The 143325-nt window shown below is 38.0% G+C and overlaps 11 protein-coding genes and 2 non-coding genes across 15 annotated transcripts in view; 8 read left to right on the top strand and 5 right to left on the bottom strand.

Annotated features, from left to right (window-relative positions):
- The window catches only part of LOC141843143 (uncharacterized), a 5501-nt gene extending 2646 nt beyond the window's left edge, over positions 1-2855 (bottom strand). The window contains exons 1-4 of the mRNA XM_074731180.1: positions 2715-2855; positions 2442-2566; positions 1994-2090; positions 1805-1914 (exon numbers count right to left, since the gene is read on the bottom strand). Coding sequence (XP_074587281.1) covers positions 1805-1914; positions 1994-2090; positions 2442-2566; positions 2715-2784 — 402 coding nt within the window. The 5' untranslated portion in view covers positions 2785-2855. The remainder of the gene's footprint in view (positions 1-1804; positions 1915-1993; positions 2091-2441; positions 2567-2714) is intronic.
- A 7502-nt stretch (positions 2856-10357) lies between these two features.
- TRNAR-ACG (transfer RNA arginine (anticodon ACG)) lies at positions 10358-10430 on the top strand. The gene has a single exon. It is a non-coding gene; the product is annotated as a tRNA-Arg (tRNA).
- Positions 10431-14399: 3969 nt separating this feature from the next.
- On the top strand, positions 14400-14472 carry TRNAR-ACG (transfer RNA arginine (anticodon ACG)). The gene has a single exon. It is a non-coding gene; the product is annotated as a tRNA-Arg (tRNA).
- A 609-nt stretch (positions 14473-15081) lies between these two features.
- On the bottom strand, positions 15082-19334 carry LOC141842977 (uncharacterized). Its single transcript, XM_074730984.1, has 5 exons — positions 19153-19334; positions 18993-19066; positions 16599-16734; positions 15989-16300; positions 15082-15625 (listed from the first exon to the last, which is right to left on the bottom strand). Exons 1-5 carry the CDS (start codon positions 19270-19272, stop codon positions 15353-15355), a joined length of 915 nt encoding a protein of 304 aa, XP_074587085.1. The 5' UTR covers positions 19273-19334; the 3' UTR covers positions 15082-15352.
- A 3128-nt stretch (positions 19335-22462) lies between these two features.
- Positions 22463-23498, top strand: LOC141843685 (uncharacterized). Its single transcript, XM_074731738.1, has one exon. The coding sequence runs from the start codon at positions 22463-22465 to the stop codon at positions 23303-23305; it is 843 nt and encodes a 280-aa protein (XP_074587839.1). The 3' UTR covers positions 23306-23498.
- Positions 23499-27459: 3961 nt separating this feature from the next.
- LOC141843693 (14-3-3 protein 6-like) lies at positions 27460-31341 on the top strand. Its single transcript, XM_074731745.1, has 4 exons — positions 27460-28035; positions 28240-28362; positions 30778-30894; positions 31002-31341. The coding sequence occupies exons 1-4, from the start codon at positions 27556-27558 to the stop codon at positions 31056-31058; spliced, it is 777 nt and encodes a 258-aa protein (XP_074587846.1). The 5' UTR covers positions 27460-27555; the 3' UTR covers positions 31059-31341.
- Positions 31342-39529: 8188 nt separating this feature from the next.
- LOC141842616 (exocyst complex component SEC15A-like) lies at positions 39530-42007 on the bottom strand. Its single transcript, XM_074730665.1, has 2 exons — positions 41600-42007; positions 39530-41500 (listed from the first exon to the last, which is right to left on the bottom strand). The coding sequence occupies exons 1-2, from the start codon at positions 42005-42007 to the stop codon at positions 39530-39532; spliced, it is 2379 nt and encodes a 792-aa protein (XP_074586766.1).
- Positions 42008-48407: 6400 nt separating this feature from the next.
- LOC141843306 (uncharacterized) lies at positions 48408-51932 on the top strand. Its single transcript, XM_074731373.1, has 6 exons — positions 48408-48787; positions 49510-49595; positions 49716-49835; positions 49920-50720; positions 50799-51006; positions 51111-51932. Exons 1-6 carry the CDS (start codon positions 48475-48477, stop codon positions 51629-51631), a joined length of 2049 nt encoding a protein of 682 aa, XP_074587474.1. The 5' UTR covers positions 48408-48474; the 3' UTR covers positions 51632-51932.
- Positions 51933-53404: 1472 nt separating this feature from the next.
- Positions 53405-53805, top strand: LOC141843470 (uncharacterized). The gene is made up of 2 exons (XM_074731523.1): positions 53405-53537; positions 53639-53805. The coding sequence occupies exons 1-2, from the start codon at positions 53405-53407 to the stop codon at positions 53803-53805; spliced, it is 300 nt and encodes a 99-aa protein (XP_074587624.1).
- A 1948-nt stretch (positions 53806-55753) lies between these two features.
- Positions 55754-59216, top strand: LOC141843058 (cysteine-rich receptor-like protein kinase 43). 2 transcript variants are annotated; one of them, XM_074731082.1, is made up of 5 exons: positions 55754-55929; positions 56023-56162; positions 56245-56458; positions 58165-58577; positions 58648-59216. In XM_074731082.1, the coding sequence occupies exons 1-5, from the start codon at positions 55797-55799 to the stop codon at positions 59077-59079; spliced, it is 1332 nt and encodes a 443-aa protein (XP_074587183.1). In that variant the 5' UTR covers positions 55754-55796; the 3' UTR covers positions 59080-59216. The 2 variants fall into 2 exon arrangements, with proteins under 2 accessions (XP_074587183.1, XP_074587182.1); XM_074731081.1 differs by having other exon boundaries at positions 56017-56162.
- Positions 59217-59326: 110 nt separating this feature from the next.
- Positions 59327-64185, bottom strand: LOC141843662 (uncharacterized). 2 transcript variants are annotated; one of them, XM_074731719.1, is made up of 8 exons: positions 64069-64185; positions 63672-63813; positions 62874-62975; positions 61444-61577; positions 60579-60675; positions 60401-60434; positions 60200-60290; positions 59327-59843 (listed from the first exon to the last, which is right to left on the bottom strand). In XM_074731719.1, the coding sequence occupies exons 1-8, from the start codon at positions 64183-64185 to the stop codon at positions 59460-59462; spliced, it is 1101 nt and encodes a 366-aa protein (XP_074587820.1). In that variant the 3' UTR covers positions 59327-59459. The 2 variants fall into 2 exon arrangements, with proteins under 2 accessions (XP_074587820.1, XP_074587819.1); XM_074731718.1 differs by having other exon boundaries at positions 60401-60675.
- Positions 64186-65099: 914 nt separating this feature from the next.
- On the top strand, positions 65100-125953 carry LOC141843041 (uncharacterized). Its single transcript, XM_074731053.1, has 19 exons — positions 65100-65316; positions 65463-65529; positions 76395-76565; positions 83784-83965; positions 85496-85601; positions 86899-86975; positions 89086-89173; positions 89552-89738; positions 94238-94364; positions 94454-94534; positions 116878-116976; positions 117088-117183; positions 117395-117469; positions 118794-118913; positions 121303-121431; positions 123578-123655; positions 124920-125006; positions 125534-125620; positions 125698-125953. The coding sequence occupies exons 2-19, from the start codon at positions 65475-65477 to the stop codon at positions 125746-125748; spliced, it is 1896 nt and encodes a 631-aa protein (XP_074587154.1). The 5' UTR covers positions 65100-65316; positions 65463-65474; the 3' UTR covers positions 125749-125953.
- A 498-nt stretch (positions 125954-126451) lies between these two features.
- LOC141843318 (uncharacterized) lies at positions 126452-128378 on the bottom strand. The gene is made up of 5 exons (XM_074731386.1): positions 127689-128378; positions 127549-127607; positions 127215-127343; positions 126918-127053; positions 126452-126839 (listed from the first exon to the last, which is right to left on the bottom strand). The coding sequence occupies exons 1-5, from the start codon at positions 128376-128378 to the stop codon at positions 126537-126539; spliced, it is 1317 nt and encodes a 438-aa protein (XP_074587487.1). The 3' UTR covers positions 126452-126536.
- Positions 128379-143325: the final 14947 nt, after the last annotated feature.

Below are 143325 nucleotides of genomic sequence, written 5' to 3'. Positions count from 1 at the left end.
GTCCAAATGCTGCACCAGACCATGTATTAGAGTCTGCAAGGAGTAGGAGATTTGGGAATATCACAGAAATACAAATGCTGCACCACCCTATCTATTACTTATTAGATGTGTAGTCCAAGAAAAAGGAACCTATCAAGTATGCATGCAAGTCAGTGTTCCATATGGATCATTCACAATCAGCTATTGCTATCAGGATGATGCAGGCACATAGAGGCTTCCAGGTGGAGGGCTTGTCTGTTAGACAGGAACTTCTTCCAAATTCTACCGTCATTTTATTGGCAAGCCAAAGCCAGAGAACATCTGTGGTGCACTAAAAAATTGGCTTGTCTGTTAGCCAGGAACTCATTCCAAATTCTATCTTCATTTTATTGGCCAGTCAAAGCCAGAGAACACCTATGATACACTAAAAAATTTAAGCATTCATAATGGTTTATTGTTGGGTAGTTTCTTTGTTTGGTGGGTAGTTCCCTTGTCTAATGCTTATTAAAGCCAACTAAGATAATGTCCAGTGCAGCCAACAGTTACCAACTATTATTTTTCATTTCTCCCAATCCATTTTCTCAACTTTGCAGCAGTTTGGTATGCAGCACATATGATCTCCTCCTATTTTTCGTATCCATCACAGTCTTCTCTTTAAGAGAAATGTAGCTCTACTTAACCATTTAATTGGTGCTCTCCTTGAGAATCATTAACTAATTTATAACAGAGCATCATTCTTCCAAGTGCCTTAAATGCATCTCATGTCACCTTTAGTCTCAACATCTCAAGCAAGGCTCAAGTCAGATATTCCAACAGCTATAGTTGTAGTTGTTGGACTTTTTAATTTCTTTAGTTAGGCCAGCAAAATAGCCATGGTGATTAAAGCTTCTCCATATTCTGCTTGGTGGAGAAATACACTACATTCAAGGTTACTGAACTTGCACAAAATCTTGCTTGTTCCACTTGCCATGAAGCTCTTCACATGCTTGCTTCCTAGGTGCTTGAAGGGCCTCTATTAATTGAAGTGGAAGGAACTTGACGAAGAGTCTTTAGTTACTTTTTACAAGTAAAGATAATTGTTAACAGTTATAAAAATTCTTACGCAGGAACAATGGCAAGAAAAATACTATGAGAAGAGAGATGGCGATGTCAACTCTCAGCATTTACTGAAAGGTGATGTCAACTATTAACATTAACCAGCTTACCGAAACTATTTGAAAATATTGCATGTGCAACAAGACGATGTAAAATTAGAACCTAAAGCCACCAACTATATGCACATATTAGGATATCCTAGATATCTATATTAGTATGGTCATTTTGTTGTCACCTAAGTCGCAGTAAAAAACTTGCAGGAACTTACATAATCTGAAATCACCCAACTCAGAGGTAACTTAAAAGGATGCAGTTTCAATCTACTACTCACTGCTTGAATTGTCATAAACAAAATTCAGAGTTTCATGTATTTCAATCTTGATCCTCCAGATTCTTGATTTTGTCAACTCGGAAAACATGGATGTTACATGATATGAAATACTATTTATTATTTAACTGAACATAGCTCTCAAAAGTTAGCAGCTTTTGCCTACACTAGCGATAGACACCTATCTTAATTCTGTAGTCATCTTAGACAGATCAAACCACAACTAAAGCAAACCTACAATCCATGTAGCAGCAAAGAGAAAGATATAACAAATGCACGAAATTTGTTTAATGCAATAGCTTATTTCAATTCTCATCGAAGACCACATCTAACAGATGAACATAGCATGTTCTCTAAAATAAAACAGGCAAATATAAGCAATATACAATAAATCTCACCAACCTGCCTCTGCTGCTCGCTAATGAATGAACCTGTTAAGTCTCGTAATACACTCAAGATATCATCAAATGTGACTTTCCCGTTGGAGTTGAAATCATAGACCTTGAACAAAACTACCCAAAAAAATGTGATGTTCAAACAAGAAATAGAGGCAAAGTGAAAAAAATGGAAAAATAAAAACATAGTGATCACATTCAATTTTTTGCTGGAGGCTAGTCCGAGGGCTGAAAGCAGACAGGAACGCGACAAATTCTTTAAAATTTAAGCCATCAAGCATCCTTAACAGCCTCTGAGACAAGCAAAAACTCTAAAAATGAACTTTTCCCAACATATGAAAGTACAAATCTCTGTAAATTGAATTTTTAATTCCAAATGACCAAATGCATCTTTTTTTTTCTTATTTTTTCTCTGAAATGTTCATGGGTTAGCTTATTTGTTTGCTAGATTTTATCAAGCTTGTTTTGACAAGCATTAACTTTTCTCAGCCTATCCTGGTTGGTCTTATGGACTCTTGTAATCATTGTACATTGCTGGTTAATGGCGTTCGATAGAGTTTAGTGGACCTAGACTCACCATTACTCGTTATCTTAAAAACAAAATAATAATAATAATTTTTTAATAAAAAACAAATGCATCAAACCTGAGAGAGCGGATTAACTGCGAACTCCGGCACTGACAAGAATTCATCTCCAGTGATGAACCCGCTGCTGTTACGATCGAGCTGGCAAAACCTGTGATACAAAGATACAATCTCCTGCTGCGAAACTAAGAATCAAGCAAACAATAAACAAATATTAACATACATAGGTCAAAATCAAACCACAATTCATGATAGTGGAGGACAAAGTACAATAAAAAACAACAGAGCGCGAAGCTTGGCAGAGGAATCAAAAGGGCACATCGGGAGACTCACAGGCGTGATTGCAATGCTCCTGGACCTCTTCGATGTCGTATTGGGTGAGCATGGAGGAAGTATTGCCCATCGGTAAGGCGAATTGCGTGAGATCGAATCGCGTACCAAAAATCTCGCAAACCCTTGTGGCCTGATCCCACTCTTAATGGCGCTCTAGATCCAGGGCAGGAAGGTGGCATTTTATATTTCTTTTTATATTTTGTTTGTTTAACTTTTATTTCTCTGAAAAAGTTTCGACAACCAATTTTATATTTATCTAAATATGTACCCTTTTTTCAAAATAGCCCTCAGCCACGCCCCCATCCGAACCACGCCCAACACCCGAACCACTTTCATCTTCCATCTTCGAAAGCCCTGCGTCTTCAAACTGCCGCCCGTCGCCCAATTGCTAGCATCAGTATTATGGGTATTATGATCTGTCCCGTGAAAATCAGTCTTAGATTAAGACATGTCAGACAAAGAAAGATGACTTATCCACACGTGGCACAAGCAGAGGGAGATCCAGTTGTTACAGTTGACTTGACTGGTTGACTGGACTTAATCGAACACGTTTGACTCATTCATAATCCCTACTCGACCACTTGTCTGTTTAATCCTAATCCATCTTATTTGATAGCTACAATCAAATCCAATCTATCACACCATCACCGCTAAGCAGTTATGAGACATGACATGCTAATGATGAGTAGCTACGACGGTGAAGGGGCATTCCGTCTGCAATGATCATGGATGATCACGGTAAGATATTCTCCATACCCTGACAAGATATCTCCTTTGACACGATAATATTCTCCTTAATAACAAAAGATAAGTCATCTGATAAAATCTACTGCGCAGATATGTTCCTTAATTAACGATAAGACAAGCAGGTATAATTCTCTCCCCTCTCCGTCTATATAACTCCCTGATATTACATACATAGGTACGCAATATCAAAAGCACTCACTTCTTCTTACAACTTGTTTTCTTCTTCCTCCTCCCCAGTAACTAACTTGAGTGTTAGAGTGGTCGATCTAGGGACACCCCTAGCCTTCCTTCTCATGATGTTAGCGTCTGCAGGTCCCGGAGTTCATCTTCTTCGTCCTCCTCACGACGTCAATCATGGTGTTGCGTGGCTGGTGACGCGCCCACTAGGCGATCTCAGTCCCGGAGGTCATCATCTTCTTCCTCCTCACGACGTCAATCGTGGTACTGCGTGGCGAATGACGCGTCCACTAGGAGATCTCAACAGGAACAATTAGCAATTTGCTTACAGGTTTCTCTATTTTTCCAACTACAGCCGACAACTTCAGCTCTTCCCGCCGTCGACAACTTCAGCTCTTCCCGCCATCAACACCAACATCTATACTATTCTCTTCTTTTTCCGACCAACAACAGCAAATATTATTCTTGCTATTACCGTTGAAGTCGAGGAACCCAAGCACCATGAGCATTATATTTCTCCTACAGAAGCATTTTTCTCTTTTTTTCAGTAATAGCACCAAGACAACAGATTCCGACAATTTTGTTATTCTTTTCCAGCAAAAAAAAATGTCACAAATTGCTTCACAAATTTGCTCAAGAATATTTTTATCCACGAAATCTTCAATTATGGGATGGTATCTTGACAGTGGAATAACTCATCATGTCATATCGGACTATCACTCAAATACAGTGTAGATAAGTGATAACTCAGGTTTGCAAATTATTAATCATGAAAACATACAATTTCAATTATCTAATCAAACTTTTCACATGCCCAATATTTTTCGAGTTCCTTCTATTGTGAAAATGTTGCTTTCTACATGTCAATTTAGTCTTGATAACAATGTCTTTTTTAATTTCATCTTAATCATTGTTGTATAAAAGATAGAACTATATACACTACTCTACTTCAGGGCAAGATTAAAAATGATCTTTACTATCTATAATGTTCTTTTATTAAAGCTTTTGTTGGTGAACACACAAATAAATCAATTTAACATGTTGATTATCCTTCTCTTCGTAATGTTTAAAGAATCATTAATCAATTTGGTTTGCCTACTCCATATACCTCATCACCTCATTTATGTAAAGCATGCTTAGGAACCAAGATTCATAAGTAACTTTGTTCTTCTAAATATCTAATCATGTTTCTAATTTTCCTTTTGAAATAATTTATTCTGATATTTGAGATCCTACACCTATCCTGTCTAATTAAGATTTTCTATATTATATCACTTTCATTAACCATTTTAGTAAATTCACTTGATTCTATCCTATGAAATAAAAATCTGATTTACTTAACATATTTTATCATTTTCAAATCCAAGTTGAACATTATTTTGGTCACAAAATACTTACTTTTCATTCATATTGGGGAGGTGAGTATCAAGTTCTTCATCATCATCTTATTTATTGTAAAATTATTCATCGAATCTCTTATTCTCACACCCCTGAGCAAAATACTATTGCTAAGAGAAAACATCTACATATAGTGGAAACAACTTTAGCTCTTCTTAATCATGCATCAATTCCTCATAATTCTGAGATGAAGCTGTTAACATTGCATTTTATCTCATAAATCGTCTTCCCACTTCATTGCTTAATCAAAAGTTTCTACTAAAGAAACTTTATAATCAATCCCTTGACTATACTTTTCTTTGAGTTTTTGGTGTATGTTATCCATAATTACACCTCTACTCTAAACATAAATTAGACTCTCGTTCACAACAATGTGTTTTTCTTGGTTACAGCAATTTGTATCATGGATATCGTTGCTTATATATACTGACTGAGTGGATTTATATTTTTTGATATGTTATTTTTGATGAGTCTCTATTCCCTTTTCATTTTTTCAGCAACTTCTTATTACCACAAGGACACAACATTTGTCTCCTCCTCTGCGAGGAATGATACTAATATAAGAGGTGATGGTATTTTCGTCCATCTCCATCAATCTTCCAGCCTTTCTTTTGGTTCTTCCAACAAATCATTCAATCATGAGAATAATGCTACTTCCTTCCTCGGATATGCCACATAACCTATCTTCGCATTCCCAGCTGAGCCCCTTATCTTCTCCACAAGTGATACTGATGAAGATGCTCGTCGAGCGGACACTTCCCTTAAGTGATATCTGTGCTCGATGCCCGTTAGCACCCACCCGATACCCCCTTCCATGAGTTATAGTGGTCTTTTCAAAATCTAATAAACCAATATGTTTTACACAGGTTGTTAAGGATCTAAATTGGTGTGTTGTTATGACCACAGAATTTGATACTCTCCTCTGCAATAAGACTTGGTGCTTATTTATCGCACTGCCTCCATGAACATTGTGGGTTCCAAATGGATCTTCTGTCTCAAATATCGTGTTGATGGCTCTCTTGAACGGTATAAAGCTCATCTTGTGGCAAAATAATTCAATCAACAATCAGATTATTATTGTCTATAGGTGTTAGCTCTAATTGGCCGATACACCAAGTAGATGTTTCCAATGCCTTTCTTCATGGTCATCTTGAGGATACCATGTTTATGGAGCAGTCGCCTGAGTTTATTTATCCACATGCCTTTCAACACATATTTGTCAGTTGAAGCAATTCTTATATGGTCTTCGACAAGCCCCTCGTGCATGATTTCTCATCTCTCTACTTGGCTACATACTCAAGGGGTTCTCTGGCTCAAAGATGGACTCCTCTTTATTTTATAAATGCAATGTTGGCTCTATATTTTTTTCTCCTTATTTATGTGGATGATATACTTCTAATCGATAACGATCAAGAAGGCATCACTTCATCTTCTTAATCAGGAATTTCCTATTAGAGATTTTGACACGACCCATTTCTTTCTTAACATTGAGCTTTTCTCAAATTCTAATGGTTGTCTCCTTTCACAAAGCAAATATATTACAGAAATTCTCCAACGGACTAAAATAGATGGTGCACGTCATATTTCTACATCGATTATAGGTAATTTTTTTGCACCTTCATCGTCTCTTGCTTTAGTCGATCTTCAAATATATCGGAGCATTGTTTGAGTTTTATAATATGGCACTATCACACGTCTTGATATTTAGGGGTAAACAAAAGTTTGATTAAACTGAACAAACTGATCTAACTGACCAAATTTAAAAATTTGATTCGGTTATTTCAAAATTTTAATTTTTTTAAAAAAAATAATTAATTTAATTAATTTGGTTTGATTTTAATTTTAAAATTTCTTATTCAGTTAAATCGAATAAATTAAATTAATTAAAACAAAAAATAAATAATAAATTTCTGGGTAAGTGAATTTATAAATCCTTAACTAATTGATAAATCTTTTGTAATACTTAAAAATTTTGATTATTTCGGTTAATTCAGTCTTCGACCTAATTGATATTTATCAGTTCAATTTGTTTAATTTTTATTTAAAAATTTAATTGGTTCGATTAGTTTGAAAAATTCAGTTCAATTCAATTTTAATCGAATACTCAACCCTACTGATATCACTTTTGTTCTCAATCAGGCTTGTCAATTTATGTATTCTCTCACTAAACAACATTGGGAAGGTGTTAGGAGGAATATTCGCTATCTCAAAGACACTATTCTTCATGAATTTTTTTATATTAGCATTTCTCACAGAAGTTAAATGCATTTAGTGATGCAGATTGCGTCGGCTCTCCAAAAGATAAACGTTCTATTAGTGGATATACAATATTTTTTTGGACAAAATCTTATCTCCTGTCATTCTAAAAAGCAACCTACTATATCTCAATCAAGTACAAAATCTGAATATAAAGTTATTGTCAATGTGACATCTGAAATCATTTAATTTCAATCCATTCTTTCAGAATTACATCTTTCTACTGATGGCAACCTACTATATCTCAATCAAGTACAAAATCTGAATATAAAGTTATTGTCAATGTAACGTTTGAAATTATTTGATTTCAATCCCTTCTTTCAAATTTACATTTTTCTACTGATGTTATACCTAAAATATGATGCGATAATATTGGAGCAACATATCTTACTGTAAGTCTAATCTTTTATGCCCACACAAAACATGTGGAGATAGATTTTCACTTTGTACAGGAACATGTAGCACACTACAAAAAATAGACCTTTTGCGATGAATTTAAAAAATATATTTGTCACAAAAATATTTTGCAATGAAAATCTTTTTATGAGTAATAATTCGCCATAGAATTTTACGATAAAAAAATAGAAATTCATTGCCAAATTTATGATAAAAATTTATTTCGTCGTCAAATTCATTGCTAATTTACGATGAAAACTATATTCGTCGCAAACATCTATAATCGATGTTTTGCGATGGATAAATTTTTTGTAGCAGAATTTTATGATAAAAATCTTTTACGTCGCCAAATTAGCGACCAAAATAGTTTTTCGTCGCCAATGTGCAACGAAAAATATTTCGTTGCTAAGCTTCCGACAAATCTACTTGGTCGAAAATCGATCATTATTTGACGATGAAATCACCTCTATAAACCTCAGTCTCCTATGGTAGATCAAAGCCTCCTTGACTATTAATTAGTTTTTGATCAAAATTCACTTATAACTTTAGGTCAATTAAAATCAATCAAAACCAATCTCAATGCTTTCTTGAAACCTTCTTGATTCTGCGGCTCGATCCCTAGCTACGACGTATTTACAGGAATTTTCCTCTAAATGGGGAGCGCAATCAAAGGATGTTGGGCGTCTGGGCTGGCCGCTGTGTGCACTTCCCGATTTACCCTGGTGGCTGCTGGAAAACTTCCGTGGGACCGGGCCGGTCACCCCAAGGATAGTCAATGAACTAACTGGGATTTATCATTTTTTGAAACCTTCTTAATTCAAACTACGCTGAAAGTTTTAAAATCACACTCTTTTAAAGTCATCAATAAATTTTGATTAAAATTCAATTATGACCGTTGTCCAATTAGAATCAACTCAAACAAGTTTCAATGTTTTCCTAAGACCCTCGTAAATCTATCCACGCCGTTAGGCCATGGTTACACACCCTACATATTGATATTAATACAACTATGAGTTTTTAAAAAAAAAATCAATTAACCTTGTGTCATTTTGATATTAATTATTGTTGGACTTAGGTCTGCCAAATCCACTATCTGACACCATTAATGTGTTCCTACAGCTATTCTAAATCTAACTATGTTGAAAGTTTTAGATTTTGAAAAGTTTATGACCATCAATGAGTTTTGATAAAATTTATTGATGACTTTCGGCCAATCAAAATCAACACCAATGCATTGCTAGGATCTATCGGAGTCTAACTAAATTAAATTTTCAAAATCTCAACCTCGTGATGCATTCGGTCAATCAAAATCAACTCAATCACGTGAAATGTATTCCTAGGACGCTTGTGAATTTATCCATGCCTTCGAATCATAGTTACACATCCTAAATATACACAGCGGTGAGTTTTTTGGAAAATTTTCAATCTTGTTCCAATTTGATATAAAATGATTGTTGTATAAGTCTATCGTATTTGCTATCCAACAAACCAGCTCACCCAAGCCTAGCATATTAACAATCATATTTTAGAAAAAACGATGCATAAATATACATTGAAGGTTACATGCGTGTTTCAGACTTTCAGTAAATCCCGAAAGAGTTTTTTTTTTATAGATTTTATAGATTACAATTCAATACAATAAATATTGTGCAAAATCAAAATAAATATTTTTAACAAGACCCATTGAGTGTTATAATATTTATTTATATACTTTGAAATTGGAGCTCTCTTATCTGGACTCGGAACTCCAAACCAGACTTGACTCGGAACTTGAATTGGGTCAATGAATCGGTTACCATCTAGAGACTTGAACGGTCGAGAAGAGGACTATCTACGCTAATTCTTTTCTAGCACTCGGCAACCTCAACATTATGTTCATGTTTACCACTACTGAACCATAAGTTTTCATCTATTTTCCTCGGTTTCAAATCAAGGTTCAGCAATCTCCTGCAGGTTTTTGGTGTCTGAGATAAGCACCGTGTTAATGTAAGCAAGTAATCCATTAGGAAGGATGGATTTTGGTTGCTTTCGCTTAAAACTAAAACTAAACCCATGACAAAGTTAACATAAGATTTCCTTTTGTAAGTTTAATTATTATTTTTGTCTTAGTTTTCATTTTCATCCAAGGCTTGTTTTGTTATTAAGAATGAAATTAAACTAAAACAATACTCGTATAATTAAGCAGGTCGAGGATATGATTCACTAGACCAATTTAATAAAGTTTGATAAGTTTGCCTTTAATAATTAGCTCAATAAGTAATATTCTCAAGGCACACTAATTCAGTCATAAGTTATATATTTTTTATAATAAACTCGTTGAACTGATTTCATATCAGACAACATCCAATAAATTGAAGGTTTAAGTCACATAAATGTTTTGCAAGCGAGGTTGACTAGGCAAGTCAAATAAGCCAAGTGAATCCAAGATTTGAGTGATTAGAAAAGTTATGAATAAAATTTCCAGTGACAGCTTAGTGTTTGAGAAAATCTAAGAGTTTTGATAAATTGAATAAAATCGAATCAATCTAGCAAATTAAGTCAATCAAAATTTTAGTTATAAAAAATCAATCAAACTCTTTCACTATCTGTGTATCTCTAATGTTGCGTGTTAAATATGCTTTAATTGGTAACTATTAATAGTTAAAAACTTTACTTTGTATGCGCCATCGGACTCCATGGCCCAATGGATAAGGTGCTGGTCTACGGAACCAGAGATTCTGGGTTCGATTCCCAGTGGAGTCGGTATTGAAAGTTTTTTGTTTTTGAAGAAATCTTTTTTTAGAGCCGTAATTGAACAATGTTCATTAAAATCAAACAAATTTAAAACGTGAAATTTTCAAACAATCAACCAAGATTATAAATCACTGGACTCTACTTTTCTTCTTTATCGAGAAAATATTATCATAGATTTCAAGAAAATATTATCATAGATTTCGACTTAAAAGTGATTTATCTGTTCACCTTGACAATCTTATTTTCAAATGTTTCCTTTACAAAATAATAATAATAAGCAAACTACAATTGATTATATGAAACTAATATATTTTTTAAATTTACACTTTGGAGATCACTACCAATTTGATTACTAACACATTCTCAAAATAAAAACTACTTTTAATTGCCAACTTATTGAAGAAGTCCTACATGGACAAACATTTTGATGCATTATATATATATATATATATTTGAAGATATGTTCATGGTGCTCTACTCCCATTCATCTCATATAAGTATAAGGATAATTATGAAACTAAAAACTAATGCATTGTTAATATGAAAAATTCTAAATAAAATAGTTTTTTTAATAAAAGGACCATCTTATTCATGGAAAAGGAAAAACCTTACGTGAAGAGTAGAAAGGAATTCACGAATAAACATTACTGCTCTCTAAATTTACACCCAGCAAACATCTCTAAAATAAAAATATAATTAGCATGCAAGACATATGTCTGTAGAAATCTAAAACATAATAAATAAACTGAAATCCATTTGGAAACCTTGAGGGAGTAGGAAAAGAAAGGAAGTAAAAAAAGAAAACTGATTAGGGCAAATGGCATAGGTCAAATGGAGAAAGGTAAGATAATATAAGAAAATAGTAAACTAAATGCATGCACATCAATCTATAACATCAATAAATACTGCACCATAGTTATTTAAGGAATGAAGCATCCAAAAGCGCATAGGTGTTATGGGACTTGAGGGGCACTGTGCAAGTTGAGACGTACGTTTTATTAAAGAAAGACGTTCTAGGTATAAATTTTTATAATTTAAACATATATAAAGAATTTCTGCTAAAATATTTCACTATCAAAACTATAATTCATAACATAGCAAATGTGTTGCATGAACAAAAGAACCTCTAGAACCAACAAAATAGTCGAAGCAAAAAAGTCAATAACATAGTGTTAGATAATTTTTGCCGAAAAGATTAATTTTTTACTTAATTAAATTACAAGACAAATCAACTTATCTTGTACAGATGGCTTGAACTAATAATTTCAAGCTGTCAGCAGGGGCTGATGTTTTCCCGATCACCGGTACTGAGTCAACCGAATGGTCGAGTCACCGATTGCCCAGAGCCGAGTGCCCTACTGCCGAGTGCTGAGAGTCGAGTTGCCGAGGCTGAGACGCCGATGTCGAGGTCTGCGTTCAATGCAATTTTATCCTGACTGGTCCGACATTCGACGTACACAGGTCGCACTCGCACACAAGTTGTCTTGCGGGTAGTGCAATCCGAGCCCTAGATTTACATCCCCTGCGCACCCACACATGAGAGAAAGCCTCTCCCCATGCATTTGTTCACAACATTAATGCTTATGACACAATATAAACCAACAACTATGCCTTGAAACTTCCAATGTGAGACTATATTCCCATTCACAAAAGAGCCTCTTCCTTCCACCACCTTTTATTTCCATTCAAATTTCCAATACATAGCACGGGATTCTCCATAAGTATTAATACACTAATCTCAACTTTATTCTACCTTAGAGCATCTCCAATGGATGCCCTATTCCACCATTTTGGTGTAAAAAAACACCAAATAAACTCCAATGGATACCCCAAATTTGGCACCATTTTGGTGCAAGTGAACAGTGCAGCAGCACCAGGATGGTGCTGCACTGTTCACTTGCACCAAAATGGTGGAAGTAATTATTTATTTTAAATAAATATATTATAATATTTAATCTATATTTAAAATATTCTTAAATATTATAAATTAATATTATTTAATTAAATTAAATTTCTTTTGTAAATTTTATATATTATAAATTTATATTAGTTATTAACTTAAATGAGTAGTATTTAAAATATTTGTTATATTATTAAGATTATAAATATTTTAAATTTTATAATATTGATAATTTCATAACAAACACACAATTAAACATTTAAAATTTCAAAATGCATAATATAAAAAACATACCCAGCATACAATTTAATTTAAAGATGATAATGATGTATTTTCAATGAAGTGTTATTTGTTTTATGAAATTATTTAAAATATTTTGTCTTAATTGTTTATAATTGTGTATTATCTTTGAATAACAGTATGTCTACTAAATTATTTCCACCATAATTAAAAAGGAAGATACTAATATTTATTTTATTGTAATTAAAAATATAATATTATAAAAATTAGTTATTATGTACCATAAAAATATTAATTTTAATAATAATTATGATCACAATAAAAATATTTAACAAATTAATATGTATGTTGAAATTAATATATATGTTAAATAATAAATTATAAGATGGAAAAATAGAATATTCTAAGGAATATTCCTTTTAGTGTAGGAAATGGTGTGTATTGGTTGGAGTTGAAAAAAAATTGGTGTTGCAATGACACCAAATTGGTGTTGAAAATGCACCAAAATGAGTTTTGTGGTTGGAGATGGTCTTAAGCTACCTTGATCACTGAAAACCCACTTTCTATGTCCAACTCCAAATAATACACCCTACCTTTGATGTTGGCCAACAATCATTCACCATTACCTACCAACCTCTCTGTATTGATCAACTGGACCAAGAAAGACAAGGATATCAATCCATCCTATAACCCACTCAACGTCTTAGGAAAGAATCCCACTAAACGTTTGCTCAATTCTCCGCCACACCTCCAAACACATCCTACAATCAGCATTCACAATTCCCTCCAGCGGCTTGTGCTCACAGTTCCATACGTTCCAATTAACAGAGAATATGAACCTATCAACACAAGTGCAGTGATTCGCTAAAACAACGCTAATTGTACGCTGCGGGAGGAAGAAAAGGCTCCTTCATTATTGCACGAGAATACTGGAAAATAACTGCACGGAAACATCAATTTACTACGACAAATTACAAGGAAACACAAAACTACAATAGGGTATTGAAACTCACATTGCCAATGAAGAAATGCAAGACCAGAGGTTAGCGATCATGAAAGGAAGAGAAGGCGCTGCGGATGCTCACAATCGAGAGAAGGAGATGGCCAGGGGATGATATTACTGATTAGAAGAGGAGCTGACGGGGTTTGACTGTTACAACTCCCAGAAAACGAGAAAGGAGCAGGGGACGCTGTCACGCTGATGAGGAATGCTTCTGATCGATAGGAGATCAGTAAGGGAAAGAGTTTCGCAGCTGAGAAAAGGGTACAGGGCTGCCAGTTTCACTGGCCGCAGCTACGAGAAAAGTGGGGACAGCGAGCGACTATCGAGCTTGCTGGGATACGGCGGCCGCTCCAATCGGGAAGCCAAGGCGCGTCCACAGGGAGTAGGGGAGCGTTGCAATCGCCGGCGGCGCCCGACAGTGCGGCGGCGAGGTGGCAAGAGGAGAGAGGAGAACGCAATCACAAATCAAGGTCAAATATGCTGACGCATTTTCACATTTTCTATTTATCTGTTGTAATTTTTATTTTTCATAGAAAATAATATTTTATTATTTTTTTTTTTTTATAAAAAATAACTTTTTATTTTTCAGAAAATAAAATTGAAAAACACAAAATAAATAATAATTTTTAGAAAATAAAAAAAAATCAAACCAAACACTACCTAAGAATTTTGATAAATTGAATAAAATTGAATCAATCTAGCAAATTAAGTCAATCAAAATTTTAGTTATAAAAAATCAATCAACTCTTTCACTATCAGTCTATCCTTAATCTTGCCTATGCTTTAACTTATAAATATTAATAGATAAAAAGGTTTTGCTTTTTTTGCCCCATTGGACTCCATGGCCCAATGGATAAGGTGCTGGTCTACGGAACCAGTGATTCTGGGTTCGATCCCCAGTGGAGTCGATATTGAAAATTTTTTTTGTTTTTAAAGAAATCCATTTTTAGAATCGTAATTGAACAATGTTCATTAAAATCAAACAAATTCAAAACGTGAAAATTTCAAACAATCAACCAAGTTTATAAAATCACTCTCGACTCTACTTTTCTTCTTTATCAAGAAAATATCATCATAGATTTAGAGTTAAAAGTGATTTATTTGTTCCCCTTCACAATCTTATTTTCAAATGTTTCCTTTACAAAATAATAATAATAATAAGCAAAGTACAATTGATTATATGAAACTAATATATTTTTTAAATTTACGATGTATAGCGATGCAAAATCGAACATTTTAATCTAGATCAACTTTGAAGACCATCAGCAATGTATAGCAATGCATGATCCAAGATTTTGAATCTAGATTAACTTTGTAGATCACTACCAATTTGATTACTAGCACATTCTGAAAATAAAACTACTTTTAATTGCCAACTTACATTTTGATGCATTTTATATAAGTATAAAGATAATTTGGAAACTAAAAACTAATGTATTGTTAATACGTACTTTCAAAGCACAACCATGGTTGACCTAGCTGGATACCTGTTGCAGTTTTTCCGATGGAAACAGCTGAAAACTAACTCAACCGGAAAAGCTTTCATTCGTGAAGTTAATAAAACTTGATCAGAATCCCAATCCACTAAACTAGTGCTGCTACAGCAGTTCTAAGTGATGATCCAAACATCAGAGATGACAAGGTTCAGTCATTAGGGGCACACAACTTCAACATCATCACACACTAATCCTGCTAAGACATCAAGCTCTACCATGTCTCAAATCCCTCCAGATAATAGAGTTTCAGAATATAATGCCAAACTGTGGTAAAGAGAGGCGTTAGAAATAGTTAAACCAGAGCAATGCTGCTATCACCACCAGGCGGCTTGCGGACTCCACCAAAATAGTCTCGTGAAGCAGCCTTTCCGTCGGCAAAGATGTCGCTGCCACTCATTTCTTTAAGCTTTGCCTCACTCAGGGGCTTCTCAGCTGAAGCTGGGGGTGCGTCTTCTTTGAATATGTCATTGCCCGTCAACTCTTGAAACTTCTGTGTGTGGATCTTCGTGGTTACCTTGGTGACACCTTCCTCACTGAAGGTGATGTGGCTAGGACCTCCTGCTGGCTATTAGTTCAAAAAAAGCAAGGATTATTTTGCATAGTTGGGATAAGTAATTTACATTACTATATTTAATGTCCATTATTGCAATGAGAACAAGCTTTCTAGTGAAAGATTCTGAGGCAAAGTTAAGACTGTTAAACAAGTTGGCAGGAAAAGAAAATTCTGAAGATAACCACAAGATGCGGCAAAGAACGAGACATGGCCTAAAATAGAACAAAGAACTACAGATGTGATGATAATATCGAATAATAGATGAAAAAGTTACTCCTTCCTACCCTTGAAAAATATGGAGCAGTTTGACAAGGTTTTTAAAAGCAGATTTCTGCTGAAAAAGAAATGGGGATGAGTTGAAATGATTTCACTCACATTGGATACTTTAACAGATGTATGTATGTTTCGAGGCTGTGGAAGTGCAAAATCCAAGTTCCCTTTGAGTTCCAGATTCCTAGCAGCTAAAGGCCTAGCTGGAACCACAGGAGGAGGACCAAAGATGTCATTTCCACTGAGTTCTTTAGACTTTGCTTCAGAGAGTTGCTTCTTGACTTTAGTATCTAATTCACTCTCAGTGGTTCCACTTAGCTCTTGCTGCTTTGCAACCTCGGCAATTGATGTAGGCTTCTTTGGAGAAACTTTCTCTTCAGTGCTAAATGAGATTTGGCTAATTGCATTAACTGTTTGCTGATACACAATTAAAGAAGTTATTTGATATAACCGCCATAAACAACCTCAAAATTATGATCCAAACTCATGAAGTATATTTGAGTTAGCAAAATTACTTAAAGCTTGAGGGAAAACAGTTGTATTAGAATTGATGAATAAATGAAAACCAGGTATGTGATCACACAATTATAATTACTTGATTACATAACTTTCTTTCAGTTCAGTGAAATGAGAAAAAGAAAATGAGTAAAGTGTGTCACCAACAACGGTTTATTGTCATGAAACTTTTGGATCCTAGTAAATCAAGAGTAGTTACCTGACAAATTCGAACAGTGGTCTTATTATTAGGATTTGGGACAGCATTACCAGATTCTATCACCTCATTCTCATTGTCCATTGCAAATATGCCACTACCAGTCATTTCTCGCATTTTTGAGCTGGAACAGGGTTTCCTAAAAGAAACAAGGGTCATCAGCTTGCAGACAGACCAAAAAAAGCTGAGGAAAATTTCAAAATATTTCTGTTAGAACATGTGTATGCCAATATCCAAGGTAAAATCGTAGTGAGAAGGATTCTATACTTGTTAAGTATCCAGCACTGATTCTACCTCTTATCATTAACTTTAGGACATGCAAGAAAAAAATTGACAACAATTATGGACTTCTTTCTCAGAAGACAATTTTTTGAAGTTTGAATTCCATCATGATGTGATTTACATAACATTTAAGAACCATATGATAATTTTGATATTCATCCCAGCCATTTTTCTAAATTTCTTCATATTTCTTCAGTGTCATTGTTTTATTTAACAATCTTTGGTTTGTTACATCTACATCTCTTCACATATAACCTTTCACAGAGGCTATCATATGTGTGGCCCAAAAGTTTGTCCTCCAACAATTTCTTCACCTGCCTGGTAACAATTTGATTAAATTTAAGCCGAATTTGAAGCATATTTTGTAAGGTTAAATAAAATTGGTGATATACTGAAAGGACAATATCAAATGAAATCTCAAAGCGATGCAATAACCGAGCAACAAATATATGTTAATAAAGGAAGACAAGTTGCATGGTGCTTAATTGGTCAAAGAACTTCGCAAGATCACACAATGGAGTACTTCTTTATGCATTGTTATCACAGTTCACAGGAATAAAGTGATGGAAGATATGTGGGTAGTAAACAATCTCCAACACAAGCCATAAGCAGCAGCAGATACATGACTATGATTGATAGAGTTTATAAACTACCTAACTCAAAATGTGGTTCTTCTATGTAATTTGCATATTAGCCTGATCAGTGCTAACTCTTTACCTTATTGTCTTGATACTATTCCCTACCATTGTTGTGTTACCTATCACAAGCCTATGTACCCCACTTGCATAATATTAGGCATATAGCTCATACTTTCTGCTGAAATTCATATGATGTCGAGTTATAAATTCTCTCCTCAATGTTCGAAGTCATCAGGCATCAGAGAGGTGGAGGTTGCAGCACAAATTATGGCCTCCCCTCTTTCCTCCCCTTGGATTGCCATTTTCGGTCACTATTTGAGTCCTTGACATTCTGCACCATCTCAATTTATCCTCCATAGCGTCCCTGCTTAGTAAAATTTCTTCTCCGCTGAATCTACCAACCTGTAGTCACATGTCTAGGCATGGTGTGTGGAGGTGAGTAGTCCAAATCATGTCAGGCATGCCAATTTTCTTATGAATCATTGACAATGAATGGATTGGCTACCACTTTGAACATCCATCAGAGTGCAAAAAAAAATTTCTCGAACACATACAAAGTTAGTTAACGCTATTCCCTACAACATCACTAAATGTCAGGGATCTAGGGCTACTGAATAAGCTCACAACAGCGTGGCTCTGCTCCAACAAGCTTGCTAACTTATCTCACTTGCAGATATATTGATATGCTCTCCAGCAAGCTTACTACTGCATTTGCACCTTCATGTGTTTCTTCACTGAATCATCGCTGCACCTCCAGCAATCTGAGACGCGTGCTTAACCCACTTGATCCAGATATTTGTTTCAACTGTCTATCTACTCATATGTTTCAACTCCCTTCCAACTTCAGAAGCTACCGCATCTTCATTTTGAGAGAGGGAATTGCAAATATATTAATGTTTAATGTATTTCCTCAATTAGCTTGATTCATCCACATTCCTATTTTATTATCTTGATATTATTCATTACCATATATTGTTGATCACTACAATAAGCCTATCGATGTGCTCCACTTGTATAGAATACAAATATCCTTCGAAAATATCATTCTTCACAGCATTTACCAGCTTATATGTTTATCCCTTGAAAATGTTTAAATCTATCAAAGAAAATGTATAACAAAATTCATCCGGGGATTTCAAAACGAAAGAAACCATTGCGAAAATAGACAAATTAGTGGGAAAGAAAGGAACAACGGGAACGAAAAGGTCGCGGCTGAGATTCAAAAACCAACCAAATCCCAAATGCAGCATAAAGAACAGTAAACACCACTGAACAAAAAGAAGGTGCCACCAGTAAGAGCACATTTCATACAGAATCAATATCCATAATGAAAAAAAAAGTCCAATCTTGCGATCAGATCCGAGGCACATCTAAAGAAGAGCCAAAGAAGCAACATTTTCGCAAGCGAAAAAAACGGTGCGGTCCACCTAGAAACAAAGATCCGCGAAAACCCTAGCCAACCATCAAGATCTCTCACCTCTTGTTCACGCTCTCCTCCTCCTCCGCGGACAACTGCGCCCCGAACATGACTGGGCTGATCCCTCCCGCCGGCTACGACAAGAATATAGAAGATGAAACCCGATCCATCAAAGGCACCAAAACACAGACCGAGGGGCATTCTGGTTGGCATTTTTTACCTTCAAAGTCCGGCGGTTAGCCGACACCGAATGATCGGCAGCTGGCACAGGCGTCTCCGACCACGTGAGAAGATCGGAAGTGGAGGTGTGTGACTTCCTCACCGGCGTGTTCTGATCCATTCCGATTCCGCCGCTTCCCCTTCTCGATTGAACAAGGGAGTCCAGCCGCAGTTGAAAGAAGAAAGGGAAGGCGGAAGCGAGCTCGACGCCTGCCTTTTTTTAAAGGCATTTTGTTTTATCGATATGGATCGGGTCACCGGGAGGTGCCCTCTGGATCGCCTTTCTGATCTCTACTGGCGTTAATTTTGAAAATTGGTAGCTAGCAAGTCCTGTCGGTACGCTCACTCAACGGTGACGGTATCGTAAAGGACAACCAAGTGGACTTCTTAGCACGTGACAGCACGTGGTAAGTTGGCATTCAGTGGACTGTCTCTCTCATGGCTTTTTTTTTCAAATTTTGTTCAGGAATTTTCAGTTTTGCCACTCATGAATTTAAGTCTGCAATTACGATTTAAATTTTTCCAATAATTTCATCGATTATTCATATTTTATTTCAATGCGTATTAAATAATATCAGAAATATGAATGGGATTCGCTGTCATCGTCCATTAGGGTCCAGCGTTACTGTTCAGGTAACTTATTTGAGAATAATATCTTTGTATCCATCTATTGATTATAAATATATATTTCAATATGTTTTGTACGGATGGTTGAGAATCAAACAAAATCAAAGGATTTATGAAGAGAGTAAATATCAGATCTTGAAGAGGACAAACATGAGACGTTTCACAGTAATATATATATAAAAAAATGTTGTTGAGCACGTTAAATGAGAAATAGAAGGGTGCTTTTTAATATTAAAATCATCAAAAGTGGGTTTTTGAATCTATAAATAATAATCTTTAAAAAAAAGATAAAGAACAAATATGTGAATTTTAAGAAGAGTATCTTAATTCCAACTAAACTATTGATTATTCACAAGCAAAATAAATAAAAAATAAAAATTTTGAACATCAGAGTCTTCCGTGTCAAACGTCTCTAGATTTTGAATATCATGGAGCATACTATTTTCTTATTTGACTCTTGGTATGCAGAGGGTTGGTGATGTGAATCCAATGAGAAATATGTTTCATAAATTTATAATAATTTGAAGAAAGCAAGAAGAAAAATTTAAATGAATGAAAAGAATTTCGGTTTAATGTTTAAGAAAGTAGGAATTTTGATATAGAAGATAGAAAATATCTTAATATTGGGGTTGAGATTAATAAATCCTTCACCATAAGAAAATATTTTAATAAATTTTAGTTCAATGAAAAATTAATAAGTGATTCTCTAGATCTTATTTTCTCTCCATTTATTATAATTAAAGTAATTTATTATCACTCAACTCACTAAGATTAACTTTTTAAAAACTTAGAATTCAGATAATTCTCTATGAGTGTTTATTGATTAATTACAAATTTTCAAAAATATTAGAATAAAAAATAAGAAATGAAGAAGAATACAACTTACAGAATTGATAACCCGAATTAAGTGGTAAAAGAAAATGTTATAATTAAATATAGGCAGACATCAGAATTGAATTTAAACAAAATTTATGAGGAAGTTGAATTGAAAAATAAAAATACTTTAAATAAATGTTGAAATGAATTTGCCAAAATAAAATTTAGGCAAATGTTAGAATTGAATCTAGACAGAAACTTTAAAGGAAAAATGGAATTGAAAGATAAAAAATAGTAGAAGAAATGCAAGTATAGAAAAAAAAAAACTATTTCTACTTCCTCTTTTGTTGCTCTTCTTTTGCTTTTTTTTTTTTTTGCTTTTTTTTTCTTTTTCAATCTAAAGATGATGAAGCTCTTACTTGTTGGTTCTTCAGCATTCAAGGACTTATCAATCTCAATCCTAAAATTATGACGTATTCTATTTTCTATACTAAAGTTCATACTTTCTTAAGTATTGGGTCGAGATTCTTTTCATCCATCTTATCAATTTAGATTTTTCTTCTTTCTTTCTCCAATTTATTATGGATTTATGAGATATTTTTCTCCTTGGTTCACATCAATTAGTGTGGTATTTCATCAACATATAAATTACTTTTGACTAAGAGGATATTCAGTTTGGATCTTTATAGTCTAACCCCAAAGGTATCATGCTTAAATAATTTTTTTGTTCTCTAATTGTTGGCTCATGAGCGATTACAAACTAAAGATTTTCAATCGAATGTTTATTAAAATTTAAAGGTGTGTTTGGTTCAAAGTTATTATGTATAATCTTAGTTATGTGATTACTTGATAATCACATAACTAAGTTATGGGAAATAAAATATAACCTAATGTTATTTAATTCAACTTTAAATAATAAATTAAAAATTTATTTGTTTGAAGATTTTAATACTTAGTATAGAAAAGTATATCAATTGTATAAAATAAAATAAAATATATAATAATAATAGTATTATTAATGGTGATATATATAAATAAATAAATAAAATTTGATAATATTTTAAAAATTTTTTGGATAATTTGATTGGACTTTAAATTAGATGTATTTAGTTTATTTCAACTATAACTAAGAATTTAATTTATCTCAACTATAATTAAGAGTTAATTTAATTTAATTAATTAAAATTTTAATTAAAAAATTAAGTTAAAAAACTAATTAAAAAAATTGCATGCCTTGTCTTCACGGTTGTCGCTTACCCGCCCACCGCCTCCCACCCTCGACAGGTCGTCGCTCGCCCAATGTCTGTCATCCAAAAATTCACGGTTGGCACTTTTTTTTTGTTACTCCAAAAATTCAAAGAACTAAAAGCAATTTGAATTACTTAATTTTCATCGTAATCAGTGTATATTTTATTCATTTTAACATAGCGCATTCAACTTATATTTATATTCTTTATTCTTTTTTTAAATTATTATTTTATTATATATAAGAAATATCTACATTTTGAAATCCCGCACAGAAAACCACGTCACGTGCGAGCGCCAAACCACACCTTCCCTCTTCACGGTGTCGCCGACTGCACCGCCGCCACCGCCACCTTCCCTCTTCACGGTGTCGCCGACTGCACCGCCGCCACCGCCACCTTCCCACGCCCTGCCTCCTCCATCTCGACCGGACCGGTCCGGTCTAATCATCCAATCGAGTCGGAACGGACCCGCCTCCACCACCGACCCACCCAATCCTTATCCCCACCACCGCCACCACCACTCAACCACCTGCCCACGCCACCACCCACCCCCGTCGCCCCGTTCCCCCAAACGCAAACCCTAATTTCCCCTTCGCTTCTGCTTTCCCGTACCAAAAACCCATGGCTGTCGCCACCGGATCGCTGGAGCGATGGTGCGGCCCGCCGGTGCCTCCGTCGCGGAAGCCCGTCCCGGGCCAGCCCTGGTCCGACGTCGAGACAGCCCACCTGATCGACGCCTACGAGGAGAGGTGGTACGCCCTGAAGCGAGGACAGCTCAGGGCCCAGCAGTGGGAGGAAGTCGCCGCCGCCGTCGCGGCCAGATGCGGCCTCGAGGAGCTCTCCAAGACCAGCACCCAGTGTCGCCACAAGATCGAGAAGCTTCGCAAGCGGTTCCGCGCGGAGCGGCAACGCCCCGTCGCCTCTGCGTGGTCCTTCTTCGACCGCATGGACCGCATGGAGCGCGGCCCCCTCCCTATCACCGTACGCCCGCCGGCTGCGGCTGGGCGTGCTCTCGACGGTCGCTCCACCGACGACGACGACGATGACGACGAGGAAGAAGACGAGGAGGATGAGAGAATTGGAAACAATGTTCGGAGCATTAATGGAATTCTTCGGGAGCCTCACCGGGGCCCTTCTAGGATTTCCAGGAATCACGTTCCTCCCAAAAGGAGACATTTTGAGGTGGAAGAAGAGGAGGCAGATGAATCCAATGAGGAAGAATCAGAGGGTGAGGCTCTAGCCAGTGGCAAAAAGATCATGTCACAGTTGGCTGCTGTTGTGAGAGGGTTCAACGAGGGCTTGATGAGGATTGAGAAGCGAAGAATGGAATTGATGAGGGAGTTAGAAAGAGACTGGATGGAGATGGAAAGGAAGAAGGCCCATATGATTAGGGAGTCAGAACAGTGCCTCTTAGAGATGATTGCTGATGCTTTCGCTTCTACCAAGAAAGCAAAGAAGTCATAGGATTGGTAGGGCACTAAACAAGGTCAAGTAAACTCACACAGCCCTTTGTTATTTACATCACTTTGTTAACAATAATTAGATTTTGGATGCTGATGAGTCATTTCATTGAGCCTTCATTTGTTAATTTATGCTCAAGTTAAGCTTTTTCAGCATACCCTCTTAATTTTCTTCTATACCAATCAATAGTTTCACCATACCCAAGGGATTGAATTCATTTAGGAAGGCAAAATTTCTAAGAAGGGGTAAACACTAGATTCTTGGAGAATAATGCATAGCTTGCTGAATTTTCGGTTCTGACATGTGAAAAAACAGATATATTATACACAGTACTGATATCTAATGGCTGAAAGCTATCATACTTTTAAAACTTGGAACATTCCTTATTGAATGTATTGAGAAGATGAATACTATAGAAATTTCCTTTGCCAAAAGTTAGAGATGATTTTTTCTGAAGTCTTAAAAAGTGAATAATGGAGAAAGAGTTATGTTCTTTATGTGATGATATAAATGTCTATCTATTTAAGCAATCAAAGTCTATCAGTTTCATCTTTTGCATAGATTTGTGTTTCAACTCAATCTGTTTGCATGATATCACTAACCCAAAGCTGACACATCAACTTGAACTACTACTGCACAAGGGTATCATGGCGGAGAGCCTTAGACATTTGTGTCTTTTACATGCCATCTTTTCTCATGTCTTGTGCTCAGTACTCCAAAGTGTGCCAACTATGCATATCCAGGTAACTTCTGGTATTGAACACAATTCAGTCAATTAAAGAACAATTGTATATATAGAAGTATTGTTTTCACCTAGTATTTTGTGTTTTAATGCTTTTGTAAAAAGGACAGTCTTGTGCATGAAGTTGGAGACATGAACTTAGCTTTTCATTGAACTCTCTGTAAGATCTATTATTGCATTCAAATCTTATTGTTTATGCAAATTATGAAGCATATTCCAATATAGATGATTGTTCTATCGGTGTTTGCTCACACTTTGTTGCATAATGATCCAAAACATACTAGGATTTTGTATGGTACTTTACGTGGAGCATATACATTGTATAACACAGTTTAAATTATTCTAGTCGGCATGTGAATTATTGCTACGTATGGAAGTTGTGCATTGTATAAAGGGCATTCTAGGGCATGAAGTTCCTACTAATGTGGGATCTCGGAGAAGAGTTAGATTATATTGGATTTATTATACGCAGTCTTACTTTAGATTACAAGAGGTTATTTTTGTGAATTGAACCCGTGACTATATAGTCACACGATAATAATTTTATCATTATTGTTCTTGCTTGAGATCACCTCCGGATGAGTCACCGACTGATGGTGACAAAGCCACATAAGACCCGCGGACGGTGGTGCTCCTGTCAGGCTGCAAGAAGAAAGAAGAGGGTGAGAACGGAGGTCAAGGGGTGACCTAGTTCAGTCGCTCCGACGCTCAAGTCAGGTCGTTGCTCGGAGATGGAGAAAGAAGAAGAATAGAAGATGGAATGCAGAGAAAGAAGCTGGCGTGTCTATGAGTGTCCGCGTATCATTACCCATGAGAAGCGGAACAATTATATAAAGTTATCTAAGGAGTTGTCCCATCAGAGGAGATGTCCCATCTTCGGTAAGGAGAATATCCCATCGCCGCAGCAGTTAAGGATCCCATCACTCATGCTTGATATGGTCCCAGACTATGTCCTGCTACATCATGCAATATTAATGAAGTAGGTGAGCTGCTCTTAAATATCATTGCACTTGTCCTTTTGGCGACGGTCTGACAAGTTGAATGATGAAGTGACGGGAGTAAAGTCGATTGAGCACACTAAATAGGGCATTGAGTAGGTGGACCAGGGAGCCGAGATGAGACTCGGGACCGAGATGGGATGCAAGACGAGATTTAGGACTGAGATGGCCGAGACGAGACGTGGGGCCGAGATAGGGTCCGAGACGAGACTCGGGACCGAGATGAGATCTAAGACGAAACTTGGGACCGAGACGAGACGGGGCCAGAGACGAGACTCGGAACTAAGATGGACTTCGAGATGAGACTCAGGACCGAGATAGGGTCTGAGACGAAACTTGGGACCGAGACGGCTGAGACGAGACGCGAGGTCGAGATGAGGTCTGAGATGAGACTTGGGACCAAGACGGCCGAGATGAGACGTGAGGTCGAGATGGGGTCCAAGACGAGCTAAGTGATGCGTCAAGCTAATTGGGGGCCACAGGATCAGGCCTTGTCTTTGTCGTGTCGGTGCCAATGGAATTAGATCTTAATTTTCTTGATCTAGGCGTGCCCACGCATAACAATTGTATTAAAACTCCCCTTAAGGTTGTGCATTGTATACGGCATTAAATAATCCTAGGCCTATAGAAGTTAAAATTTTCTTCATATCATCTTATATCCAAGTTGTTTGAATGATCCTTGTCCTGTTGGTTTGATACTAAATGGGAACCTTACTACAATCTTACCTAAATGGCCAATGAATGTATTTGCTTTCTTCCTTTTTGCGATGCACCTTTTGATCCCAGAATTTGGCCGAGAGTATTGCATTTTAACTGCAAATCTATCATCTAAAACTTGTATTTTCTCTCTCTCATTGTAATCGAGGTATGTATTTAGCCTAGAGTTCTCTTTTGTTAATCCCCTATCTAGAATTTGATAAAGTTATTTGATCAAAATAGTTTACGAAGTTGCTTGATCTTCAGTTTTAAATACACTTACGGGCCCGTTCTCATCCGTCACCGGATTCCAAAATTGAATCACATGCGGTTTGTATTTCGTAGGAGCCGTTGGGAGACCTTCCCAGTCGGTAAGCTCCTCGTGAAATTTGTAAAATCTCATACTGTTGCTTTTGTTGTTTTACTTTAATACGACATTTCTATGTTTTCCAATCATCTATTACACAGACGATTAGTATAATTCGATTGATTCTGGGCAAAATATAGTTAGCTATAGAATTGCTACGCTACGCAACGAAGAATCCGTGATCCGTGCGCGACACTTGCGACCCACTGTTGTTGTCGTCGCTTTCGCCGTGCCCTCTGGCCATTGTCTCGGCCGCGATCGACACGCCACTCGTCGGCGCTTCGATCGTTGTTGGATTTTGACCAGATAGTGGTTGGAATTTGATGAATTTGACCGGAAACAGTCGTCCCCTACTGTGTGGTCACTGTCGACGCCGATCGGGTCGGATTCCGATCGAATCGCAATCGGAGACTGATCGAGGAAGGACCGACATCGGACGCCGGTCCTTCCTCGGTTGGTTTTCGGCCGTGATTCGGATGGATTCCAGCTTGATCGCTGTCGACAGTGGCCGTGCCATTTTCGATCAAATCACGGTCGGATTTTGGCCAAATCGTGATCGGAAAAGGCGCTGTCGGAAATGGCGCTGCCACTGCCGACATGTTTCTGGCCGAATTCTGTCGGATTCCGGCCGAAATTCGACGTCTGACAGAGCGCCGGCGAGCGACGCATCAACGGCGGTATGTCGCGGGTGTCGTGCACGGGTCACGGATTCCTCGTCGTGCACCGTAGCATTTCTCTAGTTAGCTATTTGGACGTTGGAAACTTAGCCTCATCGCGAATGGGAATTCGTGGGTGAGGTTGTGGGCGTTTGCGGCGACCGTGACTGCAGGTTCGTGGCCACCGAGATGCTGCGAGTTTGCGGCCACTGCGGCGCTAAAGTTCGTAGCCTTATGGAGACGGCGTGAGAGTTTACCCCCACTAGGATTGAGAAAGGAGATAAGAGAAGATGGGGCCAAAACTCATTTTTTTTAAAAATTTTTGAATCATTCAAGGGGCGCCATTTGGTAGTATTATTCAGTTATGTCTTTCAATCTTTTAATATTATTTTATATTTAAAATTTTTATTTAAATCTTAAATCGATTAACCGTAATACATATTTAATTTATTTAAAAATATTCATATTATATCAAGTCTGTTTAAGTTTATTAAATATATGTTAACTACCTCAAAAAAATTAAAAATGATTGGAAATTGAAATTTTATTTCTTAGGAATATGTATTAGGGCACAATCAAATGAATGTGATAAATGAGGTGTACTGAGACGATAATGTCTGGGTGCTCTTGTGGGTAGCGTGTTTTGGGTGGACTCTTGTGGACTAGCGACGCTGATAAATTGAGCTGCCAATCTCAAATTTCCCTTTCTTCGCCTCCTGCGCGTACCCATTTCCGGGGCCCAGATCCTATCCGGTCGGCGGCGGCGGCGACGGCGGCGTTTGGAGGTTTCGGCGATGGCATCAGTGAGGGAGCAGAGTGTGTACCTAGCGAAGCTGGCAGAGCAGGCGGAGAGGTACGAGGAGATGGTAGAGTACATGGAGAAGGTTGCTGGATCGGTGCCGGCTGGGGAGGAGCTCACCGTGGAGGAGCGCAACCTCCTATCTGTTGCTTACAAGAACGTCATCGGCGCCCGCCGAGCCTCGTGGCGGATCGTCTCTTCCATCGAGCAGAAGGAGGAGGGCCGCGGCAACCACGACCACGTGGCTGCCATCCGCGCTTATCGAGGTCGGATCGAGAACGAGCTCTCTAACATATGCGCTGGGATCCTCCGCCTTATCGAGGATCGGCTCATCCCGGCCGCCGCCACTGCGGATTCCAAGGTCTTTTACCTCAAGATGAAGGGCGACTACCACCGCTACCTCGCCGAGTTCAAGATCGGATCCGAGCGAAAGGATGCTGCCGAGGGCACTCTCTCAGCCTACAAGGCTGCTCAGGTCCACTCCGGTTCTCTGGATCTCGATCTGGTTCATTTAGTGCTCCTGTTGGTGCGAATTAGGGTTTCAGTTTAAGTGCATGCTGCTAGTAAAGACGATTTTTCCCTGCTTATTTTGTTTATTGATCTCTCATCTGTTGCTATTAAACATCTAAGTCGTGTTCTGGAAATCTAGCGTAAAATAGTTGATGAGTAATTCCCTCAGGATATTGCATTGGCGGAGTTGGCATCTACTCATCCAATTAGGCTCGGACTCGCCTTGAACTTCTCAGTCTTCTACTACGAGATCTTGAACTCACCAGACAAAGCTTGCTTTCTTGCGAAACAGGTGAGCCTATCCTGTTCTACTCGATCTTTTTCTTACTAGGTGCTCCGTCATGACAATACACATCTGGTGTTATAGTAATATACTGTCTTTGAAGTGTAATTAGCTTGTCTGGTCTGGTTTGGTTAATTTCGTGTGGTACCTATGGCAAAACAGCTTGTACTCAACCACTCCAGCTAATTATTGTGTAAAATTTTCCAAGTATTATCTAGTTTGAACTATTTTAATTAATTATTTTGTGCAACTTCCTACTTGCTAGTTACTAGTGCACCCTTTGCATATCTAGGACACCTGAGTGGTTAACTCCTCTAGTGCTACTCACAAGCAACATTCTAACCTTATAACAAAGATGTTTGAAATTCATGTTCATTTGGTTGTTGGTATGATTTTTGGCCTACTCTAGCATCCAATGCAATCATCCACTGTTGTCGTCTGGCTTAGAACTGAGATTGATGGTCTTGAACTTAAGTGTCATAATCAAATCATATAGGCGCTTTGGTTTGGTAGACTAGTGAAAATAAGCCAGCTTTTCAATCATATCCCAGTTAGCCTCATTGACTATCCCTGGGGGTGACTGGCCCGGCCCCACGGAAGTGGTAAATTGGTAGCCCAGATGTCCAGCATCCTTTGATTGCGCTTCCCATTTAGAAAATAAATACGCCATAGCTGGGGATTGAACCGTAGATGTCTGGGTGAAGACCATCCCCGGGGACATGCATATAGGTGACATGAAGGATGTGTTTGAATGATGACCTATGGAAAAGTTGTTAAAATGATTTTGGAGACATCTGTTGACATATACTCTCCAATTTGGTTAAAGTTGACTTTGTTAGATTATGGTCTCCATTCTAACTAACTTGTGAGTTAGAATAGGACACTTCCGGTTTGATCACTATAATGGGTGGTTAAGTGGTATCAAGATATACAATCTCCATACTAACAGATAAAGTTGAGTGCCAAATAGTGTTTGTTTCTGGGTCCGTGAACAAGTCAACTAAATACAGAAACATAAGTCATCTTCCATGATTTATCATAGATTGTTCTGGTAAGCACAGCCTTCTCTTGATTCTTGAAAGATCCATTTTGTAGGTATGGGCCTTCTATCCATATTTATTGTGTAGTTGACTTGTTGATAATTTAGTTTGGAGTGTTTTGCAAAGTTATCTAATACCTTAGCAACCTTAGGGACTCACTCATGGGACTTCACAAGTATGAGGTGGTTTTATTCAGTGGACTCAAACTTGATGATGGTGGAATGTGTTCCCTTGTGTTGCAATGTAGAAGTGTTCTTAAACCTAGATCAGACTGATCAGTTCAACCAATTAATTGGGAGGTGAAAACCAAATTAGTCTGATTATTTTAATGGAGGCCATCCAGAACTCAATTTTTGACTGGTTGATCTGAAAATTTGGTAATCAGCAGGACCTCTGCTTCTTTGCCTGGTCTGGGTTTAAAATCATCGCTTGGAAGGTGAAGTTTTATGTTACTTTCGGCTTTCTTCGATATCCTTGTAGTTTTTGGTTAAACCCGTCTTTGTGCTATGCTGTTAAAGTTGTTTTTCTTTTCAAATATCCCTTGAAAGGGAGGGGAAGCATGAGATTTGATATTGGCTGTGGAGAGGGTCCTCCAGTAGCCCTTGCTATTCATTAAGCTTGTCTTCCCTCTCTATCTTCAATTCAGTTGAAGTTGGTTCTTCAACTTGATTCTGGACTCTCACCTCTTTGAACCATCACTTGTCTAATTAGTATCACACGTAGCCCAATTTGGAAGGTCAAGGAGTTGTATTATCAAAAAAAAATTGGCATACTAGAATCTTGTTAAATTTTGGTTCTAACAGAACATCTAAAAGGTGAATAACTTGGTATCTTCTGCACCGAAATTACTTGTGTAACTAAATTGGATTATTGCACTTGTCGGTTAAACTAGATCACCAAATTGAAGGACTTGATCCAAGCTGCATCTGGATGAACTTTACACTGAAGCAAGGCATGGTGTTGGTTTTCCTAGTGAACGATCCCCACCAACAAATTCAGCTTAACTAGGTAAACAAAATTCGGCTTAAAGTAAAAAAATGATAAAATGCTAAGTGTGTGCATACTTAAGAAGGATCTCATTTTTAGTTGTGGTTCTCCCAACCTTATTATTGACTTGGGAGTTAGGAGTGGAAAGATTTGTTCAGCATGTTGTCAGCCTTCAGGTTCCTGTCTATGGGACATCCGTCAAATATTGATCAGATGATTGAGTGGACAAGCCCTATTTCTAACAGTGATACAAGATGTCCCATAACAATTTTCATTAGTGGATATACCACCATCAGGAACTCTACTTGCAAAGAATCTTTTTCTCTCAAAATTGCTGTGATCCATGTACATTTGATTTTGTATGAACTCTTATTGTCCATGAAGCATCACATTTTAGGCTTTTGATGAGGCGATTGGAGAGCTGGATACGCTTGGAGAGGAATCATACAAAGACAGCACTCTGATCATGCAGCTTTTACGTGACAACCTTACCTTGTGGACCTCGGATATGCAGGTATCCTAAACATTTCTCTTAAAATTCTTGCCATTATGCCATTGTTGATCCGTAAGCCTTGGCCTCTTCATGAATCTAATTCATGGCTTGTTGTATTATATCATTAGGATGATGGCATGGACATGGATGAAATCAAAGAAACAAGCAAGCCTGATGATGAGTAATAGCAGCTGAGAAGATTTTTCTAGTGTGTGGTGCGTAAATTTAATGTCCGCTGGCTTTTCTTGTCACTTTTATTTCTTCTTCCTGTTTTCGGTGTGGCTTGTATTTCTAAAATCCTCCTAGTGGTTATGTATGCCTGTTCTTAGTGCCCCAGCGAAGTTTGCATTTGGTGGGTGCTAAAAGTGTGGGAAAACTGTGGTCTTAAGTTCCTCCTATGGGATGTTATGGCATTCTATTTGTAATCTAAAAACTAACATTAGTCTCTTTATGTTTGTGTTTGTTCAATTTGGCTTCGTGTTCTCTCTCTCAGGAATTCGATCTCAATTGGCACATACTTAGGAGTAATGACATTACAATAACTGCTAATACTGATACCATCGAGACGTGGTTTATTCTTAAATAATCAGGATTAAATTTTCATAGTACGCCTATGGCAATTTAATTACTGATGATGTTGAATTTTAGATTTATTTGATGGACGGAACCTTAAAAAAAAGCTTTATATGATTCTATACATAAAATCACATTAAGTCTTTACTGAAAATGTATCCGGGAATTTACCAAAAATAGTACAGTACTGACTAAAACATCAAATAGCACTTGGGTGAAGAAAGGCAAACGTAGATAAATTTATGATTAGTTAATTGTTATTTTTTTATTAAGATAGATTATTCTAATCTAAGGAGTGTTAATATTCTACATGGCATATGTAGAAAGGTTAAATTTTGAATGGACAAATTAATTTACAAATAAAATAAATTATAAAAATGGACACAAAATAGCACTAGATTTTTGGAGATATGCAATGTCTTGGAGATTAATATTTATTTCTGATTTAGAAGCGGGTCCACGTTGCATGCCCCTGTCGGGTACACGATCTCCCACGGCCTCTCCAGGATGACGGTCATCTCGGAGCTTATCTCCTCCCAATACAGAGGATTCGATCCCGGTAAGTACGGGTGGATGAGCACGATCCCCCGGAGTTCCACCTTCGCCGCTGTCACTCGCATCGCCATATTATGCATGCTCTTGCCATCGAGGAAGACCCGACCAAGGTTGGCCAACCACCGGTTCGCCCTCGCCCTGGAGGCCACCCATCGGAGGGCTGCCCATGAGTCATCGCAGGCGGTAGGGATGGAGTGCTCCGGTGCAACGCGGTAGTTGACTACGATGGTGACAATGTTGGCCCGATAATTATTATTATCTAATTTACCTTAAAATAAAAATAAATAGAAATTATTAATCAAATATAACTCATTTATATATTATAATAATAATTATTTATAACTGATATAAATAATAATAATAATTATTATTATAATAGATGTATGATAGATGTATAAAAATAATGAAGTTATATTACACAACAATACCAATAATGAATGAAGTGTGCTTTGGAAATTCTTTTAATATAATAATTATTATTATTATTATTATATTATAAATTACTTCTTTATTAAGCTTTTTAAGATGAAATAAATATAATGGTCATATATAATAACATGTGATATTAGAGCGTTCCTTAAGAAATCTATATATTTTCATATATGAATTTATTATGCTAAATTATAAATTAATAGATATATTTAATATCTTTATTTGATTATATAATCTTAAAATTAATGATTCCATATATTAATTTTTTATTGTATAATAATAAGTAATATCTTTAATGATATATGATATATATATATATATATATATATATATATTTAAGTACTGAATTATTATCATTTATGAATTTGATTAATGATTATAATATATATATATTTTTAAAGATAATTAAAATTGCTTATTATTATGATATAAATATATGCTTGATTTTATAAGTAATTAAGATAGTTTAGGCATAAAATAATCATTTATTTATCATATTTATAAAATATCTATTAAAAAAATAAATGATGTTCATTGATCATTAAAATTATGATTTTTTCAAAGAAAATTTAATTTTTATAATTAGTGACGTAAACGAAGAAAATTAAATTAAAATTCTTGAATCAAATATATTTGATTTATTTAAAGATGACATTTATATTATTAAAATTTTAATTTTTTTGATAATATGAGATATTTAATTTTTGATAGTATATTATAATATTAGCCCAAAGGTGCATGTATTACAATATATTATAATATTTTATCTACATTTGTATGTCTAATTTATAGCAATTTGTCTTCATTCGCAAGCTTCTTCTATTACTGTGTTTAATGGTTTGAACTTCTTTAAATGGAGTGAGCAAGTCAATTTTCATTTAGGTGTGTTGAATCTTGACTTGTCACCAAGGACGGATCCAGGAATGAGAGGTGGGTTGGGTTGATCTCAATTGGCCGAGTCCGTCAAGAGGTTCAAGTTCACTTCAAGCAAGCATGTTACTATCTCGCTTTTTCCCATATTTCATCTAATTTTAAATTTTTTTGAATGAATTTTTTCATTATTTATGAAATTGTTAAATTAATTTATTGGTAATGATATCTAATTCATAGACGTTAGAAATTTGGAGGCCATGGTGGAAGGCTTGGCCTTTGATGTGGTGTTAGAGAGCGCATTGACAGTCAAGTAGAGGTAGTCGATCCACGAGTGCAGCACGAGATCGTGCTCGAGCTTCTCTTGCAAGATCTCAATCCACAGCTGCTCGCCTTTGGCGTAGATGTAACTCGTAAGGGTACGTTGACGTAGAGGACATGTCAATTTGATCATGGCAGTCGCAGCCAGGGGAGATAGTAAGTGCAAATTGTTATGTACATAGAAGAGAATAAAAAAAGTCTTAAAAATTTCCTAACTCATTTTAAATGGATCAAACCGATTTAATCTAATTAAATTTGGTTCAGCCATAACTTTACCAAATCAAATCCAAATCAATTCCTACTTAGACCAACTTACTTCTTATCTTCGCACCTACCGATGAATTTTGTTTAACCACAATCTGATTTTAAATCAACATCTTCACTTTGTGCTCGATGATTCAATTTATTTATTTATTAAGTACAATATTTGATTAATAGCTAAGAATAAAATAGTTATGAAAATTTTTAAAAATTAATTTTAATGAATAATATTAGATTAGAATTTAATATCATATTATTTAATCATTTTTACTAGTTTAAATTCTAAACAAGTCATGCTTTTCAATGTAGATGGAGGCATGCAAGGGCTGGGCTACTGCCCAGGATAGTCTTTATGTGGCTCCGTCTCTGCTTGTCACTACTAAAGGAAAAGTCCATTATTATTACTGATTCAAGCTGTGAGGAAGAGAAGTCGAAATGATAAGAATGAGAATGATCTAACAGATTAAGTATTACGTTTATGTGAATGACTATCACAAACAACATTAAGACTACCATTCCACAAATAGAAAATACAAAGTAAAATTTAAAGTTTATGGAAAAATGTATTCATTATGCTGATAAGTCACTCGCTGGTATATTAATACCACAATTTACGATCATAAAGTTTGATGGGTCATATAATATGCAAGAACAAGCCATTGAGATGACTAATATTGCAGCATGATTGAAGACTTTAGGAATGGTTGTGGATGATTCCTTTTTGGTTTAGTTTATTCTGAACCCACTGTCTCCTTAATATTCAAATTAACTATAGCACTATTAAGGAAAAGTGAAATATTAATAAATTGATAAGCAAACTTATTTTCAAGAGGAAAACAAATTTAAGAATTTGGAAAGTCATTCCATCAATCTTACTACTCAAGAAGCTGGTAAAGCACTAAAAGCAAAAGTCAAAAGTTTTAAGAAAATAAAAAGGCCTATTAAAGCTCCTTGGGTTGATAAGAAGGAACACAATAATGATAAGTGTCATTTCTGTAAGAAAAAGAACACTATCAGAAAGATTGCCCTAAACTCAAAGCTTGGTTCAAAAAAAAGGTATATTAAAAATTTATGCATATTTCGAATCAAACTTGATTGATGTTCCTCATAATACTTGATGACTTGATTTTGGTGCTACTACTCATGTATCCAATATAAGTCCTTACAATCCAAACTACAAATAGAACTAAGAATTTCTTATATATGGGAAATCGTATGAAGGCTCCAATTTATATCATAGGAATTTATTATTTAGTCTTAGATACTAGCTATCATTTAGACCTATTACAGACTCTTTAGTACCTTTAATTTCTAGTAACCTTATTTCTTTTTTCAAAACTTGATATTTGTGATTTTGATTTTAATTTTGGAAAAGGTTGTCTTAATTTATGTAAGAATTCAAGATTTATTGGTTTTGGAGTTTTTACTGATGGTTTATATAAATTAAAATTTGATAATAAATTTATTGAAATTAAGCGTAATATGCTTAATGAAAGTTCTACTTTCTTGTGGAATAAGCGTTTGAATCATATTTCCAAAGAAAGAATAGAAAGATTAGTAAAGAATGAAACTTTATATAATATAGATTTTATCGATCTTGGTTTATGTGTGAATTATTTTAAGGGAAAATATACTAGATATAATAAGAAAGGAGCCACAAGAAGCACTTAGCTTTTTGAAATAATATACATTGATGTATGTAGACCTTTTAATATTTCATCTTTTGATGGAGAGAAATATTTTATCACCTTTATCGATGATTTTTCATGTTATGGATATGTCTATTTGCTTAAAGAAAAATCTAAAGTAGTAAATGCTTTTGAAATCTACATTAATGAGGTTGAAAAACAGTTAGATAAGAAAGTGAAAATTATAAGGTCTGATAGAGGAGGTGAATATTATGAGAAGTATGATAAAACATGACAACGTTTAGGTTCATTTGTAAAACTTCTTGAAAAATATGACATATGTGCACAGTATACTATGCCATATACACCTCAATAAAATGGTGTGTCAGAAAGGCGTAACCGTACATTAATGAATATGATTAGGAGTATGATAAGTAATTCATCATTACCTAAATCATTATGAATGTATGGTTTAAAAACATCAATGTTCCTAGTAAGGCAATTCCAAAAACTCCTTTTGCGCTGTAAACAAATAGAAAACCTAGTTTAAGACACCTGTATATTTGAGATTGTTCGACAGAAATAAGAGTTCGTTACTTTATTGATTATTCAGATAAATCTAAAAGATATATATTTTATTATCCTAAACAATAGTAGAAATTGATAATGTAAAATTCTTTGAGAATAATGAAGTTAGTGGAAGCAATGAACAACGAAATATAGATATAAAGGAAATTAAAATAAATGTTCCTTTATCTATAAGTATTTCTTCATTTAGTGTTATTTCAAAAGTTGTTCCAATTGCTGAAGAATGTCAACATTATGAAATATCATTTGAAGAAACTAACTCACAATTATCTTATGCAAATGAGTTACAAGAAATAACATTGAGAAGATCTCAAAGAATAAGAAAAATTATTATTTCAAATGATTAAGAAACGTATTTGCAAGAATTAGATTTTGAAATTTATGAAGATCCAATTTCATTTTCATAAGCCATAGAAGGTACATAATCAGAAAAATGGATCAATGTAATGAGAAGAATTACAATCCATGTATGAAAATGATGTTTAAGATATTGTTGAATTGCTAGAATGTTCTAAACGAGTTGGATGCAAATGACTCTTTAAGACTAAGCGTGACTCAAATGATAATATTGAACGATATAAAGCTAGACTTGTTGCTATGATATTGATTATAAAGAGACATTTTCACCCGTCTAAAAAAAACATATTATATATTATTATGACACTGATGACTCATTATATTTAGAGTTACACTAAATGAATGTAAAAACAACCTTTCTAAATAAAAATCTTGAAAAAGAAGTATATATGGATCAACCTGAAGGTTTTTCAATCGAAGGAAAAAAGACATCTAGTGTGTAAACTTAAGAAATCAATATATCGGCTTCAATAAGCTTTCAGACAATATTATATTAAGTTTAATGATACCATCACATCTTTTGATTTTAAAGCAAATGTTATTGATCATTGCATGTACCAAAAGATCAATGGGAGCAGAATTATATTTTTAGTCCTATATGTTGATGATATATTACTTGTTACTAATGATTTGAGCATATTGCATAAGACAAAAGAATTTTTTTTAAAAAAAAATTTAAAATGAAAGATATGGGTGATGCATCTTATGTAATCGACATTAAAATATTTCGTGATAGATAACAAGAACCATTGGGATTGTCTCAAAAAGTTTGTATTGAAAGAATTTTAGAGAGATTTTAATATGCAAAAATGTTCTAATAGAATTTCTCCAATTTAGAAAGGGAACAAATTTAATCTTATGCAATGTACAAAGAATTATATAAAACGAAAACAAATGGATTCAATTACATATGCTTCTATTGTAGGAAGTCTAATATATGTGTAAACTTGTTCAAGATTGGATATTATTTTGCGGTTAGAATACTCGATGGGTACCAAAGTAATCCTAGAATTGATCATTGGAAAGTTACTAAAAAAGATTTAAAGTATCTTCAAGGCATCAAGAATTACATGCTCATGTATAAAAAACTAATCACTTGGAAATGGTTGGTTACTCATTTAAATTTTGCAAATGCATTGACATTAGAAAGACCACTTGTGGTTATTTGTTTCTTCTTGGAGAAGGAGTAATCATGGAAAAATGCTAAACAATCTGTCATTGTCTTATCCATAATGGAATCATAGTTTGTGTTATGTTTTGAAGTCATAATCCATGCATTATGATTGTGAAATTTTATTTCAGGACTTGGAGTTATCGACACTATTGCTAAGCCATTGAAAATCTATTGTGATAATTTCAAAATAATATTCTTCTCAAAAAATGATAAATAATCAAGAGATGCCAAACATTATTGCCCCCGGGGCAAAGTTGAGTTGGTTATGACGGAACAAAGTTGCTAAAGTGGATAAAAGTTGAATCTCGATGAAGCTGAGGCAATGCCCTCCTTCGTTGTGGCCAATTGCAGCTTCTCGATTTACTTCCTCACAAATGGTCGTGGGGCCAACCGTGTGGGGCCGTTGGAGTGGCGGATTCCACCTTTTTGCTAAAGTATCTTGGTCGTCCTTTTGAATGATGTATTAAATTGACACTTTGAGCTCACTTATGTATTTCTGATATATAATTTCTAGTTATGATTGCACATTACTATATTATAACATAAATCACTTAGAAATATTGTTATAGACCATTATAAAATTATATGTTCATTTATAGACCTAGCTAGCATGATAGGATGTTGATGTTGGTAGTATATAGAAGCTAGCATGATAGGATGTTGATGTTGGTAGTATAAAGAAGGAAGTATGATATATAATCCAACGTTTAATATTCTATTTTATTAAAATAATTATGATGTCTTTGATGAATTTTTACATCATATTTATATTTTAAATTTTAATTTTATCTAATTTTTAGATCAATTGAGAGAATGTTAGATAATAATAATTATTTAATTAAATAATTGATCTTTAAATTAAAAAAATGAAATTAAAACTAAAATAACTTCATGTAATTAAAGTTACTAATCAAATATAACTCATCTATATATTATAATAATTATTATTTATAACAGAGGTAAATATACTATCTATAAATAAAAAGCACAATAATATCTATCATGAATGAAATATATTTTTGAAAAAAAAACAGAGAAATCATTATATACCTAATATTATTATTATTATATTACAAATGACTTATTCTAAAACTCAGATATATAAAATATTAAATTTATAAATTTTAAAATCCATTTTTATAAAATAAATATAATAATCTTCTATAATAACACAGGCCACGAGGGAGACGACGTAGTCGTGGAAGGTGCGCACGAAGGGGGTTGCCGATGCAGAAACCACCTCCGTGGAAGTAAACGAGGAGGGGGAACTTTCTCAGATTGCGCGGCGGCGCGATTTGGGAGGTAAGAGGATCGCGGGCGCGCCGCTGTCGGGGGAGATCACCAGGTCGTCGAAGGGGTCTAGCGGTGGGGACGATGTCGGCGTCCAAGGGGGTGGTCTACGTGGTCGCTCTTGTAGATGGTGAGGAACGGCGATATCTGAAAGATCGACCTCGTCGTCTTCGACGTGGCCGGACGGGAACGATGCCGCGGAGGAGGATTAATTATGGTCGCCGGCGTGAAAGCAGAGGAACTAATTAGGCGTTTATATGACAGAGGGTGAAAGCAGAGGATCAATTTCCAGAGCTTTAGCGATTCTAATATCACACTTAAATTGCATCCTCAAGACAATTCTAAGATCACATCAACGTCCTACAAAGCTTTGGCAGGTTCTTAACACTAATCCTCTAAGAGATGATGGCCAGGAAGTTCCTTGGATCATCCTTTGGATACCAATGTTGTGCTTGAATAGCTACAGAATTGACTTTATGTTTCAGCCATAGAAGATGTTGATGATCATGCAGGATTTGTATTTCTAGTTTGATAGAAACGAGAAAGATGTTAACTGAAGAACAAAAAGAAGCCAATTAAGTTTTTACTGCATACTGAATGAATGATGTTAACTGAAGTCTTTCAGTCTTCTCTTCAACATGTCCATGGACTTCTTTCGAGCATCTTGCTTCGCATTCCCTCTCGATAGACTTCCGAACAACCTGTCCGGCGCATCCTTGAACTTTTCGCAGACGTTTGCAACTTTCTTGTAGTCCAGAGCCCCATAATTTTTCTCCCTTATCACAGGATTCATGAAATTCTCAGGCTGATTGCTGAGCAGAAGGTTCACCAATTGCCTGGATTCTATCAAACAGTCCTTGAAGCTACGATCTTTGTTCAAATCGGTCAAGCCGGTATTCTGAAAGCTTTCTTCTGCGAAAGATTCCAACACTCTCACATCATTACCGATGCCAACAACAGCACTAAGGGTGAACCTTTTCAGGTTGTCACTGAGAAAAGCTGCTACAATCGAGTCAGAAATATGGCTAAGAGCACCAATTCCGATCTTATAAACAGCCTCCAGAGACAAAATCTGCTGAGCATTGGATATCAGGTTGTCGAGGAAGACGACGAGTTCATTAGCGTACTCGTTCGGGTTCTCGGTCGAGTCATCAGCTATCCAATTGATATTGTTCAACAGTGCAAGATGGTCATCCAACTTGGAATCAATCAAATGCATCAGTGCAGTGTAGGCAGCATTCTGTGATGCCTTGAAAACAGCCTTAGCAGCCAATCCGGCATTCGGCCTCTGGACTAACCGTAACGGAACGGAGCAAAGCCGGGCAGCTTGACAGAGAAACATGTCGCAAGTGCACTCAAGAACAGCTATGTTTGCCGCAATTTGCATCGCCTGGGAAACGCCTATGTTGCCGGTGTGAATCATGCTCAGCAGTGCTGCATTCAGCACTTCAATCATGAGCTTGTCTAAGTACTTCTTGACGACATCATAGAAGTTGATCGGGCCGCCATACGATAGGTAGCTGACGGAGTCCTCGATGAAGGAACGAACGATACGACACGAATCGGGAACTGAAGAGGAGAATGGCGCGACGTAGGGGAAAGCTGGCACTGTGTCTGAGGACTGGAGCTGGAACGACAGCACGTTCATGTTGTACTCGTACTCTTTCTTGATCACCATCTGCTCGAAGCTATCGCTGGCCAGTATATCTCTGATTTGCTTCCGGCACTCGCTGATGAGGAGGTCATGGTACTTGTCCCTGCTGCTGTTGAGGACCTGGATCAGAGGCGCCGCCCGGTAGCCATGGCGCGACAGAGTGGCACTGAGGAGAGTGACGAAGTCTTTGATGAGCAACAGGTGGCTGGTGGTATCCGTCCGCGAGAACTGATTCTCCAGCACCGTCGTCATCTTGGCGATCGCAATTTCCCACAGGGTCTCCACCTGACTCTCCGACAGCAATTCCCCGGCTGTTCGAAGAACGCGGTTTTCGACGATGAAGAAGCCTGCGATCTGGGCAAAGAAGGGCTGGTGGGACTCAAGAAAGGCATGCGCCGACGAGATCTGCAAGTCCAAGTTCAGCTGCATCAGGCGATTCTTGTAGTAATACTCGTGAAATTTCACCTTCATGCCGAGGATAGTGTGTATGTGGTGTGCGCGATAAACCGGCGTCAGGTCGAACTCCAGCACTGAATCATCATCGATGAGCTCGATATCCAAAGAGTAGAGAGAGTCTCCGACAACTCCAAATCTGCTCTGTTCTATGGCTTCCCTTTGGCGAGACCGCTTCTCCTCCTCCCTTTGTCGAGCCGCGGAGGCCTGTCCTATTGCCAACTGCCCAATTTCCCTAGCCGCACTTCGTATGTGAACGAGCCAGTCGTTGAACTCACTGCAGACTTTCTTCTCGATGTGCTGTTTCAGCGTCGGTATCTGCTTCTCGATCACCTTCTTGAAGGCCTTGAGAGGGGTGCTCTGGATGTAGTCCTTTTCGATCAAGTCTAAGATTTTCACTGCATGGTAGAACCTGCCGCTCGAGATGTGCATATTGCAGGTCAAGCACAGCTTCGAAACCTGAATGCAAATCTAATGAAGTTGATCGGTTAACCACTTGTCCCGATCGAATACTCCGACTGCAAAGGAAAAGCTTTTTTTTGAAATATTTTATGCATTGGTGTAGATCACCTTCAATGTCTTCATGGCTTCTGAGACATTCTTCTTGATCGAGTACAGCTCGAGGAGCTCCTCGAGATTTAGAAGGAATCCGGTTGCCACTCCCTGTAACCGTAGATTCTCATTGGAGAGCATGCTCTTTAGCTCGTCGGCGTCGACTAAGACGCCGCGCAGCTCGTCGACAGCGACAATGAAGTCCTCGTAATGGACCTTGCAGAGCTCTTCGATCTCGATTTCCTTTTTCTTGGCGAAGTTTCTGAGCTGGTGGACGAGGGTCTCGGGCTTGCCGCTCTCGAAGGCGTGCCTCACGGCGGGGCCCAAGTCCTCGCCATTGCCGATGGAGGTTGCGAGGACGACGTCGACGCCGCCTTCTACATTTTCTATTGTAGGGCGCCTCTTGGAGGGCGCATGCAGCATCATTTTCTCAAAACCCTACGCCAAATGCATGCAAATCCTTGACCACTCGTAACAAAAATGGCGACTGAAATCCCTGAAACTCAGATTCAAAATGCAATCTTTTCATTTTTCAAATCTCAGACGACGGAAAAGAAAAAGGTGAAATTTTGATATATCTCATAGAAGCTTTGAGGAGGAAACCTGGAGATGTCGCGTTGAAGGAGGCGGAGAGGATCGCTGGAGGGCGGAGGAGGAGATGGAAGGAGAAGGATGAACAAACAAGAACAAGAATGATCCTTGGGAGCACAGCACTGCGCTGCGATGTTGAATCAGTCTTTCCTCAATTTTTCTGCCAAATGTCCAATTCCTGTTAAATCCAAGGCAGTGGTTTAAATTATATACTATTTTTAAACAATTTTATTACATGTGGTAATATTATATTAAATTTGAGAATTTTTTTCATTGAGATGGAAATAAGTGTAAGTGAAATAAAGGGTGAATTCTTTTTAAAGCAAATATGAGGGGGAAAATCAAATTAGAAGGAGCTGAGGTGGATCTCAACAATACCTCTTCGATACTAAATCCGTCATTCTAACGATTCTATATGATCGATCTCATTATTATATGTGAAAAAGTAAATTAAAAAATTATAATTGACCATTACGGGGAGGGTATTATTTCAATTTCGTCGATATTAGATCCTTGCCATTTTAATAAATCTATCTCATACTAATTAACTCAATCATGTCTCGAAAACTTTAATACTCAACTCAACCTTAGAGATAAAAAAGAGAAAGTAATAAATAAGTGAGATAATATAAAATAATATACTTTTTCCGATGTTAATACCATTATCTTATGTAGAGAGGAGAGAAGTATCTCTTTGGTAACCAATACCTCCATATCATAGTAACTGTAACTAGCGTGTCTATAATAGAGAGGACCATTATGTCTACTTCAATATTTATCCATTGTGTATTCAAGTTTGGGGCTCTTAACGTCTTTGGCTCATGAGTGTATTCAGCTCGGACTCCAAAATATTCAACTTCTAAGCAGAGGCGATCGGGCATTCGAGCTTGGGTTCCCAAGTGCCTGGGTGCTCAAATGGTTCAATGCTTAGACTCTCGGGTGCTGGAGAGTGCAACCTACTCGAATGCTCGGGCATTTGTGAAAGTAACCAACTTGAGCACTTAGGAGTGTAATTCACTCAGGCGCTCAAGCACTTAATGGTGCAACCTACACCCGACCACATTCAGAATTAATAGTTTTACAATTTGGAACCACCGCTTCAACGATTCAGAATCGTCGGTTCAACAGTTCGGAACCACAGGTTCAACAATTTGGAATGATTGGTTCGATAGTTCTTGACAGGTCGACCCTTAACCTTAATCGTGCAAAACAGTTACCGTTCATGATTTGAAATCACCGATTCACAGTTTGGTTCACGATTTACGGTTCATGGTTCACCATGGTTTGTCACGGTTCAAGATTATTATTATTAAAAAATAAAAAATTTATAAATTTATTAAAAAAATGAAGAAGGGCTTGCAGTTGTCAAACAGGCCAACCTATAGGGGGTGAGCTAACCTGTTAAAAATCTATTATATAGCGGGGCAGGGTGGGTAGACCCACCAACTTGATGGGTTGAAAAATCTCCAATCCACCCCAATCCAAGGCGGATTGCAGGTTAGGCGGGCCAACCCACAAGCCCTATCAAAAAATAAAAAAAATATTAAAAATATTAAAAATTTTAAATTAAGTTTAAACGGGTCAAGTTGAAAATTTTAAATTTGGATTACGGTTTATATATGTCAAACTCACTAGTCCATTAAGTTTTCTACTTTAATTTTAAATTTTGAAGAAAATAATTTTCTCAACCAGCGTCCAATTCATGCAGATCGCAGGTCTAGGCAAGTCGGCCCACCTGAATCCACCTTAAAATAGGTTAATAAAATTTCAACCCAACATGCTTAAATTGTTTGGCGGTCTGGCGAGCTAACCCGACGGGCCCAACCCAAATTGACGACTCTACTTGCACTTATTTAAGTTGTGTACTATCCCCTTAGGGTATAGAGAATCAAAGCTACGTAGTTCTCTTATATTTTTACTATTTTACCTTATGAAGGGGTGTTGTTACTCACTTCCATTTCCCATTCCGGTAGTATTCGTTCATTCGGTATCAAAGTCTTCTACTTCGTCATTTGTTTATTGTATTTTTGTATTCTTTTTTCAACTCTCATCCAATCATCAAGTAATGCTTGAGTTTTCAAATATTCGAAAGATAAAGTAGATCATCATTCATCCAATATGTTACCTATGAAAATAAACGTCTATTCTACGACAACGGTTAAGACTAGATAAACTAAAATTTCTTTTATGATGATGGAGAGGATCGAAAAACTTTGAGTCTTATGTAATCTCCACCTTAAAATATCAAAATCCGACTCGTTATCTGCTTCAGTAAAATAAAAAAAAATCATAAAATAATTTTCAAGTTCCTGTCTAAAACTTGAGGATCCTCGTGAACATTTCATCGTCCATTCATTTAATAAAAGTTATACTTTTGTAAGTTTTGAACTACTACTAGAAGTATTAATATTTTTTATTTAAAAAATATTAGTTTCTAAGCCATATTTTATACTATAATTTGTATAAATTTTTTATAAATAATTTCTAATTTTATATATAATACTAGCAAGATGAAGAAGAAGCATCTTTAAATAAAATTAAAGTATCATATAAAACATCTATAAAACAACTAATTTAAGTCTAGAGTCTAGAGCAAATACAGCTAAATAAATTTTAAAAATTTAAAAAAATACTTTTTTTCATTTTGCTTTCATTGCTAATATGCAGGAACATAGAAATTCGTCCGTACTATGTTCATTTAAAACTAATACTATTGTTACTACAAAAATTTATTTAAAACATAACTAAATAAGAAGTAGGATAATAAACATCAAAAAGTTATTTTGTTTCATCATTAAATATTTTTTAAATTTCACAAATACTAGTACATATATTTTATTAGTGTGAAAATAAATATATATTAGTATTATTATTATTTTGTATAAAAAATAAACATAATAATTCTCTATATTGAAATGAGTTTTGTAATAATTGATAAGTTGAATTTAATGTATTAGTACATCACTTGAAATAGGTCTAGAATTACTTTTATAAAATTTACTTCATTGGAAATAGCAATTATAATTGGTTTAATATAATTTTTAAAAAATTTTTAATTCATCTTGAGCACATAAATTTAGAATATAACATACACAATAAATATGAAAAAATAAACTACCAATAATAACTTGACATATAAATTTAAGTTATTCAATACTAATAGTATTAGAATTAACATTATCAAATAATATTAAAAATATTTTAAAAGTCAATCCATATTTTTTTAAAATTAAATATAATAATTGAGATATGTTGTGAGTATTATGTGATTCATCAAAAACTCTATATACTAATAAATATTTTTTAATTTTCTAAGAACTATCACTCCAATAGCAAGTCATATCCATATACAAATGTGTTTGCTAATTATCACTCCAAATATCAATATAAAGAAATTTTATTATTTAATTTAGTAGATTCTCCAATTAAAATTTTCCCCCCTTGCCTTTCTAATCTTTTATTTGTACGAGTAAATGTTGTTTGAGGAACATGTTTAACAGATGAATTCAGTGAATCTTTAGCAAAATCTTTAAAAGTGCATTTAGACTTAAAACTAAAAGAAAGATGTTATACAGAAATAAATCTAAATAACGATTCTCTTAATTTATTATGAAAATACATAAATAAATTAGAATATATTCCTCCACTAGTCGAAAAAAATTTGAATAATTGCATTTGAGATCGTTCGATTCCATATTCCATAATTCGGATTGATTATTTCCTTACCTATCCAAAATCGAGATGATAAACCTTCTTTTTTCATTCTAATTATAGAATTTATAGGAGGCTTGACAATACTTATATTTTACACGTAATTCTCCGGATGAAATAGCAACCTTCTCAAAATGTTTAACAAAAATAGTCAATTTTAATGGAGGAACATCTCGAACCTGAGAAGCATTGCCATTAATACTTCCTTGTGTCTCAGATGTCGTAACTTGCTCGGGCTCATCATTTAAATTGAATATCACGATTCATTCAAATTGACTATTTCTTTGCCTCTCCAAGATCGAGATAATGAATCAACTCTTTCTATTATAATTATAGAATTGAAGTCGAAAGCGATTGAGATTTCAGAATTGAGAATGAGAGTAGAGAATATGATTAAGAAATGAGCTTCTTATTTATAGAGTTTGGAGATTAATTGACACTAAATTATAGTCATTGTTAAACAGTCAAATGATCTCAACCGTTAAAAAAATATAAAAAACTCCACCCCCACCACTTTCAATGGCTAGAACCAACGATTCTAATGGCTGAAATATAAATATATACATACCATAATCGATCTGGCAATCAAGGTCAATGGGTAACTGATTCGATGACCTCGTTACCAGCCCAGGGTTGAGTTCGATGAGGACTTGACCCATGTGCAAGCCTTAGCACAACCCACTCAAGCGCTTGAGAGTGCAACTCACTCGGGCACTCAAATGCTCGGGAGCGCAATCCACTCAGGTGCTCGGGTACTCAAGTGCTTGTGCATTTGGGTGTTTATAGGAGTGAGTAAAAGTTCGGTTAAACTGAACAAATTGATCGAATTTAAAAATTTAATTCGGTTATTTTAAAATTTTAATTTTTAAAGAAAAATCAATTATATCGATTAATTCGGTTCGATTTTAATTTTAAAATTTATTATTCGATTAAATCAAATAAATCAATAAATAAAAAAATAATCATTAAATTTCTAATTAAGTGCATCTATAAATCCCTAACTAATTGGTAAATCTCTTATATACTTAAAAAATTTAATTATTTCGGTTAATTCAATTTTTGATCGAATTAACTGATATTTTATAGGTTTGGTTTATTTAATTTTTATTTAAAAATTTAATCAGTTCGATTAGTTCAAAAAAAATTAATTTATTCAATTTACATTAATTTAATTTAATTTAATTTTAATCAAATACTCAATCCTAACTTATCACTCCTCCAGAGATCAGCATAATCCACTTATTAACATGGAAATAAGTGTGAGTGATAGAAAGTATGAATTCCTTTGAAAGCAAATACGAAGGAAAAAAAACATCAAGAGTTTATATAGACCAATTTTTTAAAACAGATATTTGGATTAAATCGTAAACAAACTTTAATATTTTTCTTGTCACTTTTAAATTTCGACAATTATTTTCCTTTGTTTTCAAAATGATCTATCTACGTATGAAAAATGGTTTAGTTTAGTTAAATCCATTCTTTTTAACTGTACTATATTTCTTTGTTTATTCCGGATAAAAAAAAGTTTGATCAGTCTACCTATCCACTTTAATATTCCACTAAAAAAATCGTTTTAAGTATAATTAAACAAGTCAAAAATAGTTCAAATTTATTACTTTGACCCATGAAAAAGTCTTTGATACGTTTAAACACGACAACCACTTATTTTGACCGCAATCTAATATGTTTTTTAAAATTTTTTAAATCTTTTAAATGCAAAAATTATTTGTGTAACTTCTTATATTAAAAAAAAATCAAAAGACCTTAATCCTAGTTTTAGAATATTTTAAAATTTATTATAAAAATTTTAATTAAAATTGATACAATTAAAAAGCTATTTTAATCAAAATGACTTTAATTAAGATTGTCCAAACTTAAACCGTTTTAAATAATTTAAATTAATTATTTATGTTGTAGTAAATTTAATTAAAATTACTTATCTGTTTTAGCTCATTATTTTAATAATATTTGTTTAGTTTTAATTAAGTTAAATAAATTTTAATTATATTAGAATAATTTAATCAGTTTTGAAGATAATTTTAACAACGACAATATTAAAGATTTTTTAAAATAAAAAATAAAATTGACACATATTGATTTTTACCATCTTATATTTGTAAATATTTATGACACAGAACAGTAACCGATATGAGAGGAGAAGCCTGTCCCCCGTTCGGATCAGCTCTGACACGCACTGGTTATTCAAGCGGCACAAAACACGCCACGTTTCATGTGTGCCGCAAATATCGAGTCAAAGGACGCGTTTATGATGTAAGCAACGCGTGTGTCAAACAGGAGATCTGAGGCTGGTGGCGTTTCCGTAAATTTTTACAATACGAGGGCCTTGTTTTTTCTTGAGACTGGTCTTCCTCTTTTTCATGTTCTCGTTTGGACTTTCCGCATTAGTTTTCGTGCTTTAGATCTCCGCCGTCGATCCTCAAAACCGATATCTCTCTCATTCATTTCTGCTCGCTATATAGGTAAAGGAAAAGGAATTTAAAAATGCCATCTTGATCTTGTTCTGGTTGCGGAGGGTGGAAGAGACACAAGGGGCGGCGATTTTCTAGGGTTTCGACGAAGGCTTCGGCGAGATGGAGGCGGCGAGGTACTCGAGCTGGCAGGAGGTGGTGGTGTCGAACGGAAAGGGGCGCCGGGTGGTGCACTACTACCTCAAGGGCGCCGGCGGCAGGGCGGATCTGGCGGTGGTGGGCCGGGAGAAGAGCTCGCGACACATGTCCTACGTCGTCCCGAATCAGTTTGTTAGATCTCTCGTCACCAGGCCCTATTTCCTACAGCCCTCGCCCTCTTCGTCGTCGTCGTCGCTGAACTCGCCGCCGGAGGCGGTCTCGTTCAAGTGGCGCTCGAGGAGGGAGGTCATCGACTGGTTATCCTCCCTCGTCTCAGGTATGTGTACCATGGTTTTCGTTTTCAGGTTGGATTTGGTGGAGAAACTTTGAAAAAACATGGATTTTGAGGAAGAAATTTAATTTTCTGATCTGTATTTTGTTCTTCGCGAGGAGAATATTTTGATGGTTCTTTTCGTTTTTTCCTAATGTTTTGTTTATTTTCATGTCTTTCATAAAGGAGTTTTACTATTCGGTTTATGTTTTCTTTGGCAGCTGGCAAGCGCCATCCTGTTTCTAAAATCCTTGATTAGAGTTTATTGTTCTATTTTAATTCAAATAATTCGATTTTTTGCGATCTTTCGTCTTTGACATCTTCCGTACCTCTATTCTGGTTCTGAATTCTTTATTGATTTGTTTGTCATGAAAAAAGGGATCTTCATTCTTAGATCTATTGTGAGTTCATTCTGATTTTTCCTTCATGGGTAGCTGAAACCTAAAAAATCTGTAATTTTAAATCTCCATAATTTGTTTATGGAGGAATCTCCGAGTTTTGTTTATTTTCCATGGGATTTGTTATTTCTCTGTAGTTTGTATGTTATGAAATATATTCTCGTAATTGTATGTGATGTCTGATTTTTTTGCTGTTGATCTTTGGAGTTCCTTTCTACCTAGATATTTATCGTGTGTTCTTTGACATTGTCTTTGTTGCTTTCTTTGTTTTATAAACCTAGAATTTTGAGCTGTCTACATTTTTGCTAACTGACACGCTTCTTCTTGCAGATCCCATTGGCACTGTATCTTCTCCTTCTCCCAATCGGTTTGGGGTTTGTGAGGATTATGAAACTGCAGATATGCTAAACTCCAAGGTACTGAAGACATCATTCTTGGGTTTTCTTCTTCTTCTTCTTCTTTTTGCGTTCCTATTCAGTCAAGTGGTGATGGAGGATAAATTATACTTATCTTTAATGCTACTGCTGTTCATGCAGTTTCCTTCAGAGAAAACAAAGCATCCTTCAAGAGAGTTTCAATGGCTAGGTGCCCGATGGCTATGCAGAAAAAGGAAAAGGCATTATCGATCCTTCTGCAAGAACGGAGTTACAATTTCGGTATGAACAGTTACATTTTCGTCTTTGCTATCAGTATGATCTTGGTGTTCTAGTTTTTAGAATTCATCTGTTGCCTTTCTGTAGGTCCATGATTTTGTGTTTGTTATGGTGGAGGAGAACAAGAGACGCGTTGGATATGTGGATGATTTATACGAAGACTCACGGAGCAACAAAAATATGGTTGTGGTACGATGGTTTCACGAAGTTGATGAACTTGGTATTGTTTTGCCTCCCGATGCTAATGACAGAGAGATTTTCTTTTCTCTTTGTCTTCAAGATTTCAGTGTTGAATGCATCGATGGGTTGGCTGCAGTCCTCAGCCCTCAGCATTTTGAACAATTTCAGAATGGGGCAAGGCACACCAGTTGGAGACCTTTCATGTGTCACAGGCAGATCGATAATGATGACGTGAAACCATTTAACATAACTCAGCTCCAAGGCTACTGGAGCCAGGAAATAGTTCGTTCTATGTCCTTCACATCGCCGTTTAAGTTGCGACTAAAGAGAAGCCTCCCAAACTCTGGTTTATCTGAGCAGAAAAGCAGTGATGTTTCTTCTGTAAGTGGTTCCAAGAGGAAGCACCTTTTGCATGCTGAGGGTGGTCATGTTGCAGAAACTTCTTCCCTAGATAAGTCAAGGCCTGTTTGCAGCAAGTCTGGAAGGAACCCCCCTAACACCCTTTCTGGTTCTGCATTGCCAACAAAAGAAGTATTCGAACAAAAATCTCAGCAACACTTTCATCTTGGAACTCATGTTGAAATACTTTCACAAGATAGCGGAATGAGAGGTTGCTGGTTCCGATGTGTGATTATAAAGAGGCACCGTGACAAGGTAAAGGTCCGTTACCAAGATATTCAAGATCCCGATGAGAGTGGCAATTTAGAGGTAGATGCTGAGATCCTCTTCCTTTGGTTATCATTGTGACTTGGCATCCGATGCTAACCATTTTTTTCCTTCGTACAGGAGTGGATTCTACTGTCCAAAATTGCAAGACCTGATAAGCTGGGCATTCATCCTGAGAGGCCCATTGTTCGTCCAAAGCCTTTGCAGGGCACATCAGTTTGTCAGTTCCATGTTGGTGCTATTGTAGATGCGTGGTGGCATGATGGATGGTGGGAAGGTATTGTGATACAAGAAGAATCTATTGGGCAACTGCGTGTATACTTTCCAGGTAATATAGAGTGGCATGAATATGTAACGTTACTGGTTCTTTTTGTTTGTCTGTTTGTTTTCCAAAACTGACTTTGACATATTTGCTAATTTCGGTTTGTGTAGGAGAAAATTGTTCATCTACTTTCGGTGAAGCTCAGCTGCGGCAGTCCCAGGATTGGATCAGTGACAAGTGGAATGCTATAGAAGACAGAGTCGACATTGCAAACTCTCTGCTGTCTAGTATCAAGGATTCACCTCCACCTGCCTCCTCCTTCAAAGGGAACCTCAGGATACAAATGGTCAGCAATAGCTTATCAGCTGGTGGCACAGCTAGCGGGGGTTCATCAAGTGAGTGGGAGGTTGGCATTCCAGACCTGACCAAGGACTACCAGTTCAAGCCAAAATGGAGTTCATCCAAGAAGAGGAAACATCGAAGGGAAGGGAATCTCAAAGATGCTTCTGCTCTGAAGAAACGACATTGTGTGATGAACAGCGGTAGCCTTCAGGGCTTGGAGGAGCATATTCTCTGTGGAAGCTTTGTGCTGCCGAAATCATTGACAGTAGATCATGATAACTGCAAGATTGGTAGTGATCCCCTTTTTGGTACCCCAATGGCTCTTTCCAACCTGGTGATGTCCCAGTAAAGTTTCAAAGATTGTACAGCCCCCAAATCCGGATGATCATTACCAACCATGGCGGATGCAATTTTAAAGCATCACCATGCTTGCTCCTCTCTGACCAGGGATTCTGTAGGATTAATAAAGACCTTGAGCTGACAAACTCTGACACTTTACTTCTTTCTTGTATTTATAGCTCATTTAGGACCGTAACTAGGAATGTTTGCTTGTATGTGATCGAGGATGTAACAATGCCTGGAAGTTCTATTCTAACCTGTACCAGCATGAGGAAATCCAAATTTTGCACTGCAATTGTTTGACCAACGTGCGTTATTGGACTGGCGTGCTGGTATTGTATTCCAAGCTGTCGGCCTTGTTTTCTAGCATTGTAAGAACGAATACGATAGCACTTTTGTCGCCTTTTAGAAGGTGCGTGGTGGCTTCCTTGGTCTTCTTTGGTGGGCGACACGAGGGAAATTGCAACTTTGTCTGTTTGTGAATCAATGACTTCAAGGAGTAGCGGACGGTTGATACGTAGTCAGAAACGGCTGCCCGCTATTTTTTTACCGACTCAATCGCCTCCTTTGACTATTGTTTTGGGAATTTGATCAGATGACCAATTGTATGCCTCAGTTTCACAAACTAACCAGTGATTCTTTTTTAGAACAGGAGTTACAAGACGAAATCCGACTCGACATCAACATCTTAAGGAAAGAGGCGTCCAGGTCGTCGATGGATAATGTTGGATGGCGTGGGCATCAAGAAAAATCAAGCTGAGGACCACAAGCACAGACATCAATTTTGGTGGGTATGGGCACAGATGCAAGTGGTGATTGACAATCACGGGCAGCATCTGTCAGCACGAGGAGGTGAAGCACGATGGTGCGATCGGTCTTTTCCTCTTTCCTTTACCAGCATAAACAGTAGATAGAGGCTAAAGGGTTATTGAGCACCAGTAAGCTGGACTTTAGCACCAGAATCGTTGACCCAGAAAGGTATACATGTTGATCAGACAGCTTCAATTCCCCCCTCTATTTATCTTCTCGTCCCATTTCCTAATTCATCAAGAAAAGTGCAAGGCGCCTCTTGCACCAGAATCGTTGACCCAGAAAGGTATACATGTTGATCAGACAGCTTCAATTTCCCCCGCTATTTATCTTCTCTTCCCATTTCCTAATTCATCAAGAGAAGTGCAAGGCGCCTCTTGCACGGTGCATAGATTCTCATGCAACAGGATTCAATTTTCACAGAATTTTATGATAATTGAACTTAAACTTAAATCCATCTGTACTTTCTGAATATATCTGATGACTAATGAAAAGTTTTTATAGAGTCAAATCGATCATCTAATCTATAGAATTAGTTGGTTCAAAAAAAAAAAAGGCAAGACACGATAAGAGCCTCAGAGAATCCACAACTTACTCATCAAACTTGCAATCAAATTGTGGCCCTAGAACAAAATTTTCCTTCTGATAAAGCAAAAGTGTGATTGAAATGGGATCCATCAACTTAAAGATCCTGTTTCGGCCAACTATGACCACCACCTATGTGATAATTTCCGGGACCTTTTCCATTACCATCTCTGTCCATGCATATAAGCACATTGTAGTGGCAACAGTGAAGTGATTAAAGGATATCTAATTTTTGAAGCTGATCCTTTATCATTCTCCTGAACAACAGTTGTCGAACTCACTGGAAATATATCAAGACTATGCAATCTAATGAAAAGAGTTGCTTTTCACCTGTTTACAAGGAGGAAACTAAAGGTCGAGGCAAAGGACGGATGACGATGCAATCCCAATGATTCAAACAGAATCTGTTACATTTTGCTGGCTCTTTCATTTTGCTCAGTTTTACTGCATTATTATGAGGATGAACGTCGACTGCAATGGCCGCTACAGGAGAATCAAGAGAGCTCTTATGCAAATGCAAGGTTATACATGACACAACCCTTCATAAATACAGGTAGATAAAAGATCTATGCTGTAGTTGTGCAATAAAGTCACCTGCTGCTGTTGGGGTTGGGTATAGAAGAGTTGGAGAGCCATTTTGTGGAGGAGCAGCACTGCAGGGTAAGTGTGTGTGGAACCTTCGTCCCTCAGGATATTGCAATCAAATTAAGGAAAAAAGCCAATCGGCGAGTGGAGATCAAGGAAGTGGAGATTACCAATTATAGAGCTACATCTCCGAAGCATCCGTAAACTTGTCTTTATGGGCATGGTTCTCTGATCTTAATTGTAGATAGATACTAAGAGAAGTTTATGAAATACCATGCTGTGATATTTACATAAGGAAAGTATCTAGCGGTCATGTTATTTAGTATGGTAATTAGGGAATTGGAAATCTACAAACTAATGTGTAAAGCTGTCTTCAAGAATTTAGAGATTTGCAAATATAAGACCTCCCTCCAACTTATGAACAACGAGAACAGAGGATTATCTATATCTGAAAACATTATTTATTTATTTGATCAATCAAGATCAGGATCAGGATCAGGATCATGGATGGTTCTAAGAACTCATGGTTTGGTTTGTGCCTAAATCTCTAATTCATATATTTGCCAAAAATTGACAAATTTTTGCACACACACAACAAAAGAATCATCTACACTCATACTTAACTTGCAAATAAGATCCACAGCTAAAGTACTAGAAAACCCCAATTCAAAGTGGATGAGAATGAATAATGCAACTAAAAGAAGCCATATGATCTACCATTTTTTTGGAAGTAATCAATTTTATCCCTTCTGGAGCTTTATGTAAGGTTATGTTCCTAAGGTGCACAATTGTATCATAATAAAAAAAAACCAACTTTTAAACAAAGGAGCACAATATTCAGGCAAGAAGACTAGTCACACTTGGCTATATTTGAACCAATATTTGTCCTATAAAGTAATAGATTAATTGCCGTATTTCAATCCACTCAAATTAAGCATTATTTCACTTTCTATTCTGTTATTGCAAAATTTTGGTTTGATATATCCAATCTAATTTTAAATCTATTCTATGAACACTACAACAACATGTAAGCATCAAATCTAGCAATTTAAAGCAAAATGATAGAACGAGAAGCAGTATCCATAACCCTACTTGAGTAATTCAAATAGGAAATCAGAAGGACAACGGGAGAAGGGTACTAGATTGATACGGAGACGTCAGTGATGGTGAAGTTGGCAGCAACCTTGGTGAAGGGCGAGTTGCGATGTATCGCCCGAGTACTCTGACTACGCAGCGATCGTGATGTCCGTGTTTATCCTGCCGCCACCGCCTTGCCCTGGGATCTTCGACCTCTCCGATCAACTTGGTACACCATGCGACATTATCGATATTACAAGTGGGCTGCATTTGGAGGCCCATTATTTCATGCGAACGTTTGAAAATTTTCTTATATAATTTTTAGGTATTTTTAAAAACATCTTTTAATTTTGACAATTTTTTTTTTCAAATGCTTTGTTATGAATAATTTGTCAGACTTATTCTTATCCATTAAATTTGATAAATTTAAAATATTTTATTTTATATAGGCTGAATTATTATATTATATTTGTATACATTAAAACAATCTTCACACCTTACCACCTTAACTATCTCAATCATATGAATCATAGGCACAGGTATGCATTCTCATTTCCTAAATCTTAAATTAAATTAAGTGATGATTAAACGTCGAAAGCTAAACTGATATCAACATGTAACGCAAGAATATTTAAATATAATTTAGTTATAGTAAAATAATATGATATATTAAATTCAGTCGTTCGTACACTGTTCTCAGTTTTAAATTCGAAGCTCGTGACTAATATCAACTCATTCATTACACGCGGTCTGGTGTTTGACTTATTTTTTTATGACGTCATCATCGCGGTATTGCTTCTATTATTTTCTATGTCTGACTATGCCCGGACTTTTACCCTCGGCTGGTGTGTGGACAGGTGGCTCGGTTTGGACTTTTGGATTAGTGTGGATTGTCACCACCAATGACTTTTCTACCCGTCTAGAGAATGGCCAAAACTTGGGCGCCCCGAGCTCAATGCAACGATAAGCTAGGTAATAATTTGGGTCGTTGTCTAAGTGACCTTAAATTTCTAGTAAGCGAGACTTCAACAGGGCCTTCCTACCGCGCCAAGAGTTCGTCTTCGTGGCCATGGGTTAACTGCCCATCTTCCTCGCTGGAAACTCCAACCCTCGAATTGATGTCGGTCTCAAATCGAAACGCGGACCGCCGGCGACATCCCTCTGTCGATTCGCCGTCGTCGTCCACGATCGTGAGACACAAGAAGTTCTTTAGTAGTCTCATGAAGTCCTTTTTCGGAGGTCGAAAGAAAGGTTTGTTTCTTCTTCCTCTTCTCCTCCTCCTCCTCCTCCTCGATCTGGAATTTTGAGCTTGTGTTGTACTTAAGGTGGCTGTGGTAGTTGCAGCGGCGAAGGAGGACGAGGATTTGGAGAAGATCGCGGCGAAGGAGGAGAAGGCGTTCCGGTACGAAAAACTGGTTGCGGCTACCCACAACTTCAGCCCTAAGCAAAAGCTCGGTGAAGGGGGGTTCGGACCCGTCTTCAAGGTAAAATACGAAGAAGAGATCGATGATCGAAGCGATGACGAATTGGGGATTAGGGTTTTGATGGTCGACGTGTTCGATGCAGGGGCGGCTGGAGGACGGGCGGGAGGTGGCGGTGAAGCAGCTGGGAAAGGGATCGAGGCAGGGGGCGAGGGAGTTCCAGAACGAGGCGCTGCTGTTGTCGCGGGTGCAGCACAAGAACGTGGTGAACCTCTACGGCTACTGCCTTCACGGCGACGACATGCTCCTCGTCTACGAGTACGTCCCCAACGAGAGCCTCGATCGGCTCCTCTTCTCCCGTAAGTACTTCGCCATTCCCCTTTTCTTCCTCGTACTCTTGCTTACGGATTCCCCTTTCCCTTTTTCTTTCACATATTTTAGAAATTAAGCCACCAAACTTGCGACCACAGTTTGATCCACACGCCAATGGAAAAGTAATCTCGATAAATCACAATTTTTTAAAAAAAGATTTAATTTTTCAAGTAGAGATTTCGTTTCTTGATCCTCTGCCGATCATGTGCTGCTCTGGTTCTTTCCTCCGATTTGAAAATTCTTTTTTTTTTCTTCTTCTTGTTTCAGTAGATAGAAAATTCTACTTCTAAAGCTGCACAATTGATCGGATCTGACTAGTAGTCATAAACTATTTTACTCAAAAATAATTATGAACAATAGTAGATTAGCTAATTAATTAGTTTTTTTATTTGTCCTCTAGTGTTTTTTGTCACACCACCCGTAGAGACAACTAGCTTTATTCCATGCATTTTCTTGCCGATTTAGTATCATTTATGTATTTTCTTGCTTATGCAATAATATTTTTCTTCCTAATGCAACCTATTCATGTATCATGCTTTATTTTTTTGTTTGAAGTGTCTAAGGCTCTTAGAATTTTATAAGCTTGACATGGTTGAGTAGAAACTCTTTGATAGCGTTGATGAGTGAGTATGATAGACCTAGACCCTTTAATGAACTTGTATAAAATTGTCGAGAAGTTATGAAGATTTACAAAATTCATAACTCTCAATTTAGATTGTAAAATTAGGTCATGGTTGCACTCAGGAGATTTCCATAAGTATAAAAACTCGTTAATGACTTTAGAAATATCAAAAACACTCCAAACTAAATTGCTTTCTTTTGCAACTTCTTGAATATAATCATGCCTCAAACATGAATTAAGATATTAAAATTGAGAACATTTCAAATCAAACTTATTATACTTTTTACAATTATACATTTTTAAATTGGAGTTTACAGATAAAACACAAAGTTTAGGAATCGACTGAGACAATTAATTATTCACCGATGGTCATTGAACAAGGAGTATAATGAAAAATAGATGTATATTTGGATAAGTTGTAAAACTTAGGTACATATTTAAAATTAAAGAAAGTTAACTAAGCAATTTAGGAAATTATCAAATTTAAAAAAAGGAAAGGTTGTCAAGTGCATACTATCATCCAAAGTATATAACTGACTAATTTATTTGACTAAAAATATTTGACTATTATTAGTCAATTAAATAAAATTCAATTGGCTGTGCTGGTTAGATTGGGTCAGAGAGTGAATTTACAGAAGAGGATTTTGAAAAATTGATAACAAGAACTGCAGCTTTGGTAAATTATTTAAAAGTAGCAATTTTGCTTGCGCCTTTGATAAATTCAATTTTGCTTGCGCCATTCATGCAAGAAAATTATCAATTTTGTCTTATATATACCACATTTTGACATTGGGAACGAGGGAAAAAAAAAAAAAGAAGATCTTTTGATTTGACGGGACTGAGGACTGTTAAAAATTCAACTACTTCACGAAAATGACATACTATTCTCTATTTGAATTCATTTTTTCATCTGTCGTCGTACTCGTATCTTGTTCTTTTATGGATTAAAAGATTCATGTTCTTCTCCCCTGTTTAATTTTGACCACGAACAGCCTGCAATTTTTTATTTGGCAAATTGGAGTCCTAAAATATACATTTGTAAATATGTTTTTCTGAATTGCAATCGAGCAGGTGGAGAGGAGGGAGATCAGTGGCGGAGGAAGTCGACGGAGCTGGACTGGAACCGGCGGTTCCAGGTGATGGTGGGGGTAGCACGGGGGATCCTGTACCTGCACGACTCGGCGCACATCTCCATCATCCACCGCGACATCAAGGCCAGCAACATCCTGCTCGATGACCAGTGGACGCCCAAGATCGCCGACTTCGGGCTGGCGCGTCTGTTCCCGGAGGAAGAAACATACGTCAAGACCCGCGTCGCCGGCACCAACGGCTACATGGCCCCCGAGTACGTCATGCGCGGCCAACTCTCCACCAAGGCCGACGTCTTCAGCTTCGGCGTCCTCGTCCTCGAGCTGATCTCCGGCCGCAAGAACAACTCCTCCGCCAGTTTTCCCGACCCCGACGTCAACTCCCTCCTCGAATGGGTACGCTTCGCTGACCTCTGCTCCATCCTAATTTGAAAGAGCTTTTCTAATCGGTCTCACATTATCTCAGGCCTGGAAGCTTTACAATCAGGGGCGGAGTGTGGAGCTGCTGGATCCTGCTCTGAAGCCCACCGCCGACGAGGAGCAGGTGGCGTTGTGCGTGGAGGTGGGCCTCCTGTGCACGCAATCCGACCCCAAGCTGCGCCCCGACATGAAGCGCGTCGTCGTCGTCCTGTCGAAGAAGCGGACGGCGTTGGAGGAGCCGATGATGCCCGGGGTTCCGGGGTCCTTACATGCAAGAAGATACCACGTAACCACGGGCGGCTCTCGCACCTCCGCTGGCAAATCTTCCTTCGCCTCCGCCTCCAGCTGTTCCACCGCGTCGTCCTCCACTGCCACCTCGGCGTCAGCCTCCACCGCCCCCTCGACGTCCACCGCCACTTCGACCAGCCGGACGCGCCATGCGTCGCAGCAGGAGCCGCGTTCAGTGCGACGGCACTAGGCTTGTCTTGTGCTCTTCATTCATTCTTTGTAATTTGTTGGTATATATGTATAATCTGCTCAGATTATATGTATCTGTTCGGATTATATGTATAATCTGAGCAGGTATTTTTGTTTAGGCGCGTTTTCTTAGCATGTATATGGATGTGTTTCATGGAAGATAGAAATGGAGATTCTTCAGATAAGTAAATTTTTACGTGTTGTATGTCCAACAAAGAAAAGCAGAACGAAAGAAAACAAATTTGAAATTAAATTGAAAGAGAAAACGTGATCGATGGGCAAAATGACACAACAATAGTTTCTCAATTTTAATCCATTTTCAGCCTTTACAAATCCAATTAATGTCAATACAAGAGAAGCATTATTAAGTCAGAAAGGATTCTAAGCTGAGGATGCTTTATCTCTATGGCATGGCATTCTCACAGAAACCAGTTCAAATTTACCAGATTCAATATTCTTCTCAGCTACCACGCTAATCTCAAATTGGAATGGACTGTTCTTCTCATGTTGAAGCAGCAGTTTTAACAAACATAACCAAATATCATATATGTTCTTTCTGGTTTGAGTTGAATCTTCGTTTTGCTTTTTATGGCTTTCACATGGTGAGTCACATTGATCAGGTGCGTTCACAGAAGTTAAGTGTTTCCAGCTTCCTTCTTGGTAGCATCCGTACACCATTTCTGCTGTAATGTTACCGAATAAGGTTTCTGCAGGCTTGTTCCTCACAAGGATAGGGATTCGCCCAGTTTTGTCCCACACATACAGCTGCATAAACAGACAGAGACAAGGAGAGTGAAAATGACATTAGAGTTGTATAAAAAAAAAGACTGGCTTTAACGTAAAGAACAAATGAGGAACCTTATAGTTTAGCATATCTTATTTCGAGCGTCAAGTAAACATTGAATTTTAAGACATCTTTGGAAAAACAATAAATATTATGAATTCAAAAAAAACAATTACAATCTTCCTGTTTTCCAGAAATGGGTGTTTGGGAGCAACTATGAGTGCTTTATATGAAGTGGTAAACATTTGGTTATTGGATAACTTCTAACTGAATTGATAATAGACTGATCTGTCTCAAACATTGAAACATTGCAAATATTAGATGGCAAGTTTCTCACCATGAATGGTCTATATATTTTGCAAACTTTGTGAACATAGTCAGAACTATTTTGACAGTACAGAGGGATTCTGTTTACGTCCATTGAATTTCTGCAAGAAACCAGCCAAGAATATTGTGAACGTTCTATTTATCAAACTGACGAGGAGAAAAAAATATTCTTACTGAGGTAAATAGAAAACTATTAGCTACTGCCACAAACCTGGATGCAATTGGGATGCCACATAGCCTGCAACCTGTGCCAATAAGAAATTCTAGAGTTTTACTATCAACCGTTTTAATCAGACTCTTGTAAGAAAGAATTATGTCTTCAACTCCAGTCGATATCCAGGTAGCTGGCAAAAGAATTTCTTGAGCCAAAGCATGAAATATTACATTACATGAGTTGCTGATGATTGATACTTCTGAGATTGATGAACAGGACTGTGTGACATTTTCTTCATGAACTTTCCAATTTATCGCTTCTCTCTTCAACCTCTATCTCATAATGAAAGTAATGAGATCAGAACCCAGAAGCTTCAAAAGTTGAATTCCCTAAAAACACTGAATCTAAACTCAGCTGTTAAATAGCTAATCTCTAGTATGTATTACTGCAGAAGGAATATAAACACTAAACATCACCTTTAGAAAAGCCTAAGTTCAGTTGACTTATATAGTGCATTTGGTTTACCTTTGAACTCCAGTACATGTCTACTAGATGCACATAAAAAAAAAAAAACAAAATAAATTTACTTTAATTCCTACTTTTGGTTCTCTCCAACAAGTCTCTTTACAAAGGTTTATTTTTGAACTTTAAGAAACAGGTTTGATTTTATATGGTGATATCCTAATTAACTGTTTACATACATAATAATGTATAAGTACATACAACAATAGCAACACAAGTCATGAATCCCAACTATTTAGAGTCCACTGCATATATCTTATCTGCCATAGATTATACCCTCAGTATATAGCAATATTGACATTGGTAAAGCAATTTAGATCTCAATGATTTGAATGTCTCCATAGATTTGCTCTGAAATATGCAAATAATCTATCACTTGAGGTTCTTGTAAGTCTTCCATAAGCAGAACATCTCACAATTACTCTATGATTTGTTTTTAATTCATCATCATACACCACCAAGTACTTATCAGTTAAGTATCACAGGAAGAAAAGTTAGGAATTTGCAAAATTATCTACAGAAAAGCAGACAACTTCTCTACGTTGAAGTGATGGGCTGACAAAAGATAGGGAGCGTACATGAGAAGAATCCAAATGTTGGACATGTTGTAATGCTGACTCAGTATGTCGAACCCAATCTACTACCCTCTTTAATTTTTCTCTTGTTGTATTCCCAATCAACAATTTAATGTTTGGCTGCCATTCTTCAACACCTACAAAGCAATAGTTAAATGGAGAATAAAGCTATAGAAAATTCGGACATTCATAGAATTGTATTAGAGCCAGTTACAAAGTTTTTGTTCTAGTCTACTCTAGAGTTGCATTTCTTTTCTAAACTTTTGAATGCAGTAAATTTTGAAACACAATTTTTGATAAAGATAATCTTAATGTAGAAATGCAGATTAGCTGTATTGTTCTGATTTGAATTATTGCAAATTCAAATATACCTAATAATGCACATAATTCAAAAATATTTAATCAACCAGGGACACGTTCAATTTTCATAGGAAGTGAAGGAGAAGACTGCAGACAAAACTTCTACGCAGAGCCCCTGCATAGAACCCTTTACAGAGGGTTCATCATCTATTACCATTCATTTCTACCTGTGGATTGCATCCATGCATGCAAGAAATAATATGATTTTGATGATAACGCAGTTGTTAAAAATGGTGTGGATGAGATCCACGACAAGAGGTATCAATGGACATAGAAAACCCTTCACAGAGGCAATAAAAAAACAAGAGTTGAGAATATCCGCATAGATAATCATGAATAGAAATGAGTTGAATGCTATGAATTTAAGACAGTATCAATAGACCCAATAATTTTAGATATGTTATGACCAATGGCCTCTCTGAATTGCTTGTTCCGCTCATGTTATGTTTCTTTTTTATTCTGTTGTATTCCAATTAATGGAAGAAGAAAGGTAGGCAGAGATAGTCAATCAGTCTGCTTTAACAGAAATATGTAACAACTAACTAGAATTTAGGTAGCAATCAACAAAATTTATCAATTCATAATTTCAGATCAAATCAAGCTGGTGATTGACTTACTCAGATAAAAACAGACAGCAATTCCGTTTCTAGGAGTCAAGAAACCAAGATGAATTACCTGGCCTTTGCTAACTTAGGCGGGATTTCAGTGTCCAAGTTGAAAATAGACAAAAAAGCTCTCTATTTGAAATGATCAAGATCCATAATAATAATGCAAGATAACTGTTGTGTTCATCAAGTGGGAGCAAGTAATGATTGACAGATGATGCAAATCTAGTTACCATCAGGAAGCCTAGCACATAATGCCTCTGCCAACAAGGGGTCAAAGGAATAATAATATGCATCCTAATCCTTGCAAGAAAAGTAACTCTTTTCATGAACTGGGACTTGGTCACAAGGTCACACAAAAGAACAGCTTTTCCAATTTCCACTGTAATTTTTTGCATTCTCTAGTTTATACTAGGATCTTAGAAAGAACTTCAAAAAATAAAATGAGATAAGGTCAAAGATATATACCTTCAAAAGCATGTAACTCTCGAGAATGCAGCAAAACATGCAGCAAAGAAACCTGTACGGTTGTAGCTTCCAAAGCATCTCTATATTTTATGATCTTCACATCTGGATTCATGAGAAGAATTTCTATTTGTTGGAATATTAACAAATAGTGGATAAATATATTAAGAGTCTAAAACAACCAACTTGACCTATGAAAACACATGAATTGAAGAAGTATTTAATGATCTCACTATTACAAAATCATGTATGATTATATCCGTTTGTATAGGGATAGAATGCAATTAATTGGCAGCCATTAAGGTGAAAAAGAGCTTCCATTGGTATTGTAGCTCATACAATTTTCACTATGCTCTATCAGGTCCACTATTACATTATTCACGATACAACACTTAACATGCATAATTAAATGCTGATAACTGTTAGCAACGTAGATGCTTTAAATTTATTTCTTTAGAGCTACATGAATTGCAAAACAAAATAATCAGAGGCATTGAATTTCAGAACTTTTAAAGATTTTATAGATACACTATATACATAAATTAGAGTGTTGAATGAAAGATTATAAGACAATAAGTAATCTTGCAAAGTTGGAGTTTATTCAATTAAGTTTTGTTGTCTGGTTATAATTTAAGCAATAATCGTGGAATGGGATGAACAATCCTCCCGGTATTTCTAAGCAAACCATCTCGAAATGCTCAATAGGCACTCAAATTTTGCAAGAAAACAAGTATCTATAACACATCTGATCAAAATTACAAAGAAGAGAGAGAACAAATTTAATGGAAAAAATAATCTCACTTTGCAACAGTACTACATCACCAGCAGCGATGACTGATCCCATATGCTTTGGCCAAACAGAAACAGAAAAAAATGATCTTGTATCATCGCTGACCTGAAGTTTAGTCTTCAGCAGCGTTCCTCCATTTGAAGTGTTAGACTTCTAAGCACAGAGATAATACCAGAGGACCTTAAGCATATTGTAATCGGCAAACCGAAAAAAATAATAATAGAATGCAGAAATTTAATTGAGTTGCGAGATCGAGTTAATCAAGTGACATCGCCGTCAATTTAAACCGGGGTATGCATTCCCGATGCAGTATCACTATCAGATCAAGTTAAGGATGCGCAAAACTAACTCTGCTACCAGTGCAGGCAAGAAAAATCGATCTTTAGGATGGGAGACAAAGCGATGTACCTGTATGACGACGGGTTGCGAATCGCGGACGAATATGAGAAGCTGAACGAGGTCGTCGACGTGTGATACCACCCGCGCAAGATCGATGAGAGGGCCGTACCACCCGATCGCGGCCATGGCTTCGAGCGACTGAAGCGCGAAGAAGACGAAGCACTTGGGTGCGTCCTTTGTTAGGGTTCGGCCTCGGGCTCGGCCTCATTTTACTCGACCCGAACTGTGCCTGATTTGAATTTGATGGAAAAAAAGCATAAACAGAACTATATAAAAACTTTTGATTTAACAACAGCTTTTCAAGAAAAAAAAAGATTTTATTTGAAATAATTTTAGAAGTATGAGATCTATATTCTTTTGTCAAAATTATTTTATTGTATTTATCATTTAAATATCATTGCTTTACTTTTTTTTTTAAAGATTTAATGTTTCCATTAAAAACTTTCTAAAACAGGCATTAATTTAAAACATTATTTCTTTTTCAAAAGAAGAAGATATATATTGTTGAATGGACGGAGATACCAAATGCAACGGAACAAAATTTGATCCATGCCTATTTATTTGTTAGAATCCCCGCGTACCTGTTATTGGATTGGAACTTGGTTTAGCCTTCGCTTATGAAGGTGCAAGTAAATATGATAAAGCTCAGTTAGTCTCATAGATTCAATTCTTGAGAGTTTCTCACAAAAATTTTCCATCGACCATCAGCCTTCAATCTAGATGCCTTTAATTGTGTTATTCATTTAGAAGAAAAATTTATGAAAGTGCAGGTAAAGAATGATTATAAGGTTATGAGCCAGTGATTAATGAGAACGGTCGGCCTTATTTATTAGAATATTTGTAATGGGCCCCACTTTTATATCTATATCTGTCCTGTTACAATTTCCTTGCTGGGTCAGGACAATTTCTTTGCTGGGTTTTTATGAGATGTCCTGCTATGTTTGTCCTGTTACAATTTCCTTACTGGGTGAGGACAATTTTTTTACTGGATTTTTATGAGATGTCCTGCTACAATTTTCTTATTGGGCGAGGACAATTTCCTTGCTGGGTTTTTATGAGATGTCCTGCTATGTCTGTCCTCCTACAATTTTCTTACTGGGTGAGGACAATTTCCTTGCTGGGTTTTTATGAGAGAATCATTACTCAACAAGACGCCTGTCGGAATAGCTCTCCGTGTATCCGCCCTTCGATTTCCCTCCGCCTTGACGGCGCAGTCTTTCATCGCTCTAGGAATTCTTTGATATCCCTACACCCTCGCTGCAAAAGGTTGGAACCGCAACCTAGCGGCCCCCCACCCGGCCCCACACGTATGAGGGGAGTAAATCACGATGAATGTGGGACCGGCCAGGACATGAGGTCGAAGGATTTGCACTGGACCCCAGATTGATATCCCTACACCCTCGAATCGACGCAAGATGGAGCTGAAGGCTGGATTGTCCGCCATCGTCACCGGTGGTGCCTCCGGAATTGGTAACTTCTTCCCTTTACCCTGCAACTATGATAGAATTTCCTTGCTTAGTTGCGAGATTGGATGATGGTTGAATATGTGTAATTGATACATTTTATTTTTCGCCTTGGCCTTCGCCTTCGCTCGGAGACAGTTTTGTGCGAGAAAAAAATAATATCGTTGGGGTGAGAAGACCGCCAACCCCTTACGATACTTGCCTTCTTAGTTATGTAGCAATTTGTGATGAACTTGCTAAGAGAACCGACCTTTAGCTAGACGTCGATAGGGTTCCAGACGGTAGTTCCTGAGTGCTGTGATCGAAACTTTACCATTATTAATCCTAGCTAACATGGTAGGCTGTGGGGTTCGTTGAATTTTATTTCCCAAAGGCCCCAACCCTAACCTACTGCAGAGGACCTTAACATTTTCTTGAGATGGACATCAACTGGACTTTTTTCTGTGAGCTGAGTTTGGAACCTCAAACGAAGCGCGGATTAACGTTGGAGTTGTGCAATCCGTGTTGGAATTGGAAACTCCCCAAAAGATGCAATTTTTTCTTCTTGCAGTTGCTGCTCTTCCTACAAAGTTGCCCAGCAAAATGTTATCTAACTTGCCCATTGTTATTACCTATCCCCTCAGCGTGCCCATTTTGCATCTCCAATGTTTCCAACCCAGAGGTTGCCCATTATCTGGTCTTGTCCAAAGACTCAGATGGTATGGCTGATGACCGCAAATGAACAACCAGGGAACATCTCCTCTACTCATCTCTGAACAGAACTATGCATATTGGGCAACTGAGCAATTGTAACGAGCCTACCATTTTTTTAATGCCTTTCACTTGTGCGTGTGATTTTCCTTTCAACATGACCATATATATATGTGCCTCTTTCCATAATTCCATATTTATCGGGATGCATGGGAGAACAAGTCTGCGCTCTATGAATTTTAACGTTTATTCAACAATCATGATAGTGAGGTCTGATGGTGTCTCTTTTCACCTGCACAAGCTCTTCCTTTCCTTCCTTCACTAAGGTCGCAGCCACAAGGGATCCTCCGGGAAGCAAGGCTTGTGGATTAGCAAGTGTCAGTCGGGGGCCAGCGTTGTCGGCATAACCCCTCCGAAGATTAAGTCAGTGAAGGGACCAGAGCTTAACCACTTAGTTATAAGGACAACAATGAGAAGGCCCAGAGCTTTAAGACCCAAAAGTGTTGGCGTATCCGTTTTATTTGGATTATGGAGAGAAGCTTAATCCCACTTCTAGGAATATGAGTGACCTTTGCATCTAGACCGGGAAAGGAGCTCGATCCCCTAGCTAGGAATAAGAATGATCTTTGCATCTGGATCAGGGAGAGGAGCGCGATCTGGCAGCCAGGAATAAGAATGACTTTTACGTCTGGACCAGGGAGACGAGCTCGATCTCACAGTCAGGAATAAGAATGATCTTTGAGTTTGGACCGGGGAGAGGAGCTCAATCTCACGGCTAGCAATAAGAATGACTTTTGCATCTGGATCGAGGAGAGGAGCTCGATCCCGCGGCTAGGAATAAGAATGACCCTTACATCTGGATCGGGGAAATGAGCTCAATCCCACGGCCAAGAATAAGAATGACCTGCTCAGATAAGATGCATCCTGCTTCGGCTATGGGGAGTGGCGACCTGGGGTCGTGATGACCATATCAATTAAGATAAGTGCCACCCCGATCGGGGATTATAATTACTCCTGCAAGGACTATATCGAGTGTAAAGCCAGTCTCATTCGTTCGAGGGTGTTAGAAATCTTGTAATCATGAGGACCTCCCCGAGCCTGCAATAATTATTTAAGTACAAAGGGTAACTTGGCATATCAACATATAAGCTGATGAGAGTAATTCAAAGGATACGCTTGTCGTTCGTTTGCTCGGGGAGGGATTGGACTTGGGTACATCCATGTCTTCCCTCGGTTATCCGCTCGGGGTCTGTTTGGTGTCTTGTTCCTGTAGCTTGAGTCCTGGTCGTCTCAGCTACCTCGTCTTTCCATCCATCAATCTTGCTCATTAATAGAGCTAGCGTCAGCTGACTTGGAGTTCAAAGCTTTGTCCTGTAATGCATTTCCCCGATATATGTTCCATTTCGGTCGTTCAATCTACCACTTCATATTCATGCACACCTACTTTCTCCACGTGGAAGGCACTATTCTCGAGCGGCTGTAGCCACAATCGTTAGATGGAGTAGAATGCAAAGGCCTGCTAGATCCTCATCATCTATACATTCATCTAGCCTCTAGGGATGTGACTATAAGAAATGAAGATTTTACTTGCTTAGACCCCATCCGCCAAGAGTGCCGAAGCCTTCATACTTTCTTGGTGAAGTTCTCCTCTTCCCTACTTATTAGTGTAAGTTTCCTATTCCTCCCTACAGATCTTGTCTTCTCTTTTTGTCTATAACGCCATTTGCTCGGTCTCCAGGATTGGTTTGTCATGTCATCTTCGCCATTCCCTCTTTCTTTTTCAGCCCTTTCACCACTCCCTAAGCACTTCCCCCAAGTGTGGACTCCACTTTCTTCAGATGAAACATCAATAACTTCTTTCCGCAACTTTATGTCCACTCCTAGGGATGTCCAACCTACCTTTTCCCCTCCCCTTTGGCATCCTCTAGTTGTCTTCTTTTCGGAGTAGGAACCTCCCAAAAACCACACTGTAGTCCACCACAGGGGCCAACCTTGCAAGGACCGACTTAGGTTTCATACGTATTTTACCCGCTCAGCAACTTCTTCATTGCCTATCACGACACTGATTTGTGCAAGGAAGTGGTGTTGATCTTCCGGACGCAAGGAGTTGGTTGTCTGTGAAGCCTCCTAAATCACATTATGGCCTTCGAACAAGAAGCTTTTGAGCTACGCGTTGCCCTGGCCTCAGCCAATGCCTTTGCAAACTTCTATTAGACTATTACCATGATCTACTAGCTGCCCAGGACCGACAAAAGGCAGCGATAAGGGAGTGGGAAAAAGCATCCGAGCGTCGTGTTGAAGAGGCAAGGAAAAGGGTCACCCGAGTTACATTTAGCAGGAATTAACCGACACCAAGGAATCCCCCATCAAGAGGCCTCTGATCGATATCCTAGTTGTAGGACTTTTTTTAGTATTTAGGTCCCAGGGAATGTGGGGCATGAAGAGCTTCAGTTCTTTCGTGCGGAGAAGATAAATTTTGTACTACTATAAGGTTAGAATGTCAAGGGTGAATAACTTGTAGAATTTCACTCTTCTCGTCTAAGGGAGATTTTTGTAGGGGGTAAATGCCCCCGTTTTTCAATTCTGTGATTTGATTTCATTTACTCCTTTGTTCAACGATAGATAGGACCGTTCGGTCTAGTGATAGGTACAATCGCTGCATCATCTTAGCCAAATATTTTTGTCGCATCGACGGGTGTAACTTCGCCGACGTTGTAGCTGCCCTTCCAACTCTTTAGCAACCGAGGTCAAGCCACATTCAAATGCGAAATGACTTTCGACGTCAGCCCCGCCGCACGACTCCACATGCAATCCATTTGATAGGGAATCTTATCGGTCGGATCAGTCTCTACAACACCCCCATAGACCGGTACTATTTATTGGGTGGTGGCTGCCTTGATCGTTTAATTGAACCAGCAACATTAGATCGGATCTCAACCGTTCATGGTTTTTAACTGCATTGACTTACCTGGCTCGATTTGTGAAAATGCTGCTTTGCGTGTTTCTACTGTGGTTATTGTAGCTTCATGACTCCCCCTCCTCATGCTTTTCTCCCAACCTGTGTAAGCCGTCCTTTCTCTTCTTTTGATTCAACAGTTAGTTTTGTCTTAGCCGTAGGTATGTCTAGTATTCAGTTGGCTTTTTCCTCTCAAGATACATCTGGTACTAGCCGGGTGGGCTTTTGATTTTGGTTTGAAAATAATCGATTAAAACTTACCTATGAATCTTGTAAGACTTTAGCGTCTGGATTCCACGTACTCTCAGATTATGGAATCCTATCTGCCATAGTAACCGAGTAGCCCTATCTTCCTTCGCCTAGGGCCATTGCCTTTTTCCTAGGGCAACTAGAGGGTGAATTATGTTTCCCTCTCCATCCATTTTTACTAGAGGTCTCTTCTTATTTTTCTCTTCCCCTGAATCAACTAAGCCTGAACGCCTTTCGATTCCCGACCGAGTTCTACATCGTCTTGACCTACTTAAAGTGCACTCCCTCAACCTCCCTTTTTCACTGTTTCTTTCAACTTAAAATGTTTGAGCCTGGTGTTTTCCTTTTAATTGCTCAATCAGACTTTCAATTCTTAATCGGAGCTCCGTCGTCTCTCAAAGGATGCAAGGAACAATACTTCTTCGTCCATTCCCATAAGCCCTTACCTTTCTCGTTTGGCTGGCTTATGAGCCTACCGACCTGTCCTCCCCTTCGCAACAATAGAATGAAGGAGGATTATAGGAAGGCCGTTCGGTCATTGGGCGGTCGGGAATACATTCTGGGCAAGCTCCTGACAGAGCTTATTCTTATCTGAATGGGATTAGATTCGACGCCTGAAGACCTGTCCTTACCCTTTGGTATCTCCAAATTTTCTTTTAGTTGCATGATATAATTATGCATAATTTCTATTGTGTACTTTTGCAGAGTTGGCCATGTTGGCTGCTCTGAAAGAGCTAAGTACCCATGACCCAGAAGGGGCCGCACGGGCAGAGGTTGTGCCTTCCCATCCTCCTATGACCATCACTTCAGCAAAGAGTATTGGAATCTCTTCTTTGCAAGTAGCAAAACGATTTGCGAAGAAGAAGAGGAAAGTGGTTGTGCAGGCCGAGGTCGCTCTTGCTGAGCCTTCTTTTGCAAGTTTGGGTACAGAGTAGCCTGTTAAGAAAAAGAAGTCGGGTCAACCAACAACCACTTATGAGAAGCCCAACATTGCCGGTTCTATTCGAGAAACTCCATGACCACCATCGGGGACTAAGGAATTTGGTCTTGAAAATGTGGGAATCTGCGCGGTTGAGAGGCCCGCCTAGGAGAGAAACACAAAGAAGAAGACGGTTAAGCCTGCATTATCTTCTTTTGAAGATGCGTCTTGTCCTGTTGTTCCATTGCATATTCTGGAGCCTTCCGTCGACCTGGGAAGACTTAGCCCAGTGATGGAATCTAGTCAGGCGGTTGGGGTGTCATCATCCTCCCCTACCATTCGTCGAGGGTGATCTACCTCTCCTCTAGTTAATGTGACCTCCTTATCGGTTGATCCTACTGAGGCCCCAGGGCTTTCCACGGGTTCTTCATCCTCCCAACCTCGCCAAGGGAAGGGTTTCAAACGCTTAGTGAAGGGGCCCTAACCGATTCAGTCTGTGGAGTCTGAAGATGCAGCTCGCTGAGCTTCTGGTGTTGAGGAGCACCGCTCCCCTCTTCCTCATACCGCATTGAATGTTCCTCCTACTATCTCATCAGGCCAGTCTAGAGAAGACGTGATTCCCCCTACCGAGGAACTCCTACATTGCGACCGTAGGGCTAGGCCACGCCCTTCTTCTTGCCATGGCAGGTATTCTTCTTTCTTTTCGGCTTTGAACTTGCTGATGCCCAGTCTTGGGGAGCGAAGGCACATACACGAGTTGAATTGGACTCAACTTCGGGAGTATACCTTTGAAGGGATGGCTTGAGTAAGCATCTATACCATCACGACTACGCTTTTGTCGTGGCCTTTAACTTGTTGTGACAAGTTGCCTTCTTGAGTTAGGGATTTAAGGGGGTTAGGAAGACAGACGCTCGACTTTAGGAAAGAAATAGTATCCTAGTGGCGACTTTCGGTAAAGCTGGCGAGTTGAAGAGCCACATTTCCTGCTCTTGAATGCCATGGCTTGGGGAGACGAGGAGAAGGCTCAGGTGAATATGGTAAAGGCTAGAGTTGTGGAGGAGTAGGCACGGGTTGACACCCTTCAAAGAGAGTGCAATAAACTGGTCGAAGATATGGAGGCCGCTTAGGAGAGGGAACAAATAGTTCTGAACAAGCAGCTTAGGAAGAAGTGCCCCTCTTGATGACCTGCCCTCACATAACTGAGAAGAAAGTAGGGAAAGTGGAGGCAGAAAAGGTCGATGCACTAAAGAGAGTAATTGACTTTTCGATTTAGGAGATAGAGCTGACCCAAAAGATTACCGCTCTAGAAGTCACCCTTGCTGATCAACAAAAGCAGTTATTTCAACAGAGGATAGAGTGGAAGCTTAGATATTGGATGATCCAGTTTTCACCAAATGGTTGGCGAGTCGATTTTTTGCCTTCTTGAAATTGGGCTTCAAGGGTTGTGTGGCGTAATTTGCACAGCGATTACCCTCTGAGCAGTACTACTCCCACCTTTCTCAATGTGACCAAGGTTCTCGACGACATACCTGCCGAGCTGTTATCCTTTAATTCAAGTTCAGATCCTAGTGTTGGTGCCCCGGTTAGTTTTGATGTGATAAACCAAGTTAGTTAGGTCCTGTTGTTATTCTGATTCCTCTGCTAAGTGTGCAGGAACTTAGGAACGGAGGAAGTCGAGCGTAAAACGTAGCGGACGAGAAGGATTGCGCGGGGAAGTGAGCCGGCGGGTTTGGTGCAATCCGAGGGACGCGGAAGCTGCGAAAGAGTATGCCGGTGAAGCGAGAAGGACGTGCGCGACGTCCGAGGGATGAGAAGTCTGGAGGAAGTACGCTCGAGGGGCGAAAGGCCGGAGTCGGGTTCGGGTGAGCCTAACTCCGGTTGGCCAGAAATCGAAGGAAGTACGCTCGAGGGGTGAAAGACCGGAATCGGGTTCGGGTGAGCCTAACTCCGGTTGGTCAGAAATCACCCAAACATCATTTCTTGACTTTTAATCAAGTCAAACGTTGACACTTGACTTTGAAGACCAAACAAAGCCCTTAAGAAGCTGTGAAGATAAAAAGGAAAGGAAGACTTTATCTCTTCAAGCTTAAAGGATTACTTTGAGGCAAAGACAATTAAACGATAAGGTTAGCCGAAGGTTTAATCAAAGAAGATAAAAGTTTTTGAACTGACCAAAGGTTTAATTAAAGAAGATAAAACTCAGCCTTATTAATCGATAAAGATCTATTTCTCATCAAAGATAATTTTATCTTTGATCAATGGTTGATATTTAAGTTTATCTCCTATCAATAATCAAGATCTTATCTATGGATCAATGGCTAGGATAAAATCACATCTATGATCAACGGTCAAGATCAACTATCTAAGACTATAAATAGGCTTAGAAGTTTAGAGTTAGATATTCAATTTTGCTTGTAAACTCTCTCTAAGTCTGTGCACTTTAACTTGTAAAGGCTTCTCCGCCTAAAGGAATTTTTTAGTTGAGCTTCAATTGTCTTGGAAGTAACCATCCAGTTGCAATTAAGTTTAAAAAAGACGTGTGCCTATTCTTTATTTCTTAATCCGTCTATTCACCCCCCTCTAGCTGGTCCACCTCGATCCTACACCTAATGAGGCAGGGTCAAGTGCCCGCAGACTTTAGATCCTCCTCCCGAGGGGTGACTTATGTAAGGCCATAAGGCTTTTTTCCTACCATCAATGTAAGCAGCTCCAATCACATATAGTAGGTTTTGGATCGGTTGGTAATTGAGGTAGCAGCTCAATTTGAGATACCACCTCCTGAGAAGTTCAATCCCTTAGGGAGCTAGCTAATTTAGCCAAGTTCATCTGCTTTGGTCGTCTTTGCCCGGGGGACTCGTTTCAACACAACTTCGGCGAAGTGTTCTTTAGCTTTTTCCATGGCTTCACAATTTTTCTTGCACTTCTCAACCTTGATCTCGAAAACTTTATTTACCTGTTGTACCACCAATTAGGAATCCATGTTGATCAAGATCTGCTCGACACCCACATTCCGAGCAGCACGTAAGGCAGTGAGCAGAGCCTCATACTCAGCTATATTATTTGATGCCTTGAAGGTGAGTCGGACTGCCAACTTGATTTCTTCTCCTTGAGGTGAGATCAAGACTACTACTCCACTACCTTCGTTGTTTGAGGATCTATCATCATATGCTATCCATTGTTCATGTTTCTTATCCCGTACGGATTCTACTAAGAAGTCAGCAAGAGCTCGTGCTTTAATAGAAGGGTGGTCGATACTCAATGACAGACTTGCTGAGCTCAATTGGCCATTTAATAAGCCGCCCAGTAGCTTCAGGATGAGTAAGGATTCGTTTGAGCGGAGTATTAGTGAGTACTACCATCAGGTGACATAGAAAATAGGGACACAACCGTCGAGTAGTTCAAGTGAGTCCCATGGTAAGCTTTTGAAGGCCCATGTAGTGAAGCTTCGACCACTTGAACAGATGGCTCAAATAATATACAGGATGTTGTTTACCCTCTTCTTGCCGGATTAATATAGTGCTACAACTATATCTAATATTGCTAGGTATATCCATAGTTCTTCACCCGGGTAGGGCTTGGCTAGAATTGACAATTCAGATAAGTAATCTTTTAGTTCTAAGAAAGCTTTATTATATTTCGCATTCCACTGGAATTGGGTGGCTCTTCGAAGAATCTTGAAGAAAAGGAGACTCCTGTCTGTCGATCGGGAAATAAAACGAGATAAAGCTATAATTCGTCCGACTAACCTTTGTACCTCACACAAATTTCGAGGAGACTGCATTTGTTGAATAATTTCAATCTTTTCAGACTTGTCCTCCACACCTCGCTTGGTCATCATGTAGCTAAGAAATCGGCCACTTTACCTCGAATGTGTATTTTTTAAGGTTGAGCTTCATTTGATATCTTCGCAAAGTTGTGAAAGTCTCCACTAAATCGGGGATCAAATTCTTAGTCATCAAGGATTTAACAAGAATGTTATCCACGTATACCTCGATATTTCTTCCTAGTTGGTTAGGAAATACTTGGTCCATAAGTCTTTGATATATGGCTCCAACATTCTTCAATCCGAACGACATGACAACGTAACAGAAAGTATCATATGCCATAATGAAACTAACTTTACTCTGATCTATCTTGGCCAAGGGAATCTGGTGGTATTCTTAGCAAACATTCATCATGGAAATGAACTGATGTCTGATAGTGGAGTTTACCAATTGATCAATGCGTGGTAGGGGATAATAGTCATTGGGGCAAACTTTATTCAAGTTTCGAAAATCGACACATGCGCCACTTTCTTGATGACTTGGGCATCAATACCACATTTGATAGCCAAGTTGGGTATTTCACCTCTTGTATATGTTCAACATCCAATAGTTTTTGTACTTCTTCACATATAACCTTGTCTTTTGCCAGGCCAAAATGGTGTCTTTTCTACTTGACCGGCCGCCTCCTCATGGACATGTAAATGGTGTTCCATTATCTTTGGCCGAACTCCCACAGTCTTTCGGGGACCAAGCAAAGATGTTGATTCCTGACTAGACAACTGATTAAGGATTTCTTCTACTCTGGTGAGAGATCTTTAGCGATACTAGTGGCCCACTCTAGGCGAGAAGGGATCAACTTAATAACTTCGATTTCCTGACCTGCCACAAAGGAAGGCTCGTCTCCATGCAATACATATGCATCCTTAGTATGTTCTTGGAGTTAGCCTAGTCTAGCCATAGATCTCTTGAGATGGTATTCCGTTGTAGTACACTTTGACATTTCCTAATGTAACTTTTTTATATCTTCCCTAATTTGATGGTGTCTTTTCACCCACATAGCTCCTCCTTTCCTTCTCTAAGGTCACGATCGCAAGGGATCCTTTGGGAAGCGAGGCTTGCGGATTAGCAAGCGTTTGTTGGGGGTTGGTGTTGTCAGCGTGGTCCCTCCGACAGTCAAGTCTGTGAAGGGACCTAAAGGAGCGTAAGGAGTTCAAAAGAGAAAGACGGAAAGAAGTAGCCTTTGCGAGTGTCCATAAAAATCATACCTTTACCTACCTTCGCGAGGGCTTATAAAGCCACGGTGGAAAAGGATCCACATCAATTGCCACACTAGCCCTAGATGGGCTATGTAGACCCGCATGAGTGAAGCGTCGCCCCTTGACCGACCACACGAGTGAACCTTCGCATTGATAGCGACAACCGTTGGTCTGGACCGCTGGCTTTGTCTAGTTGTCAGCTCGATGTCACTTTCTTAAGGGGACCAATTAGCGGGTACTAGTCCTGCATCAGAGGTGGCTAGAGCTAGGCATTCGAAACGTCCAGCTCAGCCAAGCTCCTTTATAGCAGGTGCCTGACATGGCCGTTTGACCCTTGGCTGACTGGGCTCTCATGGTCGAGAAGGGGCTCCGGTCTCGGGTCCTAATAGGTCGGTCGTCAGATTGGATTTACCCGGGTGGCATCAAGGTCTATTAGTGTCTTTTGTTTCTTTGTGCATCCCTATCTTAGGAAAGGGTTCTAAAATATTTTCCTACCACAATGTTCAATTGAAAGCCACATGTATTTCATACAACATTTTGCTGATAAACTGATGCCTTCTTGTGTTTGTCTAGTTTTTTCTTGTTCTTCCAGATTATTTGTAATTGAAATATTCTTTATTTGACGAAGAGAAGTTTAGAATATTGATCATAGACGCCAGCAATAATAATGACCTAAAAATGAGTAGTTCTATGTATTCGGGTCTTATTAAGTCAGACTTAAATTTGGATATTGATGTTGTTCATTTACTAACTACAACAATCTGTCGATTATATTGTTGTACCATTATAAAACAAACTTAATAGAATTACTGTTTGATCCCCCTAATAGTGGTCAAATAATGAGTTAAAAAATTAATCCATAATTAACATTGTTCTTTTATACATTTTTAATGTCACTCTGACAAAGACTGTAAGTGTCAAATTTGGAAAGAGGTATCATATACTTGGCAGCAGCTCTGTTCTGTACCTTCTATTTCCTTTTGCTCTAGAATAGACATTGAAACCTTTTCTAATATTTATATTAATGCTCCTATATAGGTAAAGCACTTTGCTTAGCTCTTGCACAGAAGGGAATTTTCGTAACTGTTGCTGACCTTTCTGAAAAAGGAAAAGAAGTGGCTTTTCTGATTGAGAAGGAGAATGCAAAGCTTCCTTCAAAACTTCAAGTCCCATCTGCAATATTTGTTAAATGTGATGTTACAGATGCAAGTAAGCCTTTCCATGCTTCTCTTAAGGATAATAATAATAACTAAAAAATTTCTGAGCTTTTGGTTTCTGCAACTATTATGAGGGTTCTAACCTTCTAACACAGACAAGGAAATATTATCTGTTTTTGATAAAATTAATCAAAGAAACTATACAGTTGGACTGCAAAATAAGCATGTGGAGAGAGCTTGACTTCTCTCCTTGATTTTCTACTTGATGCATTGCCACCACATTCTATGGCTTAATTTTGTGAAAAGTTATAAATCTCACATTGTAATCAAAATCCCAGAGGACTAGTCGTATACAAGAGACTCCTTTCTGTAGTTAAACCTTGACCCATCAGCAGTTTGTGATCAATTATCTGAAGCAGTCAGGGCTAGGTTTTACATAGTGAGTTATGAGCCTCCTTGCATTAATGAGTGCTCCTTTTGAAGCATAATCTGGATGGTTTAGGTATAGAATCGACTATTACTGCACTTAAACTAAATTTTAAGGTTTGTCTCTCTTAAAATAAGATGACGGAACATTAACCTTGTCTTATTTTTGATGATGTATTCTGCAATTAGGAATCTTCTAAGGGATTTATTCTGCAATTGCTATATAAAGCGAGGTTTAGAGAGCTACCATTTTTTAAAATCCAAATTGCAGTTGTTCCGAATGCAAATACAACATACACTGTCTAGAATAGTTCTTGACGATCACTTTATATCTTGCCAGTCACACTGTATGTATCCATCCATGAATTAGTGGGTTCCACACCCTAGCTACCCTCCTGTTCTCCAGTGTGCACCAAGACCACCAGTTAGAAACTAAGAATTGGAGGGTCCTCCACCTAAGCCTTCTTAAAATAAGATTCCAACCCATGTTTTTTGTTGAGTTGCTACTAAATAGATGCCTTACCATTTCTACCTCATGAGAAAAGCGTAGAACACAATTGTCATCCTCAAGCATGGCATCACTATGCCAACTTAGCATTAGTATTGACCCTCACATGCATTGGTAACCACATTAATAGCTGAACCTTTTTGAGAGCGAAAAAGTGCCACACAAAGCTGTCATGAGTTATGATAGCCTATGATCCTTGTGTGAACAAGTGTAGCATATAGGCTGAAGTTACTGTAAATGCACCATCAAAATTTCAACGTCAAAACCTGTCCTCTACCAAGTTAGTTTGGTCTCAGAATGGAATTTTTCTTTACTGGTGCTTATTGGTGTTGAGTCCTGGTGCGACATATGTCAACCAGCATCAATGATAGAGATGGAGATTTACCAGTAGAAGAATAGGAGAAAGAAGCAGTGGGAGGAGCATACTTGTTGCTTTGTTACTCAATCATAATGTCGCCACAACACAACATAGGTATGGATAAGAAACATAAATCCTAGTCATTGGACTTGTTATCTCCTCAAAAGAAAATCAAGGAAATTGAATTGAGGAAGAAACAATGAAGAAGGAAATAAGAGAAAGAAGAAATAGAGGGGCAAGAAGCTGAGGAAGAAGAAAATACCTAATATGGAATTGAGTCCTAGTGCCAAGTGGAGAAGCTGTCGCGAGAAGGAAGTGAGTTGGTGGGTGTTATCAAAGTAAAAGAATTCTTATATCAATTAAGAGATACAAGTTCCTATTTATATAGGAGTTTTATGGACCTATTCTATGAGATTTATTCTAATAAATATAACCAATATTTAACCAATACTCCCCCTCAAGTTGGAGCATAGATATTAATCATGCCCAACTTGTTACAAAGATAATCAACTCGGATCCCATTCAAAGCTTTTGTGAAGATGTCCCCCAATTGTTCTCCAGTTTTTACATATCCTGTAGTAATCAAGCCTTGTTGAATTTTCTCACGAACAAAATGACAATCAATTTCAATGTGCTTAGTTCGCTCATGGAACACGGGATTCGATGCAATGTGAATAGCAGCTTGATTATCACACCATAGTTTTGCTGGTATTGAAATTTTGAGTCCTACTTCAGTCAACAATTGATATATCCACATTATTTCACACACAGACTGTGCCATAGCCCTGTATTCTGATTCTGCACTGGATCGTGACACAACCTTTTGCTTTTTACTCTTCCATGATACTAAATTTCCTCCAACAAAGATACAATAACCTGAAGTAGACCTTTTATCCATTTTGGAGCCTGCCCAATCTGCATCTGAAAAACATTCAATATGAGTGTGCCCATGATTTTTATATACAATACCTCGTCCGGGTGCACCCTTCAAATAACACAAAATTTGTTCTAATGCTGCCCAATGATGAACCGTTGGAGATGACATATACTGACTAACAACACTAACTGAATATGCAATATCTGGACGAGTCAAGGTAAGATAATTCAACTTTCCAACCAACCTTCGATATCTCTCTGGATGTTCAAATAATTCTCCATCTGCTGTAAGATCCACGTTCTGAGTTATTGGAGTACTACAAGGTTTTGCCCCTAACTTTCCCGTCTCAGTTAATAAGTCAAGAACATATTTCCTCTGAGATAGAAATATACCATTTTTACTCCTCATTACTTCAACACCTAAGAAATACTTTAGCACCCCTAAATCTTTTGTATGAAATTGAGTGAGAATGAAAGATTTGAGAGATGAAATTCCCGTAGTATCACTACCAGTAATCACAATATCATCTACATACACAACTAACAGAATAATACCAGCTCCTGACTGCTTGTAGAACACAGAATGATCAGACTTGCTTTTCTTCATACCAAACTTTTCAATAACCTGACTAAATTTTCCAAACCAAGCACGAGGACTTTGTTTCAAACCATACAAAGTCTTTCGAAGACGACAAACTCGTCCCATCTCCCCCTGAGCAACGAAACCAGGAGGTTGCTCCATATACACCTCCTCTTGAAGATTACCATGAAGAAAAGCATTCTTGATATCAAGTTGATGTAAAGGCCAATGATGAGTAGCAGCAAGAGAAATAAATAACCGAACAGATGTCAACTTTGCAACAGGAGAAAAAGTATCAGAATAATCCACACCATATGTTTGAGCATAACCCTTAGCAACAAGACGAGCTTTTAGTCTGGCAACTGACCCATCTGGATTGACTTTAACATTAAATATCCATTTGCATCCAATAGCTTGTTTTCCTGGAGGTAGATCAACCAAGTCCCAAGTATCATTATCATCCAAGGCTTTCATTTCCTCTATCATTGCATCTCTCCAACCATGATGAGATAAGGCCTCACGGACAGTTTTAGGAACAGAAATAGAGTCAAGTGAAGCAATAAAAGAACAGGAAGAGGACGACAAGCCATTATTAGAAACAAACGAAGAGATAGGATAAGTACACTGGCGTTTACCTTTTCGTAATGCAATAGGAAGATCATCATTCGGAATTGGATCTGATGACGAAGTAGTAGGTGCAGGACATGAATCAGGAGGTCGACGCCTGGAGTATATTTCAATAATAGGAGGTTTGACAAAAGCCGAGTCTGAGACAGGTGTAGAGGATGTAACAGAATATACCAATAAATCATCATCTTCCTTTTGAGAAGTCGGGATATGTGAGGATGAGAAATAAGGTGTGTCTTCCATGAAAGTAACATCGATTGAAACAAGATATTTATTAATACTAGGACAATAACACCTATAACCCTTTTGAAGACGAGAATAACCAAGGAAAATACATTTCAAAGATTTGGGGTCTAATTTAGTGACTTGTGGACGGACATCCCGAACAAAACAAGTGCTACCAAATATCCTAGGGTTAACAGGAAACAATGACTTGTTAGGAAACAAAATTTTGTAAGGAATCTCACCATGAAGAACAGAGGATGACATACGGTTAATGAGAAAACATGCAGTAGAAACTGCGTCTGCCCAAAAAGACTTGGGAACATTCATTTGAAATAAAAGAGCTCGTGCTGTTTCAAGAAGATGTCTATTCTTACGTTCAGCCACACCATTCTGGGATGGAGTATCAACACAAGAGGTTTCATGAAGTATACCATTCTGACTCATATAAGATTGAAATAGACTGGATGTATATTCTTTGGCATTGTCACTTCGTAAAGTACGGATGGACATATTGAACTGAGTTTTGATTTCAGCACAAAAAGCACAAAATAGAGAAAATAACTCAGAACGATTTTTCATTAAGTATAACCAAGTTACACGAGAATAATCATCCACAAAAGTGACAAAATACCTAAAACCAGGTTTAGACAGAATAGGACAAGGACCCCAAATATCAGAATGAACTAACTCAAAAGGACTAATAGCACGTTTATTTATCCTTGGACTTGAACTAAGACGGTGATGTTTTGCAAACTGACATGACTCACAATTTAATGAAGATATGCTACTATATTGTGGACAGAGTTTCTTGAGCAATGGAAGAGATGGATGTCCTAACCTACAATGAGCCTCAAAAGGAGAATTTTCACCTGAACAAACGAGAGATTTTGGGGTAGGTGAATCAAGAATGTAGAGACCTCCATTTTCATGTCCTTTACCAATAGTCTTCTTCGTCAAAAGATCCTGAACTAAACAATGATCGGGAAAGAATGAGATGCAACAATTAAGATTGCGAGTTAATTGACTAACAGAGAGCAAATTAAAGGATAAATTAGGTAAATGTAAGACAGAAGACAAGGAAAGCAAAGGAGTGGGATTGACAGTGCCAGACCCACGAACGCAAGATGAAGACCCATCAGCTAAGGTAACAATAGGAGTGTTGGATTTGTGCGTGAAAGTAGAAAAGAGACTAGAATTACCTGTCATATGATCCGTGGCACCAGAATCAATGACCCACTTAGAGGATGAGGAAACAAGGCATGTATTGTGGTTACCTGAATCAGCAATAGTAGTGATAGAGGAAGATGAAAACTTAAGTGAATCCTGATATTGAGAGAACTTGGCAAATTCTTCTGCAGAGACAAGCACCAATTTATCAGAGGTATTATTAGTGGATGTAATATGAGCCCGATGTTTTTGCTGATTTTTGTACTGAAGCTTTCTGCACTCAAATTTTGTATGACCCGGCTTGCGACAATAGTTACATATAATACCACTAGAAGGTTTATTTTCAGCCATAAGATTTTATTCACAAAAGAAGCCAAATAATTCTGATTTTTTTCTTGAATGAAATCCAAAGATATGCTCTTCCCAAAGAATGAACGAACTCACATAGAGATATATTTTACTGTGATAAAATGAAGAATAATTCCAGAGAAGCTTACTGCTGAAGCACCAGAGTTAAGACGGGGCAGGAGATCGATGTCGGAGAGCTTTAGATGCTGATTTATTACCTCAAATATTCCTGGTTTTAGAACACCTTTTAGACTTCTACCTTCTGGTTCTAGTGCAAAAGTTGTTAGTGGAGCAGCTGTCAGAGATATGGCATTGCACTTTTGTGAACGTTACGTAACACTGTTGGTAGTATTAAGAGGATTGAAAAGGCAAAGATTGTTGTATTTGCTGGTGGTGTTGATACTTCTGCAAACAGTGCTATTATTGAAGACTCGTCCGCTCGTCCTCCAAGACGATCTCTCGTCTCCACCGTGTGAAGCAGGCGGCCCTCCAAGGACGAAGATGAAAAGGGCGACGGTGGCGCTGTGCAGAGGAGGAAGAAGGAGATTGAGGACAGCGCGAGCGCGTCGGCGAGATGATCTCGTCCGCGGTTCGTCAGCTCACGCTGATCCGGAAAAACGCCGCCAGTCCCTTTAATTCCAAGGCTAGCGAGGGCGTGCGTCGAGCGGCGACACGCGGGATCTTGCGTCGCGTCGTGGCGAGCACTTGATCGGCTGCTAGGTTTCGGCGGATGGCAGAATCGCGCGTCGCGAGGAGGGGGGCGAAGCGACGCGGCGTCAAAGGAAGCAAGCCGAGGTTTCGGCGGATGGCAGAATCGCGCGTCGCGAAGGGGGCGAAGCGATGCACGATCGGGTGGAGCGGCGCCGAACCCTAACGTATTTGCTCTGATACCATGTTATCAAAGTAAAAGAATTCTTATATCAATTAAGAGATACAAGCTCCTATTTATATAGGAGTTTTATGGACCTATTCTATGAGATTTATTCTAATAAATATAACTAATATTTAACCAATAGTGGGCAAGCAGCTAAAGCCATTGCAAAAGAGGAGTGTCGGGTAATGCGAACAGTCAGGGCTTACAGTTCATAAGAATAGGAAGGGTAGGTTAGAATAAGTAAAGTGGAGGGTATATCATTATATATGATGGAAATCATTTTAAAAGGCCCCTAGAACTTTTATCTTTTTCAAAATGGCCTCTAAATTATAAACATAATATATAATATACATGCATACATACTTTATAATATTATACATATTGGATGCTACTAACATTATATATCTTATAAACTATTGACTATATTATAATTACTATAATATGTTAGGTTATATAACAATATATTATAGATTAATTTTCTTATATTCGACCAAATATTAGTATCTAAATTTTTAAGATTAATTGTGTGTGTCTCTGTGTCCTAAATTGGACCCTTTTTAACAAGTCTGCAAGTCCTCATTTTAAAAAGATCACATCTTGTATCTAAGATGGGTTTGGATATTCTTTTCCAAGTTCTAATAACATAGCTTGTTGCTGCAATGCCTTTGTAGCTAGGGGTTGCTGCAGAAGAAGCTCCCCATCATTCTTATCCACCAAAATGTTTTGCTGACCATCTGCCCTTCATCTATTCTTCCTTGTTGATCTTGCTATTGGATTTCTACTGATGATGTGAAAGGTGTCCTATGGGTGCCTTGTTCCACTGCCATGCTACATCTCTATATGGGAGCAAAATTTGATGCCTTGCCCATTGGCAGGAAGACACTGGAATTTTGGATATGCCATATATGCTATATCATTACTATGTCTTTTACAATTATTGAAAGTAATAATATTTTCATCATCACCAGATCTGATATCGGTATATATCTGATTTGTGATTAGAACAATTTTCCATGAGCTCCTGTTGTAATGCTAATTGGATCTGTAAAAGACATTCTCTTTCTAGACTTATACTGTCCACCAGTTAGTTAGATGATTCTAACGAAAATCAAGATTTTATTTTGACTAGTTTTTGAGTATGTTATCATGATATGTATTTTTTTAACAATGAACTTTGTTTACTCTTTATTTATTTGAGATGCATTTTGGCTTCATGATAAAAGAATATTTGATTCATGTGCAACTTTTCATTACTTTTGAGTAAAAAATTTCATTGCCTAGATGACCTAGCTGCTGCTTTCAATAAGCATTTGGAGGTATATGGAGGATTGGATATCTGTATCAACAATGCTGGCATAGCTACTCCTTTACTATTTCATAAAGATAAAACAGATGGAAGTGGTACATGGAAGCGCACTATCAATGTGAACTTGACTGCTGTTGTTGACTGCACCCGCATTGCAGTATGTTATTTTAACTTGTTTACTCTAATTTGTATGAGTTAATTTAAAAATATGTTTGGGTAAGTTTTCTTTGGATGATTTTGCAAGAGAAAGTATTGTTAATCCACAAAGTTCCCATCACATGCTGGGTCTAATGAATTTGCAATACTATTTCTCTATTGTTTAAGCTTTTTAGTAAATGCCACTTCTTGACCGAAAAATGCAAGGTTTTGCGACACAACATCATATCTTAGTATGATTCAGTTCTATGTTTTGGGATTTCTGCCAGGATCAATGATTTACTTTAAATAACAAGTGTTTTATGCAAGTACAGAGATCTTACCATTTACTTGATCTTAATTTATTCTTACTTCAAACTTGGTATAAATGTATTTGTTATTGTTTGTGACACTCATTCCATGACTTAAATACTTGTGGCTATGCTTGTCTGGCTGATGGCTATACAGTTTTTTCATTAAATAGCAGTTTTCCTGTGTTTGTTTGTTTCAGTACCTCCCTATCTTTGTTTTTTTTTGACTCACTAAAAGTATTTTTGGTCCTTTGCTTAAGGATGCACCTTTCTCAGTGTACTTGACCAGACATTTACGAGGCTTAGCACATTCAGTCTAATTTTTTCTTTCACAACCATGGTGTTGTATGTTAACTAGTGTTTTATGCAAGTACAGAGATCTTACCATTTACTTGATCTTAATTTATTCTTACTTCAAACTTAGTATAAATGTATTTGTTATTGTTTGTGACACTCATTCCATGACTTAAATACTTGTGGCTATGCTTGTCTGGCTGATGGCTATACAGTTTTTTCATTAAATAGCAGTTTCCTGTGTTTGTTTGTTTCAGTACCTCCCTATCTTTGTTTTTTTTTTTGACTCAATAAAAGTATTTTTGGTCCTTTGCTTAAGGATGCACCTTTCTCAGTGTACTTGACCAGACATTTACGAGGCTTAGCACATGCAGTCTAATTTTTTCTTTCACAACTATGGTGTTGTATCCTTTGTGCCATCAGTGCAATAATATGTTCTTAATTTACTCCAAGTGCTTCCAGTGAATCACGCTTATTCTTGTTGGTTTAGAGGTAATCTAAAGGCAGCATTTGATCTCATAACCTTATGAAACAACAGTAAGACCCTAAGCAGCAGCTATGCTGGCAATTCATGGATGTCTTCTGTGTCCTATGTTACCATGGATGTCTTATAGGTGCCATTTGGATGCCAGATGGACGACTGTTATAGTCTTATAGGAAAAGCTAATAGAGAAAAATTCAACGCTTTCTATAAATGATATTTAGAGTAGACCATACTTAAACCCCTCCCTGTCGTCCCACTGCTGAAACTTATATTTTGACAGGATAATATTGCATGGCATGCAAAGATTAAGAAAAATTTTATACTACCTTTGATTGCAGAAACTCCATTATTTTAAAATGGTTCTGTTGCTTGGCTCATTCACCTGTTAATTTATATATTGGAATCTCTCATTGCTTCTTTGATGTATTAGTAAATTTTCTGGCTCTTCATTTATTGATTACAGATAGAAATAATGAGGGCAAGAAAGAAGCCTGGTGTTATAATAAACATGGGCTCAGCTTCTGGTCTTTATCCTATGTATGCAGATCCTATATATTCCGGCACAAAAGGTTTGGCTTTTCTAGTTGCTGCATTGCAGAGGAAATATATTTTTTGATGACTCTTGCCTTTATTCTTTATAAATGGCCCAAATATAATTAGTAATATAACTTTATACAAAGTTTAATGGAGGACCCATTTAGCCAACCTCAGATGGTTGGGAGACAATTTGTTGCTGCTCATGTGCTTATGCTGTTGTCACAAAGGTTGATGAAGCCTAAATTTCTATATTGGTCATGTAGCAGAGCAAGGGTTTTCTAATGGGTGCAGAAAGTGTTGCAAACTGCAGGGATAGAGTGTTTCTGAGCAACCTCTAACTGGTGGAAGCACAAAGCAGTCACTAATAATCCACAGTGATGCAAACATCAAACTTTAGCTAAGCAAGAAATTGTCACCGTGCTCTTGCGTTGTCGAATCTCAACCCACAGCTGATGCAGGATCCACGACCTATCTCACTCCTTTCCACTACTTCCCTGCTTCTCCAGACTTCAATACCCTTCACTTTTACTCCCTCATCAGCTTGGCCTTCTCTATATAAGCCATCTTCCTCCTTGTATTCCCATCCTTGTCTTCTTCGTCTGTGCCACCTCGTCCTCCATGCTGTGTTGCTTCCTCCCCTCTCTGCCCTCTATTGTTGGCATTAGTGTTTGAGTCAAGGAAGATGTTGGTGTCGACCAGCTTTGACTGTGTTCTTTTGACCATACCTGGTGTGGGAAAGTGAGCACCGTTATTTTCTTGGTGAGAGCTATGGATGATGAGAAATTATTGGGGGCAGGGAAGGGGGGCATGCTGCAATGTACATGGGCTGCAATGGACCAACAACAGCTTCCACAAGATGAGGAGTGATGCAATCCACACAGGAGTGTCATAGAAGTCTGGGTTGGCCCATTTGTAAAAATAAGAAAAAGACAAAATAAAGGAGCAATAGACGTAGCATGATGTGGTCCACGCCATACATCTTTACCCAAGGTTTAGTTGAACTTGAAACTCCCACAACTTTTAAAGGGGAGCTATGAGTTATTGCTTGGTGGAAATAGTGTGAGTCTCTTTTATAGGCTTTACAATAATTTGTTCTCGTAAGATGGGAACAATCACCAATTTGCTAGAAATAAAAAAAGCACCTCGGTGCATGAAACTCCCGCCAATGTGAGATAAAGTTGAAATATGTTTTCTTGTAGTACTCAGTGGAAGCCTAACCAAATACACCATGTTTTCTAGCTTTTATTGGTTTGTCCAAAATGTTTGGAAATTTTACTCGGATAGAAAAATTTTAAGAACAATAGAATATTTTTCTTGTTATTTGTGCAGGTGGTGTGGTTCTTTTCACTAGATCCCTTGCTCCACTGAAACGTGAGGGAATTCGAGTAAATGTGCTTTGCCCTGAGGTATATTATGAAGTTAGCATGTTTATTTTTCTCTGGGTTCTTCTTGGTAAGCTTAGAGTGATATTCAATTAAGTTTTTTTTGTTACTATTATTTGATTGGTTAATAAAAAAGATATGTTATATAGAAAACCAGAACACTTGGTTTCCCTGTTTAAGTATGCACTTTCAGCACCAATCTTCCAATAGTTTAACATATTGATCCTATCGTTTTCTTGTTTCCAGCTACAATGTGTATTAGCAATCTTGGGCTACACACCATATGTATATACAATTTTCTTTTCCACAATATGTCCTCCCCTTCTTTACATCTTCCTCTGTAGTACCATGAGCTGGGCAATAAATTTCTCAGCATCCTCTACTTCCTACTATTTTATCAATGCCTTATTTCAACTGCCATTACCACCATACCACTGTCATCTCCCTTAGCCACGTTCCTACTTATCAATGCCTTATTTCAACTGCCATTACCACCATACCACTGTCATCTCCCTTAGCCACTGCTTTGGTTCTGAACTTGTACAAAATGTACTCATCAATTGACAAAGTTGTAATCATAGTGAGTACCAAAATGTACTCATCAATCGACAAAGTTGTAATCATAGTGAGTACTTAAATAGTATTAGTTAGCTAAAAGTGAGGCCCCAAAAGTTGAATGCATATGTAAATAGAAAACCTATGAAAAATTAGATTTGAAGAATAGAGAAATGCTATCCATTAGATTGCAAAGCCAGGAGAAAGAAGTGCCAATTTCAGTAATTTCGACATGTAAAAGTTGAAAAGAAAAGTTCTGCTGACAACAAAGAGGTTAAGTTAAGATGGTAGGGCTCTTCCTTCTTTTTCATAAAACTCTATATATATATCTATCTATAGTTAGCACGCATACAGATCAATGATTTATCTATAGAATTAAATCAAATAAGTAAAGGGAAATTTTAGGAGAATGAAATGGGATAGAATGTAGGTTATGCAGCTTAAGCTATCCGTGTCACCGTAAAATAACATTCTGGTTCCAAGTACTGGCGACTGGAGAGCCAGGCTTATGTGCCAATTTGTGTACCATGTGCCAGATTGTTGGTACCAGTTGGAGAGTTCGCCTATGTCCTGTGCAACTAGATTCAGAAAAGCGTTGCTCATTTTGGGTGGCATATAAAGATATTCTACTCCTTGACCCATATTGAGGTTGAAAGGCTTGAGATATCTTATTTAACAAAAAATTTGAGATCTTTATAGTTATATATGATTTCAAGAGAAGTTTTTTCAGTAGTAGTTATAACAAAATAGGTTTAATTAATGAAACACATTATGAAAACGTCAGAAAGGATACTTGAAGGGACAATCCAAGGTGAACACTTCTGAGAATTTAATTTGGTTTGGTATTGAGATTGAACCATAATACTAAAACTAATAAAGTATATGAAGAAAAAAAATGCACATAACTTATTTACTTGGGAAAGCCTTATCAAGCAGTGTATAAAAACTTGAATTGCAGATTACATTCCCTGACAAAAATTATAGGATACTCAAGACTTAGACTGGATCTGCAAAATATAGTTTTAACTTTTACCAATAACGAAAAGTTTAGACATTAGTTGAGATGGGAGGACAGGAATGGTTTATAACTAGAGTTTTTAGCTATCTTGAATCTTACTAAACTGAGAGACTGATAAAGCAATTTATGTTGAGAGTAATACAGAGAGTTGTATTATCAATCATGTATTGAGTAAATAAAAATGTAATAAGTTGGTCAGACTATGATAATGAGCAATGAGCAGCTAAGAAACAACATGCAAAATTTTGTTAGCTGAAACTAGGTGCGGGTGTTGAGATAATGTGTGAAGTTATTAGGAATGAAGAAAAGATGTTCTGTTAGTATGCTAAGATAGTATGGGCATGCATGTAGACTGTATATGGATTCTATAATGATGAAAGTTTGTCAAAATTGATTCATCAGCCAACCTATAATTTTTTCTTTGTGAAGCTGACAGAACCTACCTCGTGAGATTAATGTAAATATCTAAGGTTGTCATCAACAGAATTAAATCAACTTCTCATTCATTATCTAGTAAAAGTAACTGATATTTTACTTGTCCTGCTGTTTGATTTGGTGTAGTTTGTTCAAAGTGAGCTGGCAATGATGATCAACCCCAGAATAATTGATGCTGTTGGTGGCTTTTTGTCAATGGAAGAAGTTGTTAATGGTATTTTCTATATAGTCTCTAGTTTGAAACTAGCAAGGTTTTATCTTTTAAAAATTTTAATGTGAAAAGGAATCATTCACTGGTTTTATATATTTTCCCCTCTTTTTAATTTCTATATAGGCCTTACTCACTTTCATAATCTGCCAAAGAATCAATTTTCATTTTGAATTTGTTGTTATAAGAATATTGTTTACAGCTTTACATATTAGCTATATTCAGAATGTATTAACTAGGGTTTACTCAAGAATATAGAAAGAAATGGAGTTTAGGGAATACATGGATAATTCATTGGTGGATATGATAGTGGTATCTTGTTCCTTTCACTGATTTTCATGATGTCTTCTATAATTGTTTGATTTCTCTATTCCAATTAACTAGGGGCACTTGAGCTTATTAAAGATGAGAGCAAAGCTGGTGCTTGTCTATGGATCACAAAACGTAGAGGCATGGAGTATTGGCCCTCAAAATCAGTGGAAGGAAAGTACAAATTAAATCAGTACAAATCTCGAAGATCACAATATACAACTACTTCTGACATCATTGTTCCAGATACTTTTAAGAAAATGTAAGCCAAATATATATATATTGACCTGTTAATTTTTATGAAAGATATTTCAACCTAGTGTCTAATGAGCTACTCTAAGGCATGTTTCCTATGATGAAATCACTTGAGAATGGAATCCTGAAATACTGGCAGGGTAACAATTCCCCAGTCGCCTAGTCGCTCCATTTCCTTTGATGGAGATGGTGGGAGGGAAGAAAAGGCTTGGGAAGAGTTTCTCCAATTCTCACCAAAATTGCTTCGGCTTGATTTGGTGGGAAACAAACAGTATTCACATCAAATGCTAGTAGTTCCGCCAAAAGAACAATCTTTTTTAATTTCTATTTATTGTCGATTTTTTTAATGTTTTTATCAAATCAATTTTAGAAACTTAAATTTTCCTCTCTCTGTCTGTCACATCCCAAGAGACGGCTGTCCGGAAAATTCGGACAGCATCTCCCCTATAACAATTCAACTTTCCCTGATACATTTCAACATAAAAGCCCACACGACCACTCAACAATACCACATATGTACATAACTGCTAAACTACATGATAAAGGCCCACACAACCACTCACTAATCTAACACATACATATGAAAATAGTAAACCGCAACAACAAATCAATGATGTAACACCATAGCAACAAACCGACAACGTATCAACGAAAATCCCAAATCATATCGATATTGCTCACAACAAATCAAACGACAAACCCACAAGGAACGATAATCGAAATTCCGCAGCAGAATTATAAAAACAACTAAGTCTGCATGAATACCAATAGGAATCCAAAACACAAATCCAAATACAATCCAAAAACACACGAAGGAAAACAACTCCTACTGCGAGATAGGGGCAGTCTAGCAGAACTCCAAGCTTCAAGACAATATCCTTATCTGCTACCTGGGGAGAAAGAAAGGAAACCCCACGGTCTGGGTGGTGAGTATAAAATACTCAATGGGTACTAGATAGAAGTGCACAACATAAATATATAAACATTGATCTCAAAGGGTATACAATCTCTCCAAAGGATACTTAAGGAACAAGATCAATAATATTACATAACAGATAATAGATATCATGCATATGCAACCAATGCATGTAATGTTACACAATGCAACAATCATATATCAAACAAGTGCAACAACCACACATCATACAAATGCAACAAACACACGCACAAATGTAGTAAAATAAATTGCCAACAAATGTAGGAAAACAACTACCAACAAATGCATGGTCACTATTGGCTTGCCATCCCCAGACACTCACCCAGTGCAGTGAACTGGGGCGCACGACAGGACAACTGCACACACTCCAACAATAGACCACTACACTTGAGTGGGGAGCGAGGAAAATATCTCAGGGGAGCTGTCTAGCTGCCTGGTCACTGTCTGCACCCAACATCCCCAGACATCCACCCAGTGCAGTGAACTGGGGCGCACGACAGGAACCACCCGGTCCAACAACAGACCAACTACACGTGAGGGGGAGGGGTAGTATCCCAGGAGAGCTATCTAGCTAGTTCTGGTCGCACCCACATAGGCAGTGCTATAATGCTCTCACTGTACCACTATCAACAATGGTCTTAGTGAGAGCCAATAACAACAACATGTTATGATGCTCAGTTCAACAGGTTACTACATCAACCAAGATATACTCAACATCAATCATAATAAGTCATCACAGATTAACAACAAATAAGGAAACTGTATTGATGACAACTAGATCATATCAAAGGTCAACAGTAGGTATCAAGCAATGAGTGTGATAAGGAGATTAACAAGATGATTAACAACAGATAATAAATCATGAAGGAGAATAACAAGATGATCAACAATAGGTAATAAGTCATGCACTACAAATAAGACTTGTATTGACCAAGTACAGGAGTACCCACCTGGTATGATGTATGTCGCAACAAGAACCCCCAAATACAAAACTCTGTATATGATAGGATCACAAATCACGATCCTGCAAATATAAAATAAACAACACCTTCTAAATACAATATTATATTAAATTCTACAACAAAGTAAACCCCCTACCCAATTCCACATCTAGCCTCAACTGGATTTAACCAAACCGAATCCAACCTATCCAATTAACACAATTGAACTCATTCTCTAATTAACCACAGCCGAATCCAAATTAACCTAACCAAGATTCAATTAACTCAACTTGGCCGAATTAACCCAACCAAGTCCAGTTAACACCAATCATCACATAAACCCAATTAAGCTCAATCCATACTTAACTAAAATCCTTAGATTAACCTAATCTCAAACTAATTCAAAACCAACAGTAACTAACTTGATTTCGATCACCAACAGAGATTAATCCATTAACAACCGAGACAACTCAACCAGCAACAAACTAATCCCAATCGAGCAACATCTCCATAAAACTCAAAATTCAACACACAAAAAATTCAACCCTAGAGCCGATCAATTCATCAACCCTAACTATCACTGATCAAGAATTAACCGGATTAAGGAAATTCAACCTAACCAAATTCAGAAGCTTACCTCAGATCTGATCCGATCTGCACAATCCCCTTTTTGACGGACCACAAAGGGACGGCCTAAGTTCGAAAAGCTCCCTCTGGATGCCGTTAGCAACGTACCAACCTCCTTTTTCTGATTAAGACTCTGCTCGGCAGCCTTGCGCTCCTCTGAAATAGGGCTGAGTGTGGCACGGAGTACAATGGTAAGGCTGGCAAAATCCATCGCGACATGGAGGGGAACCCGAACGACCACGGATTTCTCGGCCTCAAGAGGTCCGATCGGCGGCGGCTCTAGGGTTTTGGAGCCGAACGCAATGATCGAGTATTGTATGATTCGGAGCCTCTTTGAGTGGAAGACGGTGAAGGATGAGGTGTTGCGCAACAAGAGGCGATGAAACGTCTCGAGGTTAATGAAGTCCCGGTGTCGTACAACGAGGAGGGAAGGGGTTCCTGCGTGGTGGAAAGGGAATCACGACTCAGGAGAAGAAGTTGTAGGAGCTAGGACAGCCGCGACTACGTGAGGAGGATTCCGTTGTGGGCTTCGCGTGAGGAAAACGGGAGGCGGCAGAGAATCGCGGTAGGACAAGGAAGGCGACGACGGAGGATCGCGGCAGAGGGGCAATCGTGGGGGAAGGCATGGTGCGGGCAGGCGAGTCGCGATTCACATTATAACGAGGAGCTACAGTGACTTTTAAATCGGGATTAGGGTTTGGGCAAATCGGATCACACGGCGCAATTAAGGCTTGGCTGAACCGGCTTGTAACCTAGGGTTTACTGTAGCAATTGAATCGGTTACTGTAGCAAATCAGGTTCAACACAAAATCATTTGGTTCACCAACCAAACGAACTCTGATTGAATCCAAACCAGTTTTTTCAATTCATCTTCACAAGACAAAGCTCCTCACCTTTTCCGTTTTGTCAAAATCTCTTCCATCACGAACCAAACCAAGTTGGTTCAATTTGGTTCAAAACTGAATCGTTTGGTTCACTAATCAAACAATCTTCGATTTGACCCAAATTAGTTTCGTTCATTTCGTCTTCGCAAAACGAGTTCCATTCTCCCCCACTAGCAAAATTTCTCATATCTTACACTGTCTCTCCAAGGGAATGGTTGTAAAGACTTCCCTACTAATTTCTTCCCTCCATGGAAACCCAAATTAGAGAAATCTTTCCTACCCCCTTTCCTATTAACTTTTTTTCTTACAGCATTTGTATCCTCACATTGTCTCTACCTAGTAGTACCTAAGGGAATTGCCATTGTTCTTCATTGTAGATTGAGAACATAAAACCTCAAATGGTGATATTTATAACTGTTCTTCTTCTTTATAAAGTTTCATCTATTGGTAATATACTCTCGTTTGCTAATTCTCATCATGTCTCTTGTTGTTGTGATGAGTGTTGCGCTTCCGTTTAGAGAAACAAGAAAAGGAAGGAGACAAAAAATTTGCATATTCCCTTCTTTCCTTGCCTCTCTTCCTTTCTCTGATATTTCCTCCCCTCCTTGCAAACACAACATAGGTATTGCAGATTGAGACATTAACAATCAAAATGCTGGCTATTTGATCTTGGCAACTAGTTATTATTTGAACGTACAACTATTTTGTAATACAATTTTTGCACAAAACTTATAGGAGGCTGGCAAACAACTTCATCTCAATTGTGGGTGTTGTTGCCACCAGCACTCTGTTTCCTAGTTTTGACACGTATGAGCCACCCAAAATTAAGTGCCCCTGTTTTGATGTTTGCTCTAACTGTTGTAGTGGCTGTGCTGTGTGATAAATCTTAGCAAACTGGTACAATTGTAGGCTGTGCTGTGTGATAAATCTTAGCAAACTGGTACAATTGTACTTCTTAGCAAATTGATTGTTCAGGTGTTAGCTATTTGTCTACTGTATCTATGACTGCCACAGTTGTATATTTTTATTACTTGACAACCTTGTTCTTTTGTTTAATTCTGTTATATTTGTTGTTTGACATCTGTTTATGGCTAATCATTGTCTTTTGTGATTGTAGAATTGTCCATACTCTTGATCACAATTTTCGATCTGCTACTAGAGTTGTCCAAACACATTTGAAGTTGCCTATAAAACCAGAGAATGCTGTTGTCAAAATTATTTATGCTGGCGTGAATGCCAGTGATGTATGATTCTCAATATTTGCTAACATCCAGTCTTCTTTCATGTGTCATTTTGAATTTCCAATTTATATGATTTTTATGGAAATCTGCAGGTGAACTTTAGCTCTGGACGATATTTTGAAGGGAAAAATAATGAAACTGCTGCACGCCTCCCGCTTGATGCTGGTTTTGAGGTATGCCATACTTTAAGATCTTTGCAGGAAATGTTTTTATGCTAAAAAAGATCTTTTCAAATAACAAGCTCTATCTTTCCAAATTACTGTAAATTTATATAGTAATTTGCTAGCAATAAACTGTTTTTCAAGAATTAGTTATTTTGCCTTCCTATATCTCCTACTTAGTTCGAGTTGTAAAATTATGGTTTTATGTTCGTGGTCTATTGTTTACTGGGAAACTATCTGCTGTGTTGGTTGGTAACAGATGTTCCAAGGAACTTTTTCAGTTCTCTTTTTAGAGTAAATATTACAAACTCCTATCCTTTTTATATTTTATTCCTTATCCATTCTAATGCCTAAGTTTTGTTGTATATCTTTGCGATGTATTAGTTGTGCTCAAGACAGTTTTCCCAAGTTACTTTTATGATGCGTGGAGCGGTTATGATAGTGTAAATTTCCCTTGTTATCTTGTATGCTTATTTTTTCATTTCATTTCTCTTTCTATGGTTTAAATATACAACAACAACAACCAAGCTCTATCCACTTGGTGGAGTCAACGGATCCTTGTACACTATTGGGTTTTAATCCCTTACTATATCATCATCTATATTTAAATAAATTTTATGTTATTTTATTGTTATTAACCAAGTCTTCTTCATCGCCTAACTGTAATATTTATTGATCATCTAAGTATATGTCCATACTATCTTAAATGTGTCTGTTAGAGTTTTTCCTCAATAGGTGCAATCCAGACTCTCTCTAATATTTTTATTTCTGATCCTATCTATCCTCGTATGTCTACACATCCACCTTAATATTTTCATCTCTATGACTCTCATCTTCTATTTATGCATTCGAGGTATAACTCAACATTCAATTATATATAATATAGTAAATCTAACCATCATTTTATAAAACTTCCCTTTAAGTTTTAAAAGTACTTTACGATCATAAAGAATATCTGACGTTCTTCTTCATTTCAACCATCCTCTTTGTATTATATTTAAGACATATCTCTCAATCCCTTTATCCTTTTGTAAAAATAATCCTAAATACTTAAAGCTTTTAGTTACAGACAACTCGTCACCTCCTATCTTAATAATTATCTCATTACGTTAATATTGCTAAACTTAATTTTCAAATATTCTGTCTTTATTTTACAAGTCTAAAATCTTTCACTTCTAACGTTTCCTGTTAAGATTTTAGTTTAACATTTACTCATTCACGTGTTTCATCTACTAGAAGAATATCATTGTTAACAACATGTACCATGGTATCGTATCTTGGATATGCCAAGTGTGTTTATCCATGATTAGTGTAAAAAGATAGAGATTTAAAGTTGATCCTTAATGTAATCCTATCTTTATAGGAGTGCTTCGGTTGTTCCGTCTGGAATCTTAACTCTTATTATTACATTCTTATATATATTTTTAATTATTTCAATATACACTATGCTAACATTTTTCTTTTTTAGAATTCTCTATATAATTTTCCTTGGGATATCATAAACTTTTTTTAGGTCGACGAATACCATGTATAAATCTTTCTTCTGTTCCTGATATTTTTCAATTAGTTTACTGAAAAGATGTATAACTTCTATTGTCGACCTTCTAAACATGAATCTAAATCAATTTTTGATCACCGTAGTCTTCTTCCTTAGTCTTTTTTCTATAACTCTTTCTCATAATTTCATAGTATGATTCATTAACTTAATACTTCTATAATTTGTACAATTTTATACATTTTCTTTATTGTTATATAAGGGAACAAAGTACTTACCCTTCGATTTAATATTTTTTTTATTTTCAATATCAGGTTGAATAACTTCGTAACTCATTTAATACTTTGCTTACCTAGGCACGTTAACTACTCTATCGGAATATCATTTGATCTAATTATTTTTTTTCATTTTCCATCCCATTTAAAACCTATTCTATTTCTAAAATTTGGGTTCTGTGATAAAAATTTAAATTTCTTTTCTGACCTACTTAAATTTTATAAGTTTAGTTGGTCACTTAAACTTTCATTAAAAAGTTGATGAAAATACCACTTACATTCCTCTTTTATTTCCTTATTCTTCAGTAGTATTTTATTGTATTCATCTTTAATACATCTTATTTGAATAAGATTTTATCTTCCTCTCTCTAGCTTTAGCTATTCTATAATTGTCATTTTCTCATTCTTTTGTATACAACTGTCAATATAAACGTTCAAAAGTTTCATTTTTAGCTTCACTCACTACTTTCTTGGCCTTTTTCATATATTTTTTTTAAGTGTCTCGTTCTTACAAGTGTACAATACCTTATACGTTGTTTGTTTCTTCCTTTACTTTCTCTTATACTTTTTCATTTCACCATAAAAAAAGATGGATCTGCCACTTTAGCGGCTCCCCTAGAGTCGACCTCACAGGTATGGAGGGAGACAAATTTAGGTACATAGGCAAGAGGCACATGGTGGGATGAATTTCAGATTGTGAGATCCTGCGAGATTCGACTTCTGGCTGTGACATCAAAAATGTCGTGCACCCACCATTTGCACTATGCCTTGGTGGTGCACATCCCTTTGACTTATTGAGTACATTTTTTGTTATCATTTTTAATTTTAATGTCATCTTATTCTATGTCGTATTTGAGTCGCCGTGTATTTTTCTTAATACTTGTATTCTTACTCTCTCTTTAAATATGTCTGCTTCTCATCCTTTAACTTCCACCATTTAATTTTAAGAGTTGTGCATGTTTTCCTTCTGTTGATATTATGCTTATGTTGAATATTCAACACTATTAACCTATGTTGGATAGTTAAATTTTTTTCAATGATGACCTTACGATCTTTACAAATTTTTCTATTTTTTTTAACCATAAGAAAGTTAATTTGTGACTTATTATTTCAATTTTTGAACATGACTAAGTGTTCGTTTCTTTCCTTGAAAAACATATTAGCTAATATAAGTTTATCTGCTATCGCAAAATAAAAAATAAATTTTCTTTCTTTCATACCTATTACCACATGCACCCTATCATATTCTTCATTTTTCATTCATACATGCTCATTTACATCTCCTCCTATTAAAATTATTTTATTTGATAACATTTTCTATAATAGCTCATCTAGATCTTCCTAAAATCTAGATTCTGTGGCTTCATCTAATCCGACTTGAAGTATATATATGCTAATTATATTAATAATTTCTTTCGCCACTATTATCTTGAGAGTTATAATCTTATCTTCTTTCTAACTACTACTACTATATTTTATAGCGAATTATCTACAACAATACCTTCTTCATTTATTATTTTACTTCTTTTTGTGTAACATAATTTAAAACTCGAGTTCACTAATCATTTTGTCTCTTGTAAACATAAAATATTAATTCTTTTCCTAATCATCTTATTTACTACATCCATTGTTTTATTAGTGAGCGTTCTTATATTTTATCTTTCAAATCTTAGACAATCAATTTTCCGATAATATTTATTCTTATCGAACGTATAGTGTGAGAACTTTACATATTTAACACTATATCTAAGTTTTCATGAAGATGTAGTGATCCTTGTCGAAATGTTGCTATTCTTGCTTGAGATCGCCTACAGATGAGTCACCGGTATTCCTGGCTCTGATAATGATGGAGTCACGCAGGACCCACAAATTGAGGAGAGATGATGACACTCCTGTCAGGCTACAAAGAGGAGGGTGAGAACGGAGGTCGGGGGTGCCCTGGCTCAGCCGCTTCGACACTAAAGTCAGCTCTCCGACGAAGGATGGAGACGAAGAAATGCAAGAGATGAAGAAGATCATATATATTCGCGTATCTATGCCTGCTGTAAGCGGGGTCATTATATATGCAGTGAGAGGAGACATCACATCAACGGTAAGGGGAACATCCTATCGCGGTAGTTGAGGGTTCCATCACCCATGTTTGGCACAGTACACCATGCTATATTAATGGAGTAGGTGACCTACCGTTGAATATTTTACCATCCCATATGTCAATCTGGTGGTGGTTTGGCAAGCTGAGTGAGGGAGGTAGTGATGACGGAGCGGGGGTACTTGGGCGAGAGCGCAGACTCGGCGAGATTGAGCTGACTTAGGAATAGACCTCTATTTGAGAGATCATGGATTCATTCGGGGGCAAAAGCAGTTGAGCATCGAGTGGGGCGTCAAGTGGGTCGCGAAGTCGGATGGTCATGGAGCTGAGTCGAAGCTCGACCATTGGGCCACTATGTTGGAGGGGGAGCCCGGGAGTGGAGCTCGAACTTGGAGCTCAGGCGTGGAACCGGGCTAGATGCTGAGCCGAGCTAGTTGCGGGGTCGGGCATTGTATCCGTGTCGCCACCAATTGAATTAGATCTTGACTTTTTTGACCAAGGTATACCAATCCATAATATGAGTCTCCTTCCAAGTCTAGTCGAAGGAGGCGTGAGCCAGACTGACTAGACCAATTTTCAATACGAGCTTGAGTCAGACATAAATCAAGAAAGGCATAAGTGAGTCGGTGAATCCGATCTACACGAAAAGTTGTGTTCAATGGCGTGCGGCCTCGAACGATATGACAGGTGCCTTCCCCACGCCTGCCTTAACTGCTCTTTACCATTTTTGAGGAGCATTAATGGAGGTGTAGTGTCCGAGGCAACAATTGAATCACCATCATGATTAAGATTTGGTGGAACGACAAGCCAGATCTGACGGCGGCCCAACGCATCCACCTTTTCGTCTGGCTGATCAGACGACTCGAATGAAGGCGGGCAGGGGGGGGGGGGGGGTATAACAAGATGGGAGATGGACTCGCGGCTCGCCCATTACTCTCCTTCCTCACTTCCGCCTACCTTCCCCTCTGCTCCTCCTTTCCCCGGGGACTTGCACCTATGACTTCGCTGTCGTCGTCGGCCTGTAAGTCTCCGCTCCTCTCCTTAGACTTGACAACCTTAGAAAAGGACCCAGTAGGATCCCTGACCTCGTGGTACGCCGCTATACAGTCCACAACTACTCGCGAGGATAGAGAAGAAGTTAGGGTTTTATTCGGTGTACTGGGGAGTCATAAGATTAGGATACCGAAGCCCAATCAACAGTTGCACACCCCACCCCCCGACTTTATTACTTTTTCTATAGCCAACTAACCGGCGACCTTCGCTTTCCCATTCCCAACTTCTTCCAAGACATCTCGACCTACTTTCACATCCCCTTCCAGCAACTCGCCCTCAACTCCTTCTGACTCCTTTGTGGAGTGACCTTGTCTTCCAAGCCTACACCATTCCTCTTAGCCTTGTTTTCTTCCACTTCCTCTTCTATCCGGAGAGGATGGAACAGGGAGTGTTTTACTTCAATGCGAAGCTGGACTGTAACTTCTTGGACAAGTACCCGACGTCACACAAAGGCAAGAAGTCCCGATTTTTCTTTATTAGGCCCCCAACTCCTCTGAATTTCCCGACCGAGTGGCAGTCGGATCTGACTGGATCTATCGAATCCTCCTCCCTTAGAGTCCTATAGGAAAGAATAGTCATACATAGAAGTGGTCGAGTTGCTGAAGGAACTCCGCTTCGATGTCAACAAGCTAATAGGCGAGGAGGGGCTTCTGAATCCAATCGAGGCCGACTTATCCCAGCCACTCAGTAAGTCATATGTTTTTACTTATGTTTGTGATGACTAACTAAATCTCGATTTACTGATGCGGCGGACGTGCTCATGGATGCCTCGGTTAACAAGTATTTGAAGTGGGACCGAGTGACCTTTGAGGTCTTGGTGACACTGGTGGCCTTGGAGGAGGCCCTTGAAGAGGTCAGGAACCACAATGAAGAGCACCGAACCACCACTGCCCCGGCCCCAATGGAGGAGTCAAACACTCCGGCAGAACCGCTCAAGGTTGTACCCCCAGCCACTAAGTCAAAGAAGAAAGGCCCTTGTCCTCCTTCCACTGCCAGTGATGAGAAGGCTCAAAAGAAGACCAGGATCTCCAATATCTTCGTCTCGAGGGGATCACCGTCTTCACCCGAGCCGGCTGAACAGACAGAGCAAGTCGGGCGAGCAGTCCAAGGTAAGTCGGCCGAGCTGGAGGAACAGGTTGAGCCTCTCGCCCCTACTGAAGCCCATCCCAGTATCCCCGACTCGGGGCATTCCGCTAATCTTGAGGTGTCGAGCAACCTTGAGTCGGAACGCTCAGAGCCCTTGGCGCCCACCGGGGTCGACCCTTCCCTCTCAGGACCCGTCATCTCTCCACTAATTTAGAGTTGAGTACCAGAACAGGAATGGGCCAATTAGAGAAGGTGAACCTGTTGGCAAGAGTTAGGGCCATGGTAGGCCCAGATATCTTCAGGAACATTGATCTGCTGGAGTTGAGTCAGCGAGCCAATGACTCAATGTTAAAGGTACGCCGATAGTTGATTTATATTGGTTACGTAGAATGCCAAGCTAATAGTCTCTGATTTTGCAATTGTGGGCCGAGTACTTCGAGATTCATAACCAGTTGCCCCACCTACTCCAGCAATTCCAAACAATGCAAGGGTGACTTGCAGAGTTAGAGGCTAGTGCCGCCCTACCCAGCCACGAATTGGAGACCACCAAGGCTGAGCTGAGTCGATGCCACCAGGAAGCAGAACTACAAAAGCAGGCCTCCAAGCGCCTTTAAGGAGAGCTAGAAGAGGCTAGGGGGAGGGCAAGAGCTTTGGAACAGGCGCTGGAGGAGGTTAAAGCCAAGGAGCAAGAGATCCTTTGGGGTCAGGCCTCTTTGGAATAGGAAAGGGCGAGGCTTGTATCCCGAGTCACCTTGCAAGAGGTCGAGCTGACTGGCTTCCGGAGGAAGGTTGCCGAGGGCCTCACCCATCTCCATCAAGCTACCACTCTAAAGGAGCAAGCAATGGAGGCTATTGAAGGCCAGGATAAGCTGCAGGCCGAACTGGAGATCACCCGAGTTGAGGAGGCTTACAAGAACGGTGAAGAGGAGCGTTGGGCGGCTCAGAAGGCGCAGTGGCTGTAGTTCGAGGACTTCAAGGACATAGTGGGAGCCAAGACGGCGAGGATGTTGCAACACGATTTTAAGGGTGCCCTAAGGCAGGTGCACAAGACTAGGCTGCTCCCTCCTGGTACCTCCTTGGATTTCTTAGATATAGGCTAGGTGTGGTTCGGATTGTCCGAGTTGGAGAGGAGAGGAGAGTGATCATATTGTATTTCCTTTTGCAAGTAATACTGTATTTCCTTTTACAAGTAATTTTGTAATGCTCCTCCGAGGTCTCTCCCATTAATGAAATATCTTGTCTTTTTGTTAACCATAATTGTTTCCAAACTTAGCAAAAATGGATACACCCAAACTTAGCAAAAACGAATACACTCAATCCCTAATTAGGTTCAAGTCGAGAAAGAAGGAACCTCAAGTGGGGCGATAGTCAAATGGGGCGATTGTCGAGGGATTACTCAAGCCCCGAGAAGGGCAATTGTTGATGGACGTTGTCGGTCTGAGATCAAGGGAATAAAGAGCTCAATCCTTGATTATGTTCAAGTCGGGAGAAGTTGGACTTTGAAAATGACAATTGCTGATAGACGCCACTGGTCCGAGATCAAGGGAATAAAGAGTTCGATCCTCGACTATGTCCGAATCGGGAGAGGTTGGACCATAAAAAGGGCAATTGCTGATGGACACTGCTGGTCCAAAACTAGGGGAATAAAGAGCTCGATCCTCGACTATATCCGAGTCGAAAGAGGTTGGACCCTGAAAAGAGCAATTGCTGATGGATGCTGTTGGTCTGAGACGGGGAATAAAGAGCTCGATCCTCGACTATCTCCGAGTCGGGAGAGGTTGGACCTTGAAAAGGGTAGTTGCTGACACCACTGGTTCGAGACTAGGGGAATATAAGCTCGGGAAGATAGGGGTTTGTGACGAGAACATGTTTATTAAAGTAAGCAATGGAGTACAAGAGGGTGTACATAAAGGGGGCCGATCTAGCACACTCGGAGGTCTGTTTGCCGGCCGATGACATATTAAACTTGGTATGGCCTCAGGTGAGTGACGTTCCAAGGCCGAGTCAAATTTTTGCCTTCGGGATCTGCTAAGTAGTAAGCTCCCGAGCTTGTCTTTCCGATGATTTGGTAAGGGCCTCCCCAGTGTGGTTCCAGCTTACCCACGTTCCCGACTGACTTCACTTTCTTCCAGATGAGGTCGCCGACTTGAAAGGTTTGGGGGATGACTCTCATGTTGTAAGTATGACATATCCTCTGTTAGTACGCCGTCCAAGCGAGCAACCACTTTATCTCGGGTCTCGCTAATAAGGTCGAGCTCCATCAGTCTTCTATCATCATTATCTTGATCGTAGAGGCTTCAATGGTTGGACTTCACTTCTATTTCAACAGGGATCACAGCTTCTCTCCCGTAGACTAAGTGGAATAGAGTCATGCCCGTGCTTTCCCGGAGAGTGGTGCGGTAGGACCAAAGAATGCATGACAGCTCTTCGACCCAACTGCCTTCTTCGTGGTCGAGCTTGATCTTGAGCCCTCGAACTATCTCCTGGTTGATCACCTCAGTCTGCCAATTACTCTGAGGGTAGGCCACCGAAGTGAAGGCTTGCTTAATGTCGAAGCCTTTACACCATTCGTTGAGCTTTTCCTCTTGAAATTGCTTACCATTATCCGAGACTAGTTGGTGAGGTATACCGTATCGGCATATAATATTCTTCCAAAGGAACTTGAGGACAACATTTTCTATGATCTGAGCCAAGGCCTCAGCCTCGACCCATTTGAAGTAGTCCACGACAACCAAGAGGAATTTCTTCTACTGGAGTCCAGTTGGGAAAGACTCGACTATGTCTATACGCCACTGATCGAAAGGGCAGGAAGTGGTAGCGGTCTTCAAGAGCTCGGTCGGGTGCTTAGTGATGGCTTGGTGCTTTTGACAGTGAATACAAGTGGCCACCAGCCAAGCCATGTCGGCTTGTAAGGTGGGCTAAAAGTACCCGGTTAGGAGAACTTTCCGATTTAGGGTTTGACCTTCGATATGGTTTCTGCAACAACTTTGGTGAATTTCTTGCATCACATACTAGGCGTCCTCAGGGCCCAGACATTTGAGTAGGGGGTGTGAGAAGACGCGTCGGTACAAATTATCTCCGACCATGGTAAAACGAGCAACCTTTCTTCTGAGGAGGCGGGCATGCCCGGAGTCGGAAGGTATCTCCTCTTTTTGCAAGAAGGCAATAAAAGGAGTCCTTCAATCTTCTGGTTCTTGCTGACTCACTGGCCAATCGATCTGAGCTATTAAGGAGACTTGCATGATATGCTCCTCCGTTGCCCAATCAATTAAAGAATTAGCCATTTTGGCTAACTCGTCGGCCTTGTAATTCTCGGCGCAGAGGATCTTTTGTAGGCAGACCTCTTGAAACTCGATTTTCAGTTTATTAAAAGCTTTAGCATACTTCCTTAATTGATCATTTCTGACTTCAAAGTTTTCCTCGATTTGTTGAGCTATCAATTGAGAATCAGAAGGAATCAGGACTCGGGACGTGCCGAGCTGCTTAGCAACTTGCAAGCTGGTAAGTAAGACTTCATACTCGGCTTCATTGTTTGACGCTCTGAAACTGAGCCGAATGGATAGTTGTACTACTTCCTCTCGGGGCGAGATCAACAAGACCCCTACTCCGATTCCTTGTTTGAATGCTGACCCATCCACAAAGATTTTCCAAGTGCCTTCTGGGTTGGGCTCGGGGATTTCTGTTAAGAAGTCAGTTAAGGCTTGAGTTTTGATAATTGTGCGAGGATGATACTGAATGTCATACTGTCCCAACTCAACGGTCCATTTGATAAGTCTCCCTGAAGCCTCGGGGTTAGTCAGCACACGCCCCAAGTTGTTGTGGGTCAACACGGTGATCGAGTGGGAGAGGAAGTAAGGTCGAAGTCAGCGAGTCATCAGGACTAAGCTCCAGGCCAGTGTATCTGGTCTTAGCATCCTTAAACAAATGGCTTGAGAAATATATCGAATGTTGAACTTGACCTTCTTGCTTGACTACAACCAATCCAACCACCCACTCGGTAGCCAACAGGTACACCCACAATGGCTCACTTGTTAGTGGTTTGGCTAGTCGAGGCAAGTAATAGGTATTCCTTGAGGTTTTCGAGGGCTTTGTTGCAATCTTCGTTCCACTCAAATCGGTGGGCCTTTCGCAGCACTTTGAAAAAAGCAAGCTTCGATCAGCCGATCGGGAGACGAACCGAGAGAAAACAGTAATGTGCCCTACTAGTCGTTGAGCTTCTTGGAGGTTGCAAGGGGAGTCATGCTTCTGAGTGCTTGAACCTTTTCTGGATTGACTTCTATTCCTTGCTCGATCACCACATACCCAAGGAATCGGCCAACTTTAATGTCGAAGACGCACTTGCCAGGATTCAGCTTAAGCCCGTACTGTCTCATAGTATTGTCTCATAGTATTGCAAGTCTCTCCTATATCAGGGATCAAGTTCTCTGCCCATGCCGTCTTGATGAGGATGTCATTCATATATACCTTAATATTTCGCCCGATTTTGTGTTAGAAGACTCGATCCATTAGGCGTTGTTAGGTGGCTCCTGCATTTTTTAGTTCGAATGACATAACATTATAACAAAAAGTGCCATCGGCCGTCACAAAGCTAACCTTTTCTTGATCCTCTACGGTTAGAGGAATCTGGTGGTAGCCTTGATAAACATCCAGTATACAGATATAGTCGCAGTCCGCTGTCGAGTCTATCAGCTGGTCGATGTGAGGTAAGGGGTAACAATCCTTCGGACAAGCTTTGCTGAGATCTCTGAAATCCCCGCAAACTCTCGATTTATTGTCGGGCTTGAGGACGAGCATCACATTGGACAGTCAGGTTGGGAAATGCACTTCTCTAATGTGTCCGACTTCCAATAGCTTGCGGACTTTCGTTCAGATTGATTTTGCTTGGGTCCAAAGTGCCTTCTTTTCTACTTGACAGGTCGGACCTCTAAGAGTGTGTTACGGCGGTGCAGCACGATAGTTGGAGAGACACTGGCAAGGTCCTTTGCTGACCAGACGAAGACGTCTTGGTTGCGGGAGAGACAAGCACCCAACTCTTGTTTATCTCTGGAGGTAAGTCAGCAACTAATTGGATTGTTGCCTCGGCTCGGTCAGGATGAATTTGCATTGGTTCTCTGTCTACGAGGAATCGGGAAGCGGACACCTCTTGCATGGCATGTATTTCACCCCCCTAAATTTTTTGATGCTTCATCATGTCAATTCGAACCATATCTACGTAATATTTTCGAGAGGTCAATTGGTCCCCTTGGGTTTCGCCCACCTGGTCTCCGACTGGGAACTTCATCTTCTAGTGGAAAGTCGACATCACATCTTGGAAAGAGCTCACGGTAGGTCTTCCCAATATCACATTGTAGGTAGGAGCGTCTATTACGGTGAAGGGAGTGCGCCGAATTCTTCGTAAGGGCTCCTCTCCGAAGGATATGTCCAAGCTGATCTGACCAAGAGGTTGCACTTCATGTCCTATAAACCTGAACAGTGAGGTAGCCATAGACTGCAGCTCGGCCTCATCTATTTACATTTGATTGAAGACCTTCTTGAAAATGATATTGACAGAACTTCCTATATTCATGAAGATGCGAGTCACATTATAGTTTGTAATAGTGGCGTGAATGATGAGGGCATCATCAAGACGGGTCTCTACCCCTCTCAAGTCTTGAGGCCCAAAGCCTATTTGAGGACCTTCCTCTTCCCTTTGGTTGGGATGGCACCATAAGCCTCGAGACGTTGGCCGTGAGCCTTCCTGGCTCGATTAGAATCTCCCCTAGTTGATCCCCTGTAATCATGTGGATGTCGCTCCGGGGAGCATTGTCCTTGTTATCATCTCGCCGAGTGTCACGGTCAGATCTGACTGGACCTCAGGATCCACCTAGCTGCGCCGATGTGGTTGAATGCCTAGAGAGTGATGAGTCGTATTTTTATGTTATTAAATTAATTTATTTTATCTATTTATTTTGTCTCTCTCACCCTTAAAAATTAAAATTTATAATTAACCAAACCCCTAATTATCGCTCAGGTAATATAGCAAAGGTCTGGGTCGTCTCTCCTGGAATCAATGATGAAAGTTTATCCTAGACACATGGATCGAGATTTTATTTTGTTGACTTTATTCATTTCTAACTATCTAGAAGCTTCATTTATTCACAATTAAATCTTGCAATTACCAAAAGAATCCTAAGTTACATAATTACAATTTGGGATCCCTCATATATCATAATCACAAATCATTCATACAACAATATACATCAACAATAACATCACTAGTTCATGGTTTAGAAAGATTTCTAGACAAGAACATAATCAAATAATTATAACAAATCAATCTACAACAACAACAACCTATTCCATAATTCATTCATTATCACAATTTTAACATACAACATGGATTTCACATCATGCAAGATACAACAACTATAACATACAACATACAATACAAAAATACTTTATTTTATCAACATTTATCAAACACAAATATCATACATAGAAATCACCACAATTGGCTACAAAATGAAACTAAGGGATTATCATTTCCAATTCCAAAATCATTCAACATCCAATTGAAGTACCCAATCAGAACAGAACAAATCAATAAAATTGAGGGATTTTGATGATTCAATCAGCTAATAAACAGAAAGAAAGAACAAATGAATTTCAGCTAGGGTTAGGGTTTGTGGTTTCCCGATTCATCACAGAATGAAGACATTAACACTTCGGTTGAATCACTCCAACAGGGAGGTGGGTCTCGCCAGAGCAAACCGCTCACGGTAAGACGCGATCGGAGAAGACACGCTCGGAATTCATCCTCTGCCTTGATTTTCTACTGCAAACCACAGACAAAAACATCAAAAAACAAAAGAATTAAACCCCTTACCTTGCCTTTTCCGGTGACTGGCAGAGAATCGAAGCTAAACGGATGTTCCCTGTTGCAAACCGCAGACAGAGACCGGCTGATTCCATGCTGCAAACCGCAGACAGGGGCCGACTACCACTCGACGCTTCTGTGGATGCGGAGGCTAGGGCTATTGCCGGCCACCTCTTGCTGGAACAAACCGCTCACAGCGTGCGAAGCACGATCGACAGTGGAGAAGAAGCCTCTCGCCAGAGCAAACTGCTCACGGTAGGAGTTTCTGCGGAACATCGGCGCTCGTCGACCGTCGGGATTGTCGGCTGTAGTCGTGTGCTGATTGGGATGAAGAGGAGGAAGAGAATAATTGTGATGGAGCTCGGTGAAGAAGACAGAGAAATCGCGATGAGAAACTACAGTGATCCCTAGCGACTAAGCCCCCCTCTTTGTGTTGAACCGGCTTGAGCTTTTAACGCGTGATTGAACGGGCAGCTTAATTAGAAATGAACCGAGTTGATTTGATCCGGCTGAACCCAATGAACCAAACCAGCTTGATTTGGACCCATTTTGAACCGGGTTGAGCCAGATCTGAATCCGATTTGAACCAGACTCAAGGTTGATTTTTCTCCAAATTAGGCCTGTTTGTGGGCTTTCTTAGTTGATTTCCTTGGCTTGATTTCCATTCTTTGTAATTGGATTTTATCCTAATTGCTTGCAAAAATCAAATACAACAAATTAATACCCATAAATTACATCAAATTAATGAAAAATAGAATGAAGACCTAAAATTCATCCAAGATAAAGAAATAAGCTCAAAACCCAATTTATGACATAAAATATGATCAAAACAATCCAATATAATCCTAATTAATCTCGTCAAATAGTCACTTATCAAAGAGCGATCTCTTCTGTGAACATGACATGGCGAGTGTTGCCTCAGGTCTCGAGAGGTTCGGCCAGCTAGTGGTCTTCGGGAGTAAGAGGGAGAGGGTCGACTCCTGGAGCGTTGATCGGCAGTCTGGCGGAGTTCACGAGCATACTAATAGCACTCATGAGTAGTATGACCCCTTGACTGATGGTAGGCACAAAAACGAGGGAGCCATCGGTTGGGTCCCGAGGGCCGGGTAGGGACAGTGTCGACTGCTTGGATAACTCTATTGCCTGTCTTCGAAGGCATTTGATGGCGCCCTACTTCAACTCCTCGCAAAGGCTAAGGCAGTGGCCTTCGCTCAGGTCAGATGACGATAGGGGCATTGCGGTTGGACACCGACTACTTGGATAGCTCTATTGCCTGTCTTCGGGGGTGTTTGATGGCTTCCTACTCCAACTCCTCGCAAAGGCTAAGGCAGTGGCCTTCGCTCAGGTCAGATGACGATAGGGGCATTGCGGTTGGACACGGAGTGGTGACTCTCACCCGTGTCTTTCCAACGGACTGATTGAGCTTCTTCCACGTGAACATACTTGACGGCTTGGCTTTGCAACACATCAAAGTTTTCTGGTGGCTTCTTTATGAGCAATCTAAAGAAGTCTCCTTCCAGCAACCCCTATGAAAATTGAAAAGGCACTTACGAGTACTTTGGACGTGACTCAAGGCATGTCCTAAGCCACCTGATTGAAGCAATACACGTATTCCTTTAGGGTTTCTCGAGGCTTTTGCCTGATGGCGAAGAGATCCATGGGCGTCTTGAGGTATGTTTTGTTGGTGGCAAAATACCACAAAAAAGAGGCCTTGAAGTTCGCAAAGGTCCGAATGGAAGCAACAGGAGTCAACTGAACCATCGCTGGGCAGAGTTGGCCAACGTGGTCAGGAAAACACAACATTTGATGTCGTCAGTGTATTGGTGTAGCAGGGCCGCGTTCTCGAATCATCCGATGTGGTCTTTCGGATCCGTAGCCCCTGTGTAGTCGGCAAGTTGAAGAGTTCGGAAATGGCAAGGTAGTTTCTCTTTTAGGACATGCCGAGCGAAAGGCGTGTTATCTAGTTCACTCGTCTCTCCTAACCAGGGTCCTTTACCTCTGGCCGTATCTCTAGGGGGCGTTTTGCCTACCACAGACTCCATGGATGCATCATATCCCTCTGTTCTCCAAATTGGCGTAGCTGTGTGAGCTCGCGGTACCTCCATTGATGGTTGCTGCCTTCGAGTGGGGATCTGAGGTACTTCGGCAGACAGGGTTGGTATCCTTGATGGCGGCATTGGGGCTCCAGGCTGATTATGTGAGGCCTCTTAGACAGCAGTAGCCACAATCCGATTGAACTCGTCGTGGGTTATGGTGATGATGGCTGATCTACCGGGGTTATCTATCGAAACGTCTCAATTCAAGTTCTTAACTCAATCTTTCCCATAGACGGCGCCACTTATGCTCTTGCTTGAGATCGCTTACAGATGAGTCATTGGTATTCCTGGCTCTGATGATGATGGAGTCATGCAGGATCCCCAAACTGAAGAGAGACGGTGATGCGCCTGTCAGGCTGTAAAGAGGAGGGTGAGAATAGAGGTCAGGTGGGTGCCCTGGCTCAGCCGCTCCAACGCTTAAGTCAGCTCTCCGACGAAGAATAGAGAGGAAGAAATGTAGGAGATGAAGAAGATGGTATGTATTCGCGTACTTGCTCCCCCTATAAGCGGGGTCATTATATATGCAGCGAGAGGAGATGTCACATCAATGGTAAAGGAAATATCCCATAGCAGTAGTTGAGGGTCTCGTCACCTATGCTTGCCATGGTACACTATGTTGTATTAATGGAGTATGTGACTTACCGTTGAATACTTTACTACCCCACGTGTCAATCTGGTGGCGGTTCAGCAAGCTGAGTGAGGGAGGTAGTGATGACGGAGCGAAGCTACTTGGGCGAGAGCGCAGACTTGGCGAGACTGAGTTGACTGAGGAATAGACTTGTATCTGGGAGATCATGGATTCATTCGGGGGCAGAGGGAGTTGAGCACCGAGTGGGGCGCCAAGTGGGTCGCGGAGTCAGATGATCAGGGAGCCGAGCTGAAGCTTGGCCACTGGGCCACTAGGCTGGAGGGGGAGCCCGAGCATGGAGCTCGAGCTTGTAGCTCGGGCATGGAATCGGGCTAGATGCTTAGCTGAGCTAGCTGTGAGGTCAGGCATTGCACCCGACGTGTCGCCGCCAATTGAACCACATATTGACTGTCTTGACCAAGGTATATCAACCCATAACAATTACAGTTGGATCTTGCAACGCGTTCCTTTCGGGGAACAAAACAACCTAGCATTGACACAATAGCTTGATGGATCCGTTCGTTGAACGTTTACCTGAATTTGATGTTGACTGGTGACCCAACACAACCCTTACCGTTTGACATCCGGGCTTAGGATATAAAACTAACAATGCTGATACTGACAATCCACCAAACACCAAAAGAATGTAGTATAGACCAGACAAGTCCTTGACCCAACCAAACTGGATTAAATTTTCGTGCTTGATTTTTTTTTAGGTGTGAATTTATTCATTTTCATTAAGTTCTGAGATTGTCGTTTGATCTGGTGCTTTCAACCTGTGTTATGTAAAATAACGAATAAATTCTCTTCCAATTACAAGATATAAGGCCCTATTTATAGTTAAGAGTTTATGGCCTATTCTAGGAAAAGTCTATAAAAAATAACAAATATTTATAACCAATACTCCCCCTCAAGTTGGAGCATAGATATTAATCATGCCCAACTTGTTACAAAGATAATCAACTCGGATCCCATTTAAAGCTTTTGTGAAGATGTCCCCCAATTGTTCTCCAGTTTTTACATATCCTGTAGTGATCAAGCCTTGTTGAATTTTCTCACGAACAAAATGACAATCAATTTCAATGTGCTTAGTCCGCTCATGGAACACGGGATTCGATGCAATGTGAATAGCAGCTTGATTATCACACCATAGTTTTGTTGGTATTGAAATTTTGAGTCCTACTTCAGTCAACAGTTGATATATCCACATTATTTCACATACAGACTGTGTCATAGCCCTGTATTCTGATTCTGCACTGGATCGTGACACAACCTTTTGCTTTTTACTCTTCCATGATACTAAATTTCCTCCAACAAAGATACAATAACCAGAAGTAGACCTCCTATCCATTTTAGAACCTGCCCAATCTGCATCTGAAAAACATTCAATACGAGTGTGCCCATGATTTTTATATACAATACCTCGTCCGGGTGTGCCCTTCAAGTAACACAAAATTTGCTCTAATGCTGCCCAATGATGAACCGTTGGAGATGACATATACTGACTAACAACACTAACCGAATATGCAATATCTGGACGAGTCAAGGTAAGATAATTCAACTTTCCAACCAACCTTCGATATCTCTCTGGATGTTCAAATAATTCTCCATCTGCTGTAAGATCCACGTTCTGAGTTATTGGAGTACTACAAGGTTTTGCCCCTAACTTTTCCGTCTCAGTTAATAAGTCGAGAACATATTTCCTCTGAGATAGAAATATACCATTTTTACTCCTCATTACTTCAACACCTAAGAAATACTTTAGCACCCCTAAATCTTTTGTATGAAACTGAGTGAGAATGAAAGATTTGAGAGATGAAATTCCCGTAGTATCACTACCAGTAATCACAATATCATCCACATACACAACTAACAGAATAATACCAGCTCCTGACTGCTTGTAGAACACAGAATGATCAGACTTGCTTTTCTTCATACCAAACTTTTCAACAACCTGACTAAATTTTCCAAACCAAGCACGAGGACTTTGTTTCAAACCATACAAAGTCTTTCGAAGACGACAAACTCGCCCCATCTCCCCCTGAGCAACGAAACTAGGAGGTTGCTCCATATACACCTCTCTTGAAGATTACCATGAAGAAAAGCATTCTTGATATCAAGTTGATGTAAAGGCCAATGATGAGTAGCAGCAAGAGAAATAAATAACCGAACAGATGTCAACTTTGCAACAGGAGAAAAAGTATCAGAATAATCCACACCATATGTTTGAGCATAACCCTTAGCAACAAGACGAGCTTTTAGTCTGGTAACTGACCCATCTGGATTGACTTTAACATTAAATATCCATTTGCATCCAATAGCTTATTTTCCTGGAGGTAGATCAACCAAGTCCCAAGTATCATTATCATCCAAGGCTTTCATTTCCTCTATCATTGCATCTCTCCAACCATGATGAGATAAGGCCTCACGGACAGTTTTAGGAATAGAAATAGAGTCAAGTGAAGTAATAAAAGAACAGGAAGAGGACAACAAGTCATTATTAGAAACAAACGAAGAGATAGGATAAGTACACTGGCGTTTACCTTTTCGTAATGCAATAGGAAGATCATCATTCGGAATTGGATCTGATGACAAAGTAGTAGGTGCAGGACATGAATCAAGAGGTCGACGCCTGGAGTATATTTCAATAATAGGAGGCTTGACAAGAGCCGATTCTGAGACAAGTGTAGAGGATGTAACAGAATATACCAATAAATCATCATCTTCCTTTTGAGAAGTCGGGATATGTGAGGATGAGAAATAAGTGTGTCTTCCATGAAAGTAACATCGATTGAAACAAGATATTTATTAATACTAGGACAATAACACCTATAACCCTTTTGAAGACGAGGATAACAAAGGAAAATACATTTCAAAGATTTGGGGTCTAATTTAGTGACTTGTGGACGGGCATCCCGAACAAAACAAGTGCTACCAAATATCCTAGGATTAACAGGAAACAATGACTTGTTAGGAAACAAAATTTTATAAGGAATCTCACCATGAAGAACAGAGGATGACATACGGTTAATGAAGAAAACATGCAGTAGAAACCGCGTCTGCCCAAAAAGACTTAGGAACATTCATTTGAAATAAAAGAGCTCGTGCTGTTTCAAGAAGATGTCTATTCTTACGTTCAGCCACACCATTCTGGGATGGAGTATCAACACAAGAAGTTTCATGAAGTATACCATTCTGACTCATATAAGATTGAAATAGACTGGACGTATATTCTTTGGCATTGTCACTTCGTAGAGTACGGATGGACATATTGAACTGAGTTTTAATTTCTGCACAAAAAGCACAAAATAGAGAAAATAACTCAGAACGATTTTTCATTAAATATAACCAAGTTACCCGAGAATAATCATCCACAAAAGTGACAAAATACCTAAAATCAGGTTTAGACAGAATAGGACAAGGACCCCAAATATCAGAATGAACTAACTCAAAAGGACTAATAGCACGTTTATTTATCCTTGGACTTGAACTAAGACGGTGATGTTTTGCAAACTGACATGACTCACAATTTAATGAAGACACGCTACTATATTGTGGACAGAGTTTCTTGAGCAATGGAAGAGATGGATGTCCTAACCTACAATGAGCGTCAAAAGGAGAATTCACACCTGAACAAACGAGAGATCTTGGGACAGGTGAATCAAGAATGTAGAGACCTCCATTTTCATGTCCTTTACCAATAATCTTCTTCGTCAAAAGATCCTGAAATAAACAATGATCGGGAAAGAATGAGATGCAACAGTTAAGATTGCGAGTTAATTGACTAACAGAGAGAAAATTAAAGGATAAATTAGGTAAATGTAAGACAGAGGATAAGGAAAGCAAAGGAGTGGGATTGACAGTGCCAGACCCACGAACGCAAGATGAAGACCCATCAGCTAAGGTAACAATAGGAGTGTTGGATTTGTGCGTGAAAGTAGAAAAGAGACTAGAATTACCTGTCATATGATCCGTAGCACCAGAATCAATGACCCACTTAGAGGATGAGGAAACAAGGCATGTATTGTGGTTACCTGAATTAGCAATAGCAGTGATAGAGGAAGATGAAGACTTAAGTGATTCCTGATATTGAGAGAACTTGGCAAATTCTTCTGCAGAGACAAGCACTGATTTATCAGAGGTATCATTAGTGGATGCAATATGAGCCCGATGTTTTTGCTGATTTTTGTACTGAAGCTTTCTGCACTCAAACTTTGTATGACCCGACTTGCGACAATAGTTACATATAATACCACTAGAATTTAATGTCCGAGTTTTAGAAGTTTGCGAGTCTCTTCCTCTGTGAGTTTGTTCGGTCTTTTGGAGCTACATATCTTTGGACTTCCAAATTTAAGAACAAATTCCAAAGAAAAGCCTACTGTTGTGAGACGAAGAACGACAGTGGAAGGAGGAGGAGCGCTAATCCAAGCTTTCCTTTGACTTTATCCTTCAGATCACGGAAAGTCAAGACGAGGCCATAGTGGAGCCTCTCAGTAGATCAAAAGCTATTTTTTGAGCCGGCAAAACTCTCCTTTTGCTTCAAACAAGATCGACGGTAGCACTTCCGAAAGCTCAAAAGATTTTATGAGCCGGCAAAAAAAATGCAGTGCTAAGCATATAATACCAACAGATCGACGGCAGCGCTCCCGAAAGCTCAAATTCAAGGAGAAGAAGAAAATAGGGGAGGAGAGGAAAGATCTGGCAACAATCCAACAGAAGAACAACGCAAACAGAAGAACAACGGATCGCCGAAAACCAACCAACCAGGAGATCGAAGCTCCGTGAAAAAGACGGCCGCAGAAGGAGTTGAAGGCCCGGCGGTGCTGAGTAGAAACCGGCGTTGCGGTGGGCGGAGATGGAAGAAGAATCGCGGCGGGCGGAGATGGAAGAAGAACAGGGGCAGGTGCGACTCGCGATCCCAAATCGCGTTGCAAACTTGGACGGCATCACTCGCGCGAAGGAAGGGATCGACCGAAGACTCGCGCGAACGAAGCACAGGCTGTCCTCTGTTTCGACGTCTTTCGTGATGCACGAATCCTTTGCTTCGGTGTCTTCCGCGATGCACGAAGAAGGGCCTCGTCCTTCACACGGTCGGGAACGATTGCGCGAAGAGGTGATTGCGTGAAGATGTGGCTCTGCTGAAGTAGGGGTTTCGACCGCGGCGACTAGGGTTTGGTCGTCGCCCCTTGCCTGTGCTTCTCCGGCAGATGGCGAGCAGAGAAGATAACCTGCTTCTCTGTTTCTCTCGTGGCAAGAAAAAGAAATCGGCGCCGAGGAACAAAATCGTGAATCGCGAAGAAGGAACTCTCGAAAAAAGTCGGCGCCGAAAATACAACCTTAATTACGCTCTGATACCATGTTATGTAAAATAACGAAGAAATCCTCTTCCAATTACAAGATATAATGCCCTATTTATAGTTAAGAGTTTAGGGTCTATTCTAGGAAAAATCTATAAAAAATAACAAATATTTATAACCAATAGAGTGAAAGGAAAAAGGAAACAAAGAAGAGAATAAACTAAGCATAGTTTAAAATTTTGACCTGTGTTGGAGTTTCAGTTCTAGATTGGAACGATACGATTTTGGTACCGTATCATGCCGATACAATTTCAATATTTTTTTAATTTTTAAATATAAATATATATTAATTTTATTAATATTTAATTATTAAATATACTCACTATTCATGTTATATTTTAAGGTGTTGAATTCATATTTCAATATTTTCTCATAAAATAATGGCTATTAAATTTTTATAAAAATTATTTTAAAAATAAATAATTCTCAAAATTTAAAATTAAATCTAAAATTATAAAATCATTTGAAAGACTCAAAGATAATTATAAATTATTTGAAGGTCTTAAATTATTTTTTAAATGTATTTATAATTTTTTTGGAATTTTTAAGAAATATATTTTAAAAAATTTAGATTATTTTAAATTTATATTTAATTTTCAATATATTAAAAATTAAATTATTTTATTAATTTTTACAATTATTTAAAAATTTTAAATTTTTAAAATATTTTATAACTATTATTAATAATAATTATACCTATTATATATAATTAACAATTATAAAATATATATTTAAAAATTTAAAAATTTAACTTAAAAAAATGGTGGTTGTTGCGACCTTGTGGAAGTTGCCGAGGGGTTGCGGCGACCTTCGTTCCTTACGGTGGACCACTGCGAGGTCGCGATACTCTCTGCACCCCTACAGCGGGTGCTACGCTCTCTGCGAGGCCACAGAGGGCTTCCACCACAGGGTATTAGTGTCGATCTCACGTTGGAATGGTAACTACCGCCGTTTCGGATGGCACGGTTCGACATTTCAAACTTGAAAACTAAGTTTGATTATATCCATTTTTACCGATTGATGTTTCATAAAACTGAATTAACGAATCTAAGCTAACCTTTCCTTCTCTGTTTCTTTTCTTCTCGATTAAGAACATAATCCTCCCAACATGAGTAATTATATGTATTAATAAATATTATAGGTATTTAATTAAATTCTTCTGGATTTTTAAGACATCAATTCATGTAATCTTTCTCTATCCGGGCATCTATGCATGTGGAAGTATGGACCTTTCTTACGTCAGCATCTTTGCTTTGCTTAAATAATGTGCAGAAGACATTGAGTATAATACGCTAAGTAGCCTGCCTTCTGTACCACTGAAGAAGTTGCATTTATCATATTCATTTTTTATTTCTGCAAGTATGGATCTTCACTCTGCTACTACATGAGTGGTATTTCCTTACTTAAGTTTTATCTTTAGGCTGTTGGCATTATTGCTGCTGTTGGTGATTCAGTCCACCTGAAAGTGGGAACTCCTGTGGCATTCATGACCTTTGGAAGCTATGCTGAATTCTCAGTGGTTTGTGTTATCATCATTCCTTATTTTTAGTGAAGCTGCTCTGATAGCATTTGGATTAAAAAAGCATTTCCTCTTGCAAATTTTCCTCAATTACTATGTTTTCTTATGTAGATACCTGCAAAACATTTACTTCCTGTGCCAAGGCCAGATGCTGAAGTTGTTGCCATGCTAACATCAGGTTTAACTGCCTCAATTGCTTTAGAAAAGGTATGATTTAATTATAATATGTGTGGATCCTTGCTCATGTATAGACATCCTTTTGTTATTCGAATTCACTCGGTGTCATTCCTTACTACAGGGATTTAATTGAACAGAAAGGCACACACACACATTGCCTTGATGCAGTATTTTCTTAATTTTATTTATTGCTAGGTTACATGTTGCAAGTCATTCTTAACATTACATGGATCAATTCTAGGCTGGACAAATGGAAAATGGAAAGGTTGTGCTAGTCACAGCAGCAGCTGGAGGAACAGGACAGTTTGCAGTTCAGGTCTGATTGAAATGGCCTTTCTTTTCCTTTTTCCTAGAGAAAGGGTCCTTTGTCATTCTCCTTTGTTGTACATCTGCTTAAGTCAGCCTTCTGAGCATATGTTTGATTGCTGGCAGTGAATCATATACTTTTCTTTATCTTTCTTTTTAGTATCATGCTGTGTCCATTCTTGTCCTACTTATGACCATATCCCTGTCCTAGGTACATTGGAGCATCACCAAGTTTGTGTAAAAAGAACTATATGAACATTGCCACAGTGGCTTAATATCTATGCTTGTGGATTATCCCAATGATCCAGAAATCCTTTCATAGTATCCAGCATGGCAGTGGTAGTTCTTTGAGCCCTTTACAGAGGTGCTACTGACTGTATTGCTGATGCGACAATTCAATAGTACAAATCCCCTTCCAGTACTGTGGCATAATGATACTGCACTGCCCAGATTAGTGTTGGTTCTTATTCACGATGTAAAGCTGGGATGATAATATTGTTACACACTGAAACCAATAAAACATTATTGTTTCTCAACTTATTTTAGAAATCCCAGTATCAGCACCAAGGGATAAATCTGTTAAATTTGACTTCTTGTGGATCCACTAGTAGCATGCAGCTCATGCAATTGCCTGTACATCTTTAGTGGATCCCATTATTAGCATTTACAAGTGTTCTATCTTGAGGATGATTAATATCAGTCCTCTCCTATATACAAATCAGTGTTTAACAGTTAGAAATTAACATGTATAATGCAATTAATATGTTAGAAATGAGAATGCTAAAATTGATGTGCGTTATTAGGTGTAGCTCCTATGTTATAAAATGGGGCAAATAGGTTTTGTCGGTAAACATATTTTCAAAGATGCACAAGAAATTTTATAGTTAGGCATGATGAACTATTCGAGTCGAGGTTATTAGAGTTAAACGGAGACTGAAAAATTTTGTTAATTAAATGTGATTGAAGATATTTGAATAATATTAGCGAAATAACCTTAGAGACTTAAATGATGGAAGTCGGCCCCATATTGTCGTGATTATCATGGCCTGGTGATATAGATGACGAAGTTTCTTATCTTATTCTCTCGTGGCATCATCTATTTAATATGTGCTAGTGTCTTTATCTTTTAGAATTTCCTCGCTCCTGTGAAACCATATGCATGAGTTTTGCCTTCGACACACAGAATGAGTAGATATAATATAAGTAAGATGTTAGCAATTTCTCTGCTATTTTCATATTAGAATGGTTCGGCACGAATTTTGACAGACAGATCTTACCATTGTGTTTTAAGATCATCTATTATGCAACTTCTTTAACCATAGTTCTCCTAATAGTTGGCAAAACTGGCTGGCAATAAAGTGGTTGCAACATGTGGAGGTGCAGATAAAGCTTCACTATTGAGGTCGCTGGGAGCTGATCGTGTTATTGATTATAAGAAGGAGAACATAAAGGATGTATGTGTCTGCAACATTCTGCTCATTGTTTTTTTCCCATTTTTTAAAATGGACCGTTATAACATACTGTAATACAACTCATCTAATTATTGCTATATGTTGCATTGTTTACTTTTATAGGATTTTCCAATGCAATAGCATAAAAGTTCCATGTAGTAATTGGTTGTGTAGCCCCAATTAAATGGTATAACTAATTATGTGGAAAGTTTGAATACTACAAGGAATCTTAGGTTTCATTTACTTGTATATACAGATTGAAGGAACTAGTAAGAATTTTAGATTTTCTATACAGTGCACGCCAACTGATTTAACTTTAAGGTCCAAATATGTTTAGTAGTTATCTCTCCTCTCATAGCCGAGGTTAGGATACAAAGATGGTCCAGTAACAGTGAGGCTAATTCCAAATTCTTGCACACAAGAAACACCATAATGTTAAAAGTGCAACCTAGTGCCCAAAAGTTCTTCAAGAGTTTATATAATAGCTCTAACGAATACATTCCAGCTTTCTCCAGTAGATTAGATGACCAAATGTGACCATTGGAAACCAATAGTTATATCACCAATTGACTCGATTTCACCTCAAGTCAATTGGATTTCTATCCACTTGATTGTTGCTCGAATAGATCTAGAACCTGCATTTAGTGGCTAGTCGATTGACATGCTCTCAAGGAATGAAATCTCGAGTTGTTTTGTCCGATACGGGTGAAACATCTCGTTCCACTCGCGGACCGAAACCGACACAGGAGGCATGACGGTGCTGGCACGCTCGAGACCCCACGAAGGCGTTGTCGGGCCCTTGCGACTCGTCCAGAGGGGTTCTAACCGCCACGCGACGCCTCCAGAGGAGTCGCCGGGTTCACGGGACGCCTCCGGAGGCGTCGTCAGGCTCGCAAGATGCCTCCGGAGCGTCGCCGAGGCATCGCACCAGCACGGAACAGAGATAGTGAACTTTGGTTTAATTAAATTAATAATCTTAATCAACTCTCAACTATAGTTGAGGTAATTTAAATAGGCTTTATTAAAGCTTAATAAAATTATCCCATTAATTCACTATAATAAAAATTATTATATTAAAATAAAATAAAATAAAATTTTATAATAATAATTATAAGTTTTATTATAAAAATTATTTAAATTATATATATAATTTCTAATTAATAACTAATATATAAATTGTAATTATATAAACGGTTAATCAACTAATATAATTATAATATAAAATTTTAAAAAATAAAAAATTCTAATTAAAAATTTTAATTTCGTAATAAGAATATATTCAAAATCAAACTTTAAATTATTTTTATAAATAAAAAATAAATTAAAATTTCTAAAAAATATTTAAAATATTTGAAATAATTCTAAAAATTTATAAAAAAATTAAAAAATATATTACAAGTCAACTAGAAAACCAACAACTCTCTAATCAATCAACTGCGCCAATCGACTTCACTTGGAATCAAAATATTTTGTTCATTCAAAATCTACATCCAATTTGACTATGATGCTCTAGTTGACTAGAAAAAAGATCGACCATTGCATATGTAATCCCATTTCATTTGGCTTAATAACTATCATCCCACTAAGTGGGATCAACTATATATATCCTTATACGTTATTGAGCTAGATCTTCGACTTATTTTTATATTATACACAATAAACATATTTATCTAATAATTACTATATATATATATATATAGTATCGAAACTATGTCAGTACGACATGATACAATACCGAAATTGTATCATTTCGGTTTGGGACCAAAACCTCGGCACGGGTCAAGATTTTAAACCTTGCATGCCCTAGCCAACCCGAACTTGGATGGTCCCAACTTCACTTGGCTTACAACCATTGTAAGTCTATGCAAAGGCTCGGAATTGAGTTAGCCGATAAAACACGATTTAGGATAACCATCTCCTAGTTTAAGGCTTTACAACGAAGCCCTAGGTGGCCTTTACCTAGCAAGCATACATATCATTATATGATATTGTCCAAAAGCAAAAATCAAAGCTTACATTCACTTAGTAAATGCCTAACTTAAACCATATTGTCATATTGTCAACACCTGAGAACAACATGCTCTAGTTCAACTACAAGGAAGCATTATTTTTCTCAACAGAGGTATGATATCAGAGATTAGAATTGTTATGCTTTTGCTGAATGCATATGAAAGACGATGATTATACAATTGAATTGTTATCCTAGTTTTTTCTACCATCCTCTTTGTTATTGGTTAAGGATAGTTGGAACTAAAGAGAGAAATATAGTATTCTGTTATATTGCTGACCTGATGACAATTGATGTAACCCAACTAAAGAATTTAGATACATTGACTATTTGATTGATTATTCTTTGGTCTATCTCCACAATTTTTGCTTAAACTTATCGCAGGTACTTATGAAGGAATACCCTAAAGGCATTGATATAATCTATGAATCTGTTGGTGGAGACATGTTCAACATATGTCTAAATGCTTTAGCAGTTTATGGGAGATTTATTGTCATTGGAATGATCTCTCAGGTATGCACTCTCAGTTTTATCACATGCATGACAGAATTAAACTTGATTTCAACATGCATGTGTTCACAACTTGCACTGCATATCAGCTTATACTGTCAGTTCTGATGTGTTTGGATGAGATTATTTAGATGAAATAATAGTCAATTTTTTTATCTCTAATATTTCAAAGCACAATCTGATGGAAGAACCAGGGCGTTGAATGTAGGTTTGGTATTCTGCATAGGGTTATTCATTTCAAGCAGCGAGGAGCACTTATCAAGTGGTGCTCTGTATGAAAACCTTAAGTTGTTTCCAGTTTTCATGCATACTAAGATTTGTGTTCATGAATCATAATAGTTACAACTTGCGTTTTCTCTCAACCCAAACCATTCTACCTGTGATTCAGCCCTGAAACCTCGCTGAAAGATACGTATATCAGTGGGGACTGTTGGCACATGGTTGTAACCATGACAAAGGGTGTTTGTATGTGAAGATCTCAATTCAGAAAGCCTGATGGATGAATTCAATGGGCCGAAGGGCCCGTGAGCAGTCATCTTCAGGATTACAAACAGACAGTTCTCAGGCTTCGTTAGACAGGAGCATCTCAGTCATTCTTCTCTCAATGACAGAAGGAAAATTTATATAGTGGGTGCATTAGATTCATTAGTTTATGATCCACAAGTTATGATCTTTTAACTGGTGTCAAAAATCATATAAAGTAGATTTAGAAATTATTAACATTTTTAATTTCACAGTTTATTTATTATTATATTTATTATCATACATCAGAATTTTTGTGAGGTATGGGGTTGTTTTAATGGACAATATATTTACATAGGATTATATATTTACTAGTAAAAAATACAGCAAGAAGCCTGGCTTCCGCACTATTTGGCGGTCTGCTATATAGATTCTAAACTTGTTGTTCACCCCTATGTTATATGGGTTGTTTTACTAACAAGGAGCCTGGCTTCCCCACTATTTGAGGTCTGTTATATTGATTCGAAACCTATTGGTACTCACGACTATATTATATGGGTTGTTTTGCTTGATATTGTTGTGACAAAGGATCCTAAACTGCAGCTCAAATGCTGATGCAATTCAAAGTATGTTGTGGAGTGACCTTAAGGCCACAAGATTCGCTCATGATAGAAATTTTAAGATTTCAAGAGGAAAGATTATTTAAATATCAAGAGAGGACTCTGCCTTAGCTAGATGTGCTGTTGTTCTACTTTGAAATGACTTATGGCTTTAAGTGCATTTGGTTGTTTCTCTTGATATTCAGCAATGGCCTTACACATTCAAATTCAGGTCTGAACTAAATATTTGTAACTCATTGAGACATGTATAGTTGTATCAGTCTTAGATTTGTACATCATTAGCTCGTCTAGTCTTTTTTATGTACAGCCCTTTCAATTTCTGCCTTTAGCTTGTGCTGTCAGCAAATGAGTGCAATGTTAGAGTTATGAGTTAGCCACATAAGAAGTCCCTTAGATAAACGAAATTTTTATGAGAAGATTCTTAAACTCCATTTTTGTAACAATCTCATTTTGAATTTTTCACAATAATTCAATAGGGTAGTTTCTTCATGCTAGCAATGCTATTGTGTTCATGAAGTCAGCAACAGAGGGAAGATTTTTTAGATATGCTTAGTTATGAGTTTACAATCAACAAATCAATATAATATTGTGCATTTAGTAGAATGAGGAAGATTTTTTATTATTCTTTGTTCTTTGACTTTGGTATTTTGCTTCATGTGATACAAGGTGTGTTCCATCAATAGTGTGCAGTACGAGCCACAAGCCTTGGCTCCAACATTCAACAATGGCTAAATTAGACATTCTTATTATGTTGTGTGGAAATAGTTTGTTATATAGTATGATAATAACCTTTTAGTTTTCTTATTACATTTTGTATAAAACTGCCGTCCTGCCTCAAAATAGATTTTCTAAAAGTGCACATATTGATGTTGCCTTACCTCATTTACTCCTTTTGTGCTTGTATGAACTGTTGGATTTCCTTTAATATGTGTCATTATTGTTCTTCCAGAACAAATTAGAGTAAGATAATGCATTAACTTGAATTTTTATGCTAATTAGATACTGTCGTCTATGTTACATTTTACATCCACTTCTTTGTAAGATGTTCTCTTCGTCATATGTTTCAGTACCAAGGGAATAATGGGTGGCAACCTTTGAAGTATCCTGGACTTTGTGAGAAACTACTTGCAAAAAGTCAAACTGTGGTACGTGTAAATGTAATTGTGTAGAGTTTGATTTATTCAACTTGTCTTCTATCTTCAACTATGACTTCCTTGCTTTGATTGATCTATGTGCACTTAATTATTAGTAAATTTGCATCTGGAACTCGTTTTCATTTGCAAGCATCATACCAATATAGAACAGTTGGATTGAATTAAGCATTGCATCAATAGATAGTAGCATTTTGTCATGGCTCATGACTTGAATTGGTTACCATGAATGAAAGGATAGGTGGATCTTACTGATTAATAAAACTCATATTTTCCTAGTATAACAATTATGATTCTGAAAAGTTTGTAAGCTGATGATGTTATAGTTATAACAAATATATGTCTATCATCAACATTGTTCTCCTAATCATACTATCTAAAAGAATTTGTTTTTTACATTTAAACTGGAATTTAAAAGAACCTTGGTTTGATTCAGTACGATTTATATATATGATTCTAAAGCTAAAAAACCATTAAAAGTTAAATCTTACCTGCTAAAAGTAAATTTAAACTTATTGAGTAATTAAATTAATCTTGATTAAACTAAATCATTATAAAAGAAGAAACAGAGGATGAATTTTATATTATAAGATGATGCATAAAGGTCGAAGAGAATGGAATCTCAAAGTAAATGATGACTTAGAGGAATGTCGGATGATTGTCAAAGTGGACTCAGATTAATAGTTATTAAGTAGAACAAGACTTGTAACATCGATAGACAAAATGATGAGGGAAATAGTTGACTTAGAAATCATATTATGTCAAAGTCACATCTATTTTTCTTTTCATGTTGTATGCTCATCAGTTGCCTCTTTCTCTCCTTAAAATCAATAATGATTTTTTATATCAAAAGTATTTGATGATCAAATTTTCTATTGCTCGTTTCATTTCAATTATCATTGTAATGAATTATAATTATTAGCATGTAAGATATGAATCTATAATTTTTGTTATGTATAAAACACCAACATATTCCATCCATATTATTTTGCTATTTAATGGACAAAGCACCGACTTTACTTCTAATACATGCTCAATTCAAGGCCTATCATTGTGCCGTTGGCATGGCTGAGCATACACTGAACATACACTGATATGGCAGGGGAGTCTATACATATTTGTGAAAAATATATTTTTATGGTCTTCTTAAAATGTGCTAGCATGATGGAGCTGAGTATATTAATCTATTTTTCATATTACTTGTACTACATTCTTCAACTAAAACCTCATCAAATTCTGAGCTATTCTTTTATGTCAGGCTGGGTTTTTTCTGATTCATTATGCTCACTTGTGGCAAGAACACCTGGACAAGCTTTTTGATCTATACTCTACAGGAAAGCTTAAGGTTCATTCCATCTTAACTTTGGTTTGGCACTATTTATGCGCCATGAATGATAATGGATGGAGAGTGCAACAAGATAAATTCAAATTATTTGCATAGGCATAAATCTGTCTCTTCCACATTGGTTGGTTAAATATGATATTCATTTAGTTGATACTTGAATGAATTTATCTAAATGTGATATCCTACTGTGCTCCTCATATATACTTGCTATACTTTCCAGTCTTTTTCAACTAGATACTATAGTCAAAAGGATGCATTAGTTTAAATTTAAGTTTAACTATAGTCGTCTCTGTATTTTTATTTAGTTGATTGATTAACTAATTCATGGATGTAGGCTAGATTAATTCTCTTAAGTTATACTGTATTTTGAACTAAAAAATTTCATGCGCCAAGAATGTCAAATTGTTAACTGGATTAGCTAACAGTTGAGCATCAAACTTGAAGACCTAAACTCATTTACCCATTAAAGGAACTGAAGATTCAAAATTTCAAGTTTTTCTCAAGTAACTCTGAATTACATATACTAGGTTGCTGTTGATCCTAAAAGATTCAACGGTCTTGACTCTGTAGCAGATGCAGTTGAACATTTACATTCTGGCAAAAGCCTTGGCAAGGTATTCCAAACTGTGAAATACTCCTAAAAGGTATTAATGGTGATTGACGTGCTGAGCTGAATTTTTATTTGTTTCAGGTGGTCGTGTGTGTGGATCCTCAATTTTCCAAGACGATGGCAAAATTATAAGTCAAGATGTTCATTGATCATGCAAATAAAAGTATAATGTAGGAATACTAGTAGTAGACTATGGATGCTTTCAAATTTAATAAGACATCACTTGGAGATGTCATGAAATCTCTTCTTGAAAATATTTCAGTTGCTATCAGAAAATGTAATTCGGAGATCATTATTCGAAGAAAATTGTTTTCATAATGTATCTGTTTTGTTTTTTCATCTCAAGTAGCGGGATCACTGTTTTGTCCATTGATTAATAGAAGTAAAATGGTGATTTTTGCTCTCTGAATTATTGATATTTTCTACTTTCTATTGGTGTATTCCATCGAAGAAAGCAGATTTGTTCAAATGTTATGCAACGAATGTTCATAGCAAAACAAATTAGATGGCTTTTTTGCGCAAAAAAACCACTCGGTAGTATATTAATATTAAAAAATGCCTTTATTGCTATTGTTCGTAGTTTGCTATTGTAAATGAAATGGAAGTATATCTATCAACTATAAAGAGCTGAGCAACAAACATGAAGCCGAGTTAATGTTCTCTTCCGCAGTGGTTAACTGTAATTTCCTAATTTACCTCTTTATAAATGATCGTGAATCGATCATGTGAAACTGCTGGGATGATGCATTTCACTTTTTGTTGAAAAGCAACAAACAATGTTAGATATAAATCTTCTCGTCAAACAAATCTATCAACAATGTGCCATATGATCCCTCTCATTTGCATTCAACAAACCTCCAAGAAATGATGCATGATTATGAACAAACAAATTCCAAAATGATGAAAGGAAGGAAGGCCTCCTACTTCAAGTCTTTCTTCAAAACAAGCCCCCCTGACTCATTCCTCGCAAACAGGCTTGCTACCAATTCATCCCACTTAGCTCTGCCATTCGATGTCGAGCCATCGCCTGAAGCCACGCCTTGGTGACTCACACGACCACTGCCGGTGACTTCACCGGACTCTTCCCCAGTTGAGGCCACGGCGTGCGGAATGTTCAAGGTCACTGCTCTTTCTAAGGCATGCTTGTGCTCTTGTTCAAGACCCATCTTCCTACTCATTGCTTGCTGCTGTGGAGGACTTGTTGGATCCGAATCCTTCAGTAACTGCAAATACATACTACACTTGTTAAACTAGTTTGTCTCTCGGAAACATATCGAAAATAGTGTTTTTGAAGGCCTTACATCTACTGCCTTCTGTAATTCTCGTTCGATCCACACGATCGCGTGGTCCGCAGTGGTGCTACACGATAGCACAATGTGTTCGAATCTTCCATCGACAGGAATGGCAGTCCTGACCTGAGGAGGGTACCTTCCACATCTGCATCCACCACAAGTATATAAACAAATTTAACCTGTTCTCAGGCAACAACATGCTTGTTTCTATAAAAGAAGCCAAAAGAATTTGAGAATTATATTCATCAGCATGGAGCATAATTTCCTCAAGTCACAGAGGATTAAAGGTAATAAAGTAAGCAGCACCTGCAAAACTTCCTCTCGACGATATGGTAAATTCGACCAGGAGCATAAAGCCTCCTTGGATCATTCAGCTTTCTCTTCTCTGGAATAAACGTATCTCTCATGCACACCAAAACTAAGAAGCATGGCAAACTGTTTAAAAGGGAAAAAAAACAGTATGGAGAGTGTCAAACATTGAGAATGAATAGTCTCTTTGAACAAATTTAATTAGTTTTCTTCTGTCTAATTAGGGTTGCTTCATGCGATTTTGAACAAGGGCTCTACGTCAACAATGTCCATCCTTTTGATTTATTTCTTCTGTCAAGGAAACAGACACTAAAATCACTAGATGACTCACCAAAAGATAGATCCAAAGATATATTGCAATGGCGTCGGTGTTCTTGGTAGAAAATCGTCCTGAAAAATATCAGCAAAAAAGATTTGTCGTGTATATTCCCGAATGCATTGGATTATTAGATGTAGATGAAGAAACGCTACCTGCAAAATGATGGAGTTGATGACGTCGGCGTACTTGACGGCGAGGTTGAGGGACATGCACCGGGCGGGGGCGATGGCGTAGCACCGGATTTGGCTCCTGGCAATGCCCCCGAACTGTTCCCGGTGGTTGACGGCGATCACCGTCATCAGCGACGCGATGCCGGAGCCGAGCGAGTGGCCGGAGAACACTAGCTTGCAGTCGGGGCCGAGCTCGGTGAGAAGCCGTCGGAGATTGTCGGCCTCCCGGTTCAGGAGCCACGTGGCGGCGTCGAGGAGGCCGTGGTGGACGAAGCCGCCGTCGAACATCTGCTGGCCGAGGTGGTTGTCGAGGAGCACCTGGTAGTCGGTCTCCCGGACGAGGTTGAGGCCGCGGACGGCGAGGACCACCTCCCGGTACTGGCGATCGGCGTAGATCAGGTACGGAGGGCACCGGCCGTCGGGGATCTCGTCGTAGGCGACGCGCTTGACGACGCCGGCGGGGTCGATGCGGAAGCGGGGGTCAGCCACGTCGCCGTCGGGCGCGTAGACGGCGAGCACGGCTCGAACGGCGCGCGGGGCGGGCTCCAGCTCGGTCGCCGTCGCCGGCGGCCACGACTCGCTGTCGTAGGCGCCGATGTAGGTGAGCCGCTTCCACGCCCACCGGGAGCAGCCGAGGCACACCACGCATCCCAACCCACAGGCCACCGACATCGCCGCCGGCGGTGCAGAGCAACTGCTGTCAGGCGTTGACTTATAATTCGCTGCAGCAATAGAAGAGGACGATTGAAGGAGAAGGTTGTTTCATCTTCTTCTTCTTCTTCCTGTTGGATTCTGATTATATTTCGCGTCTAAAGACAACATTTTGGAATTAGAACTCAAAATCAACTTCTCTTCTTTTTCTCCTTTTGCTCAAAATGAACATTTAAAGAGAGTATGCAACAACATGCTTTTCCTAGACAATACTTTTCCATTTTTTTAGCAATTTAAGTCCAAATATTTCTAATTTTTTACTAATATAGGAGAAATAAATAACATAGGAGAGAGGACAGACTTTGTTTCTATCTATAATAAATAACATTATTATATTTCTTTGAACTCCATCCAAATAAACAAGATGAAATAAAAAAAAATTTAGAATTTTTTTAAGCTGAAACTGGGATTAAAATAATCTACATTTTCTATCAGCTACTTACTCCACTCTTAATGGATCACAATCAACTAGTCACTCTTTTTTCCTTTCCTTTTTTTTATTTTCATTTTTAACAGAACGCACTTCAAATTTAAGAATGTTTAAAAGAATCATCTAAATTTTATTTTTTCTAAAAGATACATTTGATTTTCATTACTTATTAACTTTTTTATTTTTTTAATCTATGATACTGATTTCTGAATACCAATATTAAAATAATTTTTTATTTCATTTTTTATTATTTCTTTTAATAAATTTAAATTTATTAAATTTATTTTTTATAATTAGATATTAAAAATATAAAAAAATTATATTTTATATTTTTAAATTTTTATTAAAGTTTTAAAATTTTAATAGATTTAGAGAATTATTTGTGTCGATTAAAATTTAAATTAAAATTTAATTTAATTTAAGAAGAAAAAAATTTTGAAATGAGGCTGTACGTAAAGGAGAGGAAAAAAAGAAAATATTAAATGCAACTTACCGTAAAAAAATATCAGCAGATGAAAGGGAAAAAAAAGTGAAGCATTTAGACATCACACACCTAACAGATATTCCTTAGTGGATGAGACGAGATATGCTGGAAAGCCTCTGAGGCATAACTGAGTTGGTTATGACAGAGTAGAGTTGTAGAAGAGGATAAGGATTTGAATCTTGACGAAACCAAGATAATTTCTCGATTTACCTTCTCATAGATGGACATAGGATGACAGATTTTACTTTTTGCAAAAGAAGAGATATGCTAATGGAACTCTTTGTGCTGTCTGAATCATCTTCCTCACATCCGTAAGCTCCCTTAAAAGACGAATTGAGATAAGGACTTGTTTTCAAAAACTAGTGAAATGTTTTCTTTGGGTTCGTTATCATGTGCCATTTGCTTGTATCTTAGTTAGAGAATAAATCATACGTTGGTTTGGAACAAAACAGATGGCAGAGAACAAAATGAATTATGAGTGACAGCTTATATTTCCCTGGCACAAATCTGGCTTAGCATATAATATTTCATAATTAATTGGTATATTTATGTTTATTTTACTAGATTAAAAATTATATATATATATATATATATATATATATATATATATTTGATACAATATTGCCATTATTATTTCTTGATTAATTTATTATTTTATTAGACATACTTAGACATTCACGGCAAGAAAGTTATTGATTAACAATCGAATATTTATTATATCATTAAATTAGTAATAAAATATTATTTCGATTAATGATAGAATAAATACTCCATCATTAATTAATAATTAAATAAATATTTCATCATTAAATTAATGATCAATTAAATTTTGGATTGCTTAAAATTAGTGATAGAATAAATGGTTGATTGTAAAAAATTAATATACGGAGTAGAATGGGGGCACGATAAATTTAAATTAACGATGAAAATTTAATCGATATCTAAACTCAAATTAACGATGAAATTAATTTAATTTCGTCCACTGAAATTCTCTTTTGCTCCCCTAATCTCTCACGAAAACCTTCTGTCCCTCTCTCGTCGACGTCGGAGAAGTGCATCGAGAGCGAGGCAGCGAGGCAAGCACGCACAGACATCTCCACACCTCATATCATCTCTGTTTCTTGAGAACTTTCATATATACCAGGAACATCAAGAGAATGAGCTTGCATATGCGATATGATGAGCGATTCCTGTTTGTCTCAATTTTGTGTTTCACTTATGTAGCTGCATAAGATTTAGATAATTTGTCCGAGTCTTTTGTGTTTGTCCGGGTTTTTAGGTAACCGAGTCTTTTATTTTAATTGTTCACGTTGAGATGATCTATTGTAAAAGCCTATTTATAGGTTTGTTTTTGGTATCAATCACAAGTTGATTTTTCCCTTTCTTTTTCTCCTCTGTTTTTTGTATCAGTGGTATCAGAGCGATCTCAAGATAGGCCGCGCCCTTTGAGTTTTGGCTCTCCTCTTCGCGCGGCTGGGATTAGCAGAAGAAGGTGACGCGAAGAGCACCGCCTAGCAAGCGATTAGGGTTTCCTCTCCATCAGGTCGACGCTCCGTCGTGCGCTGCAAGGCCTCCGATCTCTTGCTTATCCGGCGGCTGGTGAGCAGATCCAAGAGCGGCGCGGCGGGATCACAGCAAGCGGGAGGCGCAGGGAAGAAGACACCATGCATAAGAAGCTAGGGCTCTACCTCTAGCCGTTCATCACCGTTGCCAGCAAGGGTTCCGCCGCCGTCTAGGGTTTTTTTTCTCTAGCACCGTCAGTTGAGAAGAAGCAGACGAAGAACTTTTTTTTTTATCAAATACCACAAGCTTAAACTGGGACTTCTTCATGAGGTCAAATATGGAAAGTTGGTGAGCTTAAGTTAAAAAGACTGTAAGCATCCCTTCTGTGCAGAATCAAAAACATTTTCTTTTCTTCACCACCGACATACTGCTCCCCTGCTGCGACGAGGTGCAGTTCTACCAGGCATCTCAGAACAAGAGTGCTAGCTAGCACTGCAGATTCTAGCTCCCCTGCGGAAACATCCGGGTTGTTTTTTTCCTTCAGCAATATTGCGAATCAGAGCCCAGAGGTGATCGCCAGCAAGCAGACGTAAGGAATCGCAACGCCGGTGTCAAGTATCAGAATTATCTCCTTCAATGGCATCCAAAAGTAATTTTGTGCAACCTGCAATTCCACAATGCTTTGATGGTCACTATGACCATTGGAGCATACTCATGGAAAATTTCTTAAAGTCCAAAGAATATTGGACGGTCGTGATTTCTGGAGTAGAAAAATCAAAAGAAGATGCTGCGCTAACAGAAGAGCAATTGAAAGATCTTAAAGCAAAAAATTATCTCTTCCAAGCTATAGACCGCTCAATACTTGGAAACCATTCTTTGCAAGGATACTGTAAAAGATATCTGGGATTCTATGAAAAAGAAGTACCAAGGTACGACAAGAGCTAAGAGGCAGCAGCTTCAAGCACTTCGTTTAGAGTTTGAAATGCTCCGAATGAAATCAGGAGAATCAGTTTCAGAATATTTTTCAAGAACGATGACAATCGTCAATAAAATGCAGATCCTTGGTGACAAGACAGAGAATGTTCTCATCGTCGAAAAAATTCTTCGATCTATATATGACACCAAAATTTGATTTTTGTTTGTCTGCGACGAGTGAAAAACAAATGATGTGAGGATCCTTTCATATATATATTTGAGTTGACAATTTTGCCATTATTATGAACGTCAATCCTCTCCTTTTATTTTACAAGATGAAACAGAGAATTGGGAAGGTTATAGCCATTTTTCTTACAATTCACACATGGGAGACTTTTAAACTTGTGTGGGGAGAATGATACATTTTTTGACCTAGATTTTCGTATTTTGTCAATTGGTAGTAGATTGCTTTCCTACTTAGATTCATTCTAAATTTTTGCCATTTAAGTTGTTAATTCGTATTTTCTTGATTAATTTATTATTTTATTTGATGATGACGTACACTTGACATTCACGGCAAGATGAAGTGTGTTGTTATTGATTAACAACCCAATTAATGATGAAATACTTATTTCATCGTTAAACCTTAGTAATAAAATATTATTTTGGCAATTCAATTAAAGTTCTGCGTACAGATCGTGGTGAAATACTCCATCATAAATTAATAATTGAATTAATATTTTATTATTAAATTAATGATCAATTAAATGCTTTTAGATGAACAAAGGTAATTAATAATCAAAATTTAATTCCATCATAAAATTAATAATAAAATAAATATTTCATTATTAATTTCATAATAAAATTAATAAATTTAATTTCGTCCCTATGGACTGAAATTCTCTTTCGCTCCCCCTAATCTCTCACGAAAACCTCTGTCCCTCTCTCGTCGACGTCGGAGAAGTGCATCGAGAGCGAGGCAACACGCACAGACATCTCCACACCTCATATAATCTCCGATCTCTTCTCTCCCTCTCTCGTCGGCATCGGAGAAATGCAGCGAGAGCGAGGTCGTGTCCGCATGGCCGAGACAGCGAGGTTGCAACCTAGTCGCCAGGTCCCGACCTAGCCGACCTCACCGCGACCTAGACGCGAGGTCCCTCTTCTCGGGGATCCCCAAGGTGGAGCGGGATCCGGGCGCGACAAAGGCAACGGGGGCGGCGTGCCGATTCCGACCCACGTCCTTACCACTCGGAGGAGGGGCGACAACCCGGTGCACCGGAGCATTCCCAATCTGCTAGTGCACGTCTTCGACGCGCATGTGGATCCATCGCCAGGCTCGAGCTGGAATTGGATTCAGGTAAGCAATTAAGAAAACTGTAATTGATTACCATCTGTAGCTGTTCGACCTGCACTTCGCGTGTGCTTTCTTGAGATCTTGCAAGTTCTTGATTGTTTCTCTCAGCAGGATTGAAATACAGAACTTCAAACGTTGAATGAAAGGAAAAATTCAAAAAAATTTACAACCACGTGAATACTACAATGAAATGTCTGTTTCTTGAGAACTACATATATACCAGGAACATCAAGAGAATGAGCTTGCATATGATATATGATGAACTGATTCCTGTTTGTCTCAATTTTGTTCTAATTGTGCAACTTTCACTTATGTAGTTGCATATGAACTTTTCATTTCGTAGGCAATGGGATTCCATATAGCAAGTATATATATATTTTCTATACAAAACTGTTATCCTGCGCGAGTTATTTTCCGTAACTGTGCGTGCCCATTGACGTGGCCAGGTTTTTGACTTCTCCAACATGGCAAGCTCTTCCGCGTTGGCCGACGAAACAAAAATCGTATTTGTTTTTTCTAATCCTAAAAATTCGTCCCCCGTCCCGATCTCTATGCTATGCAAAGTGCCGTCGTTGCCTTCGTATGGGCCACGCCACCGACGCCGTCCATTCACCGCCGGAAGATGGCGGCTGATCTCCCCGCCCGTCCCGATCTAATTCTAGTAATCTATCCAAAATATGATGAAGGAAGCATCGATTATTGAGTTCAACAATTATCATCCCATTTTCTAAAGGAAGCAGATATGATTTTTTAGAGTTATCATTTTTTTTTCAAAAAACTTACAAATCAGTGATTCTTTATATTAAAAAATGGTATGTCGTTTAATTTTAAGTTTTAATATTTTGTTTACATAAAATTCTGAAAGTTATTTTTAATATAAGAAAAAACATATGTAGTCTTTATTGGACGTGAATAAATATTTATGACACATGGGTAGAAATATCTAATTGAGTTATTGGCTTTAAAGATACTATACACCAGTCTTTCAAAAATAAAGAGGTGGCAGAAAAAACTTTTTCAAACACATTTGAATAAAAATCTACACCCACTTCTTTAACATTGAGCGGGAAAAAAAATTTCATGAGCTACTTCAAGTTCAAGATCAAATTCAAATTCAAGGAGAAACCTTTATCGAAATCTACAAAAATAACTAAATTGAAAGATGTATTAAAAGAGATAAAGCAATAATTGAATTCTCTACAAATTAGTAGTGATGATTAGATATGTTATTTCAAGTTGTTATCTGAGTTGAACTTCAAATATTAATTTTATCTAAGTTGTCGTAAGTGTTGTATCAAGTTCAAATAATAAGTTAATATAAGTTGTTTTATCTAAGTTATTGTAAATGGTGTGTTGAACTTGAAATGAGATTTGAGTTATTTTATTTAAGTTGTTGGATGTAATGAACTTTGCCCTTTTTTTTCTCAATGCTCTTAATGATCTTTACCTTTTTTGTATTTTAGCATGAAGGAGGATGTCTGTGAATGTCTTTACGTCATTCACTTGACCTGCAAGATCAATGAAGGCCTCAGGGTGATTTGCTACTTGCTAGCATCTTTAAGGTTGTTTGCCAAGGAACCTATTGAAGGAATTGAAAATGCTACAATGAGACTGCAAATATAATCTTAAGCCTTGTGTTGACGCTATTGACTTGGCCAGACTTCAAGAAAACCATTTCAGGCTTGAGGTGTCCTACTAAAGAACTGGGACTGGCCCCATTGAAGGTCCTCTTTGAACATCCCTTGTTTTAAGTATTTCTTCACCATATTTTTCACATTTTATATTCATCTTGCTATGAGATCCCTGAAGTTGGTACCAAAACATTATAGATCCATTCTTCTAATAGTTTCTTGTGCTGCATAATGTAATGTAGTAAAGAATTATTCCTATTGCTAAGCTTATGTTTATACTATTTGCTCGCACTGCACTTTAATATAGTAAGAACCTTCTTGTTGGAAAACACATTAGTTGGATCATCACCTTTTGTGTGCACATACACAATTACGTATGTTTTTTAATTCTTCTAATAGAGGGACCTTTGAAGGTCCTAACTATGCTCTCATTTTGTTTTCCATTTGAAGGAAAGGAGAGCATAATGTCGATCAAGAGAATTTGATTGACGATATAGCAGAAACATGTATGCCTTACTACCAGGATGTAGCTACCAATGAAGTTCTTCAATCTCGAGAAACTTTATGTGCAAATATATGTGCCCCAGAATTGAACTCGCCTGTTGCTAACAGAGAGGCTAGTTCTGACAATGATCAGAGAAGTATTGAATGTAATGATCTCCTTAAACAGTGAGGAAAATATTAGAAAACTTAATTTAATTATTCAAAAGTTGTTCTTATATCTGAAAAATCAATAGATAAAGCTGAAAAACAATGTCAAATGTTGGATAAAGATGACATCTAGAGCAAAATAACTTTCATGGATGCAACTTCCACATTAACTGATGCATTTCAGTACAAGATTGAAACAACAAAAACTAGAAACATATCTCAACTCAATCTAACAAGTAACAAAACTAGCAACAAGTTCTAGTCTTTCTCGAATCAATTTAGAAAACATTAAATGAAGAACCAATTGGAAATGTCATAGAGAGTTGGGTAGACAGATGCTTGTTTGGATCTTTCCTCTTCGAGATCACACCAAGATTCTCATGTCTTTGGCCATTCATCAAAGAAAGGTAATAGGAATTGACCCTCATGCTTTGCAGTGTCGTGCATCAACTTCATTTCTAACAAAAGAATGAAGTTGTATGGATGCTGAAGGTTGCCTGATTGCTCAAAATAAGCAATCAAAATAAGTAGGTTACTATATTGATACTATTAAAAATCATGGAAGAAATGAAACTTGCCTCACCATCAGTTGATAAGCAATGCCTCATATTGGCCAAGGTTTTTGTGGCCTGCTGAAGATCCTCAGTTGCAAAAAAACATCCTCCACACTCACACTTAATTGGGTCACACTAGCATCATCCTACTTTTTAAAAAAAGAACAACAAATTTAATCAGACAAGTAAGATCTATGATATAGTTAACTGGAATATGAAGGATAATAAAATTAAGTTTACCAAGAAATCACATAAAGTCTAATCAGACAATAAATCCTCCAAATAACATGAATCCACATAAAGGGTAATGATTAATTAAGCTTATCCAGGACCTTGTCAAGACACAAGGGAGTCAATCAAAATAACATGAAATAACCGAACAAACCAAGTGAATCAAGAAAAGCCTAAACAAATCTTATCTGAAGAACTAATTGCAACAGATTATAGTTAACTAGACACAATCACTAATTGCAACAGATTATAAAATTTTATCAAACAACACAAACATTGTCCGAACTACAAATGATGATTCAAGTGTCATCACATGAATGGTCTTGTTTGACACAGATAACTACAAGATATGATGCAAGAGATGACCACCTAATACACACAATATTGAATCGAACTTTTCATTTCGTAGGCAATGGGATTCCGTAGCAAGTATATATATATTTTCTATACAAAACTGTTATCCTGCGCGAGTTATTTTCCGTAACTGTGTGTGCCCCATGGACATTGCCAGGTTTTTGACTTCTCCAACATCGCAAGCTCTTCCGCTTGGCCGACGAAATAAAAATCGCAATTATTTTTTCTAATCCTAAACCCCCAAAATCCATCCCCGTCCCGATCACTCTGCTCTGCAAGATCGCCGTCGTTGCCATATGGGCCACGCCGCTCATCTCCCCGCCCGTCCCGATCTCTTTACTCTGCGAGGTTAGGTTTTCTGCCACAACGCTGCCGTCGCCGGCATCTGGGCCACTTGCCGCCTTCCATTCACCACGAGAAGACAGTGGTCAATCTCTCTATCGTCTCGATCTTTCTGCTCTGCGAGGTTAGTTTTCCGCCATGACGTTGTCGTCGTCGTTGCCTTCATCTGGGCCACGCCACCACGACGCTGTCGCTATCCATTTACCATGAGAAGAAGTTAAGTTTTTCCTCTGCGTGAGTTGTTATCTTCTCTGTTTTTAATAATGAAAATACCTTAAATATTGCTTAATGTTTTCTTGTAATGTATAAATTATTTAGAGTTGTTATCTGTCCTGTTATTTTTTGAATGGTGGTTTGTTTGTCACTGTATTATCTATTAGGAAGAAGCTAGGTTTTCCCTCCTGCATGAGTTGTTATCTTTCCTGTTTTGAATAATGAAAATGTCCTAAAGATTGCTTAATATTTTCTTGTAATATATAAATTATTTAATTTTTGAAATGCTCATATTAGGATCTGTCCAGAACTGTATTGTCTACTAGGAAAGCTAATGAGAATTGTGTTTTTGAAATGCTCATGTTAGGATGTATCCAGAATTCTAGTAATTTATCCGAAATATAATGAAAGAAGCATCGATTATTGAGCTCAACAATTGTCGTCCCATTTTCTGAAGGAAGCATATATGTTTTTTTAGATCTGTCTTTTTTTTACAGGAAACTTGCAAATCAGTGATTCTTTATATCAAAAAATGGTATGTCGTTTAATTTTAAGTTCTAATATTTTGTTTATATAAGATTCTGAAAATTATTTTTAATATAGGAAAAAATATATATGGTCTTTATTAGGCATGAATAAGATATTTATGACACATGGGTAGAAATATCTAGTCAAGTTATTGGCTTTAAAGGTGTTATACATCTAGTCTTTCAAAAATAAAGAGAGGCAGAAAAAACTTTTCAAACACATTTGAATAAATTTGAATAAAAAATCTACACCCATTTTTTTTATATTGAGTGGAAAAGAAATTTCATGAGCGACTTCAAGTTCAAGATCAAGTTCAAATTTAAGGAGAAACCTTTCGAAATCTGAAAAAATAACTAAGTTGAAAGATGTATTAGAAGAGATAAAGCAACAATTAGATTCTCTACAAATTAGTAGTGATGATTAAACATGTTATTTCAAGTTGTTATCTGAGTTGAACTTCAAATATTAATTTTATTTAAGTTGTTGTAAGTGTTGTATCAAGTTCAAATAATAAATTAATATAAATTGTTTTATCTAAGTTATTGTAAATGATATGTTGAACTTGAAATAAGATTTGAGTTATTTTATTTAAATTATTGGTGAGATGAATTTTACCTTTTATTTTCTCAATGCTCTTATTGATCTTTATCTCTTTTGTATTTTAGCATGAAGGAGGATGTCCGTGAATGTCTTTACATCATTCACTTGACCTGCATGATCAATGAAGGCCTCAGGGTGATTTGCTACTTGCTAGCATCTTTAAGGTTGTTTGCCAAGGAACCTATTGAAGGAATTGAAAATGCTACAATGAGACTGCAAATATAATCTTAATCCTTGTGTTGGCTATTGACTTGGCCAGACTTCAAGACACCATTTCAGGCTTGAGGTGTCCTACTAAAGAACTAGGACCAACCCCACTGCAAGCCCTCTTTGAACTTCCCTTGTTTTAAGTATTTCTTCACCATATTTTTCACATTTTATATTTATCTTGCTGTGAGATCCCTGAAGTTGGTACCAAAACATTGTAGATCCATTCTTCTAATAGTTTCCTGTGCTGCATAATGTAATGTAGTAAAGAATTATTCCTATTGCTAAGCTTATGTTTATACTATTTGCTTGCACTGCACTTTAATATAATAAGAACCTTCTTGTTGGAAAGCACATTAGTTGGATCATCACCTTCTGTGTGCACATACACGACCACATATGTTTTTTAGTTCTTCTAATAGAGGGACCTTTGAAGGTCCTAACTGTGCTCTAATTTTGTTTTCCATTTGAAGGAAAGGAGAGCATAATGTCGATCAAGAGAATTTGATCAACGATGTAGCAGAAACATGCATGCCTTACTACCAGGATGTAGCTACCAATGAAGTTCTTCAATCTCGAGAAACTTTATGTGCAAATGTATGTGCCCCAGAATTGAACTCGCCTGTTGCTAACAGAGAGGCTAGTTTTGGCAATAGTATTGAGTGTAATGATCTCCTTAAACAGTATTATGAACTTGAGGAGAAGGGACAAGTTCTCCAGCAACTCCAGCATGTATATTATTGGTATCCACAAAATATATCTTAGGAAAACATAAAAAAAAAACTTAATTTAATTATTCAAAAGTTGTTCTTATATCTGGAAAATCAATAGATAAAGCTGAAAAACAGTGTCAAATGTTGGATGACTAAAGACGACATCTAGAGCAAAATAACTTTCATGGATGCAACTTCCACATTAACTGATGCATTTCAGTACAAGATCGAAACAACAAAAATCAGACAACATATCTCAACTCAACCTAACAAGTGACAAAACTAGCAACAAGCTCTAGTCTTTCTCGAATCAATTTAGAAAATATTAAATGAAGCACCAATTGGAAATGTCATAGAGAGTTGGGTAGACAGATGCTTGTTTGGATCTTTCCTCTTCGAGATCACACCAAGATTCTCATGTCTTTAGCCATTCATCAAAGAAAGGTAATAGGAATTGACCTCATGCTTTGTGGTTTCTTGTGCATCAACTTCATTCCTAACAAAAGAATGATGTAATATGAATGTTGAGCTGAAGGTTGCTTGACTGATTAGAATAAGCAATCAAAATAAGTAGGTTACTATATTGATACTATTAAAAACCATGGAAAAAATAAAACTTACCTCGCCACCAGCTGATAAGCAATGCCTCATATTGGCCAAGGTTTTTGTAACCTGTTGAAGATCCCCAGTTGCAAAACATCCTCCACACTCACATTTAATTGGGTCACACTAGTAGCATCCTACTTTTTTTAAAAGAACAATAAATTTAATCAAACAATTAAGATCTATGATATAGTTAACTGGAATATGAAAGATAATAAAATTAAGTTTATCAAGAAATCACATGAAATCTAATCAAACAATAAATCCTCCAAATAACATGAAATCATATGAAGGAAAATGATTAATTAAGCTTACCAAGACCTTGTCAAGACACAAAGGAGTCAATCAAAATAACATGAAATAACCGAACAAATTAAGTGAATCAAAACAAAGCCTAAACAAATCTTATCTGAAGAACTAATTGCAACAGATTATAGTTAACTAGACACAATCACTAATTGTAACAGATTATAAAGTTTTATCAAACAACACAAACATTGTCTGAAGTACAAATGATGATTCAAGTGTCATCACATGAATAGTCTTGTTTGACACAGATAACTACAGGATATGACGTAAGAGATGACTACCTAAGACACACAACATTGAATCCTAAAGCATATTGTTAGAACCGGCAACAATAAAGATTATTATTAACTTCAATTTCTCAATCAATCAACCACTATAAATTTATAAAATGAAACTTTATTAGTACCAGCTATAGATGACAATTCTTCTTCATATGTGTTGTCATCGTTGTTATGATGATTATCTATACTTGATCTGACAATCAACACATCATTGTCATATTTATAACATCTAATAAAATTAATTGATTTACAAATAAAATTATCATATAAATGCAGAATTAATCGATACATATCTTTGTTGTAAAATTGAATAGTTGCATTTATCATGTGACACACTTCGATGCCCACATCCATAACATAGCCAAGATTTTGAGGTTAACTTTTCTTTTGATGATTTCAATCTCTTCCAATATCCCTTTGTTCTTACAGAAGAAGGATCAATAATAACAGAAGTCTCATCCATGGATTTCTTCCTTTGACTTACATTATCAATCGAATTGTTCATCCAAGAATTTATCCCCTCATCAGTCAAAGATGCATCATCAATTAATACTAAAGCTTTATAGGATAACTTCTAATGCCTTGACATCAAAAATCTTTCTGGATCATTGATGAAATTTTGCTATCCCAAAGCATATATTACTCCAACCTTTACATCTTGTGTCCATCGTTTCAGTATATACTTGTTAGGCAAATGAAACACTTGGTTGATATGGAAAAAGCTAACATATGTCTACACGGAATGCCATCGAATTAAAATTTCCTACAACTACAGGATATGTAGTCTCCCTATTTGTCATGCGTGAGGACCTTTGGTTTGGAGGAAGAACAACTTTGAAAATTCAACACATAGTAAACTACAAACTCAACTCCTATAGATGTCTGTTTCTTACTCATTTCACTTTAAAACTTCACCCATTTATTTTTTGTGTATAACTTAATTATTTGAGTTTCCATTGGCCAATTTGTCTTAATCTTGGGATGCTCATTCATATCAATATGGTTAGTAATTAACTCATTTGTCTTTGATGTCTCAGTGCCCTATTGAAACGGTTGATAAAATCCATCGATGAGTTCTTATTTGAGATATATTTCTTGAAAAATGCATGTGAACTTTCAGATCTTTGACTACTTGATATTCCAACACAAAATACATGGCTAAAATATGTTAACATCCACTTGTGTCGCAATTCATAGATCAAAGGCAATCAATTATTTTTCTCTAATTTAGCACGCTTGATAACCTCTTCCCATGAATTCCCAAATTTATCCAGTGTTGTAGAATTTCAAATGACATTCTTTATGCTTTGATAGTTGTCACGAAAAGTCAAAGGGTCTAATTTCTTTAGGATTTATTTAGTATGTGCCACAAACAATATCGATGCATTGTCTAAGGGAAAACTTGTGCAATGACTTTTGTCATAGTAGGATCCTGATCTATGATGATAACTTTAGGTGCACCTTTAGGCATGACTTCTATGAACTTGTTAAGCAGCCAAACAAAATACTCAGCTTTCTCATCACTTCAAAAGCCACAACCAACAATAGTTGTTTAATGATGATGATTAACTCCTACAAACGATACAAAAAGTCAATCCATATTTGTTGATATTAGTATCAAATACAACTACATCACCAAATCAGAGATTAAAATTTTGAGCCATATCGCGCGATACGGACGAAATTTTTCATTCCGCCGCGGTATCGGCACCGGCACCGCGGTTCCGGCATGAAAACGCCACCAGAGGCATCGCGCGATACGGAGGCGTCGCGCGGTCTCGGCGATGCCACCGGAGGCGCTGTTGGGGCCCAACGACGCCACCGGAGGCGACACCCGGGCCCGACGACACCGCCGACGGTGCGCAGGCCCGGGAGTCGCCTCCACACGCGATCGTTTTTTGGTTTTTTTTATTTTTTAACTTAGGGTTTAATTAAGTTTTAATAATCAACTCCTAGCTATAGTTTGGGATAATTTAAATAGACTTTAATAAAATCTATAAAATTAGTTTATTATTTTTAAAAAATATTTTATTTTTTGTTTTTAAATATTTAGATTAAATTTTTTATTTTAGTTAATATATTATATATTTTAAAAATATCAAAATTATACCGGCACGATATGATACGGTACCGAAACTGTATCATTCCGATCTAGGACCGAAACTTCGACATGACTCGATATTTTAAACCTTGCACCAAATACACTATATGCTCTCCTTGATAGACCCAACCACGGGTCGGGTCCGGCCCGGACCCAGCCCAGGTCAACGGGTCGGGTGGCCCGTTGACCTGGTTAGCTGGGCCGGTTCTAGTTCAAGAGGGTGTGAAATCGGCGGGTTGAACCGCCGGTTCAAAATTTTAATTTTTTTTTCGTTTTCCTGTTGGAACCGGCGATTCCAACAGCTCCGAACCGTCGGTTCCAACGGCTCTGAACCGCCGGTTAACCGGCGGTTCAGAGCCGTTGGGGTTTTTTTTTTTGATTTTTTTTTTCAACGGCTAAGATCATTTGACCGTTTTTTGATCAATAGCTATGATTTAGTGTCCGTTATGATCCAAATTCTATAAATAGGGAATTCATTTCATCATTTCCACACACTTTCTCTATTCTCTAACTCTCATTCTCAACTTCGCAAGTTCGCATTCTCTAATCTCTACGCGTTTCCGAGTTCCGACTCCATCTTTCGACTACAATGGAAGGAGGCCGCGGTGGAAGTTCTTCACATCGATCTCGGAGGGGAAAAGAAATAGCGCACGAGGACCCCAACATTCAATCCACCGATGATGAGACCGAGGCCCAACACCTTTCGACGCCCGAAACACAAGGAAGTACTGATGCAATTACTTCTAAGGTTCGGGAACATCCTCCTCTAAAATCTTCTATTTTCACTAAACATTTTGAGAAGGTCACTCTTCCATCGGGAGAAATGCGTGCAAAATGCAAGCATTGCAATGCTTCCTACAAATTCCAAGCCGGCGGCGGCTATGGATCGTTAAAACGACAT

Source organism: Curcuma longa, chromosome 12 (genome assembly GCF_044706935.1).
Source record: "Curcuma longa cultivar G26 ecotype Majalengka, Jawa Barat chromosome 12, ITB_CL_G26_1.1, whole genome shotgun sequence".
Lineage (NCBI taxonomy): Eukaryota > Viridiplantae > Streptophyta > Magnoliopsida > Zingiberales > Zingiberaceae > Curcuma > Curcuma longa.
This window is presented reverse-complemented; position numbering and strand designations above follow the sequence as displayed.

What these genes read in the sequence shown, in the direction of transcription:
- LOC141843693 (XM_074731745.1), top strand. Translation starts at nt 27,556, where the DNA reads ATGGCATCAGTGAGGGAGCAGAGTGTGTACCTAGCGAAGCTGGCAGAG. An exon ending in CAGCCTACAAGGCTGCTCAG is followed by an intron (nt 28,036 to 28,239) that starts GTCCACTCCGGT and finishes TAATTCCCTCAG; the next exon opens with GATATTGCATTGGCGGAGTT. An exon ending in TGTGGACCTCGGATATGCAG is followed by an intron (nt 30,895 to 31,001) that starts GTATCCTAAACA and finishes TTATATCATTAG; the next exon opens with GATGATGGCATGGACATGGA.
- LOC141843685 (XM_074731738.1), top strand. Translation starts at nt 22,463, where the DNA reads ATGGCTGTCGCCACCGGATCGCTGGAGCGATGGTGCGGCCCGCCGGTG.
- LOC141843662 (XM_074731718.1), bottom strand. Translation starts at nt 64,185, where the DNA reads ATGGCCGCGATCGGGTGGTACGGCCCTCTCATCGATCTTGCGCGGGTG. An exon ending in CGCAACCCGTCGTCATACAG is followed by an intron (nt 63,814 to 64,068) that starts GTACATCGCTTT and finishes CTCTGTGCTTAG; the next exon opens with AAGTCTAACACTTCAAATGG. An exon ending in AGAGTTACATGCTTTTGAAG is followed by an intron (nt 61,578 to 62,873) that starts GTATATATCTTT and finishes ATTGCTTTGTAG; the next exon opens with GTGTTGAAGAATGGCAGCCA.
- LOC141842616 (XM_074730665.1), bottom strand. Translation starts at nt 42,007, where the DNA reads ATGATGCTGCATGCGCCCTCCAAGAGGCGCCCTACAATAGAAAATGTA. An exon ending in AAGCCATGAAGACATTGAAG is followed by an intron (nt 41,501 to 41,599) that starts GTGATCTACACC and finishes CAACTTCATTAG; the next exon opens with ATTTGCATTCAGGTTTCGAA.
- LOC141842977 (XM_074730984.1), bottom strand. Translation starts at nt 19,272, where the DNA reads ATGGATCAGAACACGCCGGTGAGGAAGTCACACACCTCCACTTCCGAT. An exon ending in CTAACCGCCGGACTTTGAAG is followed by an intron (nt 19,067 to 19,152) that starts GTAAAAAATGCC and finishes TTCTTGTCGTAG; the next exon opens with CCGGCGGGAGGGATCAGCCC. An exon ending in CATCTGTTAAAGTATCCAAT is followed by an intron (nt 15,626 to 15,988) that starts GTGAGTGAAATC and finishes TTGAACTAATAG; the next exon opens with CCAGCAGGAGGTCCTAGCCA.
- LOC141843306 (XM_074731373.1), top strand. Translation starts at nt 48,475, where the DNA reads ATGGAGGCGGCGAGGTACTCGAGCTGGCAGGAGGTGGTGGTGTCGAAC. An exon ending in GTTATCCTCCCTCGTCTCAG is followed by an intron (nt 48,788 to 49,509) that starts GTATGTGTACCA and finishes TTCTTCTTGCAG; the next exon opens with ATCCCATTGGCACTGTATCT. An exon ending in AGAACGGAGTTACAATTTCG is followed by an intron (nt 49,836 to 49,919) that starts GTATGAACAGTT and finishes GCCTTTCTGTAG; the next exon opens with GTCCATGATTTTGTGTTTGT.
- LOC141843318 (XM_074731386.1), bottom strand. Translation starts at nt 128,378, where the DNA reads ATGTCGGTGGCCTGTGGGTTGGGATGCGTGGTGTGCCTCGGCTGCTCC. An exon ending in ATCTTTGGATCTATCTTTTG is followed by an intron (nt 127,344 to 127,548) that starts GTGAGTCATCTA and finishes CCTTTTAAACAG; the next exon opens with TTTGCCATGCTTCTTAGTTT. An exon ending in GTCGAGAGGAAGTTTTGCAG is followed by an intron (nt 127,054 to 127,214) that starts GTGCTGCTTACT and finishes TGGTGGATGCAG; the next exon opens with ATGTGGAAGGTACCCTCCTC.
- LOC141843058 (XM_074731081.1), top strand. Translation starts at nt 55,797, where the DNA reads ATGTCGGTCTCAAATCGAAACGCGGACCGCCGGCGACATCCCTCTGTC. An exon ending in TTTCGGAGGTCGAAAGAAAG is followed by an intron (nt 55,930 to 56,016) that starts GTTTGTTTCTTC and finishes TGGCTGTGGTAG; the next exon opens with TTGCAGCGGCGAAGGAGGAC. An exon ending in GGTTCGGACCCGTCTTCAAG is followed by an intron (nt 56,163 to 56,244) that starts GTAAAATACGAA and finishes TGTTCGATGCAG; the next exon opens with GGGCGGCTGGAGGACGGGCG.
- LOC141843470 (XM_074731523.1), top strand. Translation starts at nt 53,405, where the DNA reads ATGATTCAAACAGAATCTGTTACATTTTGCTGGCTCTTTCATTTTGCT. An exon ending in AGCTCTTATGCAAATGCAAG is followed by an intron (nt 53,538 to 53,638) that starts GTTATACATGAC and finishes TGGGTATAGAAG; the next exon opens with AGTTGGAGAGCCATTTTGTG.
- LOC141843041 (XM_074731053.1), top strand. Translation starts at nt 65,475, where the DNA reads ATGGAGCTGAAGGCTGGATTGTCCGCCATCGTCACCGGTGGTGCCTCC. An exon ending in CGGTGGTGCCTCCGGAATTG is followed by an intron (nt 65,530 to 76,394) that starts GTAACTTCTTCC and finishes GCTCCTATATAG; the next exon opens with GTAAAGCACTTTGCTTAGCT. An exon ending in CCAGATACTTTTAAGAAAAT is followed by an intron (nt 89,739 to 94,237) that starts GTAAGCCAAATA and finishes TTGTGATTGTAG; the next exon opens with AATTGTCCATACTCTTGATC.